The 143678-nt window shown below is 38.4% G+C and overlaps 7 protein-coding genes across 9 annotated transcripts; 5 read left to right on the forward strand and 2 right to left on the reverse strand.

Moving 5' to 3' along the window:
• Positions 1-3372: 3372 nt before the first annotated feature.
• On the reverse strand, positions 3373-13878 carry pigo (phosphatidylinositol glycan anchor biosynthesis, class O). The gene is made up of 11 exons (XM_085463301.1): positions 13651-13878; positions 12904-13382; positions 11452-11595; positions 11116-11239; positions 10752-10911; positions 8883-9065; positions 7140-8736; positions 6838-7041; positions 6219-6400; positions 5940-6010; positions 3373-5537 (listed from the first exon to the last, which is right to left on the reverse strand). The coding sequence occupies exons 2-11, from the start codon at positions 13379-13381 to the stop codon at positions 5408-5410; spliced, it is 3273 nt and encodes a 1090-aa protein (XP_085319427.1). The 5' UTR covers position 13382; positions 13651-13878; the 3' UTR covers positions 3373-5407.
• Positions 13879-14426: 548 nt separating this feature from the next.
• On the reverse strand, positions 14427-22144 carry stoml2 (stomatin (EPB72)-like 2). Of its 2 annotated transcripts, none has more exons than XM_085463308.1 (11): positions 22126-22144; positions 20757-20800; positions 20131-20283; positions 17685-17784; positions 17501-17559; positions 17305-17406; positions 17084-17218; positions 16567-16711; positions 16378-16457; positions 16168-16296; positions 14427-16057 (listed from the first exon to the last, which is right to left on the reverse strand). In XM_085463308.1, exons 2-11 carry the CDS (start codon positions 20796-20798, stop codon positions 15932-15934), a joined length of 1071 nt encoding a protein of 356 aa, XP_085319434.1. In that variant the 5' UTR covers positions 20799-20800; positions 22126-22144; the 3' UTR covers positions 14427-15931. The 2 variants fall into 2 exon arrangements, with proteins under 2 accessions (XP_085319434.1, XP_085319433.1); XM_085463307.1 differs by lacking the exon at positions 22126-22144 and adding an exon at positions 20895-20956.
• On the forward strand, positions 22094-86953 carry LOC146705578 (uncharacterized). The gene is made up of 51 exons (XM_085463302.1): positions 22094-22550; positions 30946-30975; positions 37275-37374; positions 39707-39824; positions 40628-40751; positions 44259-44332; positions 44440-44497; positions 44763-44792; positions 46530-46743; positions 48296-58252; positions 58917-59213; positions 59325-59424; positions 67330-67376; positions 67472-67550; positions 67832-67837; positions 68401-68475; positions 68678-68897; positions 69131-69358; positions 69448-69589; positions 69806-69975; positions 71619-71734; positions 72197-72360; positions 72854-73004; positions 73164-73232; positions 73421-73510; positions 73686-73823; positions 73949-74079; positions 74298-74383; positions 75581-75707; positions 75858-75954; positions 76204-76347; positions 76844-76921; positions 77071-77148; positions 77317-77337; positions 77818-77859; positions 77997-78029; positions 79727-79750; positions 79904-79957; positions 80276-80290; positions 80478-80498; positions 80615-80641; positions 81608-81696; positions 81790-81936; positions 82235-82358; positions 82449-82502; positions 82651-82728; positions 82939-83086; positions 83306-83362; positions 83598-83690; positions 83799-83958; positions 84277-86953. The coding sequence occupies exons 1-51, from the start codon at positions 22529-22531 to the stop codon at positions 84560-84562; spliced, it is 15033 nt and encodes a 5010-aa protein (XP_085319428.1). The 5' UTR covers positions 22094-22528; the 3' UTR covers positions 84563-86953.
• Positions 64063-66530, forward strand: LOC146705579 (uncharacterized). The gene is made up of 2 exons (XM_085463305.1): positions 64063-66307; positions 66499-66530. The coding sequence occupies exons 1-2, from the start codon at positions 64063-64065 to the stop codon at positions 66528-66530; spliced, it is 2277 nt and encodes a 758-aa protein (XP_085319431.1).
• A 1563-nt stretch (positions 86954-88516) lies between the features above and the next one.
• On the forward strand, positions 88517-104760 carry LOC146705580 (phospholipid-transporting ATPase ID-like). Of its 2 annotated transcripts, none has more exons than XM_085463304.1 (28): positions 88517-88963; positions 89670-89754; positions 89982-90040; positions 90439-90552; positions 90929-91027; positions 91145-91206; positions 91317-91389; positions 91487-91557; positions 91643-91725; positions 92481-92639; positions 92806-92894; positions 93045-93238; positions 93350-93558; positions 93659-93702; positions 93782-93947; positions 94146-94334; positions 94452-94567; positions 94677-94841; positions 95680-95791; positions 95879-95984; positions 100228-100378; positions 100641-100824; positions 100948-101171; positions 101367-101450; positions 101570-101815; positions 102693-102831; positions 103117-103247; positions 103388-104760. In XM_085463304.1, exons 2-28 carry the CDS (start codon positions 89700-89702, stop codon positions 103649-103651), a joined length of 3588 nt encoding a protein of 1195 aa, XP_085319430.1. In that variant the 5' UTR covers positions 88517-88963; positions 89670-89699; the 3' UTR covers positions 103652-104760. The 2 variants fall into 2 exon arrangements, with proteins under 2 accessions (XP_085319430.1, XP_085319429.1); XM_085463303.1 differs by having other exon boundaries at positions 88517-88711.
• A 4042-nt stretch (positions 104761-108802) lies between these two features.
• Positions 108803-122702, forward strand: LOC146705581 (phospholipid-transporting ATPase ID-like; the record flags this gene model as incomplete). Its single annotated transcript, XM_085461011.1, has 26 exons — positions 108803-108877; positions 109211-109324; positions 110536-110634; positions 110735-110796; positions 110907-110979; positions 111077-111147; positions 111233-111315; positions 112857-113015; positions 113488-113576; positions 113727-113920; positions 114042-114250; positions 114343-114386; positions 114512-114677; positions 114877-115065; positions 115194-115309; positions 115420-115584; positions 116330-116441; positions 116724-116829; positions 118581-118731; positions 118999-119182; positions 119306-119529; positions 119725-119808; positions 119934-120179; positions 121678-121816; positions 121955-122085; positions 122271-122702. Coding segments are annotated over 26 exons (3534 nt in total), but the record flags the coding sequence as incomplete, so codon positions are not given.
• Positions 122703-126211: 3509 nt separating this feature from the next.
• LOC146705582 (phospholipid-transporting ATPase ID-like) lies at positions 126212-142822 on the forward strand. The gene is made up of 28 exons (XM_085463309.1): positions 126212-126266; positions 128138-128222; positions 128449-128504; positions 128749-128862; positions 129006-129104; positions 129252-129313; positions 129420-129492; positions 129594-129664; positions 129774-129856; positions 131723-131881; positions 132649-132737; positions 132852-133045; positions 133121-133329; positions 133425-133468; positions 133557-133722; positions 134038-134226; positions 134834-134949; positions 135039-135203; positions 135422-135533; positions 135662-135767; positions 136095-136245; positions 137171-137354; positions 137449-137672; positions 138479-138562; positions 139286-139531; positions 139810-139948; positions 140185-140315; positions 140469-142822. The coding sequence occupies exons 2-28, from the start codon at positions 128168-128170 to the stop codon at positions 140724-140726; spliced, it is 3579 nt and encodes a 1192-aa protein (XP_085319435.1). The 5' UTR covers positions 126212-126266; positions 128138-128167; the 3' UTR covers positions 140727-142822.
• The last annotated feature ends 856 nt before the right edge of the window (positions 142823-143678 follow it).

A 143678-nucleotide genomic window follows, 5' to 3' on the forward strand; every position in this document is an offset into this window, starting at 1 on the left:
GTTCTAGCTGTCTATGTGTCAGCGTTAGTTAAATGTTCTTCTGATTCTTCAGAGACTCGAACAGTGCGGCCTGACAGGAGGTGACCAGTGACCTTCCCGTACACACGACGATCCTACTTCACAAGAACAGCCTCTCTAACTTTGGAAGGACATGACAGCCTCTTGCTGTGCTTTGGTTGGATCAGTTTCACAAATGACACATATCACATCATTACTGGGGCGGCTGCGGTTGGGGCGGCAGAGCAGGTCGTCTAGTAATCGGGAAGGTAGGTGGTTTGACCAAAGTATGCTGAACAAGATGCCGAACTCCATTTGCTCCCGATGCTTTCATTGGAGCGTGAAGGTGTGAATGTTTGATAGAGAAAAAAAGTGCTGGTATGATTGTGGGTGTGAATGGGTGAATGTGACTTGTAGCATAAAGCATTTTGAGTGCTCAAGCAAAGTAGAAAATTGCTGTGTGAGAACCAGTCGCTTTACCATCATAGTTTTCAAAAAATAACTGAATCTCCTTTCCTTTTCTGGAAGATGCATGGGCGCTCTTTCCTCTGTTTGAGTTTGTTTTTCTAGTGCTGATGCACATTCACCGTGCTGTCTTTGACTCTGCTAATCTGTCTCTGTTCAGGCGTCCCTTCTCCTTCGTCACGGCATCAATCAAGCAAACAGCAGAGTCCTCAGTTGTGGGTTGTAACTGGTGGTTCACTGACAGTTCAGGAAGCTTATTTCCTCCCAGAGGTGACATACACTGTAATGTTCTCTCCCATCTCCCATTTCCTTCTGTTGATGAGTTTCCATCTAAGCCTGCAGCAGCAGAAACAAAGACAGCTTCACTCCACATATCTTCATCTAAACCTGGGTTACTACGGCTGATGATGCTGAATCCTCAAGTCAAGCATTTAAACCTTAATTTGATAAAAACATCATTCAACACATAAAATCCATGCTCTATAAATATCTTTTTATTTTTTTCACCTGCTAATTTTCTTGGCATTTTTCAAAAGCCAAGTATGTTTCCTCAAAATGTTCCTCTACAGATCTAACAAGTGAACCCTAAGTGGCATAATGGCCATAAATGGTCCTCCATTACATTCAGCAACTTCAGAAACTCTGCACCCTTTTCATCCTCATTAAAGCAGCTTCTGAAAGGGATGATGAATATCATCAAAACAATTTTATGTCTGGTCCCCCGCGGAAAAGATGAAGCCCTTCCTTGTGAACTCAAAGCACAAACATCAGAGGCCAGCTAGAAGATTTTCTTTTCATCCTCATAATGCAACTTGGTCAGACTTTAATATTTGATGCCAACTGAAATGTGACTATTGTTGTCCAAAGAACACATAAAGCAGTAACGATGCTTAGAATAAAAGCTTGGGCTTTTGAGCTTCAACATCTACAGCAGTGCCATGATGGATTTTACAATAAAGTGTTTTTCACGTTGTTTTATGTTTATGACCAGCTATTGATATGTTGTCCATTTTTAGAGGGCGGCTCATTGTTTCTACACAAAATAACAAACAGTAAATCGTGAACAGAGGGCTTATGTTGGACAGTGCATTTTTCAGGCAATCAGTCAGCATCAAAAAAATGATGAGAAAAATGACTCCAAATGTTACACTTCTTCTCATCCTCTTCATCTTGTTGCGGGAAATAAGGCCATATTATTAGCACCACTGTTAACACAGTTTTATGAGTATTTAAACTCACTAATAATTAAATACTCCTGCATTTCCTTGGTAACATGGTACACAGTATTGCAATTCCAAATTTTGCTTTATTTGGCCAAAAGAGGTTGATATTCAGTCTTCTACTCAGAATCCCTATTTGGGGTTTTACTTGCAGATGGCACGCTATTATGTTGGTTGTATTTGTGGCTTGAGCCATCCAGTATCCAGAGTTAAGTCTCAAATTACTTGTCTTAGAATTGGCTGGTTAACGCTACACCAAACCTCCACTCAAGTGGACTCATAGATGAATTACCCTGCTGATGAATTGAATCTATGCAGACAACATGTTACCCTTTACCCTATTTCTGTGGACTACTTGTTTGTTCCTACACAGCATATTTTCCTTCCACCATTCATCCATCGCCTTCTGCTTATCAAGTTAAGGGTTCCTGGAGCATGCTGGAGCCTATTCCAGCTACCATAGGGCCATGAGACAGGGTATTCCCCAGACAAGTCGCCAGCCTCCTCCTTTCAAAGAAAAAAATCAAACTACCACAGAAAACTCCTATTTTCTGTGAGCGCAGCTGTTCTACTTGGCTGTGTTGGAGATAATGGTATTGTTTCTAGTTGGATTTTATCTGCCTTTTCTGTTGAACACATGATGTTATTGACATTTCTAGCTATGTCGTAACTAGCCTATTTGAACTTGTTATTTTCTCAGTAATGGCAGATGTGTTCACCACAAGGAGGGGGTCCAACCCAACACACAGTCAGCACAGCCATTACATTGTGCCCTCACACAAGAAGTATATATATTTGGTGTCATACTTATAAACTCAAATACAACGGTGCCTTCCCATGGGCCATAGTTAATAAATCGTTAGTTCATTGATAATTTGAAAAGTAAATATAACGTTTTTCAGGTGAAGTAAGTGAGCTTTTCATGGCAACATAGCACAAAATAAGAATGATATGTCTTTAGTAGAAAAGCTGTAGATTCACAACAATGACTTGGAAATAATCTTAGAGAGGGGTTTTGATTTTTTTTTTTTTTTTTTTTACTTTGAGAAGGTGCTTTTTAATTAGCTGTACACATAATCTGCTCCTGAGGGTCTTTTTGGTGATAGTAATTCTTTGGTCACTCATGCAGTTCAATTTTAACTGGCTGAATTTCCTTTGAGGTACACTTTGTGTTAAACTGTCTAGTGGAAAACGAATACAAAAGGAAAACCCAATGTTGTGAAACATCATCATGAAATATATATAAACGCACACATTTTCATTGATTTAAGGTTGCACTTAAACATTCGTGTGTGTGTGTGTGTGTGTGTGTGTGTGTGTGTGTGTGTGTGTGTGTGTGTGTATAATTTCATGAAAGAGGATTTAGGAAAAAATGGACAAGGGAGAATTTCAACAAGTCAAGAGTTATGGGCACTAGAATATGCAGAAAGCCCCAGTTAATAATGAATGAAGCACCTTAACTGATGGGCATTGAAATATGGCAGCAACTTTCTCCTCCATCAAGTCCTTGGTTCAATAAACCAGTCATAAAATCCTACTTATATGGACCGCATAAATAGTTTCCAATTCTACTATAAATAATCTCAAAGATGAAACATAGATTAAGCATCACAAATCACAACAGGGAATAAACAGACAAATCTGGATGCTTCTAATAATTTTAAGTTCAAATTATATTCAGACTAAGATGTCAAGTAGAAAAATTTTATTAGAATTTTTACAGAATGTAAAATCATTTTAATTAACCAGTTATTTATATATTAAAGTTTAAAAACAGATACAGATGTGCCCCATCATACAACCAAACCATTACTTGGGCTCATCCCTCCCATACAGCAGCAGCATGAGGGATTCAGTAGTATTGTCATGCAGCTTGACATTCCTTCAATACCATTAGTTGGCTGACTACAGCTGCAGTACAGTAACGGATCCTACACTGGATACTGACTCCGACATGTACAGAAAAAGAAGAGAAAAAACACATTTGTTGTCCCAGGAGGTCTTGGTTTGAATGACATCATACACACAAAAAAAGGCATTGATTAAAGCCAGGCACCTATTTGTGGGTAAAAGTGTGTGAGGTCTAATTAAAAACAACACTGATTTGAGATTAGGAAAAAAAACAAAACAAAAAAAAACCACTTCTAATTATGCATTACAGTAAAGAATCAAAACCTTACAAAAAATAAAGACTTTGACTAATTAAGAACCCAGAACTGTATACAAATTGGCAGTAACCAGAAACACTGGTTAATTCATGGCATTGAATAAAACAATACATACATATAAACATGAGAACAGTTATTTTACATTAGCAACCTGCTGTAATGCACTTAAAGAAAATGAGAGAACCTGCTTCCAGAGTGATCACAAAGTAGCTCCAAACACTGATGGGCAGTTTTGCTTTTGTGGTCTCACTGTATGTGAAAAGCCACGTATTAAAGCCCACAAAGAAAGGAGACAAGCTGAACCGTCACCCACCCATGAATGCAGAAAAAAAGGGAGTAAATTTAAATGTCACTTTACCAAGTAGAAAATTCTTCATTTCACAGGTGTTTTCCCATCATAGTAGACTGTCAATTCAGCTGCTACATTGCATATAAATGTATTGCAGCTGCAATTATTTTTTAAAGGGGGAACAAAAAGAAATGCATATTAAAAGGGCCAGATGTATTGGCCAGGCAATTAGAGTGTGTAAACTCTATGGATATGGTGTTGTTTTTCAAACACTTATGAACCACTTGCAAGACTGATTTCAACTGTTCTTGAAGGTTTTATACGTTAGGAAGGTTTACAAGAAACATTCGAAAACACCTAACAGATGTTATCTCTCTATCCAAATGCAAATTTAAAGGGGCCTCAAAGTTCCGATGCATCCCAAAAGTATATCCCAAAATGTTGATTCTGTTCATCTGGACTTAGCGTCTTCAGTGGGACAAACGTTTTGCCAATCATCCAAGTGACTTCTTTAGTCTCAGCTGACTGTAGGATTTCCTAACCCTAAACAGTACATTTGCACAATGACTGAAACCAGCCCACTGAAAAGGGAAAGACCATCTCTGAATTGAGGAGGAGGCCTAAGGGTACATCTTTCACCATCTTACAATGCTGTGATTGGAGCCATTTCCCAACTCTCTGTGAATGGTACTCAGTGATCAGTGGTTGTTGATCAATGGTCATGACAATTTGCATATTAATGATCAAATAACTAACCTCAGAGTTCATTGTTCATTCGGCGGGCTGGTTTCAATCATTGTGCAAATGTACTGTTTATGAGGTTGGGAAACCTGCAGTCAGCTGACACCGAAAAGGTCACTTGGTTGAGTGATGAAACATTTCTCCCACTAAAAACGCTACACCCAGATGAACAGAATCAACAGGGGGGGTCTCAAAGTCCTTTATCAGTTCTTCATCTCATTCCTGGGGTTGTTCAATCAAACTGCTATATAAAAAGGTCCCAACGCTCCACATTTAGTCAATCTGAGATTCGATATATGAAAGTTCCTCAGGGTCAGTAATGTACAACATAGCCCTCAAGAATCACAGTATGACATGCCACATGACATGTTAGTGGGGTTTCCTTATCACTATTGGCAACATTTTTTCAAAAAAAAAAGAAAAAGAAAAAACAAATCCTGTTTAGTGACCACCATGTCCATTTCCTCTGGGGCACAGTGAGCTGTGGTGGGTGCCGGTAGGCAGCAGCTGCAGCAGCAGTGCCTTCGCTACCTGGACACATCTGGGATGAGTCTTTTAAACCACTGGCCCACAGCCACATCTACTCTCAGCACTAATGTGACCCCAATCAGCAGGAACACGCTGCTCACCAGGAACCCTGAGGCCTCAAACATTAACCTGAAAGAACAAAACAGAAGAGACACAAAGGTTTAAACAAGTCCAAATTAAGCTCCAGCAACTCCTTCGGACATTAAATAGATCATAAGATAAAAAGAACCAAGACTATTACTTTTTTCCCCAAGATCTACCAAGTTTATTTAAATTACCTATATCCTTTTAATATTTTCAAGCCACCAACTTATTATAAAAAAACAAAAAAACAAACAAAAAAACAAACAGGACACCACATTCAAAACCCAGATGTAAATGTGTGGATATCACAGTAGAAAAATGGACCGGCATTCAACACTGTGTGTTCACTGAAAGTTCAGAATCAGCGGTGATCCTGTATCCATATCCTCAAAAAGCCTTTACTGTCAGTGAGTTTGTATGAGCTGGAAAATCCATTCAGGCACTTACTTCGGTGCGAAAACCTTCCACACCATTAGGTGTCTCCTGAGTATAGCAGCTGCACAGACTGAGGCAAAGACCTGTGAAGTGAGCAGACAGACTGAGTGGTGTGATGTGATACTGCTACTCATAAGTGTAACAGAACTAAATAAAAAATAAAATTAAATAAATAAAAAAAAGACAAGAAAGAAATGCAACAGAAATCTGCTACTGAGGAAAGACTTTCCCAGCTCACATATGCCTTAAATGGATGTGAGAAAAAAAATAATTCTAGGTCTGTGGACATACCTGTGCTCCGTGAATAAGGAGGTAGCGTGTTGAGAGTTGCAGAAGAGCAGAGCTGAACAGCTGAGGGTTTTCTCTCAGCCTCATCTCCATCACAGCATCCTCTCCGTCGTCCCCACAGGCTCGTCCTCTGCTCCCACGCACCTCGCAAACCAGGGGCCAGAACAGTAGCAATGGACAACTCACTGAAGACAAAGAGAAATAACAACAACAACAACAAATCATCGTTTCACAAGCTCACAATTCATTTTAAGCACTGAAGAGACGGTTTCAAAGCTGCTTTATTTAACTTAACTGCTTTTTAGAATTTTTTTTATCATTCTCTTGAATCACATAACTTTTAAGTTTTTGTTTATCATTTAAAACTGAAATGTGTAACAAACTACAAATATGACTAAATAAAAAGGACTGAAAGTGTCATACGGGTTCACTGATATTTTATATATTTTCGATTATACTGTTAAGGTTTAAACAGGTAAAATGATGATTCTTTTCCTGCTTTTCACAAATTTATGAAATTAATCCCATTAGTTTTACAGAATAACCTTCTTTGCCTAATGGATGACGACTTCTTTCCTTTTCTTTGAACAATAACATTTTTTTTTGCTTCTCTGGTTCCTACCTGCAAAAAGAATGTGTGAAGCAAAAGTATTAAGGGTAACCAGTGAGGCAGGGAGTATGGTCCCTGTGTGTCCTTCAGGAAATCCCACAAAGGCAGCACCCCACTGGATAGAGGGGAAGGTGGGTAAATGACCTGTAGCGTGGAAGAACTGCGTGGCAGCCAGGGACCAGAGCACTACTGGGGTCCAAGGCACATTAAACCCACCTGAGGGGGGAGAATGAGAAGTCAGTGAGCTGATTAAGACCTGGAACCTGATAGGCTTAAAAATAAATTAATTAAAAGATGCGATGCAAACATCTTACCAGAATACTTTCCATGCAGGCCACTAAGCGTAGTAGACGAGGCGTGAATGTGCAACAGAGCTCCCGTTTCTAGTAGCAGCAGGAGGAAAGACAGAGCCATGCCCTCTGGGTGCAACAGCAGCAGACCAATTCCCAGCAACCCACTAAACAACAGCAAAGGAGCAGAATAGACTGTTCCAAGTCCGTAGGCCTCCACAGCAGGCCTGTTGTCCACTTCGTTGGCCCCGCTCAGGTCGCCATCATCTAGGGAACGACGCATGCGCTGATAGATCTGTGGGATAAGGTGATGCAGCTCAGCTTGGGGGCTGATGCCAATGCTTGCTCGATAACGGGGTGTGGGTAGAGTCAAACTTTTGGCTGAAGCCTGAGTCCTAGTCTTCACAAACACAGTGAGGGGGTCTAGCCAGATCAGGAAAAGCCCCAGTCCCAGCAGACAGAAGGCGACCCTGGGGAGGGCCAGCTGTGCCAAGTGAATCAGCTCAGCCAGATTCCTGAAGCTGTCCTCCGGAGTGGCGCTAACAGCCCAGTGGAGCCCCAGGCACACAGACAGCAGCGGTAGGATCCAGCGAGCTGTAAACACCGTCCCGCCTGACGAGTTCAGATTACCATAGTGGCAGAGAAAGCATCTTAGCAGATATGTCCACAAGCCAAGGGAAATGACAGCGAGGACATAATGGAGGTTCTTCAGCTGGTTGTCCTGCAACCGGGAAAGAGGGGAAAGAAATGAAGACGGCTGGCAGGAGCCCTGCTCTTCCCGACAGCCGTGGAACGAGAGGGAGAGGTAGAGGCTGCCAACAAGTATTCCTAAGCAGGCTAGAAGGGTGCTGCTTTCCTTCCTCACAGCTGATGGAGACAAAGCTGGGGCAGGCAGCAGCCCAGCAGACTTCAACGGGTCATGGCTTGGGGGCAGAAGTAGGCCATCCCAGTTGAGATGGATGGGAATGCATAGGGCCAGGGATAACACCAAAAATGTCACAACCCGTCCTTCTGCAATCACATAGCTGTCTGAGAGCAGAGAGGCACAACGAAGGAGTGGAAACAAGAGAGAGGGGACAAGGAGGTGATGCAGGGTCAGCCAGCTAACACGCTTTGGAGCTTTGGTTCCGTTTTTTGACACTGTAGAGGTGCTCAGTTGGCGTGAACGCCAAAGGAAAAGGAGTTCAGAGCTGAAAGCAGCAGCTGCAAGGCACCACATCACCTCAATGTAGCCCCGTATGAGCAGCTGAGCAGCAGCCACACTAACCCCCACTGTCAGTGACACAACAACTGGGGCCTTCAGTAATGGACCGTTCTCCCTGATCAGGACTAGAGACAGTTCAGACAAGATGAAACACATCAGACAAGCAAATGCCAGGATGGCTAAGCCTGCCGCCATCTTCAGTGGGTTAAATCGGGCCCAGGTGGCTCGGCAGGTGTCTCTGACAGAGGTGAGGTAAGCCTGCAGAGAAGAGGCTAGCTGCGGGGAGGGTGAACGACCCTCTCTAACAGTGCTGAGAAACTCAGAAGACAAGAGGGCAAATTCACTCTTCAGCCGAGAGAGGCTCTCTGGTGGGATGTCTTTGGCCATGCCAGAGTAAGTCTCCAGGAAACGGTTGACCTTCAGAAACAGAGATAAAATTTAACACACAAACTATAAAAACAACAACTCCTGAAAAGGCTCCAGGATATGTGAATATATAAAAACATTTTTCTGTGTACAGATGCTCGAAAAGTGTTCTAGATGGTTCTTTGATGAGCAGATACCTGTTTTGTGTTGATCCACAGTGCCTCCAGCTGGCTGAGACCTCCAACTGCACCTTCTGTCTGCTCGTGTGGTGGAAATAAAGGCAAGAGAACCTGCCCAACATTACTGTATGGAATAGGAACTCCTAGTAGCAGAGCCAGGGTGGGCACCAGGTCAGTCTGTGGCACCACATCTGGTTCATTCTGGGAAATAAACAGGGGGGGGGGGGGGGGATGTGTCACATTACATTATTCTGTGTTCTCATGATCTAAATTGTGCTTTGACCCTTATCTGTGATATTTTGAAGTAAATATTTTTAGCACATAGCAAAATAACTTGTAGCTGTTCCAAGGCTGGGTTGTCAGTTAAACTCAGTGAGTGATATTTTATCTTGTAGCCTTTCTTAATCAGGGTTGTGCTTGATAACAGCAATATTTCCTAGCAGTGGCAAAATGCCTTGGGGGAAGAAAAAAAAAGTGTCTAAGTTCTGCCTTTTTAAAAAAAAAAAAGAAAAAAGAATAGCAGTGTAATTTCTCTCTTGCATCTAATCACTTTCCACGGCACATGATATCCCTCTCCAGTTAGGCTGCAATTATGGAAATCGGTGCTTGAGCTCTCTTTTCTAGTGTGAGATCCACTTTTATCTATGAAAAAAAGGCGGAGACCACCTGCCAGCATCAATTTAATGGATTCTGGGAACTGCACAGCCAAGCGTGAACAGAAATGGGCATGCATCAGTGGTTTAATGCTTTATGTTTTTATTACAGCAGTGATTCTGAGAGATCGACATGTCGCAAATGTGCCTTTGCAGACAGGAGAAAGACAAACACACAAGTAACTGAAAGCAGTTGTGTTAGTTATAGATTTGACTTGACTTTGTTCTTCCTTTTTAACTCATTTGTGGACTGAACTGATGACGTTGGTCTGAAAAGCAACAAGAGTGAAATGTTCTTACCACTAAGCATGTGACTGCCCATTACTGGGATACAATATGATGAGTGTGCTCTCATAACTTCTTGTTCTGTGCTCAACTCTCACTCTGAATTAAACTGACTTTTACAGCAGTTTTCAGCGGCTCTTTTAGATAGTTAAATTACTGATATAAGCACTGGTCACTATAATATGTATATCAGTGGGAATGATCTAGTGCCTCAAGTGGACGCGAGAGAGGAGCAGACGTTGTACAGATCGGTGCAGTGTCCACAGCAATGCAGATGCTGTACCAGTCTGTTGTCATAAACAGGGGGCTGAACCCTGAATTTACTCATGGATCCTACCATCATCTATGGGAACAAGCCCTGGGTAGTGACCACAAAAATTACATCAAGACTATAAGAGGCAGAAATGAGCTTCCTCAAAAGGGTGTCTTGGAGATAAGGTTGAAGACCTCTGTCATTTAGGATGGGCTCAGCATAAAGCTTCTACTCCCTGACACCAGAAGGAGCTAAGTGAGACTGTTCAGGCATCTAACTAGGATGCCTCCTGGTAGCTTCCTTGGTTAGGAACTCCTACTGGGAGGAGACCCCATGGTAGGCCCAGGACACGATGAAGATTGTGCGTGTCTGAGCTGGCTCTGGAACACCTCTGTGTCTCACCAGGAGAGCTAGAGAATGAGGCCTAGTCATCTCTGCTTGGATTGCTGCTCTTGCTACCCAGAAAAGCAGCACAAAATGAATTAATGGATCTTGTATACACTTGGGCCAAAACTGTCATTTAGCAATTTCTTTGTTAACGTACAATAGTGATTTGTTTTGATTAAGACAGTATGTCTTCAGTGTTAATTTCTTATATTTTATACAAAGTCAAGTGATGTAGAATTGGTTGTGTTTTAAATAAGAATTAATCCTACTGTCATGCTGTGGCTGTTTCAAAAGGTGCATTCTACCCACCTGTGATGGGGGTCCATGAAACATGGGAGAAGGACTGTAGAGGAAGATGGCAGCATCAGTCTCTTTCTGACTTTCTCCACCATGATCTCCAGTATCTGTCATTCCGTGATCTCCCATCACCACCAAGAGTGTGTCATTCTGCAGACGATCAATCACAGACCTAGAGGAAAAGCAGAGTTTTCACAGGTCGTGCCAGGTGCTTTCTAATGCTCAACTGCTTGATCTGGGCCAACAATAACAATAATAGCGCTGGTATCATGACATATCTACAGCACTACAAGTGCACTGTGGCAACAGCTGATGATCCAGCTGCATCTGGATAATGGTGTGAAACAAGCATGTAGCAGCTGTACTACAGCCTGACCTGATGACTCCATCCATCTGCGTGAGTTTGTCAGCCATGGCTGGGTGATCCGGGCCAAACCTGTGACCACAGTGATCGACTCCAAGGAAATGAGCGACTAGGACATCCCAGTCATCACCCACCACTATTAAAACCAACAGCAAGAGACAAACGAAAGGAGATGAAACACAAATACATCAACCGCATAAACAAGTTTCCCACCTGTGGGACTAATAAAGATCATCTTAAGTGTTGGTGCAAAATTATTTTGATTTTGCACAGTTTCCTGGCAACAGAGGCTATTTGTTAAATGTACGTTTTAATTGCACAACAAATGCATATTAAATAACTACATACTAGTGTTGTAGAGGTGCTGGAGAATCCCGTTATCCACAGTGTGCAGATCCTTGACATTAAAAGAAGGGAAGGGCAGAGAGCGGTAAAACTTCTTAGGAAAAAGACTCTCCCAAGTGTCGTCACCCATAAACACCACTCGTTTGCCTATTGAGAGACAGAAAGATTTATATGAGCAAAATCAGATGGCACAGTTGGTTTTCTGGTTTTTAAAGTCCTAGATTTGTGGTATTGTCAGGCACAAAAGAGCATGTCTACAAATGAGCAGAGAATCATTGATGCTTATATTATTTTACTTTACCCACAGAAACAAAACCAAACACTATTAGTCTGGACTTCTTTAAGTTACTTGAAGACGTTTCACCTCTCATCAAAAGGACAAAAGGACCTGTCCCTCTGTGGGGGGATACTCCCACTAGGTTTATATCTGGGACTCTCCACCATTTGACCTTAGAACTGAAGAAGCTTCTCGGATGAGAGGTGAAATGTCTTCAAGTAACTTAAAGAAGTCCAGACGCTTTTCTTTGCAAGCTCCTTTGACTACGATGACCTGGATGACTGAGAACCTTCACAGACAAACACTATTAGGGTCAAAATTATTAGCCTCCTGATGCTAATAGTTGATTATTTATCCTTTTTGCCAGATAACAGCCTGTGGTCTTCTGTTGTAGTTTTCAGCAAAGCTCACAAGTCTTCTGAGCAATCCTAACTGATTCTTCTTTGACAAATCTGTCGAGCTCCTCCAGATTTTATGGTCTCCTGGCATTGACCTTGGGCTTCAATACACTCCACAGATTTTTTAATGAGATTCAAGTCAGAGTCTTTGTGCAGGTCAGTGATTTTTTATTTACTTCTTCTAGAGCAGGTTGTTCATCAGGAACAATGCATCTTTTGAGATGCTGTCGTGTTGGAAGACAAAGAGATTACCTAGACCCAGTTTTGCTGGCTTCCTAATTTGGTTGAGTCAGTCATGGGTGTCTTGGCAGTTGTTTTGGGGTCTTTAGACACATCACTCACTAGTTTTTTTCCCCCAGAGTCTTTAAATCATTCACTTCCTACCTCTGCAAGGCTTGTTCTGTAATCTGCGACTCTCTTCACATTTCACTTAAGTTTTTGACACTAAATAGTCTAAACAATTTTTTTGTTGTTTTTGGCACGATGCTTTCTCAAGTGACGGCCCAGTTGTCATATTGTGTGTAATGTAATATTTAACCCTTAGTTTTACCTTGATTTTACAAGCTTTGACCATTACAAAGTTAAAGCCCATCATTGCACAGCAGTGGTTTGTGCTATGGCTCAATTAAGAAGTCTGTTTTCTGGGAGGCTATAGTTTATAAATGCTTTGCTGAAAATCCCTACATCCCATAACGTTGTCCTCATCTGTATGTTTCCCATAAAGCTCTTTACATGAATGTATTATATTTTTATAATTTACAGACACTTGTAATAACTCACCTGCTTGTCCAAACTGGTGAATAAGATTGTCCTCCAAGATGGCACTGGATGCAAAGTTGTTACCTACATCTACAAACGTCGGCAAAGATCCAGTCGTGAACCCCTTGATCCTCTGCATGGTGGTCGTAGGTGGGTCAGCACGAAAGGGGTACAGGCGGCTTTGTAAAGGCCTGGATGACACGGTCTCTTCCAGCACAGGTAACTTATTCTCATAAGGTCGTGGTGCCGTCTTGTCGGGGTCATACCGGGCGAAGTCGATCTTCAGGGCGTCGATAATGAGAAGGACAACCTTGCGGAAGCGCGGCTGAGCTCGACAGAAGTCCACCGGCTCCTCTCCGGGCTCGAGCACGTCTCCGCAGGTGCTGGTTCTGTTAACCTCCAACCTAACCAGCAAAAATCCACCCACGAACAGGTAGATGCCCACGAAGAACACCGCACACATCCAGAGGAGCAGGGACAGCACAGGCAGCCCCTTCATCCTACATGCACAGGTAAGAGCAGGTCAGGTGAAAGACAGGAACATTTGGTTTACATAGAGGTAACAAACACACAAAAATGAGAGGAACAGCTGCCTGTGAGCTACACCTGTTATAGAAGAAAATAATTCCGGTAACGTGTAAGGTGACTGAAATTTTAAGCTCCAACTAAAACCTCTTTTGCAGTTAAGCCGCACAGGTGGCTAACATGAATGACGGTTAAGTTAACGCTGTTAGCAGAAGCTAGCTCGCTTTGCCTTTTGTCACTGACCTTGTGTGGCAGCTAGTTTTCGTCCTCTCCCGGCCGGACGTTGGGGGTGACTGTGTGTATTAACAACACAGGAGCACAGGTGCCTCAGGTAAACAGAGAGCGGAGCAACACGCTCACCTTCATTGGGACTCCGGTACAATGAGATTAGATGACTGGTGGATGATAGGAACCTTAGCGTGGAAAGAGCACGGCGGGCGCTTTTCTGTGTAACACCATGAATACGTTTGCTTTGCCCCGCTCTGTGACTTACAGGACCTCCTATATACGGAACAACGGCTTTAGAGCGTCTCTGAAAATCGCTAAACACGTCAGAAATTCTGCAGAGAAACCACCCTTAAAAGAGAATGGACTAGAAATAAGTTTTGTAAAAGTTATAAAATATCAATAATGGTCTCAAACATTTTAATTTAATGATATTTCATAGCTTTGTCTACTACAATATTGTTTTGTTGTTGCTGCTGGTTGGCTTATTAACGTAAAATCAAATTGGACTTAACTGATGCAATTTAGGGTATCTAGGAGGTACTAAAGGCAATCTCAGCTGTCACTGGGAGAAAAGCAAGTTGCACCCTGGACAGCTACAGTTGCAGAAAGTGAATCCAATGGCCAAGTTTGTTAAGCCTCCGTTGTTTCTAATAGCCACAACCTGTGATTGTAAAAAGACAAACACAGGCTGTGGCTGTGAAAATGGCCTTTAGATCTTGAAACACTGAGTCCATTTAATACATCTTCTAAGGGTTGAGTGGAAAATTAGCCAGGGCAAGCTCAATGGCTACCAACTTTTGATTGACAAATATTTAATCGATGAGCGTGTAGTTTCACATTCAGACCCCTCATTACATCTGGCTTCAAAACACCAAGATGGTAGTGGTGAAAATGACCATCTCAAGAATTCACAAGTTTTCATACTCTACACTCAATTCAGAATCGGCAGTTAACCTAACAGATGTTTTAGGACTGATAGGACGCAAGACAGAACAAGGTACAGGAAAAACATGCACAATCCACATAGGAAGGCCCCAGGTGACAGTCTTTTTTTTTTTTTTTTTTGCTGAGAGCCAAGTGCAAGTCACTGGCCCACAGTTTATGTACACACGTTTATGCCTGTAAGGCAAGGTAGAGGGCTAATAAACCAACTGCGCTTTTCATGTTTGCCTATCTTTTTAGCAGGTAACAAGATAGGCAAACGTATTTATTTTTGCAGACTTTGTTAAATCAGCATGGGTGTGTTTTTATTTTAATAGCCATTTGATAGTTTTCAACATGTTTGTATATTTTGAACATTTTTGTCCAAATATTTCATCTAACCACATCTTTTCAAATCTTCTCAGACTTAACATGCCCGGTTGCCCAGTTCATATTCCATTATTTTGTAGAAAACAGAAATAACAAAAACTTCAAGTCTTTGCAGTGAACCTTGAAATTGAATAAATATATCCGGTAAGACATCAGATATGAATACAAATACTCGGAGGAGAGGAATATTTTGATCATCGATCTGACACGGGACATTACCTAGACTTTGACAAAAAAAATTCTCTCTTAATCATTTCAAAAAGTAGGGTTTTTTTTTCTAAAGGAAATTCTAATGTAACCTTTTCATGGGGATATAGCTTTATTATCGATAGGGTAATGTTTCAAAAAACGTAGTAAACTGTGAAATTAATACACTTTTAGAAACATTGTGAGGAATCCAGCCAGGCATTGCATGCAGCAACTTAAAGTCGGTGGTCCCATCAACACAAAGAGGGAGAATTGTCACCCATTTCTGTAAATAATACCTATGTATATATTTTCACCTGAGCTGGCTTTGATTATTATTAATAATCTCAGAGAACCTGAATATAGCTATTTGGGAAAACATGGAAAATAGGCTGCAAAGTGAGAAAACATGATGGTATAATCTACAAAAACCTCAGGTAGAGAGGTCAAAAGGGCTCAACATATTAAAATATAAAATTGCTCAGGGGAGACTTATTTTTGCATCTGTGTCTGTGCTGACATCCACGTCAGCTGGATAGACTCCGGTATCTGTGTATTTGGCTGGAGGCTGGTGTTACTTTCTCAAACATACACTAATTAAACCACACTCAGTGAAGATTACGACTCCCCATACAAAAGGTGTAACTTTCCCCCAGGCTCCAGGACAAGGCTTCGGAAGAGTTTTAAAGTTGGCAATTTTTCCCTTTTGTCCTGTCATTTTAAGGTCTGTGTGAGAACAAACCGTGGACCTTCAACATAAACTGCTTCTTCTGGTTCTGTGTCATTTATTAGTTTGAGTTCATTCATTAATTCCTTTTTCTTGAGGTGATCCCGATGGGTTCGCAGCCTCTTCACGGTTCTCCTCCAAAACCTCTGGAGTTACCCTCATGCTTGGCTTTGCCAGCGTGCTATAAATAGTCATAGCCTGAGTGGCAAGAAGACAAGATAAGCATCATTAGGGGCATGTAAACTTAATAATTTAGAAGCTGTTAACATATAAATCCAATAGTTGGGACTATTGGATAGCAGACATACCTGTGAAACCATTCCACTAATGTCACCAGTGTTAGAGGGCAGAAGGATGGTGTTTGACTCTTTAGCGAGGTTTGAGAAAGCAGACACATACTGCTCAGCTACACTTAGCGAAGCGGCAGCATTTCCATTCTGAATTTAAGAGGAAAAAAAAGCATTAACCAATGAAAAGCTTTTGTAAGTCAGACTGTGAAAATGGAAAAGAACATTTACCTGCTCTGTCAAAGCATCTGACAACATACGGATGGCCTTGGCTTTGGCCTCAGCTTTGGCTAGAACTGCTTGAGCCTCACCTGGACGGAGCAGAGTAGTAGGTAACAGGGAGCATATTAGCCTCTAAAAGCAAAAAGATGTGAGATAATTTGTGGAAACTGGAGTGATAAACCAACTAAATGCACTTACCAGCCGCTTTATTGATCTGTTCTGCTTTTTCACCCTCCGAGGCTAAGATCTGTGCTTGTTTACGACCCTCAGCGACATTAATGGCTGCTTCTCTTGTCCCCTCAGACTCCAGCACTGTGGCTCTCTTTTTACGCTCAGCTTCCACCTACATGGGGTGAATAAAGTGTCCTGTTCAGTAAATTTAAGTGATTTAGTCTTGTTCCCACAGTTGAAATATCTACTGCTATATGCAAAAAATGTTTCTGACCTTGTCTGAAAAGACCTATAATTTATTTAAGGTACTATGAACTCTAGTTTTTAAGAATCAGTGTAAAACCTCTTAAACTTAACCAAACTTACCAACACAATATAAGAAAATTATTTGACTACAAAAGGTCTCTTTTCTGTTGAAGATTATAAACTGTACTTGAATGATGGCTAAGCTGTACTTTCATGTAATACCCATTTGTACCATAAGATCGTGCAGTGAATTAAAAACTAAAAATTATGCTTTAAAAAGCTCTTTTGTTTCTCTCACCTGCATCTGCATGGACTCTTTGACACGAGGTGGAACGTGTATATCTTTGATTTCGTAACGAAGGCAACGGATTCCCCACTCGTCTGAAGCTTGGTTGATGGAATGGACGATGTTGGAATTCAGAGACTCCCTTTCCTTAAAAACAAATGCAAAGATAAAATACAACTTGTTCCTTCATGAACAGAGAAAAAATATGAGATGAAACAGCAGTTTGTCTTTACTCGGAACACTTTGTCCAATGTGAGTTTGCCCAGTTCTGAACGCATGGTGGTCTGTGCCAGCTGTGTGACAGCATACTCCGGATCCTCAACACCGTAGCTGGCCTGTGAACAAACAAAAGTATAAAGTGAATTTAAAAAAAAAAAAAAAAAAAAAGCAAGAAGATATTTGGATCTGTTCTAATTGTTGCCAGCATACCTTAAAAGGGTCTAGTATCCTTAAGTAAAGCACGCCATCAATCTGCAGTGTTACATTATCTGCAAGTTCAAAGAAAATATAACAATATGGAGAAAACAATCAATTCTGTTTAAAAAAAAAAAAAAAAAAAAAAAGCCTGCTCGTCCTCCTGTGAATAATGAGAAATAAACAATGTCTTACTTACCTAGGGATACTGCAGACTGCTCTGGGACATCAATCACAATTTCTTTGAGACTTTGAACATAGCGAATTCTGTCAAGTATGGGTATGAGGAAGTTCAAACCCTATAGATAGCAAAAGGGAAAATGTTAGGGTGTGCCAGCAGTGAATAATGTTTGGAATTTTAATGACATAGTCCAATAATAAAGCAAAATGAGTTATAGTATTGTTGCTTAAAGGCAAGTTTCTTTAGTAGTCTATCAAAATAAAATACACTAAAATTTCCATGGTATGAATGACATGGTAATATTTGGCCTTTTAATGATTTCTTTGAAGTGGAATGGTTGTACAGCATACATCTTTAATTACTTTAAACAAATGACAATTGGGTGACCAAGTGTGAATTCAAGTTGGATTGCATGTATACATACGGGCTCAAATATAAACATACACTCACTTAATTGTGTTCATAAGTAGTGCTGAAGGTTCTACAATGTGTTTTAACTTGACAAGGCAAAGGCTGCCATCATGACTGACTACAACTGGTAGTTTCCATTTGTCAGCATTAAAATTATCTGTTTGACAGCACTCACTGAAGTGACCAATACTCAGACCAATGTGAAAGTTCAAGGAAATCAGTGAAGATCTAAGGAGAATTGTACATTTACACAAGTTAGAAAGATAACTTGAAGCCATTTCTAAACAGCTGCAGAATCTAAGATCATCAAACAAGTGTACAAAAATACAAGATAGTCAGATGTCTTACAGGGCTCTAGAGACAATGAAAAACACATCAAATCTGGTTATGGAATGGATAAAACACATTGACATTACATTTCTGGAGCAGCTTTTATATACCCCCAATCTTAATCCTATTGAAAATTTATGAATGAAGCACAAAAGCTGAGTCCATGTCAGGAAACCAGCCAGTTTAAATTAACTCTCCCAACACTTCCAAGCAGAGTGGTCAAATATCAGACTCAGTTTTATTGTCATTCAACAATTTGACATGTTATGAATGAAACACAGTTACTTGGGTCTTGGCATTGCATCATGCTGCCAAACAACAAGTGAAACAGTAGGAAGATTAATCAATTACCAAAAAAAAGTAAGAAAATATGCCACAAGTGTGATGATGGCATACGATCAAAATATGATCCAAATTGTCTGGTCAAGGTGCAACTTGATAAGCAAATATCAGTGGGCCTTTGTGTATATTTTCGAGTCTGTATAAACATTTGACCATAAATCCAAACTCATGCACCTAAATCTTGTTTTTTTTTTTTTTACATCATTATGTAACCCAGGGCTCTAGAGTGCAGCCTATTTGGCTAATTTATCAATGGTGCGACTAAAAAAATATATATATATATATATATATATATTAGGATGCATCGGTACGACCAGCTGTTCAAGTATTTAAAAAAAAAAAAAAAAAAAAGTCTTTGTGTGGTCAACAACAGACACACATTAGTCGTGTCCAAATTCATGGGCTGCATCCTCCTGAGGACCGCGAAGGCCGGGTCCTCAGAAGGTCGGGTAGGCCGGAAGTAAACGGCAGATTATGTTTAACAATGGTTTGGAGACTGCATCAAATAATAAATCACATACGATCCACTCCGAGCCATAGCCAACTGAAAGTAAAAGGGGTAAAGTATATACATTTCGAAGACAGTGGCTTGACCAGTTTCTTTGGCTAAGATACAGTAAAGCTGACAACATGATGCACTACATTTACTGTGGTGCAGTGGCGGTTTTTGATACGGGCGACATGGGGCATTGCCCAGAGCGGCATCGTGAGCATCTGCAAAGAAAAGTTGCTTGCAACATTGCCTATGATATTCCCAAAGAAGAAGCTCCGTCCACCAAGTTCAAGTCCAAAATAATTCTTCACAAGAAAAATAGCTTGAACATAAACCCACATACAGTAATGATGTCGCGTGCGCCCAGTTTATAGGTGTCATCCCAGACACACTGGGGGGGAAAAAAAGGCCAAATTACAGGAGCTGGCCATCTGAGGGGGAATGTGACTGCAATGGAGGATAGTCCATAAGATATCAAGCCTTTGAGACACTTTGAGGTCCTTTTCATTTAGAGTTTCTTTTTATTGATTAAATCTTGAGATGTTTTAAGTTTACATTTCAGCTCAGTGAAGCACTTTAAGCACAAGCACTTTTTCAGTAACTTATCTTTCTTACAGAACTGTGCTCCAAATAAATAACTTTGTGTTGACAAGACCTCTGATCACAACTGTATTTGATCTGTATTTGTAATTGTGGTAAGTTGGAAAGCTAGGATATGTAACTGTAATGCAGTTTAGTTCTATGCAATATGATTTGATTTGACCAAAATGAAAATTTATGAAGTTCATGGTCAAACTGGGGATCGAACCCATGTTGTTTGGGGAAGAACACCATCTATTTGTTGTGCTTTTTGTTTTTTGGGGATCTATTAAATGCAACAAAGTTTACCGGCTCCAAGATCCGATGGAAGCGACCCATCCTCTCCACCACCCAAGCCTCCTGCTGGGGCACAAACAGCACCACGGTGTTCATGGGCAGGCTGGACGCCCATCGCTGCTGAACTGGGTTAACGCACAACCTCGGCACGGTCCGCTGGGTCTGCTACAGAGGATTCATTAAAATGTAAACAGGTGGCATTACTGCATGAATTTGAGCCAAGACTCATAAGACTATCTTAGCTTGTAGAGCTTAAGGTTGCTGAATAAACATCAATGTTAATATTCTTGTTTTATGTTTCAATTTTAAGTTTTTGGTTAGACTTATTTGGTCACATTCTACATATTATATATATGAACGAGGTCATTGGTAAATACCCATTTGAGTGTATACAGTATGTGACCATATTAATCGACCATAACAAAGTCTTTCTCTGGCCATACCAGCTAACCAATAGTTCATTTTCATCTAGAAATAATCATTATGTCCGCAGGTGTTCCGCTAAAAATACAGTGCTATCGGGATTATTAAACGCACGGGCTCACGCTGATGAATGACACCTATTTCACCAGCCACAGAAAAGAACCGGTGCACGAGATGTTAAGCCGAAGGAGGCACACAGTGACAGTTTCAGTTACCTGCAAAATGAGGCCGCCGGTCCGACACAGCGTCCGTAACATCGCTGAAAGATTGCAAAAGGACTGTTTAAAATTAGAAGATTAGGTTTGGTAAACTACACTCTGTTGAGACTACACAGTCACGCGAGTGACCCTTACCGATCAGGAAATGAAAGTTACATCAGTGGTGCAACGCTGAAAAACTCCCCCAGCGCGGGAAACAAAAAGTCATACAGTGGTTCCGCTAATAGATACATTAATAATAATACATTTAAAAAGATATAAAAATATAGGACGAAATAAGTGACTTTAATACAAATGTTCACTGTATGACTATTATAGTGCCCTATAACTTTTGTCTTTCACATAAACTAGTATATTCTTTTTGCAGTATGTCTGTAACTATTTCACGTTTTAAAGGTTACTTTTATTGCCACTGTTCTCTTTAAGCACCTTTCATTGTGGAAGACTGATAATCTATTATGAAATATAATATATAAGTCTACTGAATCTTATTAGTTAATAAAAAATATTACTACTGGCAACTAATAGTTGAGTAATATTTCGACTACTACTACTAATTTTTTTGTTTTGTTTTGTTTTTCGTTAATAAATGCACTCGTTCTGGTGTAATGGCTGACACAATTCATAAGGTGGTGCTATTTGTTTCCTTTTTGCTCACTCAACTCAATGTTGTCTTTTGGGGTCATTTGGTGTATGTGATAGCAGTTAAACACACTGTGGGGGCATTCTGTATGAACCTTTTCTTTTTATTTCATTTTTTAAAGTAAATATTTATTTAATTTGGTAAATGGAAATGGAAAATGCTAATGTAAGGATTTATTAAATAGATCAAATAAAACCAAGCTCAAAGTCAATCTAAAATTGTGAATTATCAGTGCTCAGAAAGGATTGTTTTGCTAAAAACAAACACAAAGACTCATGTTATGTGTTTAAAAAAAGACAGAGAAACTCCATAAAAATATAGCAAATTCACCATTGTGGCACAATTTATTTAAAAAAAATATTGTACAGTTTGAAAGCATTGAAATGTAGTTTTACTTAAATTTTGTATTTATGGAAGAACTTGAAATTCATGAGATTCGTTAAAGAATACATTTTTCATATAGCTTATTTTACTGATCCCTACGAAACCTAAAATTTAGAAATCTACAGATATCTCCCCACAGTTTACTTTTTTATGTGTGTGACATGCCCAGAGCAAACACAGCTTAATTACAAAACATTTTTTTGAATATTTAACAAACAAAGAACCAAAAAGCTAGGTCACTTTGAGTACCTTAAATGAATCTTTCTACTAAGAATCGTTTTATATTGTCTATGGTGAAATACAAAGTTCTGGATGTTTACTTGAATCTGTGCGCGTTACCTGTGTCTTCCGCCAACCTGTCCCTCCCGGCGATTGGACAAATGTCTACATAAGGCTCAGCGCTTTGGCATCCTGATTGGTTGCCTCAGATGCCTGTAACAGGTGTCCCGACCCCGCCTCCTCCCCCTTTCCTGTCTCTTTGCTCTCGGTCTATCCTTCAGTCTGGAAACCTGTGATGAGAGTTTTAATAATGGCGTGGCAGCAGAGAGGGGCAGCTGCTCTCTGCCCAGGTCCGGGACCGGAAACCCACCTGTAAACATCAAAGAGGAATTTATCAGCAATTTTTAAAAAAAAAAATCTGTTTAGTGACTGTTATAATGTTACCTCACGGAGTAAATCTCCGCTGAGAGGTCGCTCTGTAAACTGTGTGAAACTACTGGATTGTCGCTGGAAGCGGTCGGTCATGTCGTTACTGTGCGTCAGAGGTAGGAGCTTTTATCTTTATTTGTACTTCATAAGCGATTTTGTCTTTGTTTGTTTGATGAGTTTGCTGAAGTCATAGTGATAATTCCAGTAACAGCTTACAAAACTGGTTTTCTAACAGTAGGCGTTCCTCCTTGGGTAGTATCTGGAAAAAAAGTACCTTTATCCTGACGTGATTTTACGTTTTTAAAAACCAAGACTTTATAATTTTTATCTTTAAAAACTCAACAGAGGTATGTATTTATCATTTATGTTGAAAATAAATCCTTGGGGTCCTCAGTGACAACTGAGGATTTTATAATCGAACTTTTAGTGTCTCGTCTTAATATCATCTCCCAGCATTAGTTTCGTAGGCCTCTACATTGAAAGCCTGATTCAGGGACCAATGCTGGGGGAAAAAGAAACCGTGTTTGCTATCAAGGAATCCGTCTTGTCAGAAGAAGGTTGATAACAAGGTTAGTGTTCATTCCATGTTAGCGTGCCGTCTACCAGAAGACTACAGCGAATCGGCTGGAGTGATGGTGGAGAATCCTGCTTTAGAGGCTTTTACAGCAGAAGAGCACATCATGCAATATCCCATTCAGCAACAAGAAGCCTGACACCCAACTATTTGCTCCACTGCTGCTAAGAGCTCGATTAAAAAAGAAGAAGAAGAAGAAAAAACTACCCCAAACAGAGATAACTGCCCCCCCCCCCCCCCCCTAACTACACAAGCATGCCTATCTGCAATAACACAGCCATCCTCACCAAACTACTTGATTTTTTTTTTCGTCTCCACAAAATTTAGTCTCTCAGAAATTAATCTATATTACTCTATGTTACTCTTACTGACTGCTCATTAGCACAGAATCCTTCATGGGAGAGTTTAAAAGTTTTGGCATCTGCTATAGAAGTAATGGAGCATTAATAATCCCCACTGATAAGAAATTGGAATAAAAGTCTTTTTCTTCTTTGTAATTCAGTCTTTGAACATGTTTTACCTGAAAACAAATAGGCTTTACTATATTGTTTCTCTGAGTGTATATTAGGGCTGGGCCATATCATACCGTTCACGGTAATACCGGTATAATGTCGGGCAACGATAAGAAAATGAAATATCGCGATAGAATATGGGTAAAACACACATGCGCAGTGCCTTTGTTTTCATACGCACATGGCGGAAAAAGCATGGCGGCGACGCAGAATGAGAAGGGCGTTAGTGGATCGTTAAATGAAACTGATGAACCAGAATTTGTTTGTAAAAATGCTGCAACTTCAGTGGTGTGGAACTGGTTTGGCTTTTGTCCGTCAGATACACAACAAAGCACTATTTTTAGTAGAGCATGCTAGCGGCCGTCGTTATTGCCGTGTGGTTTGGAAAATACGGAACACTTAAAATCAATCCTTTGATTTTTCTGAAAATCGACAGTGCCCCTTATAATCCCGTGTGCCTTATGTATGAATTCTGGTTGTGTTTACTGACCTCGAAACAATTTTATGTCGTACACGGCACTTGAAAATCTGTCAAATGTTTTAGTACGACTTTGCTAAGCTACGAACCCGCACCGCTTGATGGATTGTTGGAGCATTACGGCTATCGTAGGCAGGCGCCTCGCGGAGTGATACGTACTGTGCTTCAACATAATATTACCGTATTATGTGTATAACCTCTTTTTAAGTTTTGTGGATATTATACATGGTTATGCTGAGGATATGTTGGCCAATTTCCACTGGAAATGCCTTTTGGTTAAACTGTCAGCAAGGATTTTGCATTTGCACTGTTAAATTTTTATATAACTTTAATGCACATAAAAAACAGCTGCTTGTTTAAGTGAAAATACATTGATTTTTTTTTTTTTTGCACGAATAAAGTTGTGGAGTTGTAAAGTATTTTGTCTAGTGTCAATTATATCGTCAGTTATATCGTTATCACAAATTTTCAAATGTATATCGTGATAAATATTTTTGGTCATATCACCCTGCTCTAGTGTGTATTCCTGATAGTGTACTGATTAGCTTCCAAGTAATGGCAAAAAGCCAATGACTGTGTTTACATTAAAAGGCACATTTTCTTTCTTTTTTTCCATTTAGTCCACAAATTCTTGTTATCTGGAACTTGTGTGCATGAACCTATGCATGCCCAGACACATCTGTGTTACAAGTGTTGGTTATATGTACATCAAATATAAATCTGTTTAAGTACCAATGTACTTTCTGGTAAAAATAAATAAATAAATAAATTGTGAATATAGTTAGACTCAGGAGGTATTGGGACACCTGTGCACCATTCTGAGAAACACAAGGAATGGTTCAAAAAGAAGCATTTGATCTCACTTGCTTGAAAAAGTTAATCTCAGTGCCTCTGCAAAACCTCTGGAAAGACTGTTCTTCTATTGATTAGTGAAATTAAAGCTAGTAGGAGCTGCAGCCAATAGATTACAGGAAAGGTTAGAGGAAGAGGAAGAAGTAGAGTAGATTAGCTTAAAGGGTGCTTGGGCAGAAGCTTTGTGATTAACTAATGTTGTGAGTCATCGTTTGATAGCACAGCTTGACAGTGTTGCCTATTTATTGCTAGTTGAGATGTTTCATCACCATGGCAATGTCTTTATACAATAGATAAGTGGTTGCCCTTACGAGTGAACATGTGGGGGAAACTCTTACTGTGCATCAGGTCAAGGCTGAGTTGACACATGGTTCACGTGGATGACACGATGCTGGAGGACTGGAGGTGCACAGATATTGTGTATGACATTGACATTGCTGATTGATTTAGTTACATGATATTTGTGGTTAATAAGATTTTCTTCGTTTCGAAGGCAGATGAAGAATCTGCAAGAGCTTATGCTTGGCTGTTAAAAGAACGCTTTGTGTGGTGCTCCACTTGAAATGGAAAACATTAATTGAAAAATGAGGACAAAGATGATCATTGAACTGTGGAGTCGCATACTTAAATGTTGACCATTAAAGCAATTACATTTGCAAATTGCAGGTGGGTTACATTATTTTAATGATTTTTGGATTCAGGTCAAGTCAGATTTGCCTGAGGGGCATTCATTATCTGGACAGGAGGTAAAAGCCTCAATGCTTGTATTCTTGGTGTCAACAAGGATTATGAAAATGGTAGAAACCTCCAGAAAGAGGGAGGGATCTCTACTCCAGTCATGTATTAATTAAGTGTATAGAATAGAGCAACATCCTGATTTTCAATTGTGATTAAAAAATTATGCAGAGCAAGAAGCTGTAGCTTGCTCAGACCACCGACACATAGACCTAGAGACTAGTCAGCACCTGACTGGTTCGAGTAGTTGCTGGCAGTCACAGTAAAATTGATTGCCAAATCCCTGTTCATGCAGGCTTAAAGACTGGACAGTAACCAATAGATAAATACTATTCGCTAGTTACAAATGTGTATACAGTTTTTGCTTTGAAGGCAAAATGTCCTGGTTTTTAGTTTGTGTTTGACTCTTTCAAGTTTTACTACAGCTTAACAAGAGTTTGCAGACACGTTTATGTCTTCAGTGCAAACTATGGGCAACCGTGGCAATCTGATGGCAACCAAAGCAGCCAAAAGGAGGCCTCTGGTACAGCATAGTCTTTGTGACCAATTTTGCCAGGAACCTTCAGCCACAGCTTGCAACTGGTTGAGGAATACACATTTTCTGAAAAAGCATACACATTTTTCAAATATGAGCCAAGTCTGCTTGGCTCATATTTGTCTACAGCCGAGTCAGTTGCTGAGGACTTATGCTGAGATAATAATTATATAAAGGATGCAATGGAGAGATAAAAGTGACTGAACTGGAATCTAAGGGGTTGAGTATAGTAACCATCCGAGTAGAGGAATTATGAGAGAAAGACAGAGTGAGAGAGAGAGAGCTTAGAGATTGTGGGAGTAATCCCCTTGCCATCTGTTGCTCTCTCTCCTCTTATTACCAGCTCCAAGTGATCAGATCCAACAGTCGACACAAAGCGGAAGTACGCCACTGCTTTGACTCTGGTGTCATTTCCTGTTCCTACTTTCCTGGTTTGTGCCTGCCTGCATGTCCTGTTATTTGGTACATCAACATTTTCCTCTTTTCCTCACCCCTCTATGGATTGTAGAGCAGTCTGTGTATGTAGCAAGTGAAGTTGACTAAATCCTGCAGTGCTTTAAGAAACAGATTAACTGAACTGAATTTAAATGTCCAACCCCCAATTAAAAAATAGCTAAAAATAATTTCTGAACACTGATATTATTTGCTGTTCATTCGTGTTTATACAGAAGAAATAAAGTATAGATACTGTTTGCAGGGGGTTAAAGTCATTATTTGGCTTATGAACATCATGAGCTGCAACTTCAGAATTAGCACACATTTTTAGAAAATCTCTATCTATGAAGTCGTTTTTTTGTTTTTCTTTTAAATTATCATCTGGATAACACAGATTGCTACAAATCGCTAACAGTATACAGTTTGTTTGGTTTCTCAGAAAGCTGCAGGATTTTGTGATTTTTAGTCACATTATAGATGTTCGGAAAGCAAAATGGTTAAATAAAATTCAGCTATTAAAACTGTGAGCAATACACTAGACACCATCTTATGATGTTATCACACCAGCTGTGAAATCTAACATGTCAGTGGTCATGGACACAAATTGTCATGCTTTTGCAGGTTAAAGTACCTCAAAGGTCTGCTGTTTGAGGAAACATTTTTCATACTATAAGCACATATTATGTCCATTTAAAAGAGGAGGTATCACCATGGCGACCAAGGCAACAAAGCTTTAAAAGAAGTGGCAACCACTGTATCCCAAACCATGATCTTTTTTTTAAACGGTAACCCAGTTTTATGTTCCCTTACTTAAAAAATATGTTCTTTGTAATGTCTAACCCCAACCAAGTCACTGCAAATATCTAAACTTAACCAAGCACTGCGTTTTGTTTTTTTATTAATAACATCATTAAAAGAATACAAATGTTGTGTGACAATCTATGGCTTGTATAAACTGAACACAAATCTCAAGATGATTTGCTCTACCAACAACCTCTGACCTTCAAATGCAGACTCTTATTGTGGTATTGTTTTCATCTCCATGGACAGGAATCACTACATAAGAGATGATTGATGAGAAGTTGTGTTGAGTGACCCAAAATAATGCTGAAAAATTAGTTTTCAGGAACAAAAATAAACATTACAATTTGTGTCCATAAATGTTAATCAATAAAATAGAGAACAACTTAGAGGTGACTATTTCGTGAAGTGTTGTGAAACTGTGTTGCATATGTACCATCTGCAATAGTGCAGCTGGTGTTAGTTTCAATTTATGAGGTAGTGTTTTGTGTCATCATGTCAAATTTGTAAACTGCTGGGGGAAAGCGCTTTACTTTGCTAAAGAGAAATGATACTGGATAGTACTGGGGTGGGGGATCTACTTTTATTGAGACATGCGACTGCATTAATATATTTGAAACAAAGTATGATCACAAGCAAGTAAAATTAACCAAAAAAGAAAAGAAACCAGTAGGTTTTGAAGAACAGTAGATAAAGATCAACTACACCCATCAAATTAAGCATGGACAGAAAACGATAAGGATCAGTTTCCACTGCAATCCCCCTCTCTCTGGTTTAATGACCTCCTGCTCTTTGGTCCACAGTTAAAATTAAGTGATGCAAATGAGAAAAGAAGGCCACAGCCAGCTCATTTGACTTAGTGGAAAAAAGAATCATACTGCTAGCTTCACTGAAGATTTCCACTGTTCCACAATGAGTTATGTAAAAGACAGGAAACACTGGGGGAGGACCAGTGGTCTTTTTTTTTCTTTTTCTTTTTTTTGCTTTCCATTGTTATCCTAGAAGTAAATTCGGTTAACTCTGTGTCTTTGATTTTTAGTCTTTCAGTTTACATTTGTGGCTGCATGTGTTAGGTTTGGTGCATTCCACTTCAACCTGCATTTTTATTCATTCTAATCGTTACTTCACTATTAGTTTTCTAATATGCAAATATTACTTTGCTGTATTTATATGCATATGGTTCTCTGTAATTAAGAGTAATTAAGAATGATCAATTATTAGAAGACCCGAAAACTTTATACTATTGTTTTAATGTGCACAGAAAAAAACAAGGGATGGTACATGAAAATATGAAAGCGTTATTTGTGCCTCCATCATCCCATTCTGGACATCTGGCAGCTCAGCCCTTAGAGGTTTAGTAGGTTATATGCCTGCACACATAACCCTGCCACTGCAATCACAACTAATCCTCTTCAAATCGCTTCACAATCCCATAAACATTATTGTAAAGATGCATTGAGGGGCTAAAGACGGCAGGTCGACTTATGAACCAAAATCGAGCAGCACGTGGTTCTTCACCATAAGTAATGTCTGGAGGTTTTTGGAAATGGCTGCTGTTATCAGACATTTTTGGTTTATTTTGTATCTTAATACCCATCTGCCTGAGTCCCATTTTTCCTTTGTTTTGTTTTTTTTGTTTGTTCACCAGCTGTTAAGATTTGTGATGCAGCTGTCAAGGCTTATGCTTCATGATTATGTAAAAGTTGCAATCCAATAAAAATGTATTTGTCACTGCTAATAAAACAGAGGTGCCAGTCTTTAGTATCCCATTTTTCATTGATTTAACTTTGAAGCGTTCTAACTAAAACGATAAGGTTTTTACAAATATATTTTACTATAACTGAACTGTTATGCATCCGGTTTATCAGTTATGAACTTAGCAAAACTATTAACTATGACACAATAATTTGAATGAAGCTGAAAAATATAAATAGTGTAAAGTTGATTTCTTCACATAGTTCTTCTGTTTTGATCAAACTGCACAAGAGTTCCTAAAACAAGATGATGTGTTTGTAGTCTTCATTTGTTGCACGTTGCACCAACTTATGACTTACTTGCAGTGTTGGGCAAGTTACTTTGAATAAGTGATTAATTATAGTTACTAGTTACTTCTTCAAAAATGTAACTGAGTTACAAGACTCTAAAAGTAATTAATTACTTGAAAAGTAACTATTGCGTTACTTGGCCATTTTTTGCTACTTTTGATTTTACCTCTCCATTTCGCCTTTAAAAACTATTTACTGCCTTGTTTGGCATCATTCTTTTCAGCACAATCTCATGTGTCTGAATTTACAGTTATGTTTTCATTCTGACATATTGTATTAACACAATTGATCTAAAATCAGACAAAAAACATAAAATCCGAGTAGAGAAAAATAAATTTTTTACTGTAACAACCACAAACATGTTTATTGAATCATATTTCATAACTTTAAATGCAAATATAAATTGTCAATTTTAAAATCATATGCACAAGTTTTGCAAACAACAAAGTTATTTGCAGCCATTTACCTTTTTTAAAATAACCATTTCAAACTATTTACATTACAATCAGCTGTTCCGCATTAAAGTAGATGCCACACAAATTATTTGTGCCACTCCCAAAAAATAATTTCTGTCCACTATAAAGGAGAACATCACAGCCTGATACCTGAAACATGCGCATATATTGTTTATCATGACTCTTGTTTTACGCGGCCTATCAACACAATTTAAAAACTGGTATATATCACCTTGTTGCTTTGTCATCTTGAAGTGGTCATGTGATTGGCTTACCACGACTACTTTACTCTTCCTCAGTGAAACAGCAGCACTCATGCGATTGTTTTGCCGCCTAGCTCCAGGTGTTTTGCCAAAAAGTGATCGACTGCCAGAAAGTGATTGCCATCCGCGGGTGCGCGCGCAGCTGCCTCAAGCTGTAGGGCCCAGATCACTTACAGCTACTTCAGTGCAACTGATATAAGATGCGGTAAACCGAAGACAGGTTCAACCGTCTGAATGTTGAAAAATAGTAACGCGACCACGCCGCATTTTCTTGTTAGTAATGGTAACGGCGTTGTAACGATAGGAATAGTAATTAGTTAGATTACTCGTTACTGAAAAAAGTAACGCCGTTACTTGTAGCGTCGTTATTCTGTGTTTGTATTTTAGACTTGTCTTTTAAAAATAATTTTAAAAAACCAAACTCTTTTGATTCAACATTGTATTACCATCATTTGACTTACATTGGAGTAGTATACCGCTTTGCTACAGTACATAATTTACATATTGGAAGTTTTGTGGATGTTAATCAAATGTCAGATGTATTCATTAAAAACAATAAGTTTGAAATAATTTATTTAAATAATTTAAAATTCTATTTACACTGTGCTTTTAAACTGTGTTTTAGGTACATAAACACTGGAAAGGGTTAATTTTAGGTCTTTGGTAGGTGAGACCCCTCAGGGGCCTAAGATTTACCTATGTGTCAGTTTTAGTTACGTATTATAGTACGATGTTTATTCTTAAGCTAGTGCAAATTAAATTTATGTAATTGAGCTAATCTTTGTTTTTGTGTGTGTGTGTCTGTGTGTTTCTGTGCGCTGTGCAGTGAAGAAAGCCAAACTCCAGGGACCACCAGGTAAGAACTTTCTTTATTCACAAACTTTATTCCCATTCTCAGGCCATTTTACCTTACATTTTACTAATGTTCATTGTTCACAGCTGGTGAGAGATTTGTATGCTGTGAAACTTGTGGGATTTTTGATTATGTTTATTGGTGTTTGTTTGTTTGTTTGTTTGTTTGTTTGTTTGTTTGTTTGTTTGTAAAAACAAGAATGTCTGAACTCTCATCCATGTTGAACTGTAAATTAACTCAGTTATCCAGTTACCCAATGAGGATGTCCAGAATTCTACACATTTTGATCAAACCACCACTACTTCTGTGAGGTTGCTTTGTGTAGACTTTGTTAAAAATATGCCATGTGTACTAATTGTCTTATATAGGTTAATCTCTTAAATTCTGGCAAGTCACTACAGGCGCTAGGGTTGATTTTGTGTTACGCAATCCTGGGTCTTTTAGTGTCATGCCATGCAGGTGGACATAGATCAGTGTCCAAATCCCCAGACTCTCCAACTAGGCAAATCCCTCTGGTGTTCAGGCTCTTGTCTACCTTTACGCCCTGTGACATCTCTGGCAAGAGCAGAGAGGAGCACTAATATAAAGTCAACTTAGCTTTGAGTTTGCCATTGATATTTTACTCATTTGATGCCAAAATAACTTCTGTAAAGTTTTTTCTAACCCTTTTTGTAAAATTTCTGATCCCTTACAAAATGTGAATTCAAAAAGAAGTATTTTGTAAATCATTAACGTCCTAAAGTTAATAAAAAATGTAAAAAATTAATGGAGGGGTAGCATAAGAGTGGAAAAGTTGTTAATACTATATACCTGTGATACATCTCACAACTAGTTATGTTCATAAGCAACACATAATGGATGTGAATGGGTATCAGAAAAGCATTTCGAAAAAGGCTAAACCTTTTAGAAACAGAGAAAACTGGAAAAGTGTTCATTATTCTGCACAGGACAATAGTTCGGGGATTTAAGAATGACTCACTGTGACATTAAAATAACTTGGGATTTCATCATCAGTACATAATATCATTGAAAGATTCTAGGAAACAATACAGTATTAGTTTTTGGCTTTGTGTACAAGCCCAAAAATCATTACCGAGTGGCCATAATCTTCTGGTCCTCAGACACTGCTACAATTTATAAAAAGAAGTGATTATCTAGAGGAAGTAACTACATGGACTCGGGACCACTTCAGAAAACTTCTGTCAATTAATGCTATGGTGCATTCACAAATGTAGTTTAAAAACCATCAACAAGGAAGTAAAATATACAAATCAGATCCCAAAACACTCTGTCCCAGTACTGGTTTAAGATCCACTGAAAACTGTCATGTGGGTTGACCAGTCCAAGATTGAAATTCTTCCTTGAAATCTTGGACACTGTGCTTTCCAGGCTATTGATAATGGGGGACATCAGTGCACAGCTGAAAAGCTAGCATTTGCCTTTCAGACAGTGTCTTCACTTTCTAATGCTGTGAGTTCAGTTTTTCTAGCCAGCATCAAGTGACTGAAGTTGATGCTTTTTTAAGTTTTTTGTTGTATTGTCAGTTTTCAAAGGGCTTCGTAGCATTGAAACTTTAAAGGGATTGTAAGACTTTGCTTGGCTGTCTATGACCTCCTCCCTCTTCCGGGTCATACGACATGTGACACCTGTCTCAGAGCAAACATTAGGTGAATTTCACTTTAGCCAGGCATCTCTCTGAAACAAAATGTAAACACTAGTCACTTTTGTTGTTGGTGGGGTTTTTTTAGAGGGCAAGGATGGAAACGAAGGCCTGCGAGAGAGTTCTTAGCTAAGAAACAAAAATAACCAAATAATAAGTTTAGCATTTTCATGTGTTTAAAGATGTCCCTTGTAATGTGTTATGGTGTTAAAGATTTTGTCAAAAAAGTGTATCAAGAGTAGCTTTTAAAAAATGTCATCAAAGTAAAATTTCCAACTAATCTAAATGAGCTGTTTTCCTTACGACTTATGAAGTGATATCAGCTCAATAAACTGATGTGTGAGCTTATGAGTAAAGGTGTTTTAGAAAACAGACTTTGAAAATATACAAATAATGAACTAATGTATTTTATTTTATTTTTTTCAGCAAATTTGGTTAAACATAGCCAATGCTGTTTTGCTGTCCTACTTTTTTGGCACCGTAAAGTGTGGCCATGATCCAATGAGCATGAAATATTTTGATATGCTGCAAATGCAATGGTTTGTGCTTCAAAACTGCATACCATGATGTGTTGAGCTGCAAATTGTAAGATCAGATTTCTGCATTTTTTTTTATGATTATTGCACCATTTTACTTTGCATTTTTGTGTGAATAGCAATAAGGGATAGATTCTGAAAGAACATATTACTTACCAGTTTTCTTACCTCATGATAATTGTACTTGCATAGGGTGACATGTGACTTATTGGAAGAGGCCTCAAAGTTTACATAAGGCTGGCCTGGGATTGATGTTTGTATTGTGTCTACACCACACCTGTGCTTGGATGGCTTTTAGGCCTTATTTTGGCACATATACACAAAGAGTTTTGAGAGAATACTGTAAAACAGAAGGTGACGTTGTTTGAACTAGTTAGCAGTCTATCTGTCTATCCACTGATTTGCAGATAATAGCTGTGTGCTGCTAGATGTGTGCTTGCAGAGTCTCTGGTTGGAATAAAATGGGGAATATATCATTTTAATCACAAGCTTCTCTTTTAACTAAGTAAAAAATAGACTTCCAGGTAATATAATTGCTTGAGAACACTATTTTTGCAAAACTAACTTACACATGAAGATATTCAAGCAATGGTAGGAAAGTCCTCTGATAAATGTATGTTTTGTGTTGCATGCAATATTGATAAGTGGCCTGATGTTGAAATGCCAGTCTTCCAGCTGCCTGCATTTTCCTGACTAATTTATTACTATGAAAACTCATCACTAATCAATAATGAATGAAGACGTTTGACTGAGGGTTTACGGTGATTCTCAGAACATCACATGATCATTCGATTTTTTGCTGCTTAAGAGCACATTGACTGGTGTGCCTTCACTGTTTTAGTGTGTGTGTGTGTGTGTGTGTGTGTGTGTGTGTGTGTGTGTGTGTGTGTGTGTGTGCGCACACATAAGCATGTTTAAATTTGCACCAACATGGTCAACAGATCATGTTTCTTTACATGTAAGCAACAGTTTGGGTTAGGCAACTTGACTCAATCAACACTGCACTTTCTTTCTGCAATGGGCCTACAGAATGCATAATCTTATGCATTAATCTTATTAAAAATTTCATTATTTTACAGTATCTGGAAATTCTCATTAAATGTGCACACTGATGGTTAAAACTGGTGTAAAGATTCTTGAGGCAGACACTGATTTTAAGATTTTAAAATCAGTGATTTTAAGAAGATTTTTAGAATTGGATAAATATAACTGTCTCATAAACACATTGAAAAACAAGCAAACTTGATATGAAACTGTCTTAAGCAGTATATTTGGCTAGTGACTAATGTGTCTTTTCTTTACTGCACTTCCCATGTCTTAATAGCCTGTAAGTATATATAAGACATATATTTGCAATAATTTAAAGATGATTTATCCAACTATTGTGCTGAGATTACTGTAGAGATATCCATAATTTCTTTTTAAATAATTGCATATTGACTGAAATGTTGGTTTTCATTAGATCTTTGTGATCCTCATACTACACAGTAACCATATAAAACATATCTCTCATGTAGGGTAAGGCACTGATGTGCAGGTGGATACCTTGCTTCTGAATACAATAAAGATCTCTAATGGAGTTAGCAAGAAAAAAAAGGGCAAAAAAACACTTTTCAGCATACTGGATTTTGAAATCTGTGTGGAGTTAAATCTATATTTACCAAGTTGCTTGTCATAACAAGTTACAAAGAAAGACACTGTAGACATAAAATGTGACCACTTAGGAAACGTACCTTCGGTTTTATCTTGAGCATTTGTGTTTGCTAAACTCATATAGCAGTTATAGCCCAGTTATTGCCTAGCAGATTTGACCGGTGACAAATAAGTTTCTTTTCTTTATTGCACTTCCCATTACTTACGTACGTACTTATGCTTACATGCACTATCATATATTTGCACTAAGCTAATTATTACATGTGTATGATGTGTTTTATAATAGTGGTATTTTGACTGAAATTTCAGTTTTCATTTAATGTTTGTTGTCCTCAAACTATACAATACAAACATAAGACTAGTCTGTTATATTGGTGAGACATTGCTATGCAGGTGGATACTTTTTTTCCCTCTTTTTTCCCTCCAGTCAGTTATTACTTCTTCCTCCTCAACGGTGTCAGCCGTATCAAGGAAAACGCCTGGTGTAAAGGTCCGGCAACCACTAAGTGGCTCTTATCTAATCCATACATCCTCTTGCCTTATCTCGTCTCTGCTATTCATGGGAGCTGGCCCAAGTGTGGCACAAGGCATGGAATATCTAATTAGGGAAAAGCTTCAGCATCCCCGAGGCAACTTTAATACTGTGTGTGTTCTGTTGCTACTGTTTTCACAGGACACTAATTAGGTCTGTGTCCTGTCAGTCCTGGTTCGCGGTCTCAGTGTCACTTCAGGGATTCTGCGCTTTCAGTGCACTGTTTCAGTGTGCAGTCTTAAGTATCTATTTATGTTCTGTGTCAGTTGTATGAATCCACCTGTGTCAACTGCTGGCAGTCCTATTATGCCAAGGAGTTGATTTTACTTATCTGGCTGCTATGTTAAATGCTAGTGTAGGGTAAATGTTTCAGTTTGTTGCTGGAGGAACCAGGGTAATCTTTGTTTAGTGTGGTCATGTGACTGGTCTATACAGGAACAGCTGATCTCTTGCTTTTGTTTCCCATAGACCAAAGAGGGTGATTTGTGTGTGTTTGTACTGCCTGCTTGCACTGTTGGCTGTCCATATCAGGGAGCCACCATTCAGAAAATCAGAAACTCAGAACCATAAACGTGCTGTCAGTTTATGGAAAACATAGTCATATTAATATAGTTGTATATTTTTTTGCTAAAAACTTCAAGATGATATCCATCCAGCCGTATGTTGTTAAATTTTAATATAATTTTCTGCTTGATAGTCTTGTCATTTTGTTGGCGTGAGCATTTATACCTTGCTACTTGTGCTACTCTAATTGACGTGAGGAAGCATTGTTTATACGAAGGTGTCCTTTTAATATCTTGAATCAGATGATTGTGAGCTATTCCCTGAGTAGTATTCCATGACATATGATAAAGTATATTTTATTTATCAGTCAGAAACAGACATCCTTTTTCCTTTCCCTTTCAGTCCTCCTCCCACTCAGCTTTTGTGTCCATGTGGGGGGATTGAGTTGTAGCGAGGACCACCAGTTGTGCAGGACTGGTAACTACATGAGGAAAAATGAGCACATCAACAGGCACGTGTTGATGCCCCCAACCCCACAGTAGGAAATGAAAAGCTGGTAGTTTTAGCACGGGTTGCCTAATCCCTCATCCATCCACCCTCCCCTTCAGCACTGACCGCTGAAGCATACAGTTGTTGAGAATCGGCTGTCCAGCACTACTGGCGGAAGGAAGTTGACTGAGATAACTGGGTGTGAAAGTTGTATACACGCACACAGACATTTGAGTCAATGTTTCAGTGGTTTTCACAGGCAGTAGACTCCTAGCAGGGCTCAATTTTTGTGTATAGGTCACACAGTCAACAGTTGCGTCAAATGTTAAAAATGCAACTAAACCAACTATATTCTATGTATTGATGATATTAGGGCTGACAGAGACCTTTTCTGTAATAGTAACAGGTCAGTAGTGACTTCAGCTTTATTACATCATGAGCAGGCATGCTTCCTTTACAACGTGTATTTTTTAGAGGACAAGGGTATTTTAAAAAACAGCTGCACTTTATAGTGGACTAGAGACGTACCATGTATTTGTACATCCTGTAGTACTATGTGCTGTGAGGGTTTGGCTCTCATTGGAGATTAACAGGGTTGATTTGGTGGCCTGGCCTGGGTTTGGCTTGATATAGTCGGGGGAGGAGACTTATCTGCTTTTACTCTCACTGATAGTCCTGATGTCTTTTTTTTTCCTCCTACAGAAAACAGAGGTAGACCTGGCATGGTAGTTCAAACATCACCTCTGTTGTTCTATCCAATAGTAGACTGTCCAGAGTCTTACTATGCTATGTGTCTTCATTACTGCTTAATGAATCCCATATATTCCTGTTAACTCATGCGTAACGCTCGCTCTCCTCCATATGCTTTCAATGCATTGCTGCCTCCTCATTATAATTAAATCGTAATCTGCCTTTTCCTCTGTTTCAGATAAGTTCAACACCTATGTGACGCTGAAAGTGCAAAATGTTAAAAGCACAACTATCACTGTGCGTGGGGACCAGCCCTGCTGGGAGCAAGATTTCATGTTGTAAGTCAATCTGAAATACAGAAGCAAATACAGAAACACACCATTTATCATGGGGAACAAAATCAAACATTAATACATAAAAAACCACACACTCTGCAACTCTGTGATAGAAACAACACATCCACAATTTTATCTCTCCAAGCTACTCATCCGAATGCTTAAACGCTACAGTTTTTCATCTACTCCATTCAGTTTAAGACAATATATCGTAAAACAGCTGTTGGTCATTTCCTCCTTATAATTTATTGATTTAATTTCCCCATTTTCTTTTCCCAGTGAAATGTATGTATGGTGACACAAAAGGCAACACTTTGTTGCATGCGCACCATTGTTTGTCTTTTGTGAACTCCCTCTTTTGGGACAGTGTTTGTTTTTCCAGGTCCCCTTCCTCCAACTGTCCATTCATGCTTTGTCACTAGGTGTAATTCCAGGTTATTCATCAGGCTTTCCAGCAAATTCTGAGCACCATCTGTTACAGCGACCCAGCTTAAATTTAAGCAGAAAATGGGAACTTTACAATTTCAAACTTTGTATCTTAGTACCTACCATGCAATTATTTTTTTTTAGGATTTTTATGTTACATTTGAAATATATTGTCTAAAAACATCATCTGAACAAAACAAATGAGTAAGTAGTGGTTGTCTCAGTTTTGGAAATTAATAACTGCAATTGTTTATTCAGTTGCACCTTCTCTTAATTTAACAAGTCATAAATTTTTTTTTACATTTTCTTATGTTTTGTTTTTTGTTTTTGTTTTTTTGGCCTTTTAGCACCTGACTATCAGATTTGTTAAGGTCAGTAACATTACTCCATATAGGCTATGGGCCTGCATGCGCCAAGACAATAGCCCATGAAATATAAAATGACACCATCACTAGTCTAAACTTTGATAAAAGGCAGATTAGATGTGTTTTTGTGTTGTTTATGCCAAATTCTGACCCTGCAGCATTTTTCCAATTTTCCACTGTACAGTTTCGCTGAGTCTGTGCAAATTTGAGCTTCAGTTTCCTGTTATCAGCTGACAAAAGTGGCATCAAAAGTGGTCTTCTACTGCTGTAGGTCATCTGTTCCTAGGTTCAGTGTTTGGCCTTTTTTAACCTTCCCATCAACTCAGCGCAGCCCATTATCCTCTGACCTCCGGCATCAAAAAAGCATTTTCACCAAGAGAACAGCCACTCACTGGATATCTTCTCTTATTTTTTTGGACCATTCTCTGTAAGCTCTAGAGATTGTTATGCAAGAAAATCTCAGTAGATCAGCAGTTTGTGGACAGTAAAAATCACACCACGTTCAGTGTCACTTTTTATAATGCAATATTTATTTGCTTTTAGAACAAAGGGAAACTGTCTTATACAGCACACCACAAACATACAATATATTTGGTTTCCCGAGAACATTACCCCAAACCCTAAGTCCCTTTGTGACTGACTGATTAGAAGTTTACTTTAATGAGCAGTCAAGGAACTGTACCTAATAAGTAGCCGGTGAATGTGTATTCATATAAGGAAAAACAGTCCTGTACGAATTTAAATTGAATTAGGTTGGACTACATGGTTGTAAATCAGTCTACACAAAGTGGTTGGAAAGTGATTTAAAGAAATAAACGATGATGCTTGTATTTGTATTTGAAAATAGATTGCAATTTATCAGCAATTTTGGCTTTACCACTTTATTTTGCATGTTTAAAAAAGACATGGATAATGCAAAACGTTAAAATAAAAGGTGGCACAACTGGAAAGATAATCTAAACAGCAACATGAACAACAATAAATCTCCCGGTTAAAAATAGCCCCAGTTAAATACCTTGCTATATGTATTTATTCTCTTTTTCAATGAGCAAATGATTTAGGAGGCCTTTATCTCTGCACCTGAGCTCTCTGGACCCCACCACCCTCACCCCCACCCTTGCTCTTTTTTTAATTATCTTTTCTCTGAGCTTGTTTTTGTTTGGTCCGTCAGTAGTTGTAAAGTGGCACAGATGAGAATATGCAAATGCCCTTGGTGTGTGGCTGCTTTTAAAATTCATGTGCCATTTTAATACTGTCATCAAGCTGTTTTTGAGCCCTTTGAATAGCATGTTGAATGACAAAACAAGGCTGGAAATGATTATGACAGCTAATACAGGACAAAATGAGGAAGTAGCTTTTGTAGCTAAAGCAATAGTAGCTCCTGATAGCAATCCTTTAGAAATTTCTGGTTTAATTTTTGCTTTTGTTTTTTTCCATTTTAAAAATTTCTTATAACGAAGTTACATTACAACACAGTTATTGTTTCATTCTTTTATTCAGTGACATTTTATCATCATCATCATTTGTTACTTGAATTTGCACAGTGAGATCAACCGGCTGGACCTCGGCCTCATTGTTGAGGTGTGGAACAAAGGTCTCATCTGGGACACCATGGTGGGGACTGCATGGATTCCATTAAAAAGTATCCGACAATCAGAGGAGGTCAGAACTTACACCCACACAAAAGTCAAGTACAAGTGAATTTTAGTCCAAACGTTTGAGGTGGAAAAAAGCCACTTGAAATCCATCCATTAGAAGTAACAAGATACAGCATTTAACTTCATCAATCAATAGATGTTAAATTAGTAAAATTAACAAAAGACAAAACAAAAGTTTGTACCTTTACATAAATATTGCTCAGTCTTTCTGCATTTTTCCCTAGAAAGAGATATGTAAGTAATTCCAGTTGGCACATCAAAGATGTGAAATGATGATCTCATAAAAGGGACGCTTTGAATTTTTAGTCGTACTAAAAATTCAAATGCTACAATAAGTAAATGCAGACACCTGTGTGTTGGCTATATTCTGTTCATAAATACTGGATTCCTAAACCTAAGGTAAAGTAATATAGAAATTTCAAGTATAAAGGCAGTTTCAAATAAAATAAACATTTGAAAATGATGAATATGTTAAATATGTTACACAATGATTACAGTTACAGGATGATTGGAAATCAAAAAGTTAAAAATATATTTTTTTACATACAAAAAAGTAGTTTATACAAAAATGTTTCTTGTTTGACCCACATAATACTAAGAAAATGAACTTTGAATTTTTCACTAGATTGAACATACTTCATTATAAATGCTGCTTGGCTTCACTATTTGAGCTACAAATAGTAAAAACGCAGGCAATAAAACTGCCTTAAATACATATTAAAAGAATGAGTGGCATAGCATAAACTGAAGAATACATGCAAAGGCATTGTCTGTGTAAATAAATGAATGTGTTTAATTTCATTTCAGGAGGGCTCAGGTGAATGGCTTTTCCTGGATGCAGAGGTCCTGATGAAAGCTGATGAGATATATGGCACGAAGAATCCGACGCCTCATCGAGTCCTGTTGGATACTCGTTTCGAACTGCCTTTTGGTGAGATTAAAGCTGAAACCATTTTAGCTGCACAATAGACTTCCAGAGTCTAAGACATACAGTTGTTCAGTTGATTGAACCACACTTGTAAATACCGTTAAAGCTCTTATGTAAGATGTTTTGTAATAGATACATTAGTGATTCTGGTTGCCTTAAGGTGAATCAAACCTTGATCTGGAGAGTTACTCAAAGGTCACAAATGTTTCCTGCTGAAATGTCAGGAACCAAAAAAAAAAGTGTCGAGCCTGGAGCAGTGTGTAACATCATAGCCTGGTATCCACTGGTCTTGTGCAGACATACGGTACCTAGTAGTAATTTCTTTTGAACAGAAAATCTAATGGCTAAACAGTTGAGTCCACAATTGTTGAACGAAGATTCATAATTTTTGCATAGTTTTGCACCACTACAGTGGATTTTAAATCAAATAATCATTGAATTTAAGACTTTCAACATTAACTCAATGATATTTACAAAAAAAAAAAAATGAACTGTTTAGGAATCACATTAATTTTTAAATAAAGTCCCCTATTTTCAGAACAACCTGGTTTACACAAGATAAATATAAGGTCACATCATAACATTCTCCCTTTGTGCGGAGCCAAGCAGGATTTTATGGCTAGAAGCAGTCCAGATATTTGTCTTAGATATTTGCCTGACGGTGTAACATCCCGTATCTGGTGCCTTTGAGAATGAGACGCCTGTGTCTGTCCTGCATAAGCTGAGGTCACTAATTCAACAATAGCAGACCTTCCTTTATTAATTTAGGTTCCGTAAATATAATTTTGTCTTTGCCAGGTTGTCCTGTTGTGGTCAACAGGATTTAGGAACCATTAGAAATATCCAAAAGCATTTCTAACATGAGAAAGAGGAATATATGACTCTGAGTTTGGGTCCATTTGCCACTTAATCAGTGTTTTCTAGAATGATGCATGTCAGAATATGAATACAGATTTCATTAAAGGTGCATTTATTTATTTGGCTACATAGGGGCAGAAAATCTGGTAGAGTGGTAGATCACAGACTGTGTGTAAAAAGATAGACAGCCACTATAATTCCAGCTACTGATTTCTGGACTAGCCAGAGGTTGACAAGAGTGTTAAGTTCTTAGAATCGGTTGATGCTGATAATGTTGGAATTTCCCTTACCTTTATTTGCTCTCAAAGGTACCAACACAACAAGGTCCACATCAGTTTACACACATACTGGATTAAAAATCAGTGGCACCAGGTCTTATGTCTTAAGAAATGTAGAAAATTTGGTTCGAATCACTGTCAGTATGTTTAAAAAACCGATTTCCCGATTCAAATCGATTTTAGTTTGAATAATCTTGCTGTTTTGCTTCCACCACAATAAGATCACACTTCCTGCACAGCTCTTTCTCTCTCTCTCTCTCAGTGTACTTCAAGAACAGTTTCCCATGTCAAATCTGTGTTTTAGATCTCTGCATTATTCGTTTGCTTAGTACGCACCAGTCTACCGTTGTGTTCAGCACTGTCGCCATCACTGCTTTTCTTTTTCTTTTCTTTTTTTCCAAAAATGACCTCTGACAAGAAAGCCTCATTTCTGCTGTTCAATATCAAAGAAATTTAAACCTTTACAAATTATGCCAAATTGCAAAACGCTTAGCTGTGTCTCTAATAAAAACCTTTGTAACTTCGCTCTGCTTCACCTCAGCAGCATCAGGTCATGTTCATATGTTGATTTATGGTTTTCTTCAGTTTTTGATCTACTGTAGAATATTTTTAAGGTGGTTATCTGCTATAAAAAGCCAGGCCAGGAAAATCTCCTTCACGTTTTTCTGCATTTTATCCTCAGTTACTTTGACACAAAGGAATCTCCTGTGATGATTAAACCTCTAATGAAGTCTCACAAGTTTCAGCTTTGTTTTTATACATAGATGTAAATTATGGATATGTACTGATAATTGATCAGAATTATAATACTTCCAATTGTCTGAGTCAAAATCGAATCGAATTGGGACTTTGTGAATCGTAACTTAATCGATTATAAAAATCAAAATCGATACCCCGCCCTAGTCAGTATGTCCAGGGGATATCAGGAAAGAGCTGGAACAGTGAGTGTCTGCAGCCATCTATAAAACATGGTGGAGGATCTGTAATTTTTGAAGCTACATCTCAGGCAGTGATATTGGAGATCTGTTGTAAAGTGATGAAATTTTACATTCAGAAAAGGGTGATCAGATATTGATTCACTGTATAATAACATCTGGAAAGAATCTAATTGGTAGTGGCTTTGTTTTATAGCATTAAAATGATCCCAAACACACTGGCAGGGCAGTTAAAGCATAGCTGGGTAAAAAAAAAAAAAAAAAGAACACTATAGAATGCTAGTCAGGGATCAACATTATTGAAGAGGTATGGGATCAAAGAACTGTCCAAAAAGCTACCATCATCCAAAGAAGAGCTTTAGATGTCCTTCAGGATGTCTGGGGAACAATTCCTGAACGCTACTTAAAGAAAGTACAAGAAAGATTGCCTAAGAAAGTCCAGGCTGTGTAAAAGGATAAAGGTAGTCAAGACAATATTGACTTTTAAGCTCATTACATTTAGAAACTGTTTCTGTCTTGTATACTGTATTTCATTTATGTTTCCACATATTTCAATAAATGGTTGCACCTTTATATAATTTTTCTCAGCAAAATGAGGAAATGAGGTTTGACTCAAGACTACAATACTGTAGATGAAATATGAACTGTAGTTCAGCTTGGTGTTTGCGGTCATCTATAAATAAAGACTAAATATCCTGACATTTGGTGCTTGCTAGGAATCAAAAACAGCTGAATTTACCTGATATTGGCAAGTTTTTCAATATTAAAGTTTGATTCACATTTAAAAGTATTAGTTAATTAGTTATTGTATGGTGAAGTGTCCTTTGTGCTCCCACCACCTTTTTGTACTTGACCACTACACTGTTTTAGTACTACACTGCATGTAATGCTTAAGCCTTGTGATCAAAAGGCGTCAGAGTTGAAGCAGAGTGTCCACTGTGTGGGAGAGAGCCTCTTCCTCTGTATTAAGAGGAGCCCTTTTAAGGTTGCAGGAGCCCATCATGACTCTGCGCTTCCAAAGCCATTCATTAAAGCCGTGGGTTTGTGGTGTCTTTGAAGCCCTAGCCTTTGTGTTGTGTGTGGCCTTTAATGTGCATCTGTCTACAGTGCAGTGCAGATCCCCCTTTCAAGTACGACTAGTCTACCAGACATCATATCAAACAGTAAATGTAGAGTAATTATTTTGTATTTTTCACTTAAAAGTTATCTTTTGATTTTTTGTGTATTTGAAATTTAATGTTGTATTATAATTTTTCAGGAAACCTGTAACTTGCCACACTGTACACTTGACATTTATTTTGTATGTTTCTGCTAACTTACTATTTTCTTCATTTCCAAACAGCTCATAAAAAATTGAACAGACATAAAATGTATTATGACAGCATACTGGGAAATGAAGCTTGAAGTTTATAGTTGCTGCATGCATATTTTTGTACCAGATATCCCGGATGATGAGGCACAGTATTGGACTGGCAAACTGGAGCGCATCAACAGAATGGGAATCCATGATGAGGTAAAATACAGTTTTTACCAGAAAGTTTTAATATAAAATGAAGTTTATTATTCCAGTCAATAAAGAATGCTATTATATGCACATTTTACACTCTCTGTCCTCTCTAGTACTCTCTTCAGGAAGATGTTCAGAGTCACCCATTGCCATTTGCGGCTTCCCAGTGCTGTGAGTACCTGAATGTGTTGTACTTTTAACCTCTAGATGGAGCCAGTTTTCTATCTTTCTGGATCTCAGACTCATTCGTTTTGTTACTTCTATTTTATTCTTTTTCTTTTAAATCTCTTGTGACAATTTATGTGTTTGTTTGCCACTTACGGGGCTCCCTCATTGTCCAATTATTACAACACAGGAGCACTTAAGTCTTCTTTGTTTACACAATCCCCGACTCCTCTGACTTGCCTCTCACTTGTTACATCTGCACTTTTACCAGGCAACTATTTCGGATGGGCTGATTCACTGAGTATGTAACACACTTTGATGAAATTCTCCCCCTTGGCCAATCCTCATTCCCCTTCTGCATGTCATAAAGCCCCATGTGCCCCTTGTAACACGTAAACCATAAGGTTCCCATTCAATTAATTCACATTACTTAATTTTTTTTCTTTCCTCGCTGCATTCATTGATTACCTTTTGACATTTTCTCCCATTGCTGTTTTCTTGTTTTCTACAATATGCCCTGTTCTGATGTTAGAATGTTTTTTTACAACACATATATCATTTATTATTATATTGTGTACATTCCAGAAAAGATCCAGAAAAGTAATCTTCTGATACATAACAAACATTGCTAGAAGTCTGACTAACAATGGAAGCCCCTATTACGTGTTTAATGTAGGGAATTGCAGTTCCTTCACAGAGATGACAGGTGGCAGTCTTTGCTAAATATTTATGAATCACTTCTTATGGCTTTATCACTTGAAACGACAAACCCCAGCCTAGCTATCTCCCTAGCCAATACTTGCCTTATGGTTAGCTTTTAGAAGACGTTGCCTTTGAACTGGTAAGGTCAGTTTCAAGAAGTGGTGTATTTTGGTGCTTTCCTATATGAAGTTATACAAATTATTATGAAGCTGTGTGGGGTGAACACCTACAAACTGTCTTCTTCTCGGTAATTCAACACAAGGTTGCCCCTTTGTAAAATGATTATTTTATGTTTTTGTGTATAAATATAGAGGCTTAACTGGGCTAACAAGAAATAAAGTTCACAATCTTTACTTTTCTTATAGAAAATTATTCTGTAGATGAATCTATGGGATCATACAGCTAGAGAGGTGAAGAACAGCTCTTTGCCTTACATTTAGCACAAGTGCTTGCGTGTACAGCACTTTATTTTCTTAGTGGGGCAACAAACAGTGCAAGCAGTGATGTAATGGTTTGATATATTCATGACTATGAATTTCCCAGGCTACATGTGCACAGGTGGGAGTTTTGTTTAAGTAAAGCCACATGAGGCAAATTGTTTTGTTAGAAACTTTGTCTTGTGTTGCACTGTAACCCTGTTAGTGATGACCAATTATTTTAGTATGTTATAAACAAAAATCAGCATCACAAAAAAAATAATATTTTTGCTATAAGAGCAAGGGGAAGTCCGTATTTACCTGAAAATAATAAGAGCGATCCTGACGAAATCTGTTTTTATCCTGCATGGAAATCTTTTCATTCAGAAGATTCTCTTGCCTTCTTAATTGAGAATGACTGTACCAGAGTGCAGTGCCATTCTGTGGGTCTCTCCACTCTTTTTACTTCGAATAGATCACTTTCAAATAACCCCAGGGTTGTACACAATTAGCTCTTATAATTCTACAAACCTATTGCTAGTCAGTTAGTCAGCTTTATTTTTTATTTTTCTGCTAGGATCCAGGATTACAGAATACTCTCTTCTTTCTTGTTTAGTAAAAGTTGCATCTTATATTTTGTTCTTGAAATACTTACATCAATTGCACAATTTTTTATGACATTTTATGATGTGAAATCTATTAAAACATAATCAGAATAATTCTGTCATATCAGGGCCAGTAACATTTATTAAAATAACCGCACAAAGTTTTCCTGGCTGCAGATTTGTGTAGCTCTGTGTCCATTTGTTGCTTTCCTGTCCTACTCAGGCATCATTATAATGGTTAAGAGTGTGTCTAGAAACTGCCATATTTTGCAATTTGTATGGGGTGTTTAGAGCTTGTCTTTTTACCTGCTGCAGCCTTGGATGACCAGGACAGTGCTGTAGATGACCGGGATAGCGATTACCGCAGTGAGACCAGTAACAGTTTGCCTCCACGTTACCACACAACTGCTCAGCCCAACTCATCTATGCACCAGTACCCGATGGGGCCTCGGCCACAGCATCGCCCGGATGGCTGCACAGACTCTGCCCACAGTTTCGACCTGGACTACAGGGACCCAAGAGGAAGCAGGTAGACCGGGTCGCCCAGGGATACCTTCACTCACTCATGCACTCCTGAACAGACACTCTTTATCCTTACACATACTGGCAGTGTAGCCTGATGGTTCTTGCTTCCGCTGCAGCAGTTAGTTTTGATGGGTTGCTTTATTGTGTACTGCTGTCGTCTAATGCAAAGTAATATAATCACGGCGGTAATGGCTGTATTTGCCTTTTGTTTTTGTTTTTTTTCTCCCTCTCACTTTTTACACAAATAGTGCAAAACTTAAGAAGTGCTTTTCAATAATGTAACTGAAAATGAGTTGTCTATTCATTATGACCTCAAAAATAACCAGAGTTAAATCAACATCAATGAAATTATAAAGGTAAATCATGCAAATGTAATTGGTATCATAATGACATTACTTGTGCCTCCGTTAATTAGGGTTTAAAACCTAGTCAGAAGTGTTTACTTTAGATAAGATTGTTTCACAGAGAATTGGTAATTACCTCTTAATTAATTTTGTCATGAATAGTTTACCTGATCAAAAGCCCATGTTTTTGTCTTCCGTACATCAGGAAGAATATCAGGATTATTTGTTTACTGTTGGCCAAATGGCCAAAATAAAGTGTTTATATGATGATTGTTACTAACATACAAAAATAATATATTCTTTTTTGTTGTTATTATGGTCACTACAACGCCAGTAAAATGCTGTCAGGAAGTATTTGGTCCAGAAAACAAATATTCTTGGTTCATGGACTTTAATCTTGTGTGCTTGCCGTAGCATGCATGCGCACCAGTGAGACTGCTACAAATCTGCCTGTGTTGACTGATAGGGAGTTGATCCGGATAATTCTACATCAGAAAAAAAATGTGATTACAGTCACAGAAAAAAAAAAAAAACCTTCATTGTTCATGTTTCTTTTTGTCTTGAGGGTGTGTTGGGTTGTTTAAAGTTTCTGTTAGTTTGAAATGCTCTGGGTATATCACAAAGAGGAAATCCCTCTTTCACACCTCTGGAGGAAATAGGTCAGTGACAGACACATGCCTTTCAGTTGTAACATAAAAACCTCTACCATGAATGCCATATGGTGGTGATTTTGCGGACATTTCCTGTTAAGACTTTTACAGACAGACTGTGGAAGTGCTGATAAGCGTGTTTGTTGCAGTGGGGATTTACAACAATCTAAATTCAGTGAGGCACGTGCAAACATGGAGATATATGCACACAATCTCACACTTGCAAACAAAGAGTTTTATTACCCCTGTCAAATTTATGAAATGTGTAACATGTTATGTTCTAGTCTTTTGGTATGCCTTCTGGGCAGTTTAGTTAAGATCATCAAAAACTGCAAAAAATGTTTATTAAAGAATGCAATGTTACATATTGCTTACCATATATATTATAGATCAGGTCATCATTACAAAAAGATTTATTTAGATTTGTTTCTGTCATAATTTACTGTGTGGCTTAACTTGCGTTTCTGTTTGCATTTTTTCTTTTTGTATGCCTCTTTTCCATCCCTTTATCCATTCCCACACCCTCATTAAATTAATTTTTTTACATAAAAAAAAAAAAAAGAAGCTCTTTAAACCAGAAAGGAAGAGTCAGAATTATACCTGTAGATTCTGGCATGGGGGTTGAAGATTGGGAAAACAAATACAAGGGGCAAAGCAAGCCACAGCTAAGTGACTTTATAGATGATGAAGACAGCGTTATCTTTCGCATGGGAAGACCCTACTCCGAGCTATCACGTTCACCTATCCATCAGAATACAAAGCATAGTGGTGGTCTGCCTGCCACCTATCCTGAGGGTTATGATACTATTGATCGTCGGCGAAAGAAAAAGATTACAGACCCAGGAGGGTTTCTCAGTCCAGAAGCAGACAAAATGAGAAAAGAGACCTTTCCCGCTGACCTTGCACTCCTCCGTGAGAAAAGAGGGGAGCTTTTCATGCGACAGGTAGCAGAGATGCAGGAAGAGGAGGAGCGTATGACATCAGATCTAAGACCATATCAGAATGGGCTTCTCTACAAAACAAGGATGTGGGCTAAAAATGAGCTGGACAGCACTTTGGAGAATTATGTGGCATACAAAAAAGGGCAAGATGCTAGAAGGAAGGCACAGTTTGATTTTGAAATGGAGAGCCCTCTGCACCACCCTATAGGAGCAGAGGACAGTGTTAATGACATTGCCTTTATGGCTGATGAGTGTCGCTCAGAGAACAAAAGACATTATAAAGATAGGCATTCTTTCTCCTATGAGGACCACATAGAACATTCACAGAGCCTTTGGGAGAAGTATGGGAAACCTAAATCAGGAGGATGGGTTTCAGAGGCAATGCTCTCTCCTGTAGAAGAGCCAAGTGATGAATATGTTGATCCTATGGATGAGCTTCAATGTCTTGTTGAAACAGTGTCTGAATACCTGGCTGAAAAAGAAGAGGAAATTAGCAAATATGGATCCCTGCCTAAATCAAGCAAGTCTAGGCTGTCCTCCTATGGTAGCAATAGAACTGATTCATTTGGGGAGGAGCAAAGTAATTCAAAGGATTTAAGAGAAGAATCCCAATCACATGCTGCTTCTGATCAGGGCATTTCAGGAGTAAAAAATGCCATGAGCTCATTGTTTACTTCTCTCACTGACAAAGTTGGTGGAGGCCCTAAACAGCCTGCCCTATCTCCACAAGTATCATCTGCACAATCCTCACAATCTGGACTAACAAAATTGTTGTCCTTCATTCCTAAGTCAAATAACACAGCTCCCGTAGCTATTGTCTCTCCAGTAGAAAGTTCTCCTGAAAAGTCATTCAATTCTTTGCCTTCTCACCCACCACATGATGCCAAAATACACAGTCATCATCAAGAAACACAAACTCCCAGCAGGTGTCAGACTCAAACAAGTGCAAAAGACCATGTACCCAAGCTTGTAACCAAACCTCAAAGTGCTCCAGAAAACTCAGTCTTGGGTAGATTAAATCCTTTGAAGCTTTTTTCAGCTGATAATGTGAATTTGGCTGAATGCAAACAGGCGTTGGAATCCACATGTTCTCAGAGTCATACACAATTGGAAGAGAGATGGCTTGATAACAGAGGTAGTGAATCAGAAAAATTAAGAAGACTTTCACATGAAAAATATTCAGGACAAAATTATGATAGAAACTTATATGAGACACAAATTCAGTCAATTTTGAATAAAGGGAGTATTCCTGTTCCAGAGCCAGAAAGGTCAACTGGGCCAACACATTCTGTAAACACCAGTTTCTTTAGCCCTTTTAAGAAGTCATTAAGTTCACTGATCACACCTGCTGCCCCTGTTCCCCCCCACGGAGCTCCACCTGTGGCAGTTTATCCAGTGTTTAGAACCACAGAGAGCCCCCAACTAGAGGAACCAGTTGAAGACCCAGCATTGACTAGTAAGCCTAAAGTACCTTTCTCTTCATCTGAAAACGTTTCCACTCAGCCATGTCCCAAAGCAGAAGGTGGTGTGCTTTCTGGTTTTTTAAAGTTTGCATCCAGTGAAGACATCAGTGCCTCCATAAAAACACAGAATCCTCAGCATGATCTGACTTCAACAACTTCGACCACCTTGACCAAGAATCCTCCTGTGCACCAGGAAAATAGTGAGAAAGGGTGGTTTTCCAGCATATTCAACCCTACCCCAGCACCCTCTGGTCTAGACCAGAATGTAATCTGTAATCAGCAACCTCAGAACAGTAAACTGTCATCTGTCTCACAAGCCCAACATACATCAAATCAGAAATCTGGAATGCAGCAGCAGACTGTCAATCAACCAAAACAAGGTGGACTGCTATCTGGAATTCTTACATTTGGCTCTAGTAGTGACTTATCTGGCCATTTATCACAGCATGCTAACAATCAGCCATTCAACAGAAATAATCCCACACAATTTTCCCAACACACGGCCCCAGAACAAACCTCTTCAACTCCACAGATGGGGGGCCTTCTCTCAGGTTTATTGAACATTTCATCTACCAAAAACCTGCAACAAAAGGGACAATCTCGTGATAGTGAAGCACAAAGGAACATTCCCGGCAATTACTTTGGTCAGCAGCAGACTTCACACAGAACTCAGCAAACACACACTGCAGAAAAGGGACTGCTATCTGGCTTGCTCAAATTTGAATCCTCTGAGAATATTTCAAGGAGTCAAACAGTTCACCACCAAAGCAGTCAACAAGGTCCAAGCCAACTGAGTACTCAAGGTCCAAGCCAAGGTCATCCTATTAAAAACATTCCTCAGAATCACCAAGGTGTCCGATACGAGACAAATAAACCAGGATTTGCTCGACAGCAGACTGTTCCACTTCAGCAAGCACCATCCCAACAAGGTGGTTTTCTATCTGGACTTTTCAAATTTGCTTCAGCAGACAACATAAACACACAAAGTCAACCATCAGCTCATCAGCATGGAATGACACTAAGCAAATCCAATAATGAGCCAATAAAGACAACGAATATCCAAGTTTCTAGTCAAGATCAGCCAAAAAATAGCACAACGCAAAAAACAACACATGCAAGTAGTCTGTTTTCTGGACTTTTTAAATCCCCTTCAGAAAACACAGCTCAACAGTTGCAGCCCAAAAACACCTATGAAACACAACAGCAAAACAAAATACCACATAACCAGACTGATCCAACACAGATAGAGACAGCGGGTCAATCGGGAGTGCTCTCAGGGTTTTTAAACAAGTTTACAAAATCAAATGAAAGTATTCACACAACCTGTCAAACATCAACAGAACAACCACCTCAAGAAAGGGCCAATAATTATACAGTTACAATGAAAAGCCCACTGCAAAAACAGCCACACAATAATATGACACAACAACAATCAAAAGAAAAGGCAGAAAAAGAGAAAAGAACAAGTCAGATAAGTGGACAACAGACTACTTCAGCCAAGTTCATAGAGTCTTATTCTGACATATTAACAAATGCTAACGTAAACCTTGGAAGGGATGGTTTACAAAAAGACAATCCAGATTCTCTCAATCCAGGAAAGAGTAGACATGCTTTAATCAGTGCACCTGTGTCAGTCGATACTGAGAGTTTGGATTTGCGTACATCAGCTACTTTTGCAAGATCTCTTCAGAGCTGCACGACATACTCCTCAGTGAGCACTGGTAATTTGCCTCAGTTATATAATTCTGGTTCATTTAGGTCAACTAACCCAATGGCCTATAGTGCAGGAAATATCCATTCCCTTTTACAAAGTCGTGCAACTTCACCAGTCATGACCATGCATCCATATATTGGTGGAAGCTCTCCATCTTTATACAGTGCTACAAGTCAAAACCTTTATCAGTTATCTGCATATGCAGTAAGTCCCTCTTATGATGAAAACCAGTGGATCCGTGAAAGTGCTCTGTGGCAGCAGTTTCAGGATGAGTCACTAGGTTATCATTTCCCAGTAGAGAATCAAGGATATAGGCTGAGTTCTGAAAGTACACCATTACCAGTACCTGAGAATCAGAACACTGTGCAATGGCAAGGTGTTGTTTATCACCAAGAAAAATATAAACCACATCAGTGTGAAGGATATAGAAATGATGATCTATATCCAAAGAGAAAATTATGGAATAGTTATGAAGACTTGGGAAATATAGAACATTTACCCAATGAGGAAGGTGTGTTGAACTTAACTACTAAACAGAGTAATGCCAAGTTTGGGAAATGGCATTCATTTAATGATGGTAGCACTTATAGCTTGAATGGTGTTTCATATCATGAAGGGTATTATGAAGAAACTGCTCCAAGCTTATCTTATTCAGCTAACTGGCAATATGGAATGGATAATCCAGACTCACAGCATGTTCACACCAATGGCATGATCCATCACAGTCAGCTTAATTTGAATAGACCAGTAGATCCTCTAAGTGCAAATATAGACCTCGAAGACTCCCTGTACCTTGAAGACACTGAATGGTATCAACAGTGGCTGGCACTTTTGGAGCAAGGAATGTGGTGGCCAGCAGAAGACGGTGACTGTGGCTACTTTGTTTACACAGATCATGAGTATATTTATGCTTTACTTACAGATGCAGTGGGAGAATATGTGTATGCATGTGCCCCTGAAGGTGAATCTTGGGGAAATGCACAGCAGTTAGAAAGTTTTCCAAGTGCTTGGCTGAAGAATGAGATGGTTTTAGTCTGTGGCTTTAAAATTCCACTTTACAATGAAGATGAGCTTCTTTGGCTTCCAGGTCAAGATCACAGAGATTCTCAACTTCTAAATGCCCCCCTAGATTTGTCTGCTGCCTACAGAAAAGGAAATGAGATTATGAATTTAAATCTTGAACAATTCTCTCAAATGTTTGAGAATTCATTTCTGTCTCAAGGGCAGCCTGGTGTGGATTTCTCATCCTATACATTAAACAAAGTTAAGATGGATCCAAGACAGCCTAGTTATGTATATCAAGATTATTGTAATGACATCATTGACCTTTCATGTCATAATAGAGATCATATTGGCCCATATTGGAATAACCAGGAAGTAAAGACATTTCTTGCTCAAAAAGTTTCGGTCTCCCTGAATTCTACTCCTACAGCAAATTCTAATCAACACTTACTTTACAACTGTTACCAACCTAGCCAACGGCGGCGTTCATCAACTGCTGTTACAATAAAACATGTGGATGATGTATCAGAGGAAGAATGGAGGAAAAGAGTGTCTCCAGGAGAACAGCAACCTAATCGTCAGGTTAAGAAGATTTCTTCCCTAATAACCTCTTTTGTCAGCAAAACATCACAGGTTGAATTGAACAGTTCTAATAAGTCCACATGTGAGCAAGCCACTGACAAACAATCTAAAAGCATCCTTTCATCAGGATTTCAGAGTCTGAAGTCTAAGATAATCAGAGAAGAATCTACTGCCATTGTAACTCAGACAGAAAGCTTTAAACAACAAATTGAAACGCCAGTTACCAAACAGGGTAGAATTTTGCCCACAGTACCAACAGCACCTCAAGTGACTCACCCTGCAACACACTCAACAAATTCGCATGCAACTCAGAAACCTAAACTTTCGCGGCAGACTACCATGGTACAACAAGTGACTCCACCAACAAACCTCAATGTGACAGTGCCTTTAGGATCAAAAGAATATCTTAGTAAACCTGCACCAACTGGACAACCTACATCGGATAAACCGATGGACATACCAGTGGGAAAACCATCTGAACAACCACAGGCAGGGTTGATGAACTTCCTAAAATCTGCAGTAGGAATGGAGGAAACCAAACCAGTTCTCAATAAATTTACTGACACATCTCCAAATCAACAGAGCAAAACTGGCAGCACAAGCTCCTTACCAGGAAGTGCCACTACAAATAAAGAGGCTACAGGAGTTTCAAATCTTTTGGGGTCAATCAGTAATCTGTTTAGCACTGAGCCCTCTCAACCACAAAAACAGCAAATCAAACCTAGTGTTACAGAGGATTCACTAACATCAGCATCTCGATCTAAAGGTATTCAGAGACAGCAAACGTTAGACCAAAGTGGCTCATCTAGGCCCATGCAGAGCCTAATCCCAGATAAAAATATATTGGAAATGTCTACTCAGAGTATCCCTACAGGCTCTGCAGCCAGCCACTCACAATCTGTGCCGCCTGTTGCACAAACAACGCAGGAAACTGAAAGTAAACCATCTGGTGTACTGTTTGGATTTTCAGTTGGAGAAATATTTGGGGGATCAGCAGCATCTAACCAGTCTGGTCCTACTGGTCAACAGGAAGAATCACTTGGTAAAACTATATTTTCAATGTTTACAGGGCCAAATACCCAGCAGACTACAGATAAATCTGGGACATTGTCTCAAACACACCCATCAAGCACACCTTCACAGCCTTCTCAACAGGAAACACTTGGTAAAAGTTTATTATCAAAGTTGTCAGCATCAACTCCTCATGCACCTCCTAACGAAACCAGGCCCAACACTGAGGCGCCACAGGGGGGAACTATCCCTCCAAAGGATCCTCCATCTACAGGGTTCCTTTCAATGTTCGGCAGTCACAGCACCCAACAATCTCAAAATCAAACTGGATCTTTTCTAGGGGGAATTCTTCCTGGATCATCAAGTTCAGCTGAAAGCCCAATGAAGGGGCTGTTGTCAATGTTTAGTGATCCCAACCCGCCACAAACACAGTCATCAACAAGACCATTTCAAGAACGAGTAGTCCAGTCACAAACTCAACAACAAGGGGGACCACAGGCACAATCTAAACCACAAGAACAGCCTCTACCACAAGGACAAACAGCTACCTCTGTTCTTGGGGGTATATTCGGTGGATTGTCTGCCTCTACTGAAAATCCAAGAAAAACATTGTTTTCCGTGTTTAGTGGTCCTAGTTCCCCTCAACCACCAAGAACTGGAGGGGATACAAACATGCCCTACACACCAGGGACTGCAGTCCCAAAAGAACCAACCAAGAGTATGTGTTCTGTTTTTAACGATGTTTTGCCAACACCACAACAGACTCCCAGTTCATCTGCTGCCACCTCTGCCAAAGAGTCCCCAGCTATTCATTCACAACAAAGTTCTTCCCAGATGGCATCTATTTCAAGTGACCATGTCCTCAAAGATGCCCCTTCTAGTGAATTCTCAGGGAACAAATCTGATAGTAACTCCTGTCAAGTGCATGCTGTCCCATCTAGTGATATTACAGTAGTTACCACAAATACTTGTGGTGACTCATTTGAAGCCAGTGATGTTATGTCTAAGCACTCAAATTTAGAATGTGGTGTTGTGCATAAGGAAATGAGCACAGAGAGTGCACCCCAGGATCCTTCTTTTTCTAAAGAACCTTCAGCCTCCGTGATTAGTGGATCAGACCCACATCCTCCATCTTCAACTGGATCTATCTCAGATGAGCCAAGAAAAGGTTTTCTTTCTTTATTTTCTACACCCAGCACTGAGCCAAGTTCTACCAAAACAGATCTGTCAACTACAGGATCTACACCTGGATCATCGGGCCTGAAAGACCAATCAGCCAAGGGGTTATTTTCAGTGTTTGCAAGTTCTGCCCCTCAGCCCTCTTCACAGACTGGAAGTTCTCTGTTAGGGGCAATGTTTGGAGGTTCTTCACCTCAAACACCATCATCTCAAGTAGGAGGATCATTGCTAGGTGGGTTATTTGGAGGGTCTGTACCGCAGACTGCTCCACAAGCTAGTCTCAACAAGACTGGTGGTTCTGTTCCCCAAACTACAGGATCACAGCCAGGGTCATCATTACTTGGAGGCTTATTTGGAGGATCTGCTTCCCAGGCTGCTGGATCCCAGTCTGCTGGGTCTATTTTGGGTGGTATATTCGGTGGTTCAACAGTTTCATCTCTTGTGCAAACTAGTGGGTCCACAAGTGGAAGTTTTGGTGGGGCTGATCAGACTTCCGCAACTCAAAATAAAAACTCTATATTCGGAGGGATTTTGGGCAGTTCACCATCTCCAACAGCTGGTGTACAGACAGGTACATCTCTTCTAGGTAGTATTTTAACTGGCGCTTCTGGTCCAAATGACACAAGTTTGTTTTCAGTGTTTGGAGGATCTACTTCAGATGCAACAACTACTCCAACATCTAATAATGACAAAATATCAACTACCACTCTCAACAGCACTACATCAACTATAACTGATCAACAAAAAGCCATTGACAGTAAAACTGTTTCAACTGGTGGTGATAAAAGTGAAATTAATACTTTGATCAAAAGCAACGATCAAGTGGAAATCCCAAATACACTTGAGAATAAAGTTCAGCCTCTTGCTGCAAGCTTGTCTAAAGGTGAGGATAGTCTCATAGAAGAAGTAAGTTGCCAAGATACTGATAAGCAAACTGCTTTATCTGAAAAAAATCAGTCTAAAGAGTTTGAAATGTGTGCATCAACAGAACAAATTGTAAATTCAGAGATTGCAAGTAGTAGTCAGTTGAGTCAAGATACAAAAACATCTAATGCAGAAGAGGAAATGCAATTCCCTCAGTCTGTAAGTTCTTTGGCCCAAGAACAGCAGAAACCTCCAGTGCCAGACAAGTCAGATACAGTTACTAGCTTCACGTCCACCCTTTTCAAACCAACACCTACTCCCACTGAAGGTCAGCAACAGCAAAAGCCTTTTGGATTGGGAGGAACAGCACCCCAACCTTCCTCCATTCAGACTGGTGCGTCAATACTAGGGGGTATTTTTGGAGGCCCCAGTGCCCAGGCAGCGTCTCCCCAGACAGGTGGATCATTACTTGGAGGCTTATTTAAAGGGTCCGCTCCTCAGTCTGCTACTCAAGCCACTGCCCCCACCACCGGAGGTTCAATATTAGGTGGGATGTTTGGGGGAGGATCCAGCACCAAATCTGCAGTTCCCCAGAGTGGTGGCTCATTACTGGGTGGAATGTTTGGAGCTTCTGGAGTTACACCTCAGGCTGGTGGTTCTTTGTTTGGAGGAATGTTTGGAGGAGCTACTGGTCAGACTGCAGGATCACAAACTGGAGCATCAACTTTACTTGGTGGCATAGGAGGATCTTTGTTTGGGGCTATGGGACAACCACCTAAGCCATCTGAATCTGTGCCAGCTATACCAAAACCAACAGCCAGTGCAATGGGACAACCACCTAAGCCATCTAAATCTGTGCCAGCGGTACCCAAACCAATCACCAGTGCAAATATAATGATGGGCTCAACATTGCAAGATAAAGATCAAGTGAAGCCTGGCAGCTTAATAAATGACAGTGCTGGGGAAACTGAAACAGCTTGTTTAAAAACTTCTACTGTTTCAAGTGCAGCAAAAGACATTTCTGTCATTCATCAGGTAGTTAACAATGAAAAAGAAAAGCCAGAAGGGGAGGGAGAAGTGATACATGAGAAGCCCATGGTTATTAAAGAGGACCCTGAGAGTAAAGAAAGTGACAAGTCAGTCCCACCTGATGTCACAGAGGCAGATGTTAATGTTACTTCACCTCCTAATCAGTTGCCCAACAATGCAGAGCCTTCTCAAGCTAAGTCTTTGTTTGGGTTTATATCAGCACAGAGCAATGCAGTAAAATCTCTTGGATCCCTGATGTCATCAGCACCATCACTTGCTTCATCATTGTCTCAGACAGAAGGAGGTAGTAGCCTAATTTCAGGGCTGAAAAACCTTTCTGGAGGCGTATTTCAAGAGGAAAAACCTAATACTGAAAAACAAGAGCCATCCACCATTTCATTACTGGGGGAAAATGCAGGTTTTCCTCAGCAGACACAGCCATCCAAATCACAAGCTGTCCCAGTTATAACTTCTCAACTCCAAACTAACAACAGTTCAGCAAGCAATGAGACTGTACAAAAGGTCGAAACAACTGAAGCCGAAAAAACTGTACCGGTAGGTTCCACAGATGATATAGCAACTCCCCAGATTTGCATCTCCACTCCTGATGTAGATCCTTCAGCATCCCTGACCCCAAAAGAGGAGGAAAGGCTTGTAGAAATTCACCCCTCTGCAGGTCCTAACTCTGGAGTGCAGCTGGACAACCAGTCCAATCTTCTGTTGAATACAAAAAGGCTAGTAAAAGTACAATAAATGGCATCCTCCCTCCCTGCCCCCATTTGTGAAGTGGGAATTTTGGGAAAAAAAAGTTTTTCCTATTCAGTTTTGCAGTCAATTTTCACTAATTTAGTTATTTTGTGTCTTTGTCTGTGTTGTTCAGTGTGGCCTTTTTGTGTTTAGTATCTGCTGTATCATTTGTCATTTTAAATCCGAATTCCACAACAATGTTGTATTGAGTTTTAACTTTCTGGCTGAATCTACATTGTACTCAAACATTCTTATTACTATATCATTATATTGTTATTATTGTTATACCGTTCTCTCTCTCTCTCTCTCTCTCTCTCTCTCTCTCTCTCTCTCTCTCTCTCTCTCTCTCTCCATATACACATATATGTGTGTATGTGTTTCAGCAATTGAGTAAAGCATCTTGAGCCAACTGTTGTTGTGAATTGGGCTATATACATTTTATGAATTAAGTTGTTTGCAACATTGTCATGGAATTCTGCTTTAATTTATACACTTTTATTTATTAAATATTTTTTTACGTGTACATCTAGTAATCATCATATTTTACGAATCCATTCAGTCTTTTGTAGTGCAAACTTAAAACTATAAAATATTCAGAAATGATATTTCACCATTCTGAATGTTTTTCTCACTCCTTTCTCACCATTGTAGTCCAGTGGAAAGTAGTCGCTTTGGGTCATCAGGAAATCTTAGCCAGACCAGCTCCCAGCTTAGTGAGACTGGCCACGAGAGCACTGGAGGGTCAGAACTGGAGGAGTCCTTCCACTCCTATCATAGTACTGGTTTTCACCCTTCTACCAATGGGCAGCTACGCACAAATGGCACAAATCTCTCCATCAATGGACACTCTGTGGTCAGTGAGCGGGAGATGGATAGGCTGTCCCCTGACAAAAGACAGGACATAAAAAGTGATACTACAGCAGAGACAGGATCCCCCAAACTCCACAGGTACATTTTTGCTTGTAATTCAAATGTGTTTGATATAATGAAAATGCCTGAGAACTGAGAGATTTCCTCTTTCTCTTCTTTTCATCTAATGCTTCAATCCATGTAACCTAGACCTAGTTTCCATGATGATGATGGACCACCATTACCCTTTTCCCAATCCAGACTTCATTGGATGAAGGCCATCACTAAAGTCAGAGTTCAACTGCGGGAGGTATGCAGTATTTTAACTTCAGTTCCTCCAACAATGTTCAATCTGTTATTAACCCTTAATTCCAACTTTCTTCTTTTCCCAGTCCTTGTACACACAATATTTGCAAGCACGTTCATACATACAATCCTTTGAAACTGGTTGAGTTTAGTCTCTCTGAATGTTCATGCAGATGCACTAAAATGTACTAGAATGATATTACTTCTAGTGAATTGGTGTCCTAATTGCAGGCACACGACTAACAATGTGCTCCTCTGTTAAAACTACCCAGCAAAAGTTTTTATGATCCTCTAATTTTTAAGTAGTCTTCATTTTGTAACTTATATGAGATATCTTTGTCTCCTCTCCATCTTATTAAGTCTTAAATGTGGAATTTACTCTCTTCATGTGGTACTCATAATAAGAAATATAGTGTTGATTTTAGGCAGATTACTCACTGCATGAAAAATCTATATTGCATTAGTAGATGTTTTGCTCACAAAAGTCCTTACTATGTTCTTCTTCCAAGGATATCTGCTATGTTTGACAAATTCAGGGATAAAATCTGAAAATCTCCTGAAAGCGATAACTCAAGAAGGACGTCACCAAAGATTTTCAAATAATTACCAAGTTGCAGCCACTAAAAATCTTTGAACTCAGTGACCTTGAAATCAAGGTCAAGTTCAGATGTCAACTTTTTTGAAAATCAACTAAAATCTTACATTTTTACATCTGTTAGAAGGCTGTGGTGTAGCGGTGGCTACCAGTATTTCTTTTTATGTTGTGTTTCTTTTATGTTTTTTATGTTTGTTTCTTTTACTAAACGGTTGTTGTGTATTTTATCAGAATGTGCGAAAACAGAATATATGCAGTGACACATATCTCCATATACTGTATAGCTTGTAATCAGTATCTTTAGCCCAGTGTTTGTGTTTGTTTGTTTGTTTGTTTGTTTTTTACAAATCAAATGACCTTTGTTAAAAAGGCAATTGTGGCATTATGGAATCAACTGTAATGTGACCAAATATAGGTGCAATCTGCATTACCATTTCTGGAGAATTTTAAGTTTAGATGTTAAATTTAATAATTTAAGACCAGTCAGAAAGACTGGACTTTACTGTGTTCATAATGACAATATTGGGATTTGTTAGTCATAACTATAGTTCATCCTCCCTGACTAAAGCTTTAATAGCATGGCAATGAAGGAGCAGGGCATATAGCCCTTGCATGCCTTCATTATAATGATGACTTCCATGAAGTGGTTGAGATGAACATGAACTATAAATGAGTGATTGAAGACATGAGTATAAATCAAGGGTGAAAGCTGTCTAAGTGCTAATCATTAAATGATGCAAGGAAATACTTATCACACAAGGCTGCTGGTAAAGATTATAATTAATTAGAATTGGAAAGTTTTCGCGTGGTGTCACAGTGACTAGCATAATGAAAATGCTAGATTTGATACCCTAAAACATACGTGCTTGTTTATTTTCAAAGAAAGGTTTGGAATGAGATTGTAGTAATTTAATCAAACTTGACGACAGCAAGGAATCATGGGAGGCAAATCCATAACCCATACTTGATGAGAATATGCTTTAAAGTTTATACATATTATCCTTCGACTCCACAAATTCTCATTTAGTCACTCAGGGATAGTAGTATTGCCAATGTGTTTAGCTTGAATGTTTTTGAAGTTTTAAAAACAATACATTTTGACCAATGACTCTTTACAGTGACTGTGATCAGCTAAAAGCTGGTAGTCTTACACCCTCAGATTAGGTTTGCACTGGAATACACTCCCAGAGAACAGTGAGAGAGAGAGAGAGAGAGAGAGAGAGAGAGAGCTAGTGCAGTGAAAGCATGCAAGAGGGTGGGAGGGATAGCTACTTAACAGAGGGTGAACTGCTGTGTGATCATCTACTTGTGCTGTGCTGGCTATTTCGGTTGTAGAAATCAGGAACTCAGCACTTGTATATTTTTTTTAACTTGAAGGAAGATTTGCTGGTTTGATTGACACTGAACAATGTTCACCAGTACACCTGGGTAAATATTTTTATAAAATACAGGGAATTGCTATTACGAGCTGCTGAGCAACCCTCCATGTGGAATTAATCAATTTTATAAGATGGTATCTACAGGTTGTTCATTCTTTCTGATAAGGTAAGGATTACATTTTATTTAGTATATTTATGTTAAATATATATTTAACATATACTTTGATTAAAAATATAGATTGTACAAGTTACTGTATGGAAGATGTAGTATTGTAGTGCATAGATACGCAACCATGTTTAGCCAATTAAATGTCAAGAAGGCATCTCTTCTTTCAGTATTCTAAAATCTCACTCATTGATGAGAAGCCAGCTAAAAAAGTCAAAAGCAAGATGCCTTTTTTACTTATTCTTTTTCTTTCTATTTAATGAAAGCTGTGGATTATTTAATAAGGAAAGGGGGGAAAAAGGGAGACCGCTGAAGATTGACTCACTTGGAATATGGCCCGAACCCCTACCTGCCCCTCAGTTATTATGATCAATCAGTCAATCAATCAATTAATTAGTTACACATTGATGCGACTTTGTTTGTTTACACATATTCATCAAGTATGTCTAAAACTAGCATTAGTTGGTATGTTTGTAAATTAAATATGGCTATTAATAATTATTTTATGGAATAAAATAATATTTATAACTGTAATTTTATTGTGAAGCACATCGCTGCCTGTAAATGTAGGATAGGGGGATTCCATTCAGCTGATAAGATCATCAGCTTATTTTCATTCTCAGATTGGTGACTGAAACAGTCAGTTTTGATTGGCTGATTATACATTTCTACCCACTAAACGCTTATCAGGGTAATACACACCTTCTGTGCTAAAGTGCTTATTGGAGACCTCAAGTGCAGGGGTGTGTTAATGTATTTAGCAATTATATTATGCACTCCCTGGATTAGTTTACTTAATAGAATTGGACATTTGCTTTCCTAAAACTTTGCCATGGTATAGTTATGTTATAAAGCAAATTGACTACAAAGGTATTGTAAAATACAGAGAAAGTCCCCAGAAATAAGCTTACTTTAGTCTGAGGCCATCTTAAATGAAAATATTGCAACTCTATAAAATGTTTAATTTTCTTGTAATTTATATTTTAGAAGCTAAGGCCTCCTATGTTTTTTTTTTTTTTTTAACCAGATATTTAGTCACAGAGATGGAAGAGATAAGTGTGAATTTTATTACTATTTTATTACTATTTTTAAATATAATATAATTATATTAAAAATATTAATAATATTTTTTTAAAGTAGCATTTACAAATCTCAAAAGAATTATATAGTGCACTATTTGTAGAGCTAAGAAATCCTGCCGTGTCCAATTAAAACTCCTTAATTTGAGTTACAAGCAGTATTAAAGCAGGGATGATGAACAGAACTTGACCTTGAAACTACTGCAACATCTTCTACATTTTTGAGAATTTGGTAATTGTCTCAGTGAAGAAGACAAAATCACAGAGCTATGGTAAATGCCCTCTGTGAATGAAATAATGCCAGAACCAGATTTATGTTACAGTTGGGGTATTCAGTTGTCATTCCAGTGTGTACCAATGGATCAGAGCTATTAAGCCATGCAGCTGGTAAGGGTGTGTAAGAATGGCATGGCCTCAGAGGAGAGAATTGACCTGTCATCTAATTACTGTGCTGTCTTTCCAAAGCATCCTAATTACAGAGATCTAAGCAGCTGCATGGCGTTCATTCTGGAAGTTGACACTCTGACTGACTCTCAGTTAAAACAATGTCTATCCAGCATTTGTATTGTGGAGAGTAGTGTAGTCTCTCATAGAGGTATTCCATGTGTGCTCAAATGCATTCAGCCATCCCATATGGAAAAGATATATATAAATCTTATAAAGTTTGTATCTGTCTTGCGTGAAACTTGTATGAAAAGCATACAAGAGTGAAAACACATATAAGATCCCTTGAAAAATTATATAAATGAAAACTTGTATGTTTTGGATACTTACTAAAACAGTATATGAAAGTATTGAGAAAGTGGTCACTTTCATAAGTAAATCATATAAGTTTTTACTATTTCTTTTCCATATGGGATGTCTTTAATCCAGAAGGCAAATGAACTTTCTGCCCAGTGTTTAAGATATTGTGCATAGTCAGCATTAGAACTCCACTGTGGTCTGAGCTAGTGGTCATAAAACAGTAAAGTTTTATGTGTCTGTGTTTTTCACTTGATGGGTTTAATAAAAATGGGAAAGATAAATTACTTTCTCATTAAGGGAATTATAAAAAAAGAGTTTACATTTAAAATCACTACTTTTAAAATGCATACATTTGCATACTTTATCATTACCTTTCCTGTACTAGTTTTATTTATGTACCTGTGTTTTAGGTAATTGCTGGTAGTAGGGCAAGTTGACAGTTCCAAAGTTCATGTGGTGGTTTTATCATATTTAGCTGCCATCTGATAACAGAGAGCTGGTAGGCATAATAATCACATGGTTTTTTAAAGCTTTTTCAACAAAATAACTTACTTGCAGATACTTACTCATATGCAGGTTAAGATGCTGGCTTATACTTGACCCATCTTAAGGAGGAGTCACAGAGGCAGTGATATCTCCATGTGTAGGAACAGTTGATCACAAGTGCCAATTCTCAGGGATGTTTCCCAGAGGACACGTCAGTGGAGAGGATGAACCCAATGAACTGGAGCCAGTTCCACTCTCACCCAAGAAGAGTGAGCTGCAGAAGAAAAAAACACAGCTCCCCAATGTAGGGCAAAGTCTCTGTAAAAAACTACAGAAGTGTCTACAGGCACCAGAAGATAATTCATTTCATGACCAGATATCAGTCAGCAAAACAATAACCAAAGCTAACCCCACCATATCTGAGAAAGACAGAAATTCTGATTGCCAAGATGGCAGTGAAGTTGTGGAGGCTTCTATCCCCAAGATTCTTGAAAGAATCACAAATGAGGAATGGAGGCAGAAGATGGAGGATGAGGAAGCAGACCATAGTAACGTAGTGGAGCATATCCTGAAGGAGCTGAAAGGAATCAATAAGATCCAAGAGGAAATTTCTGACCTGAGGCAGTATCTAACGTCTGTGCGAGGCTCAGTGGATGAAGTATCTTGTTGTGTCGATGCAGTGCTCAGTGAAATAGGTGAGCTATATTCCGGGGCTTCAGCTGTAACGCATCCTAGCCCTGTTTCTCAAACACGTCACACCAGGCATGGAAGTCTGGATAGGCAGAATGCAATCTCTTCTCCTCACACAGGTGATCCCAATCCTTTGCTGGACTGCAATGATTATGGAAGAGATTCAGGATATGTATCATCACATAGATCCCCCAAACAATGGCATGATCAAGCCACTTGCAGAACAGTCCATCAAAAAGATCAAGAGTACCTGGAGCAGAGTTCAGACATGCGCTTGTCTGATGTCTGTTACCTGGAGCTTCACTGTGACCAAAACTACCAAAGTACTAGCTCATTGTCATCATGTCAGAGCTCCAATTGTCCAGAGGCAGCCTTTCTTCCTGGTGACACGGAGTATAGCAGATGGCCAACTGCTGATATTCAGCACAGTATTAGTAGAGAAGGTGGTTGGAGTGAGGAGGATGTTTCCTCTTGTGCAAACAGTGGAGAAGAGCTTGAGAGCTTTCTAGGAGTTTGGAACAGACGTGCAAGAGAGGACACACAAAGCAGCACACCAGGTCATTCTTCTCACAACAGTTCAGAGCACCTTTCATTGTTGTTTGGAACCCATTATAATTCACCTTCAAGTTCTTCCAGTCAGGTGGACTGGAGGCCTCTGAGACAGGAAGCTGAGGGAGAAAACTTGGAGTGCGACTGTGCTGCAAACTGTCCATTTTCACGTAGTTCTGGATACCACACCACAGATGCCTGTGCGAATGAACTTGAGAGTGGGCCCTCTTGGAGCTTGAGCTGTTCCACTGTGTTGTTGACAGACTGTGATGATGGTTATTTAGAGCCACATTCACCATGTGATTATTGCCCGTCATCTGGGGACACTCTCGATCTCGGTTCTGCTGAGAGTTTGGACAGAGAGTGGACAGATCACAGCATTTCCAGGGAGGATGTAGGAGAAACATTGTCACCAGAGTCACCTGAAATAGATCCTGAAAGCACACCCAGGACTGCTGACGTAGGTTTTGATGCAACAAGTTTTAGCAAGGCTGTACTCACGGTCAGGTCAGCTTTAAAAGGGGCTTTCAAAAAGTTGGAAGGTTTGAATACCGAAGATGAAAAAGATGATAGTGGTACAGAGCCACCGCCATCCTTGGGTAAACAAATTTCTGAACCTGAGGATGAGCATATCACTGTAGATTATACAGAGGGAGAGATTAGCCTTACAGAGAATTATCCTCACTTTGCCACCTCAAAGGAGGACAGTGATCCTTCAGTCTACATGGATTGTCTTGAGATGCACGAGAATCTATCATGCTCCCTTCAAGCATCTCCACATAAAGCAAGCCCCTCTCCTGGAACTCCAACAGAATATCACTCTGTAGAGATTTCACAAGGAAAAGGAGACTATTCAACAGATGAAGAACTGTCCAAGTTTGATATAACGCCTGACCACCAGTATGCAACAAGGCAGGATGAAAGTCCACTGGGTCCAGTTCGTAACCAAGATGAGGTGCGCTTAAGTCCCATAAGGGAAAACCATGTTCTTCATGAAGAAAATCAAGAAAGGCTGACTGATGAAAAGCAAGGCAGGCTAACTGATGCCAGTCACAGAGCACGTATAGAGAATTTCCAACGTATTCTAAGAGAAAAGAGGCAAACTCGTCATAGACTGTCCAAATCTGCACAGGGATCCCATGGTTCTCAAGGCTCCCAAGGGTCCCAAGGATCTCAGTCTCAAGACGAGTTTGTATCAGGTATTTTATTTATTCATTTATTTTTTGCATATATACCACTTGCAAGCCTGGTAATAACAGCAAAAATCAAATCTTTATTTTTGTAGTGAACTAAATGCATTTCCTTTAGTTACAAAATTGTTTGACTTTGCTCATGTACAGCTACTCAGCTTGATTTATAATGCTACTTGTATTTTGTTTTGTTTTTGCAGACTGTTGGAGAGAAGATAATCAGGTTACTTGAAATATATTAGCTCCATGTTCAAGCTACATTATTTTGTTTTTGTTCGGTTTGTTTATTTATTAATTTGTGTGCATCCCCCCCACACAGTACTGTTCTTACTTTTCTTATCAACATAAATACTTGTTGTTTCCAAAGCATAATGCTCTAAATACACATTATATATGGTATTGACTGCATAGATGTGTAATTTTTAGTCTGAACGTATTATTGACATTCTAGATGAGACATTTGCCTGATAACTTTAGTTAATCTGTTACAGAATAATTTACCAGGAGCTTGCTGTAACTTTACAATGTTTGTGGTGTTATTTCTTGTGTCATGTTCTGTTTTCGCCTTCATAATATTTTCAAACACTATCAAAATCTATTAGAAAGAACCCCAGAGGAAACTCCACTGTCAACTAAATAAATGAAAAAGGAAAAAGTTATACTTGTAGGAAGAAATAAAAAAAGACCTTCTATGCATGTTTAATCACCCAGACAAAAATTTTGTGGTCGTGCTTTTGTCCTATTTGGAAATAAAATGTATTCTTTAGTTTTGCATCTACATACTGTGATCGTGGTCCACACTTTAATTTCACTTAACCTAATTAAAGAGTTCAGCAGCATTCATTTTAGTCCCATCTTTTAATAATTTTTTTTTTTTATTGTTTGTTTGTTTTTTAATTTGCATGTTCTGTGACATCAGAGAGGTCAAACTCAACCAAGCCTGGTTCCACAAACACCACTCCTCTCATAACATAGTTCTTTATGTCTTTGTAAGCCACTAGCCTAAATTCTCACATTTAAAATACTTACAGGTCAGAGATGTTGAACCCAGTACTCGACAGGCATGGGTCAAAACAGGGTAAGTTATACATAGTGTTGTATTGGTGAAGTTTGGTTAGATTAAATAAATTTGTATTTTAAACCTAAATAAAAACTGTTTTGCTTGTTCCGTAGTGGAGGCTCTGGTCTGTATGGAATTGACAGTATGCCGGACCTACGTAAAAAGAAGCCTATCCCATTGGTCAGCGATGTGGTCAGTACTCACCTATTGTTTATTTTCCTATAAATACACCGTATTTTGTATCTCATTCAGTTTGTTTTGTTCTTTACTGTGAGTGTTTCTGTAAATGAGACCAGTACAACAATAGTTTTTGTTTGTTTGTTAGTTTTTCTTTTACACTGAATTTGGGATGGAGTTGTTTCAAAGAATGGAGACAAATATGAAATCAGCCTGCTAATGTCTCTCTCCCTCCTCTCTTAAACCCAAAATTATTCCCCACAACTCTCTTGAATGCATTCACTCTCCTTGGTCAGGCTATGGTAAGTTATAGAACCTAGTTGACACTCCCTTTTCTACTGAAGTACAAAATAAACTAGGACAGTTAACAGTAGTCACCAGGCATAGTATGTTGATCTCTGCCATACTTCCTGTTTATTACAATTGAAGACATTTGCATGTGTCCTTTTGGTCCTGGGTTACTTTTCTTTCTATTCAACATTCCCATCAAAATACATTGCCAACAGGTCATTCCCTCACCTTTTGGTTAACGTTGTTTTTCTTCTTTTTGATCAAATTGACTGGATAGAATAAACTACTAACAAAGGCCTGTCTATGTTTTATAATGTTGACTTTGGGCTAACTTGCTTGGTACTAATAATACTCACATGGGTTCTCACCATATGGTAAGTGTTCATCAAGTTCATAGAATAAAGATAATAACAATTCTATTAACCACCTTTATAACTAACCCCTCAAACCTTTTAACTATATTGACTTTTATTGTTGCAGAACTGTTTTTCAGTGTGCTTGGTTGTGGGTTGTTTTGACTTTGTACACAAACTTTGCTGATTTTTTTTTTCTTTGTATTTGTCATGTTGTTCAGTCCCTTGTCCAAGCCAGGAAGGCAGGAATCGCATCTGCAATGGCTGCTCGATCATCAATTAAGGATGAGGAGCTGGTGAGTATGCGGGGGAAAAAAAACTTCTGCTTTGCATCTTGGAGATTGTCGGTTTCAAAAACTTCCCAGTGACACAGTTTTCATGGTTGTGACTCCATCGGCCTTTCAGCATAAGCACGTCCTTATAACTGATAAGGGGGTTTTTTTTGTTTTTGTTTCCCTGGATTAGGACTTTTAAAAATAGATCTTCTTCCTTCTGTAGAAAAATCATGTCTACAAGAAGACCCTGCAGGCTCTTATCTACCCCATATCTTGCACCACACCACATAACTTCGAGGTGTGGACAGCGACTACACCTACATACTGCTATGAGTGTGAGGGGCTCCTGTGGGGAATCGCACGGCAAGGCATGCGTTGTTCTGAGTGTGGTGTCAAGTGCCATGAAAAGTGCCAAGAATTACTGAATGCTGACTGTCTGCAGCGTGAGTACTAAGGAAATGTTTCACAGAAGTTTCCATCAGGGATCTGAAACTACATTTTTACGTTATCGGGAAGCTGTTTCATTACAATTTTGTCTCAAATGTTTAAGAATATTTTCCCCACATTAAAAATCATTTTTATTTAACTTGTAACCACTGAAGTGGCATATGTATATTTTTTAGTTTCAAGCCTTTTCGGTCTGTTTTTTCTTTTTTTTTTTTTAATAAATATTTAGGTGCGGCAGAGAAGAGCTCTAAGCATGGAGCTGAAGACCGCACTCAAAATATCATCATGGCCATGAAGGACAGGATGAAGATCAGGGAAAGGAACAAACCAGAAATCTTTGAGCTGATCAGGGAAGTGTTTGTCATCAGCAAAGCCATCCATGCACAGCAGATGAAAACCATCAAACAAAGCGTATTGGATGGGACGTCAAAGTGGTCAGCCAAGATCACAATCACAGGTATTTTGCCATCACAGCTCAACGACAACTTTGGAGCTATGTTACATGTGCTCTCTGTAATTTTTTATTGTTTCTTATGTCTTGGTTAGTTGTTTGTGCACAAGGACTTCAGGCAAAAGACAAGACAGGATCCAGTGATCCGTATGTCACTGTTCAGGTGGGCAAGACCAAGAAGAGAACAAAGACCATCTATGGAAACCTCAATCCAGTCTGGGAGGAAAAGTTCCATTTGTGAGTCGTTTCTTGGTTATGAAATCAAAAAGGGGGGGGGGGGTGTTGTGTTTGTTTTTTGTTTTTTTTTGTTCCTTGAGTGCTTGTTATCAGTAGTGCTATAAGTGCTCACCTTAATTACTCCCTTGTAGTATCTATCATCTTGTAACTTAATATTATTCAGTTTATGTTTCTTTTTTGCTCCTTTTTTTGTTTTGTTTTGTTTTGTTTTGTTAGTGAGTGCCACAATTCCTCAGACCGAATCAAAGTGCGAGTGTGGGATGAAGATGATGACATCAAGTCCAGAGTGAAGCAGCGTCTGAAGAGGGAATCTGACGATTTCCTGGGACAGAGCATCATTGAAGTCCGAACGCTGAGCGGAGAAATGGATGTCTGGTATAACCTGGGTCAGTTGGCTTTCTTGTCTTTTTTTAATAGACATCATGAAGAAAACTGTATAGCATATGCGGAGGGGAGGCAGCGTCACAGAACGCACAGTGTAAGTGGTCATAATGGGTCCTCGACAGCGCAATCTGAGAGGTAGTGTGAATATGACTTTCAAGTAAAGCTCAGCTAAATTTATTTATGTATTTATCTTTTTTGTTAAATGCATCAATACCTACTAAAACTCCCAATATCTACTCCCAATCTTTTGGTCACACCTTGTATCATGTTACCATGCCTGTTTATAACCTGGATCTCATCTGCTTGTTACATCAATTTCACATCTGTATGTTTTTGTTTGGCGCTAAAAGCCTTGCTTTCAGCAAGTCCAGTCTGTTGTTTGTACCTCATTAGTCACATCTCCTTTCCCTGCAGCAAACATATTTATACCCAGGCATGTTGCTTCCCTAAGGCCTGTGTTGGTCTGCATGAAAATACTAGCTTATTTGATTACATTTTAAATGAGTTTCTCCCTGCTAGCAAGAAGTTGTGATAATTTTAAGGAAAAAGTTTCACGATAATCCCCCAATTCTATCCCTAGGGTGTGCAGGCAGTTTCATTAGGATGATGCCTGAACAAAATAATTAACAAGTATACAGGATCTGATTTCTCAGGCCTGTGTGCTAGTCTACATGAGCACTAGTTGTGCAGCATGAATATATGTAGCTTGAATACCTCTCAGGATAAAATCTAATCCCAGTCTTGTGGGCAAACAAATGTTGTCTTTAGAATAATATTTCTGAATTACTGTCTCTGCGTCTTCGTATCTCTTCATATGTTGTATGTAAGGGTGAGGTGTTCACTTTTCTTAAGCACATTTTTTTGTTCATACTTGATTAAAGTGCTAAAATTGACCTGACAGCAGCAGTAATAAATCTTCAAGTGCAACAGCTTGTCACTGAATATGAATGTGCCCATAAATCTACCGTTGTTGTTGTTTTGTGTGGGGTTTTTTTGTTTGTTTTTTTAAGCTAGGAAATTTGACTTGCTTGGTTTAATATCTCCCTGAAAACTGTATGATCAAATATTTATTTTGATAGGTTTTATTATGAATTGGATTTGAATGCTTAATTAATGATTAATGATGTAATATACCTAGTTCATGAGAGAAAGGGGGGAAAAAACAAAACATTTTCACTATCTCTTTCTCCCTCCCTCTCTGACTCTCTTCCTTTCACCTCCTGATATGTGATTATCAAGTAGCAGCACTCCAGTCGGAAATCGACCACTCTAGCGACATGTACAAATTACCCCAAATGATTTGCCTGTCAGGGCAAATAGCAGGGGTGAGCCGCCAAGAACTCCACCTCCAGAAACACTCTAGCTCAAATGTCTTCTGTTATCAGGCACAGACTCATGCAGCCCATTGCCTTTGTTACACTCACTATCAGCTGGAGGACTTCTATTATCATCGCTGACTCTGGACGACCATCAAACTGTAGAAACAGAAGCCCTTACAATAGAATTGCCAAGCTAATAGTCTGTGATTAGGGTTGTGTTAACAGACCTAGTTTAGAGTGCCTTTGGTGTCACAGATTTGGACTCAAGTTATGAATCAAGACATTCCCGATGTGCATCTGATTGACTGTTTTGTACTTAAATACAGAGAAGAGGACAGACAAATCAGCTGTGTCTGGTGCCATTCGCCTCCAAATCAACGTGGAGATCAAAGGAGAGGAGAAAGTGGCTCCATATCACGTGCAGTACACTTGTTTGCATGAGGTATATGATTCACAGAATCACGATTAATTACCTAGACACGCTGGATATTCAGCAACTTCTCCACACAAAGGGTTTGCATAAGTGGTTGCAACCACTATTGTAGCTGTTTCAATGTGTTGCACAGATTGACTGCAGACGTGATAGATTTGGACAGGATTAAAGGCACAGTGATATTTCCATAATCCAACCTCTTCCCTGAAAAAAACAAATCAAATTTTGAATCAGGGCTAAAGGACCTGTGCTTATGAAACTGAAAATCCTATAATCTGTCAAACCAAAGCTTTTCAAGTCTGTATTCTACACACATCCAGTAAAAATAATATTAAGCGTAAATTGCAACAATCTCATCATATTTGTTTCAGTAAAAAGCCACCATAACTTTACCATCACTTCTCACGCTTTAGTGTTAGCTCTGAAGTTCATGTGAATTAGATCAAGTCTGTCCATTTCTTCCCATTACAGAACTTGTTCCATCATTCAACTGATGTACTTGGTCAAGGTGTGGTAAAAATTCCAGAGGCTCGTGGAGACGATTCTTGGAAAGTCTACTTTGATGATGTGGGACAGGAAGTAGTGGATGAGTTTGCCATGCGCTATGGGATTGAGTCCATCTACCAGGCCATGACGTGAGTCTAAAAACACAGTGAATTGGACTGTCTTCTTACCTGTCAATATGTGTTACCTCTTTATTCCCCATGTTCCTTTCCCTGTCTTTTGAGGTCATATCAATAAACCTCTTGGTGCCATTGTCATTCTCTGGCCTTCAGATGAGGTACAGTCAATTATAAACAGGGTGAGGATGGATGTGTCTCACTGCAGTGTCATCATCCATACAGATGACTATTAGCTAGGTCAATCATTCGCAGAAAAATGCTTCAGTGGGCTATTATTCAGTCTAAATGTGTCAGGTAGGTGATGGGCAGATAGCACGACAATTCCTAATAGAAATTGTCACGTGAAAACAAGAGCCTGTAGTACATGCAGACTGTCCAAATAAAGGTATTTGAACTGGATGCTGACATTATTGCAACAAAGTGTAAGCAGGTACACATTGTTGAAGAAGTCTTAAGGCCTCCCACCCAAGTACTTACCAAGCTTTGCATTTGCTACTCTATGCAGGCACTTTGCCTGTCTGTCTTCTAAGTACATGTGTCCTGGAGTCCCTGCAGTGATGAGCACCCTGCTGGCCAATATCAATGCCTTCTACGCCCACACAACAGCCTCCACCAATGTTTCTGCCTCCGACCGCTTTGCTGCTTCTAATTTTGGGGTTTGTACTACTGACACACACACAGACACAGTAAAGTACTTTGTTTTGTTTTATTTTGTTTTCTCTTCCTTTCTTCGCTATTGCATTTTATGCACAAATAGATTGCCAAACTTCTTTCTAATATAGGAACATGTTTTTTCCCCTTTTCTTCCCATACAGAAAGAACGCTTTGTCAAGCTCTTAGACCAGCTGCACAACTCCTTACGCATTGACCTTTCTAGTTATAGGGTGAGATTCTTGTATCACTACTAGTGTCTTGTTTTCTAAATGTACATGTCTAATATTTTTGTGCCAGTAAAAAACAAAAAAAAGAATTTTTTTCATCATCTGATCAATGAATATTTTTTGTGCAAATTGTGCCAACAGTCTTTGAAAAGTGTGAAAACTTGTAAACTAAACGTGTTTTTCTTCTTTAGAATCACTTCCCTGCCAGCAGCAAGGATCGCCTGCAAGATCTGAAATCCACTGTTGACCTTCTAACCAGCATTACCTTTTTCAGGATGAAGGTAGGTAACATTGCATATTCTTTATCTGTAGTTCAGCTTTGTAGTATCTTCTTATCAGTTTGTTGACTTGAATGTTTTTTCCCTTGAAGTTGTTGCCAGATATTGACAAGTTGATAAAATATCCCTTGTTTGCAGTCATCTACTGACTCTGTAGCTATCTTCATCTTCTTTCCAGGTCCAGGAGTTACAGTCTCCGCCCAGAGCCAGTCAAGTTGTGAGGGATTGTGTCAAAGCTTGCCTCAACTCTACATACGACTACATTTTCAATAACTGCCACGAGCTGTACAGCAGACAATACCAGCCTGTGGACACGGTGAGTCACACAGCTGCAGGATACAATGTGCAGCTATCAGACTCTGTAGCAGCAGGCCGGTGAATAAATGTTTCAATAAAGGGGCGACTATAATGTTAACTGTTTTCCTTTTGGTTTTTATTCAGAACAAGGAGGAGCTTCCTCTGGAGGAGCAGGGTCCAAGCATTAAGAATCTGGACTTCTGGCCCAAACTCATCATGCTCATTGTTTCCATCATTGAAGAAGACAGAAACTCCTACACACCTGTACTGAACCAGTGAGTCATGCAACTCTACTCCTAAAATATTCAAGCCGCTTGAATACATCAAAATCAGGTCTCCTTATTTTTAGGTTTTACTTCAACTGCAGTAGTTCAACAAAATGTTTTTCTTGATTCTTTTTCCAGAGATCTAGGACATTTTTATGGATGCTTGCATTAATTAAACTCAGGAATCCACTAGGTTTCACCTTGTCACATCTTCCCATCTGTCTCAGGTTCCCTCAAGAACTTAATGTAGGAAAGGTGTCAGCAGAGGTCATGTGGACATTGTTTGCACAGGACATGAAGTATGCTATGGAAGGTAGGTCTTGGTATTCTGGACTCTTTATAAGATTACTCTGCTGGGTTAGACTGTGGAGGTGCACTGTAGTTTGTCTGCTAGAAGTAAAGGAAAAAGCTGGAGAGTCAGGGTGTGATAACAAGCATATGAGAAAAGAAGCTCTGGGAACCTAAAATGACCAGAAGGGGAGAGGAAATACTGGGGTAGCAATGACACAATGGAACAGAAGAAGTTGGAGAGAATATAATAAATGTGCTAGGATTGAAAGCTGCTTATGTGTCCCTGGAGCCTCTCTGCACTTTTTCTCTATTATACTGTACTCCACAGCGCTATTGGTGTTCAGAGACACCCGGTTTTTATTCTAGCCCTTGTCCTCAAAATGAATCCCCTACAGAGACTAGTGTGAAATATCTGTTTCACAAAATGCATCAAAACACACAAGTGGCGCCTTCTTTATTTTCAATCTGAATAAACATGAAAAGTTCATAGATGGAGAGTTTGCTACAGAGACGAAACACTGAGTGCTTACGATTCAAAGCTCTAGCTGTTATTTTTAAGCATGTCAATAAAAAAGAACCTGCATCTGCTCATTTTAAGGCTAATCAATATTTTGTAAACATTTTAAAGTTCTCACAGTCTTTGATTGTATTACTACCTTATATCTGTGTAGCTGCAGTTCAAGCAGGCCACGCCATTGCTTGATATTAATACATCTCATCTCAGAAAAAACATTCAAAGCGAATAAAGCAAAGACTTTTAGAATTTAGTCACACCACATTCTACAGTGAGCAAATACATAAAATGGGATTAGTGTGTGTGTTCTTTCGTCTTTGTTGAGCATTAGGCCGTCAGAGAACATGTTTCCCAAAGAAAGCTTTTGGATTAGTCCGATTTTTTTTTTCCTTTAATAAGAGGATACTGTAGAATTATTTTACAAGTTCATTCAGAATTTAAGTGAAGAACAACGACATACACTAGAATTTAGAAACGATTTCATGTTAAGGTGGGGTTTTTTGGGGGGGGGGGGGGGGGGGCGGGGGTTGTATGCATTGGGGTTCTTTGAGGTTTTGTTACAATACTCAGATGTCCATATGCACCATATGATTGCTTCACCTTACCTTTTGGCTGTCTTATATTAGCTTTTACTAAAATGGGGACGTTGACTTTAATCTTCACATCCCTAAGTTCATATGGCTCCTTATGTTTTTAAACCGGCAGAGCATGAGAAGCACAGGCTGTGTAAGAGCACAGACTACATGAACCTGCACTTCAAGGTCAAGTGGCTCTACAATGAATATGTCAAGGAGCTGCCAGTGTTTAAGGGTGTTGTACCAGACTACCCATCGTAAGTGCATTTGACCTTTTCAGTGACAGGCACAAGAAAAGGCAAATGTTATTGCCTTTTTTGACTTTGATAATCCATCTAAACAAAGATAAAAGGAACTGTGTTAAAAAAAAACAAACATATTTGCTAATCTTTATTTCTCACTTTTAGATGGTTTGTGCAGTTTGTGCTACAGTGGTTGGACGAAAATGAGGAAGTATCTATGGAATTTATGAATGGAGCTCTGGAAAGAGACAAAAAAGATGGAGTAAGAAAACTAGAACTTACCCTTTGATATGATATCTCTACGATACCTTTGAGGTTCTAATTTAAAATAGTGCTGAACTGAAAAAAGTTATCTTTGTGTTTACAGATACAGCCATGCTATCAGCATGGGGACATTAAAAAGCTGCTTTAAAATCTTGTTGATGTTCTTTAACATTCTGCTTGTAGATGTTGTTTTATCTACTATATGAGTGTTGATAAGAAGTAAGTGTCATTTGTGCACTCATCTCAGTTCCAGCAGACATCTGAGCATGCTCTGTTCTCCTGCTCTGTGGTGGACATCTTCACCCAGCTCAACCAGAGCTTTGAGATTATCAAGAAATTGGAATGTCCTGATCCTAGGGTCATGGCTCAGTATAGTCGCCGCTTTTCCAAGGTAATGTACTCCACCCGATGATGACATTTAAAGTCAAACTAGCTTGATCGAGCTGCATGAAATATGGTGTGCATTTGTGTTTAACAATTCTAGAATTAATAAAGATTTGCTTTAAACTTCCAATGTTTCTGAAAAATGACCACGAAATATGAGGGAAAAAACTATTAAACCACTATAGCAATGTCTTGTGGGACATTTTGACTTTTTGCAAAAGAGAATTTTTATATTGCTGGATTAAAAAGAATTGTTGAACTAGGCATAACAGTTCCCCCCTGTGGAAAAGTCTGCTGAGAAAAATGTCCTACTTTAGAATTTGTTTGTCTCCTTGCTACAGAATACATTAAAGCACATTTTGGAATATTTATGTTGATTAGCGAAACCCCCGAAGTACAATATTATCCCCCTTTGAAGAGATAAGAGAGAAATTTGATTTTAAATAGCTTTTTTTTTTTCGTAAATGCCGTTTAAATGCCTTTATTTCTACCTGTCTTTACAGACAATTGCCAAAGTTCTTCTGCAGTACAGTGCCATGCTGACCAAGAATTTTCCATCTTATATTGACAAAGAGAAGATTGTAAGTTTTTTTTTTTTCCTGCCAAATTCTGCCATGTTTTTTTCAGCCAATTCTTCCAGTTGTGCTGAAAAAACATTTATTACATTGGACATGATACATAAAAAAAGATCACAAAATCACTCTTAACGTCTCTCTCTGTCTTCTTGTAGCCCTGTGTATTAATGAATAATGTTCAGCAGTTAAGAATCCAGCTGGAAAAGATGTTTGAGTCAATGGGTGCCAAACAGGTGAGTCTAAATATGATGGATATGAAGACATGATGCATGATGGTATCCGGTTTTGTTAATAAATTGGTAGCGTCACTCGTGTAGAAAAAAAGAAAAACATCAGTCATTCATGAAATTACATTTTAAATTTGCTGTACAACAGTTGCATTTGTGTCTTTCATGTGTCAGATTGCAATACAAGAAGCATTGGTGCGTACAGTAGTGGTAGTTTAGCTAATTTAAAGTAAATGGCAAATGTTAATGGATTAAGATGTGTTAAGATGTGACATAGTAGCATTTGCTTACGCTTTGAATATTATCTTATATTCAGATCTGTATGCTTAATGCCTGATGTGAAGCTGTCAGTGAAAGTGTAGCCCTAGATCAGTGGTTACAGTGGTTAGCCCTATGCTTCTTAATAGACAGAGTATTGAAGCAGAGACTTAATTTAGTCATGTCCTCCATATCAATATTGTAGCTAGAGCATTGAAAATCAATAGCTTTTCTCCTAGCTGTTACCTCCCCACTGCCTTCATTCCCTACAACATTTCTGCATGCAGTATCATAGCTATATGGAACCCTTTTTAAATTTTTTTTATTTAACTTATACTGTTGGAGTGATCGTAGGATGATAGCTGTGGGATGCTGTAGCCTATATTTCAACCAAATGTTTTCACTTTACAATTGAAGCAAAATGAAATCATAGAAGAGGAGGAGGAAGAAGAAGAAGAGGTACGGTTCCAATATAGTCTGGTCAGGGTGGATATTTATCCATATAAATGTACATCTTTCTAATATAATTAAATCATTTTCATGGTGTGCTGTGGAGCACCGTATTGATTATTTCCTTTATGCTGTGGCTTGAGTAGCAGGTTGCAATTGAGGATGAAGCAAAGGCTCCGGTGGGTATTGTGGATTGCAGCAGTTAGACTTTAACTAATCAATAATTAAATTTATTGTAATATATCATAGTTCAGTCTTGTTAGCCTGTAGTTTACATTGTGCAATATTTACTTTAAACCAGTAGTGTCATAATCTTATGTAGTCCACAACCTTCCTTTATCATGCAGAGTAGCTGAAGTACCCTCTCAAAGCTCTTGTGTGTCACAGTGAATGTTGATTTAGCTTCCTTAGCTTGTAGATCGGTTGCAATTTTGGGGGTGATTCCTTTTTTTAATATAAGTGTAACCTGCTGATTCCATTTGTTTTTTCTAAGAACTATCACTGAGCATATACAAACAGAAACATCTTCTCTTTGTTATAAAATCTTTTTAAAATATAAGAAGATGTTAAACGTTGTAAAAAAAAAAAAAGATACAAATAACAACGTTCTAGTTACTTTTAGCCTTTGTTAGCTTCTTTGAAGTAAGTCTATTCAGCTTGGTTAAGGTCATTTGAGTGTGTTATTGTGTTTGCTTTTACAAACGTTTTAATTGTGGTCTCCTTCCAAGCTGCTTTGGTGAACTTTGCGTCTAATGACGTGTTAGCCTGTAGCTGTTAATGTGTGCACATCTACTTGCCTGCGCGTGTTGCGCATATATTACAGTTCTTGACCTTCATTGGTGCGTTTGTTTTTGTAGTTTGATTGTCGTGTTTATTTTTAGGGTGATTCCTCAACATAATCATAGATGAAAGGCATTAACTGAAACATAGTGAATGCTCTGTGTGTGCGGGTGTCTCAGACTGGCACTTCCATTAATTACATCACTGAATATTGAGTAAAAGGAAAATAATTTGCATAATATTATTACAAAATCTTATTCCTTGACTGTGATGGGTCACTGACGGATTTGCTATATTTGTTATATTGATATATATATACATGTGTATATATGGTATATTTCTGCTCACATTCTGCAACTTCTGTCAGTGCTGTGCTACTGGAAACAGAATTTTCCAGAGGAACCTACCCAAGGGATAAATACAGTTTCATCTAATCCAATCTATCTAATCTAATCATATTTACCACCACCTTTTTATCACCTACTTTAACCCATGTGGTAGTAATAATAGGCAGGTAACCTGTATTGTGAATTATTATGATTATTTACAATATTGACTAGAAATAACAGGTACTTGTATTTTGCTTCATGTCTCTTAATGCAATTACATAAATAATATGTGATATTTTACTGTAAAACCAATATAATAGTGATAACAAATTAACAGTTAATTAAAAAAATATTAATTTAGCATAAATATTTCATTTAGCAATACCTTATCGACAACAAATTACCACAAATTCAATAGAAAGAAAGCCACAATGGATAGCTACTGAGCTTAACTGTCTGATAAACTAAATGCAGCAAAATGTGGTGTTGCTACTGCCCCATTTACTTAAATTAACACAAAGTTGGTATCAAAATAAAGACATTTCTTTTGCGGACTAGGAAACTTTAACTAGGAAAGTCTTAATATGAATATTTTTTAGCTTATTTTACCCATTACTCTCTTGCTAGTTGGCTAATAAAGCACTCACTCTTTTTTACAGTCCAGTTCAGCTCTTCATTCATTGAAGTGAACTTCTGTAATTATGGAAAATCTATTTCTTTGCACAGAGTAAAGTCAAAGTCATGTCTTTTGTTTTCTCTTTTTCTAGCTCAACTCTACATTAGAATGGGAGGCAAGTCCAATGTATATGTATACATGTTTACATGCCTGCATATACTCACTTGGAAGAAAAGTCTTTTTTTCTTTTTTCTTTTTTTAATATGGTGTGGCGGGTAATGATGAGCCTTACATATTTTGTGTGTTGTCTTTTAACCACCACTCATAGTTTGAGGAGAGTGAGGAAGAGGAAGAGGAAATAAGGGAGAAAATAGAGGCTGAGGTTTGTTGCAGTCCAGAATAGTTTTAACTTCATTCACTTTCAAGTCATTCTTGTGCTCCTATTCCCCCATTGTACTGTGCCTACTCCCAGCAACGGCAGTCATAATCAGTCCTACTGCAACAACAGTTCCTTGTGTTGATCATAGTGGAGTTGATTGAGTTTGTGTCATCAGTTGGGGTGGGAATCTTCCAGTGGCATTTTCCCTGGTTCTCTGCAAACCTGCTCTTATTCCCTGTTAAAGCATTTCGGAGTCTTCTGCTATTGCTTTCCTTTAATTCTTGTTTTTTCTTTGCAATTTCCCCTTTTTTAATGCAATAGTCTGACATGGAGAAGGTGGGTATCAATATCACACGCTTTTTCACTTTGAAAAACTTTCAGTATTTATAGTTGAATTTAAATTTTTATACATATTATTTGCCTGGTTGAAAAAGGGGGGGGGGAAAAAAAGTTTTTTGACCATTTTTTTTAAACTTTTGTTTATCTCTAATAAAAAACAAACAAACATTCCCATCACACAAAGATGGATGCACCAGTAGAAAAGGTAGGCAATCCTTTTTTCCACAACACCTTGTGGAATCAACCTCTTGTAGTTTCCCAGGTATTATAAATTATTCCGTTATTAACCGTGGTTATCTTCACCTTTCTGTGCCAATGTAGACTGAAAATGCATTTGAAGACAAAAAGGTGAGTGTAGGTACACAGACACATCCATTGTGAATATTTCCATACACGCCAAAAGCTGGAAAAAAAAATGCAGCATATGCAGCATCAATTCATTCCTAGCGCCTTTCCTTCCCTGCAGCCTCTCATCACGGTGCTTAGCACAACCCTCTGTTTATTCTCACTAATGGTGCTACCTAACCCTGACAAGCCATGAATCAAAAGGCCATTGAATCATTGACTTAATGAGCCACACCATGGCTTCATCCATATGGCTTAGCTCCCCTCCAGGCAGTGCTAATTTAGATGATGCCTCAGTTATACCTGAGTCAGATATACTTGAGTTACAGTAATTCAAGAATTTTTTCCCTACTTTTTCCCTTCAGCCTGTCCTTGTAAGTCTTATTGCTTGCAATACATCTACTACATTTTTTTTTTTTTTTTTTTTGGGGGGGGTGTAAATGTTCCACCTCTGGAAAGTTGAAGACTGCTGTGAAAAAAGTGTGATTGCTCTGATGTATGCGTGTGTAATTTCTTTTTCAAGGGTGTCTGATATTGAAATTACTGTGCTGCAGGAGGATGGAATACAGACATTTTACAACTTGAAAAAAGCTGCATAACACCCACAAGCTATTCAGGTTTCCATGAAAATCTTAAAATCGTGCTGCCATTCACTGCTTCTTGGCTTTTACTGTGAAGTGCAGCTTTTAGAGGTTCAAAGGTAATTTGTGCTATTTTGGCCCAAAGTTGCAAATGTCAGATTGAAACTCTTATATGAACTGCTGGTTGATGGTTCCAGGAATTCCATTCACTGGAAAACCTGGCACCTCCATTCTACATTCAGTTGAATATGCTTGATTTTCAAAGTTTCAAAAACTTTTTTCTGCCAAAATATTTCAGAGCTCTTCTTATACCATATGCGCAACACAAAAGCCTCAGTCAAAATGATTCATTATCCCTCCTGGGCATGATGTCTTTGCTTGTCTTTAGATGGACACAGAGGCTTGTGACTTGCTGAATGACCTGCAGGTGAGGCTGAACAATGTGCTGGATGATCTAAGTAGAACCTTTGGGAACAGGTATGTACATTGTACTGGTGTGTATACAACTGTGAAAGCTAACACACATTTGTGCTGATTGATAATGTATTTATTTATTTATTTTAATTCCAGTTTCCAGACTCGCATCAGCGAGTGTATGCGACAAATGGCATCTTTGCTGTACCAGATCAAAGGACCAGTCAATGCCAACAACAAAAACCAGGTGGAGGCTGACTCTGACAACATGCTACGGCCACTCATGGACTTCCTGGATGGAAAGTGAGTAGTTGTTTTAGCCAAACTACGGTGTTTTCTGTTTATTCATTGAATTGTCCTGTAGTCTAATTTTTTTTTTTTTTTGCTGAGATAATTTGGTGATTAATTAATTTGGTAAAATGTTTTTTCAGAGCAAAAAAGACGTTTTTGCAACTGCAAAACTGTTAATTGTGCATTTTTGCTAAAAGACATATTTTTTTCCATTCATGAATGACTTCTCAGTATTGTTTATATGTTTAAAAGGAATAATACAAGCACTTGTGAGAGTATGTTTACAACGTCTATGTGTGTGTTCTTGCAGACTGACACTGTTTGCTACTGTGTGTGAGAAGACTGTATTGAAGCGTGTGCTCAAGGAGCTATGGAGGATTGTAATGACCAGCCTGGAGAAGACTATTGTCCTGCCACAGGGCAATGATACCTTTGTGAGTCAGCATTGACTTTGCCTATTTCTAATATTACAAAATTATTAACTTTTTTCATACATAAAATTTTTTTTAAAAATTATATTCCAGGGAGCACAGATTCTCTCAGCTGCAAAAGAACTGGGTCAGCTCTCCAAACTCAAGGTATCATATTGCCTCCACATATCTGAACAATAAGTGTCCTCAAATGGGCTTCGGTGTTACCCTAATTTAAAGAAGTGTCCACAAAATGTGCTTACTAAGAGTGTAAGTATTTTTATTTCACCTTTTTGCTCACCATTTGGCTGTGTAGGATCACATGGCAGGGGAGGCTAAAAGCCTGTCCCCCAGGCAGTGTGCTGTCATGGATGTGGCGCTGGACACAATTAAGGTCAGTTTGTACTCTGGGTTTTGGTTTCATTAGGATGCTGTCTCAGATTAGCTTCATCTGCTATTTATATCTGCTATTTATTCATTAATTCATTACTAAACTTTTTATTTTGCTGTAAAAGATGTCAGAATATTATGAAACAAAATATTGGATGCTTGCAGCTGTGCATCTAAATATTTATGACCTAACTCACCCTGTGTCTCTTTGCAGCAATATTTCCATGCAGGAGGGAATGGGCTGAAGAAGGCCTTCCTAGAGAAGAGTCCTGAGCTGTCCTCACTCCGCCACGCTCTGTCCCTCTATACTCAGACAACAGACACACTCATCAAGACGTTTGTGACCACACAACAAGCACAAGGTAACTGATAAAAGTATCTAATAGTAAAAAGGTACAGAAGGAAAGCCTTACCAAAGATAAACCAGCAGAGGGTGCTATGTGCTCATGATTAGAAAGGTCCTTTCACCAATTGCTCCATTTTCTTTTTCTTTTCTTTTTTTTTTATGTGTTGTTGATGCTGGAACTTGTTGATGTATCATTGCTGTCTTCTCTTTATCTCCTGTGCTGCCTCTGTGCCAGTGCACAATGGAAAGGGTATTAGGTTAACTCCCAATGAAAAAATACAACCCAGCAGGGGTAGGTTTCATTGAAATCAACTGCCAACCTCCCTTTCTTCCCCACACAGTCTCCTTTTGCACAATTTGGTTTTGTCATTCTGTTGGTAGGTCATTCCTTACCCATCCTCTGCATCTGCATTTCCCTTCCATCCTGACCCTGCGTTATTACTTGGTTTTCTTTTCTTTTCTGTATTTTGCCTACACGTGGTCACATGTAAACTTACTTAACGTGTGTGTGTTTTCATGAAAATTAGGATCAGGTGTGGACAAACCAATTGGAGAGGTGTGTATCCACATTGAGCTTTATACTCATCCAAAGAGTGGAGAGAGGAAAGTTACTGTTAAAGGTCAGTCTGAGTTGTTTTTTTTTTAAAGTGATGTAAAAAATGTGGCATTTTAAGCAACATTTGCTCTTCAGCTGACAACATTATCATGTTGCGCATTTATTACTACAGTTGTGGGGGCCAGTGACTTAAAATGGCAGACGTCTGGCATGTTCAGACCCTTTGTGGAGATCACCATGATCGGTCCTCACCTCAGTGACAAGAAACGGAAGTTCCAGACCAAGTCCAAGAACAACAGCTGGTCTCCCAAGTTCAATGAAACCTTCCATTTGTAAGTCCATTTGGGTTTTTTTTCCTCCAGATTTTGCAGTTTATGAAAAAATAAGCAAAACAGAAAAACTTGGAAAGACTAATTTTGGCTGCAGCTCATATGTAATTCAAATCTATATGTAAAATGTATATGTCCATTCGGGGATTTGCACAACAATATTTTGATTGATTTCCACTAGAAAAGTAAATATAAAATCATGTCAGTGGGTCATTGATGTTGAGACACTACCTGAAAGTCTTTTGCAGCTTTAAGCTGACAGATACACCATTAAGCTGTTGGAGAACTCAAAGCACGTAACGCTCTGTTCTCTCTTCACAGTGTTCTGGGTAACCAAGATGGCTTTGAGTGCTATGAGTTGCAAGCATGCGTCAAAGATTACTGTTTTGGTCGTGCCGACCGGGTGGTGGGTTTGGTCGTGCTGCAATTAAGAGACATCATGGAGAAAGGCAACTGCGCCTGCTGGTGCCCCCTTGGACAGCGTATATACATGGACGACACAGGCCTCACTGCCTTGCGAATCCTGTCTCAAAGGTCCAATGATGATGTGGCCAAGGAATTTGTGAGGTTGAAGTCAGAAACTCGATCAGCAGAGGAGGGCAGATGAGGATATCCGGAGAACAAGACGGAAAACAAAAGGATGGAAAATCCTCTCCGAGTTTTATTGTAGATGAACATGTGGACTCTTTCTTGGACCTGTGATGTGTCTTAGCTGCTGTTGACTGTTTGGTAGTGGGTTGCCATTTCTCTTACATCACTGCTATGTTCTCACCTTGGTTTTTTTTTTTTGTTTGTTTGTTTGTTTGTTTTTTGACCAACAGTCACTTTGCAGTGTTCCTCAAACATCCATATTATTTGCTTTTCAGCAAACAGCCACATAAATGCTGGCTCACTCAAGCTTCACACTCAACAGCTGTTTCACAGGTTAGTGACCACTTACTCAGCTATTTAACCTTATTTGTAGCTCCTTTGTCATCAGCCGGAGCGGCACGGTGAGCATGTCATAGCCTCAAGGGAACAGATGATGCCAGGTCCTGTTGAAGGGCCAAACAAATCTCTGCACTTCCCTGGTGCAGAGATTGTGCAATAACCCCACCTCACCCCAAACTGTGGCCAAGTGTTTTATGCCTTACACTCTGCAAACTGTGAATGTGTGAAGTAGGCTTTTAAAAACCATATTCTCTATCTCCTTGGGTGATGGTTTGGGTAAATGTGAAAATACTATGTTTTATCTTATAAAGGAGTGTTTTGTTTGATGAATGAACGAGCACTAGCTAGGACACAATCCTGGTCAAGTACTGACATACTTTGTGAAATGAAGGTACTTAAAGTAACAAACCTTAATTTTGCTAATTTCACAGATCAATTTGAAGGATTAATTGGTTTAATGTGTGCCTTGCCATGTGAAGTTTCCAGCCCTATTTCCCTGGGAAAAGGAATAGCTAGATATAAAACCTGAGGGAATAAAAATCAGTAACAATAAGGTTTAACTAAAATCCTCATGAAAATTCACTGTGGAAGTTTAACAAGAGTGCTATTTGAGCCATCTTTATTTAGCTCATGTAGCCTAGTATAACCATGATGGTGTAACCATTTTATTTATTTATTTTATACGTATTTATTTTTGTGTTTCAAAACTTGTGATGGAATTATTGTTTACCACCAAAAATGGACGTATTTACCACGACAGTGTCAAAGGATTTGCACAGTGGTTGGTCTAAGCTGCTGATGTAGCCTAAATTGGGCCTGAATTGCAGCTTCATAACAAGTTGAAATACACACCCTCAAACTAAAAGTGACAAGCAAGTGCTTGTCATGCAATTAATAACCAAGGTAACCATGTGTGTCCTTGATTTAAGAGATAATTGTCTTGTTGAATTATTCATTTAGAAATAGTAGATGTTGAACTTTCTTCCAAAAACTAAAATCTGCATATCTGGACAAATATTTAAAGTTTACATATATAATTCTGTCCTGTTTTCTTCTACTCTTTGGAGTGGCCTTACTTTGATGAAAAGATAATAAATAAAGAAAAGTAATCTTTTTTTGCTTTGTTTTGTTTTCTTTTTTTAATTGCTTTTTTTTTAAAGCCCTTGTATTTCCTTTGGCTTACAGCAATGATGACTAGCTACTTCTTTGCCCATAAAAATGTTCATTGTCCAGTTTTCCAAGTGATTTTCCATATCATTTTATTGGGTATATTTATCTGGGTTAGGTTTTCTTTTTAATGTGTTATAGTTAGTGTTACTTTATTCTTTCTGATGTTATAAAAGCTTTCCTTGGTCCTCCTTATTAGTTTACGATGGGTTTTTTTTTTTCAGTTGTGTGGACTGAAGTGATGTGCGTCAGTGTTGTGATGTAATGGAAAATGTGAATGTTAGACTTAATGAAAAATGATTATTGCTCTATTATAAAACCCTCAGTGCGTGCACATTGTGAAACTGGTCACAACCACAACTCAATGCTCCTCTTTGTTACAGTGTATTAACCCCTGTGAATAATTAACGTTATTGGTTTAAGAGGGTCAATGTTTCACAGCCATTCTCTAAGCTACATGTTCCTTGTGCCAAGTTGCTACTGTTTATTTTTGATCACTTTTTTTGTGTTTTCAAAATTTTTAAACCCCTATGCTATCACTAAATCACTGCTGTAGTTATCAAGTACAGTATGTAAAACACTGTACTTCATTATTTGTGTAATCTTTGTCATTATTGTAAACTGTTGTTGCCATCTAAACATTCCAAATAATGAATTTTGTATAAAATATTTAACAAGTATTTATAAATCTTCTTGCCTGCTCTTTCTCCCACTACAATATGATAGCTTTTTCATTTCACCCAGTGGGTTATAAGAATGCAAATTCTTTATTTTCATTACCACAAACACAGTTGCATTCACTTTTATTGTTTGACGATAGGATTGCAAGATATAAATAAATAAAGATGATGCCCAGATGATTGTTTAAATCATCTGGGCGCACTGGCCCTTTTTCTTGAACTGATGCTGAACTCAGAGAAATAACACCCATCTCTTAATATAGTTTTGGCTTTGGGTTGTACAGCTGTGGTCGGTGGTTTTCGTGCACTCATCATGGGCATGAATGTCATAGTAATTTGGTGCTTTTAATGATTGATTTCCATGGTAGATTGTGCAGCATGCCTTATCTGATAGCCCTTTGTTGGTGTTGCTCCTGCATCATCATTATCATCATCATCATCATCATCATCACCACAAAGTCCAGCCTGTTTACCTATTGACTCATTATTGGTCATATTCAACTACAAACGATAGTTTCACTTTGCTAGCATAAAAAGGATTTGTTCGGCATTGCTCAGTGGATTGATTGGAACTCAGAATGACAACTGTAGATTTACAAGTTGGCAAGGTCTTTCTAAAGAAATGCAGAATGCAAGATTATCACTTCAAACATTTGTAAATACAGGTTATTCAAATGTGTCACCACCAAAGGTTTCTTTCAGAAGACAGCGTGACAAACTTGGACACAATTGGGTGTTCCAACAGGACGATGATCCCAAACACACATTAACATTTAATGTTTAACTAAGTTTAATGGCATTATGTTTCTGGACTAGTCTTCCCAAAACTCCAACCTTATTCCTGGTGAGAATGACTACAAGTCAGGTCCATGCCAGGAAGCCAACCAATTTTGACAAGAGTGCTCAAAAATTCACCCAGAATTTTCTCAGAAGCTTGTTGTTACCAAAAACATCTAGTCAAGATACAAGTTCATAAGGGATACTTACCCAGGGATTATCAGGGGTGTATGTATATACTTGAGCCTTTATGTATACTTTGGCCCTGTGTGGATTAGAGAAAACCCTAAGTAAAACTCAACTCATGCACCCAATTCTTCTTTTTTAAGTTAATAAAGATCTATATTGTACATTCATTCCACCCTGGGGGAAGAAATCTAAGAAATCATTACAAGTATGTGTTATCACAAAAAACTGTATTAAAAATGTCTTATCACAAACATGCCACAGAAATGTAACATTTTGTTAACATCCATGTGCATTTGTAAAGATTCACTTCTGGCAGCGTGTTTTGACCATTTAGAAACCTAATACGCTTGCATGTCCTCTCATATCAAATGTGCTTTCATTCATCCAGTTTGTTGTTACCAATCAGAGAGCATGCACACACACAACCACACTAAGTAAGAGGGTCATGTTGAGGTCCCCTGGATCTACATATCAGGCATGAAGTCAACCTATTTCAAGCTGTAATAACCACTTGGTAGTAAGTAGTTAAATACATAATTATATTTAATTTATATTAAAAGCAGCCTACTAGGGTTTTCTTATGGTCACAAAGAGGTAAAATTAACTGAATTTAAGAAGCTAAAACTGAACAACTGTTCAGTCTGAACAGTGTGCAGCCACTGCAGGTTGTGTTACATACATGATTATGATAACATTCCCTCTGATTAGCTGAAGCACTTCACCTTTGCTGTTGTTTTACTGCCTTTTCTGTCCTGCACCTACTCAAAATCCAAGTCCAAAGATCACTGTGCTGTTTACACAAGCTCTGAGCTGTTAGGTGCAGGGGATCCCTGGTCTTCCTGTATGAACCTGAAACTTCTGGTGTAGGTGCGACTACAATGCTTCACCTGTTGTTCCTGTTCTCTTTTATCCTGGTGGAGGCCTCAGTTGAACTTCCTTTCTCTGTTTGGGACTAAACTGACACTTGGCTTTCCAGGCAATAGACAAAGGCCGGGATTTGCTTTATCAAAGACGTAAGTAAAAGGAGGGTTAAAATCTTTATCTTTTTCACTGTCTTCTTTATTCAAACACATTTATCTGTGTGCGAGGAGGACCCAGGGGACAAGAGAAGTTATATTGTTGTTTCAGGTATGTGACTAAGTTTCATTTGTTTTCAAACTCAGAAAATTATGATGCTATGATTTTTTTTTTTTTTTTTTGTCAGGAACCATCTCAGAATCTGAACCCTTTAAACCTGACATCATTCAGACTGATCTAATATTTTTGTGAGTGCAAGAAGAAGGATCAGTTGAAACATGCCAACGAATGAGTTGTTGCTTCCGCAGATTTTGTTTTTCCTTCTTAAGAAATTAGGTATCAATTGAAAAGTTAGGTAGTTAATTACTTTTTGTGCTGTTATGCATTTCATTGTCAACATTTTGTATTCTTTATGTCCCACTGATAAACATTTTTCCAGTAAAATTCTATAAAATTACAACACCTGCATATTATTATTGGTAGATTACTGGGCAAGTCAAATGGTCAAGGGTACATCTTTATCTTAATCTGTGTAGTAAGGGATTATTGCACCTTATGTTTAACTACAGTACCAAGAGTTTAAAAGGCCTCTGTATCTTTACAGCTTTGGAGCAAAGATAAATTGTGGGGAGGGGTGGAAATCTTGTCAAGTATGTGAATGTTATATGTCTGCCTATAGCTGGAGAGATATTTTTGGCTTTGTGAAAGCTCAGGATTATTATTTTTGGGATGTTTTGTCTTTCCCTCATCGCCATTTTAAAAGGTGTGCTGTACATATTAAATAGTTCCACCTTTTCTCTATTAATTTTTAAACATTAGATCGCAGTTCTAAACAAACATGACCTTCCAGGAATTAACTGGTTCCCTCTCGCTTTTGCCTCACCTTTTGATATAGAAACCCATTTGGTTTGAAATGACTCACTAATTAGAACTGAAAAGTGGACTTTTTTCCAGGTTATAAAACATGGAGAACCTGAGTTAAAGATGGGAACTGTGCTGTCATACTTTGGACAGTTGTGCGGACATAGAAATAAGGAAGGTGAGATTAGATGCACGTAAACTTTGCTCTACTTTACTGCATTGTTCAGTTACTTTATGGCTGTCACAGTTTTAGTTTTATTTATTTTTGTGACATGCAGTGCACATTTCAGCTTTCAGCTCTGAAATGTTTGCAAAACTTAAATTTGAGTTTGTCTTTCCTCAGTACTGCTGTAACATACAGTAGCATAAACTCTCTCCTGCTCTGACTGCTTTACTCTCTCACAGAGAAGGAGAGATGCTTGCGGGCTAATGACAGCACTTTCAACCTATCTTTCCGCTATGCTGTAAGTATATAGACAAATGTTATCATGCCTATTCAGCAGATGACAAGAGAAGCTTTGGACACACCCTCAGCTCAATGCTTTGCTTGTTTGGATTTGATTACTCAACAACAACAAATGTCAAGTGTCACAAAGACAACTCTTTGCATTTACCACTCAATGAACATAAAGTTGTGTATATTTGCATGTTATGACTGAGATACAAAGCATCAGTTGTACATAAATTGTAGCTAAATAATAAAAAGTTTTGTTGAATAAATCTGAGTTGTAGGCAATTATTAGTGAAATCCTAGAAATCTTAGGATTTTTACTGTACCTTGTTGCTGTGTTACATGACTGATGTCAGTTGTTAAACTGACATCAGTCATGTAACTTTCCTCTGTCGATTTCTTTAACTTCAGAACAATGCCATCAAGACCTCCAAATACAACATCTTCACCTTCCTGCCACTTAATCTTTTTGAGCAGTTCAGGAGGCTCGCTAATGCCTACTTCCTCTTCCTGCTCATCCTTCAGGTAGACATGTTGTCAGAATGAATTGCATGCTTAAAAATAGTTATTTTATGCTGCAGATAGTTATGTGAATGCAAACACTAGCTTATAAAACAATCAGAGTTCAAACTCCACATTGAACACCATCTTTTTAAAATGTAATTTGATTTTAAAATTAGAAATGACACATATTTTCCTTCTTTATCAAATTATTTTTTTCAACACATTATTTAATGTAAACCATACACTGAAATGAGCTTTAAGGCTTTCAGTTTTCAGATTCTTAAAAGCTCAATTATCAATGTATTAAAACAGCATATGTAACTGTATGTGTGTGTGTGTGTGTGTGTGTGTGTGTGTGTGTGTGTGTGTGTGTGTGTGTGTGTGTGTGTGTTGACAGTTGATTCCACAAATCTCCTCTCTGCCATGGTTCACCACAGCTGTCCCTTTGATATTGGTGCTGTCTATAACAGGAGTCAAAGATGCCAGTGACGATATAGTACGTTGAAATTGTTATTAGCAATAGAGAGATCCTGCTCATTATGAAAACCAAAAATAAGGAACTAATATCAGATTTGGAAGCAAACAGTATCTTTTTCTTGTGTCAACTGAGCAGAACAGACACAAATGTGACGGACAAGTCAATAACCGGAAGGTGGACGTCCTCATGGATGGCCAGTAAGTCTTTGGAAACCCAAATGAAAAAGAAAAGAATACCTTTTGTATGAAGAATTATGCTGTTTTGGATTCATTTCTGTGTTGTATGCCTTTGTTCCCTTCCCTGACAGACTCAAAAATGAAAAATGGATGAATGTTCAGGTCGGGAACATAGTCAAACTGGAGAATAATGAGTTCATCACAGTAAGTTTGGGGAGGCTATAGTAAAGATTTGAAGCAAGTGAAAGAAATTCATTTCAAAAGTAAGTTCCAAACTAAACTCAGTGCTTTTATTTCTTAGGCAGACCTTCTGTTGCTGTCTAGCAGTGAGCCCCTTAATTTAGTTTATGTGGAAACAGCTGAACTAGATGGGTAAGTGTGCTGTACTGTGGTGTTTGTATGCTAGGTTGACAACTAATGTCTAACACTGTCTTGGATTTTCCTTGGTCTCCCCCAGAGAAACCAATCTGAAGGTGAAACAGGCTCTGACTGTAACTGGAGAGCTGGGAGACAACATTGAGGCACTCGCTGTCTTTAATGGTGAGAATCTCAATGAAACAACACACAGTCTGATTTTCAAAAGTGAAACCTGGTTCTGTCATTGGGAAATGTCAGAGGGGAGAAAAACAAACAGAGTGTTTAAGCTTCTACTGAGTGATTACATTTTCTCACATCTGTGTAGGTTTTCAGTCATCCAGGTCATGGTAGTCTAAGAATCTTGGAAAGAAAGCGACTGGGCTTCTTTACGTTTCTTGAAACTTAAGACGTCCAGTCGCTTTCTTTCCATGCATATCCTCATGTATTGCTTTTCTCTACCAATGTAAAAAGCAGATCCTGGGTTTTATTTATTTGTTGTTTGTTTGTTGCTTACCTGAATAGATCTGTTTACATACACTAGCCACTTCATTAGGTACACCTGCACACCTGCTAATTAATCTAATCAGCAAATCATTTTAACATGTGGACAGGGTTAAAATGATCTGCAGAAGTTCAAACTGGCTATCAAATTAGGTAGAATGTAGATTAAAGGGACTTTGAACGTCACATGGTTGCTGGCGCCAGATGAGTCTGAGTATTTCAGAAACTGATGACCTGCTGGGATTAACCCACATCTGTAAGGTTTCCAGAGAATGGTCCACAAAAGAGAAGACATCCAGTGAGCAGCCGTTCTCTAGGTGAAAATCCCTTGTTGATACCAGAGGTCGGAGGAGACTACACAGACTGCTTCGAGCTGTCCTCTAACTATCCTGTGAACTGTTTAGAATTATTTGCTGACACTGATTTCTGTTTCTCAGGTGAAGTGCGATGTGAACCTCCCAATAACCGTCTAGACAAGTTCAAAGGGACTCTGACTTTGAACGGAGAAAGATATGCCTTGAACAACGACAAAGTGCTGCTCAGAGGCTGTACTCTCAGGAACACTGAGTGGTGCTTCGGTCTGGTCATCTTTGGAGGTACACTGTGCACTGCAACTGTGTACAACTTGAGTGATTCTTTTTGGTCTAGTTTCTATTGTTTTCTCTAATAATAATGTTTGAAGTTGTACATAAGAGACTAGAGCAGGAAGGAGATGCAGCGAAGGTGTGCAGAAGAAAATCTGACACTAATAATCCTTTCCAGGTCCTGACACTAAACTGATGCAGAACAGCGGGAAGTCAATATTCAAACGGACAAGCATTGATCACCTGATGAATATTCTGGTGTTATGTGTGAGTTTACACAAGCACAAATACAAAGAAAGTCACACAAAGTCTCAGCTTATAGATATAGAACTTAAAGACAGTGATTTGTTTTTCACCTGAGTGACAAGAGTAATATTGTTTGAATAATCAAGAAGTCTGATGTTTTTATTCCATCAGATCTTTGGTTTCCTGGCATCTATGTGCTCCATTTTGACCATTGGCAATGCAATCTGGGAAACAAATGAGGGCTCTGTGTTCACTATGTTTCTTCCTCGTGAACCGGGCATTGATGCTCCTCTCTCATCATTCCTCATCTTCTGGTCTTATGTCATTGTCCTTAACACAGTGGTACCAATTTCACTCTACGTCAGGTAAGTAAAAATGATTAAACCAAAAAACAACCAAAGTTGGTTTGAACACTTGAGACTTGTGCTAATATGTATCACATTTTGAAATTTTACCAATTTGTGCTACATTGTTAGCGTGGAGTTCATTCGTCTGGGAAACAGCTTCTTAATAGACTGGGACAGGAAGATGTACTATCCTAAGAATGATACTCCAGCTCAGGCAAGAACCACCACACTCAATGAGGAGCTAGGCCAGATTAAATACATCTTCAGTGACAAGACTGGCACTCTGACACAGAACATCATGACTTTCAACAAGTGCTCCATTAATGGAAAAGCTTACGGTGAGCAGCTTTGCTTGTGTAAAAAGTTGTCACAGAGGCAAATGGAAACATGAACATTGTTTAAATGATTCATTTTACAGTATATTTATCTTATATTCAGGAGACCTCTATGACTTCTCTGGAGAAAGAGTGGAAATTACAGAGGTGAGAGGAAAATGCATGATTGTGTAGCTTATTTAAAGAAAGTATTGATCCAACTTTGTTGTTTTGGCTTTTCTTGCAGAGGACAGAGAGAGTGGACTTCTCCTGGAACAATCTGGCTGATCCAAAGTTCAGCTTTCATGACCACAGACTGGTGGAGATGGTGAGAAGTGGAAACCCTGAGACTCAGGAGTTCTTCCGCTTGTTATCCCTGTGTCACACTGTTATGCCTGAGGAAAAGAAAGAGGGTGAGGGGTCCCCTAAAAGACATCTTCATTTCATTTACATTTCAGGAGAATTTCGAAATATTCTTGGAGTCTATCTAAAAACTCCAAATTCAGTGCAATAAAAGACATACAGGTACATGGAAATGTGCTCCACCATGCAAATGTTCAAATTTTACCCTTATATGCCAATTAAATTGTCATCTCTGTTTTACCTGGTAGGAGAGCTCAATTATCAGGCTCAGTCACCTGATGAAGGCGCTCTGGTGACTGCTGCAAGAAACTTTGGATTTGTGTTCCGATCACGCACACCAGAAACCATCACAGTAGTAGAGATGGGCAAACAAGTCATCTATGAACTTCTGGCCATTCTGGACTTCAGTAATGTGAGGAAGAGGATGTCAGTGATAGGTGAGATAAGGTGTCAACCATACTTATTTTGGCCATACTTCGTATATTCAGAAGATAGACAATTTCTTTTTCTGCATGCATTACGTCAAACTTTCTAACTTTCCCTGTCACTTCCAGTGCGCAGCCCAGAGGGGAAGCTGACTCTATACTGCAAAGGTGCAGACACCATGATCTTTGAAAGACTGCACCCCTCCTGTAACAAACTGATGGAAGTAACCACTAACCACCTCAATGTGAGTGATCCAAAGCATATAAAAGTAGCTTGAAGCTAAAATCAATGAAATTTTAATATAATTAATGTAATTTAACATTCGACTTCTTTCGATTATCAAACAAAAACAGGAGTATGCAGGTGATGGCCTCCGTACACTTGCTCTGGCATATAAGGACTTAGACAAGACCTACATGATAGATTGGAAACATCGCCAACATGAGGCCAGTGTTGCCATGGAGGGACGTGAAGAAAAACTTGATGAACTTTATGAAGAGATAGAGAAAGATATGATGGTTAGTACATGTGCTGAAAACTTTGTCACATCGCTAGATCATCTGACAGACCAATTTGCTGCTTGATGACCTACTGATAGTTTTCCAGAAATTATACGTACCAGGGATGTCAAGTTAATTTTACATCGGGGGGAAATATAGCCCAATTTCATCTTAAATGGGCTGGACCAGTCAAACTCTGCTTGTCTCCAGTCAATGTTAATAAGTTTAACTATACATTTTACCTTGAGATATCTTACAATAAAAAAAGAAGTTCAATTTCAACACCTCAGATTTTCTTACATGATTGTGGCGGGGTGTGGTTTGCGATACTGCTGCAGGGACGATTGACCCACCTGCGTGGCATCTGCAATCACGCCTAGCCGGCTTAAAAGTTAGGAGTTCTGGTAAATGCTGTTGTTTTTGTGGTAATGTTGAGCTGGCAGCAGGAGAGCTGCAGCTCAGTGTGTGTTTGCACAGCAACCGTGTGAGTGTTAATAAAGTATGCTGAAGATCATGTTCATGCCATCGGGTCTGCCATGGTCATTTACAATGATAAGAAATGCTTCTGTAGTAAATGAAAGAAATCTATCAGCATAAATCTTTGAGCTTAAATTGTAAGACGTGAATGTGTAAAGGTACAGAAGAATTCTGGTGGTTTGTTTTCCCAGAATGTCCTCCAGAATGCCATCCTTTTCATCCTTTTTCCAAAGTTGTTTCCAGATTAAAGTATTTGCCAGGTTGATCCTGGCACCTGGGTTCGTTTGACACCCCAGCTTTAGATTGTGCACTAATGTTACAGCGAAACCAGCATAATTTGTCATAAATGTATAAATCACAACTACATCTGTGGCTTTAGCTGTTGGGAGCGACAGCTGTGGAGGACAAGTTGCAAGATGGTGTACCACAGACCATTGAGCAACTGGCTAAAGCTGACATCAAAATCTGGGTGTTAACTGGAGATAAGCAAGGTCAGTGTCACTTTATGTTTCTTCTTATTTAAGCTTTTTTTGTAGATTTAAGATTTATTGATTGAAAATTATTTTACTGTTCAACAGAGACAGCAGAGAACATTGGCTATTCCTGTAACATACTAAGAGGGGAGATGAAGGATGTCTTTGTTGTCTCAGCCAACACTGCTGAAGGAGTCAAAGAGGAGCTACAGTGAGTCGGTTAGAAACAGATAAGGATCAACTGTCAATCAGAGGCTTTTTCATCATACAATTAATGATGCAATTTGTCAGTTTATGAATTTCAGTAAACTTAAATTAACTAGAACAGCACGAACAGGAACTCAACCATTTGAGGCTTGATTCATTAAGTTACTTTTCCTACAGCTGTAAGATAAATTTGTAGCTGTTGTTTTACAATATTTGTTTGTACAGTTTTCTCAGACAGGCATGAACATTTTCACACTTCTCTCTTGTTTCAAGTTCAAACCTTCATAGAAAAATAAGTCCATTATAATAGAATGAAACCGGTGCAAAACGTTTCGTCGACATTGTTGTGTTTGTCGGGGAGAAAATGTACAAACAAACACTACAAATTTGACAAGCTGAACGCATTCTTTACTGTACAGGAGGCACGAGATTGATTGACAGTGGTCTACAGCCAATCAGGATGCACAACACAACGTGCTGTTTAAAGAAACAAACAAACAAAAAAAAAAACAAAAAAAAAACCACCATGCAAAATTGCACAAAAAAAATCTGCGAAACAGTGAGGCCACGAAAAGTGAACCGCGTTATAGCGAGGGACCACTGTATATCAGAATTTGCTGCTTTACTTAGGGGCAGATCTAGAGAAATTTTCTTAGGGTGGCATGAGGGTGGAAAAGAAATCAAATAGGGTGGCAAAATCAAAGTCTTTTTTTTTCTCCACACACATATGCAGGTGGTTACACATGGTTAAAATGATTTAAATGCAGTAAGTATACATGTTTTTCATATAAATATAGTCTATAACTTAATTAGTGTCTGTATCCCACATAATTAAACACTTTAGTTACATAAAACATGTGAGTTTTGATTCTATGTACTGTATAGCCTGTATAATAAATAAATATGTAGCCCAATAAGTATAAAATCCAGAAATCTACACAACATGGGGCGGTTCATTTATAAACACAAGTCTAACTTAAGTTTCACACTGTTTTTTGTTAGAAAACAATCACATTGTTACAGCTTAAATTACACCAAATGTCAGAAATCTGCGCTGTCATAAACAAAAATTTAAACCTAATTTTCCATGATTTGTTGGATTAACACACTGAGGTCTGAAATACAACCGGTCATTTTTGAGTCCTTTTGAGTTTACATTTGTATTTCACCCTCAAATTGTTTCATTTTATTTTTTCCCCTTGCCTTGTTTGGTATCAGTCTTTTCAGCTCAACTGAGTTTAGTTGTTTTTTCACTGACGTACTGCATTAGTATTACTGATCTGAAATCACAAAAAGAACTTAAAATCCTAGTGTGGCGGATCACCAGGTGGCTCCACTCACACCCAAGTTGAAGGGAAGTGCTGGGGTGGAGATTTTGGCGCTTACTGTATGTGAAGTTCTGAGAGTCAGTTAATAAAGTTGGAGTGAGACACTGAGACCTCTCCTGTCGTTATTACATACCTCCACACTAGTAGTATTTTTTTACTGTAAAAAAAACACAGATATGTTGAGCAAATTTTTATAACTTGAAATGCAAATATAAATTGTACATTTTATAAACATATACAACTATTTACCTAATAATGCAGCCAATACACCTGCCTTTTTTTTTTCATTTTGTACAACCATTTAAAAATATTACTAAAACTAAAATGAGAGAACAATCAGGTGTCGCAAATTATGTGTGTCAGTAAAAAAAATGTTTTTCCACCAGAAGACAGAGGAAAACAGCACAGGGATAAACCTGCAGGCCTGACAACAGGAGGTGTATCACTCCGCTGGTTTCTACTTAGTGACAGTGTTTACAATGCAATATGCCTTTGTGACATTCATTAGTGCCCTCACTGGCACACAAAACAAAACAACAACTACACAACAGAACAACTACACAAGACAACACAACACACTAACTCTACACTCCACACTAAACGTCACAAATCTCCCACATCTAAACTCTCTCTCTCGCACACACTCGCTCGCTCTGTCTCGCTGCCATTACCGTCACTTCCAAAACTTTTTCCTCTCCCTAAACAACCAAAACCCACCTGTTGACTTTTTTTAAAATTGGTCGACATGGTACATTTTTCCACCGACACGAAAGAGGTGGCTTTTTTTTTCTTTCTTTACTGTTTTTGCGCTGTCCTTAGAAAACACTTTAACAAAAACCACATACACATAGAAAAAAACGTGGCTTATATATATTATCATAACTCTGGATTTACTGGGCTGTAATTAAACTTTAAAAACTTTCAATATGGGCTGAAATAGAGACTCAGCGTGGCTGCAGCTTGTTGCTGTGTCTGTTTAAATCAGTCATGTGATTTGGAGGTGCAGCGTGTCCGTGGACCACAGAGGGTTAATAACACTCACCATCATTCCATTTCCAGAGTGTAACATCCAACCACCTGTGTGAAATCTGAAATTCCCATGGTGTTGTTGAAAATAGTGATGCACGAATCATGAACGAATCGTTCAATACTCGAGAATCACTTCACTGACTCATGAATCATGATTCACATGCCCAACTGACTCACTGACTCATCCCTGTTGCTGTTAGCAAACTAATTTCATTAGTAGAAATATATCTAGCTTATAATTAAAATTGTGGAAAAAAACACAACATCCAGTATCTTAACAAAAATATTTCTGCTCTGAACTGGGTAGCATCGCTCTGCTAACATGCTAACAGCACATTTGAGCTACTCACCCCCTCCTTTACTGTGTGAATCTTAGCGTAAGCGAATCACTCAGCACTCACTAACCCTACGGTGGCCCCTAGAGACAAAGCACGTACAAACTCCAAAACACTTGCAAACTCCAAAGCACATGCAAACTCCAAAACACATGCAAATTCCAAAACACTTGCAAACTAAAAAACACATGCAAACTCCAAAACACGTACAAACTCCAAAACACGTACAAAATCCAAAACACTTGCAAACTAAAAAACACATGCAAACTCCAAAACACGTACAAACTCCAAAACACTTGCAAACTCCAAAACACTTGCAAACTAAAAAACACATGCAAACTCCAAAACACGTACAAACTCCAAAACACTTGCAAAATCCAAAACACTTGCAAACTAAAAAACACGTACAAACTCCAAAACACTTGCAAACTCCAAAACACTTGCAAACTCCAAAACACAACGGAAGTGCTCCAGGACGCTAGGGGCAGTGTTGAGCTCGATTTGCAAAATAAACGGCAAGTTTGTCTGTAAATTCGATTCAGTAAAAAGAATAAATTTTACCATCACTAGTTCAAAATGTGCTCTGGCACAATCGCAAGCATCGCTTGCTAAATCAAGAAAAAAGCCGGTCCTGCTATGGGCTGAACCATTTGTTAATGGTGGAGGGGGGTAACACTATGCAATATATTCAGTTTTAGCATTTATATTCACCGTTGACTGTAACTACGCTCAAAATGTTAATGCTATCTTATTTTAATAAACAACACTGTCATATGCAAAACTGGGGTGGCACTTGGGGTGGCAAGGGATAATTTCATGCTACCCCTCTGTAAATTCTGTATAACTCATCACAACCATTAAAACCAAAGCTCGACATCCATGCCTTACATGGTTGTGGTTACTAGGTTGGGATTGAACATTCCTACCATCATCTATGTTCCTCCACGGTGGGTAGTAATGTGAAAAATTAAGATTGTGGTTACAAGGAATGGGAATAAGCTACTTCTGAAGGGTGTATGGGTTCAGACTTCTTGTTAGGATGCTGTGGGGGAGATTCAGAACAGCTGGCTTGGCAATACCTCCTTGTGCACTTACAAGAGGTAGAAGATGTGGCCATTGTAAGGGAGGTTTTGACATGTCTACTTAGACTACTGTCGCTGATAAGTGCCAAAATGGATGAGTGGTTTGATTGATGACTGAATACAAGTACAGTCAAACCAAAGTCATCCTCAGCGTTGTGCATGTTTGATTGAATTAAAAATAAAATAATAATTGTATAAATGGAAACACAATGTGTGCAAATACAGTCCGTCTCAAAAGGTTGGTTTAGATATTTTTGACACTCTTTTTAATGGAGAAGAGAGGCCACTAAAGGCAAAATGTGTCTAAAATCGGCAATTAAGAGGATAGGAAATATTTTTTAAAATTAAACACTGTTAGCCTGTTAATCTTTAGGCTCATCTTATATCTTCATTGTTGTCTATAAGAAAAATATAGTTAACAAATGAATTGTGAACTTTTTATGAGGTCATGTTTTCTGTCCTCATGTTTTCAGGAATGCACGACGAAAAATGTGTCCTGAAGCAGCAGAGGAGCCATCTGTGTTTAAATCTCGAGTAGGCCTGTTTTGGCTTAAAAAGACAGAGACTATGCAGGATGAGAAGGTGGATGGAGATTATGGACTAATTATAAATGGGCACAGTCTGGTAAGATTTTTTTTTCTTTTCTTTTTAGCAATATTACTATTGTCAGCAAATGCTGAAAATCCCCTGCTAGTTGACCTGTAGAGGTCACACTGTGTGATCAGAAAATACATATTGGTTTTTTTTTTTTAAAGTCCGATTCTCTTATGTTTCTTAAACTTAGAGATGAATGTAGAAATGAATGGAATTCTCTTGAGGTTTTAAGGTTGCACTACAGAATCTTGACAGATGACCTAACTCCATCAATTCTTTCCTTCATCATCAGGCTTTTGCACTGGAGAAGAACTTGAGGTTGGAGCTGCTGAGGACAGCATGCATGTGTCAGACAGTGATTTGCTGCAGGGTCACTCCTTTGCAGAAGGCCCAAGTGGTTCAGCTGGTCAAGAAATACAAGCAGGCTGTCACTCTTGCTATTGGGGATGGAGCCAATGATGTCAGCATGATAAAGGGTAACCTGTGAAGTCACCAATATACAGAGCTGTATTTTCATTACAACTATCCAGCTGGGAAATATGTAGCTGATATTGTGTATTTTATTGTGTATTTTATTTGCTTCCTTTTCTGCCTGCCAGTTGCTCATATTGGTGTAGGTATCAGTGGGCAGGAAGGCATGCAGGCAGTGCTGTCCAGCGACTATTCCTTTGCCCAGTTCCGTTACCTTCAGCGCCTCCTGCTGGTGCATGGCCGCTGGTCCTACATCCGCATGTGCAAGTTCCTTGGATATTTCTTTTACAAGAACTTCACTTTTACGCTTGTCCAATTCTGGTACGCCTTCTTTTGTGGTTTTTCTGCACAGGTGAGATATATGTATTGTAACTATACTATAATGTAATTTAAGTAGCTTTTGTAATGGGACATAAAGTGTTTATCAATCTCAATGAGAGAAATGCAAAAAAGTTTCAAATGATGCAGGACAAATGAAACAAATAACTTGATTCACATTCACCTTTTCTTTATGTTGTACTTAAATGTTCATTGTGGTTGTTCACAGACTGTTTATGAGGACTGGTTCATCACCTTCTACAATATGGTTTACACAGCTCTTCCAGTCCTTGGCATGTGTCTGTTTGACCAGGTATGTAGATTACAATTAACTATCAGTTTTTGGTTGACTTACATAAACCAGATCTCATACTCAGGTCTCTGTGTCCACTGAGCTTTCTCATCTCTTTCACTAAAACTTGTTTTGTGCAGGATGTAAATGACCGTTGGAGTTTATACCATCCTCAGCTCTACGCTCCAGGCCAGAAGAACCAATACTTCAATAAGAAAGCTTTTGTGAGCTGTGTAATGCACAGCTGCTACAGTTCCTTAATCCTCTTTTTTATTCCATGGGCTTCCATGCATGACACAGTCAGAGATGATGGAAAAGAGATTGCTGACTATCAGTCTTTTGCTTTATTGGCACAGACTTGTCTGCTCATTGTGGTGTACACACAGGTGAGAAACACAGGTCTCGTTACCAGAGGCATGCTTGGAAATGACATATTTATTGTGAAAACATAGAGAATCACAAAACTTTGCCACATTATTTGTCCTCCAGTTTTTTTTCAGTGAACTGCACTGCTTTGAGAAAAAATTGCATTTAACGGTTTTATTTATGCATTTCTATACCATAAATCCATGTGCACTCATTAGATACTTTATTAGGTGCACGCGGTTATTATCACTTTGGGCCTTTTTTGCCTGCAGAACTGCTCATTTTCATTATGGCAAATTTTCAAAAAAAGCCTGAAGTATTGATACAAATGTTGATTCTGACCCTACCATCTAAATGTTACTGAGATTTATGATACCAGGCAATGCTTTTGTTCTTCTGTATGCCATGGTTGCCATGTTGCTTTCCTATCATCTTGAAGCATTTTGTCAATTCTCCTCTGGCATCAACAATCTTTGCCCAGAGAACTGCTGCTCACTGGATGGTTTCTCTTATAGAACTATTCCTTGTAAACCCTAGAGATAATTGTGTGGGAAAATGCCAGTAGATCAGCAATTTCTGAAATACCCAATCTAGCACGCAAAACCACACCACATTCAAAGTAACTTAATTAGCTTTTTTACCTCCCTGATGCTTAGTCTAAACTCCAGCAGGTAGTATTGACCACGTGTACATGTTCAAAAGCATTGAGTTCCTGCCATTTGATTGGCTGGTTAATAAACAGTTGAACCGAGGGTACCTAACAAAGAGGCTACTTAGTCTACAGACTAATCTGCTGTAACAGAAACATTTCCATTCTATGTCAGTCTCTAAATTTGAGTTTATGTAAAGAAATAAGTACACAGGACATTAATAATGATAAAAGTAAATACTTTTCAGCTGTGTCTTGACACCTATTACTGGACAGCAGTGAACCATTTTTTTGTGTGGGGAAGCATGGTGGCCTACTTTTCCATCACATTAACCATGTGCAGCAATGGCATGTTTTATATGTTCACGTCTTCTTTCCCCTTCATTGGTAAGTACATTTACTATATTTAGTATGTTTGCCACTTTAATGTTAATTTAATGAAGTTATCAAGTTTTTTTCTATTCTAAAATATTGGTACTTTAAAGGAGACATGAGTACATTAAAACAGGGTTATGCGAACTAGCATTTAGACAAAAAAGGTTAGATTTGTGCTGGCTGTATCCTGGGATTGTGTATTTAAATTTCATCATCCATTTTTGCAGTTTGTGAAGTTACTTTCTTATATACTGTAATACTGTAACATTATGTGATTCTGACATTATTGGATTTCAGGCACAACAAGAAACTCTCTGAACCAGCCTAATGTGTGGCTCACCATATTCCTGACATTCGTTCTCTGTATCCTGCCTGTTGTTGCTTTCCGCTTCATATTTATACAGCTTCGTCCTACCATTAATGATAAGGTAAAAAAAACACTTGGGGCAGCATGTAAAAGCATCTTGTCTTCTATTAACCCTTTTGTCTTGTACACCAGAAAGTAGCGTATCCATAGTGAAAAGTCTACATTTAAAAAAAATTAAAATCCCTTGTTTCTTTTTTCTAGGTGAGGTATAAGATGCGTACAGAGGAGTTGCCTGTACCGGCACCTCGTCGCTTACGGAGAAGGCGTAGTACTCGGTCAGGTTACGCCTTCTCTCACTCCCAGGGCTACGGTGATCTAGTAACATCTAGAAAATTCCTGATGAAACGCTCCACCAAGAGAGCTCCTCTGTTCACCCAGACAGACTCTTCCATATTTCAAAATCAGCCACAGCACTACCGCACTATTGCTGAGGAAGCTGAGGAGTCACAGGGTCACGGTCCCTAAAACCGAAGCAGACAGGGACTGAAACACAGACAGTATTTTATTTTCCTAACACTGGAGTCAACCTGGCACTGAAGAAAAGATGGTGTCTTATAATGTGTGAATGTTGATATCTCTGTGAAAATGTTGTTTGCCTCAGAATGGTTGTTTTTATTTTTGTACTTATTAAGTACAATTTTCATATTGTGCAACTTGAATTATTACTGGCCAGTTTCTAAAGCACACTTGAAGATTTTGCAAAGATGTTCTACCCTGGTTTTAGTTAATTTCATTACAAATACAATTGGCTTGTGGATTAGGATAAAAAAAGGTAGATGTAGTTTGTTTTGTTTAGTTTTTTCTTAGTTTTGAAATAGGTTTTCAAACTAGATAGCTGAGAAATTACAAATATAGGAAGTTTTATTGATTTTTAATACAAAGTATATACTAAAAAGGTGTGTGTAGGCAGTGATCTTGAATACTGTACTATACATTATATATAGTTTAGTATAGTTTATACACTGTAGTTATTTACATGAGGATTATTATTATACTGTGTTAATAATTTAACATTCAGTCCTTCATGAATGTATAACTTAACCTGGCACCACTACAGTCACATTGTTCACAGCGGACAGCCAGTTATTAGTCTTATCTCTGTAACTGTTTTTTTTTTTTTTGCCTTTTCATAACCTTATTTTTAAAAGAGAAAACCAGAATAAAATGTGTTTAAATATTTAGCAAGGAACTGAATTCTGGAAGAGGGGATTGGTATAAAAAGCAGATATCTAATTTTCTAATCCAGGCTTCAAGCAGATGTGGATTATAGTCAATAACAGTTGTTAAATCATTGGACCATGGTTCAGGATGGCTGTATTAATTTTCTTCATCATGTTAAGACTTTGCTCAGACTCTCTGAGTAATAAATTGCTTTTTCTAGTTCCAGCTGATCATCAGCAGTCAGTTGAGCTGTAATTTATTTGTTTATGGAAAAACACAGTAGTGTATGTGTGAGCTTCCTCTTTGTTGACACTCTACACAGTAAAAGCAGTTAATGACACACAAGGATTGTGAACTCTGAACTCATACACTGTTTTCACACTGTGTTGATTAATAAAGCCCTTCAAAATTGACTCTTTCACTTTGCTGTCTTTTATTGACTTAATCAATCGAGACCAAAACATTTCCGCAGCTGGAGATGTTGAAAATGTTGTTATAGTTCCTGACTGTATCCCTCAACAGGCCAAGGTTTCCTTTCATCGGTTACATGAATTTGACAACAGCTTTATTTCACTAGTTTCTCGACTTTTTGTTGAGCTTATTTATTTACTTCTATCTGTCCCATCCTGCTGAATTTACTTATGTGTACTTCAGTCACACACTATGCAATGAATAATTAATTCTGTTTCAAAGACAACATGAACCAAGACAGAAATTCTTTGAAATAAATGTGTGGTTTTATCAACTTATCAGGAAGTGTTGAATCACAAAGCTCAGACTTGTGGATCAATCTGTTTTCATTGTTGCATTGTATCTACACATTTAGACCAGATTAGAACAGTTGATGCCCTCAGTAAAAGAACTGGTCCCTCAGTTTTATTCTCATTACTGCTCACTGTGGATAATGCCTCAGCAGTTCCTCGACTTCTAATGGGACACAGACCAGATGCCTTCTTTGTTAAGGATCAGCAAGCTCCAAGTTGGTGGCAATTAAAAGTATGCTTATCAAAACTGAAGCTCTGTCAAATGATAAAGAAGTTTAAAAAGAGGTGTAAGGATGTGGTCTTTATATGTATAAATTAGAGGAAAATGTTTGAATTTAGTTGTTATCTCATATTTTTCCAGATTTTGCCACAAACATTCAAAAAATGGACTTGTTGCTGATGTGTGGATGTAAAGTTATATAGTATGAAAAGTATGTATGATAATAGGTTAGTTTGTTCATAGCACTAGGTGTTTATATCCCTTTGTTGCATGTGAGAAATCTGCAGCTTAAACTCTATGGAGCAGTCCGCTTGTGACACTTTTCTGGGTTGTCGAGTGGGTGCAAGGGAATCCCTTCTTCAAGATTTCACTGATAGGCACACAGTATCTCCAGAACGTTCCAGACATCCGGCAAATGTTATGCTCTTTTCACAGTTGAGGCCCAATTAGAGTTCTTTTTTTTTTTTTGAGTCAGAGCCACTGACTAACATTCCCACTCCCAGAAAAGCTCTGATGACATGTGTACAAATCCTCTGCAGCTTATTTTGACTGTATAGTTGGATCTTCAATTTCCAGGTGCACTGTTGTACATCGGCTGTGAATTCTGCATCCTCACCTGTGACTGTAAGGTCGATAATGTAAACAAGCTGGAATGATGCCGACCATAGCACAATAGTTCTCAGTTTACTAGTCATATCCGCTTTGAGAGAGGCTGGTCTGGGAATCCACCAAAATGTGTGGGTAGACACTGGACATTGGGCAGGGCAAGCATGTGGGATCTTCTCCACACCACTGGCAACATTTTTTGGAAGACAACAAGACTTCCAACATATATATATATATATATATATATATATATATATATATATATATATATATATGTACCTATGTACCGTATAGATTTTATATACCTTCATGTGATAAGATTCCCTCTGATTGGCTGGAGCACTTCGGCTTTACTATTGTTTTAGTGCCTTTCCCGTCCTGCACCTGCTCAAGTCCAACGAACACTGAACGGTTTACATAACCTCTTAGCAGTTAGTTTCATGTGCCCAAAACTTCTACTGTAGGTGCAACTACAACATCTCACCTGTTGTTCCTGTTGACTTTTATCCTGCTAGAAGACTCAGTTGATCCTCCTTTCTCTTTTTAGGATTAAACTGGCCTTCCATGCACTGAAGAGACAAAAACCTGGATTTATTTTTTCAAAGACGGAAGTAAAAGGAGGGTTGAAATCTTAAAATTCAAGCACCTGTGTCTGCTTGCAAGCAGGACCCAGAAGACAAAAGAAATCATATTTTTGTTTGAGGTATGTGGTTGATTTTCATTCGCTTTCAGACTTTAAAAAACTATTAGAAAATGCTGCATTTTATTAGTTCTTATCAAGAACCATTTAAATCACTTTAGGTTTACAGTAATTCAGACCTATTTAATATTTTTGCAAGTGGAAGAAGAAGGATCAAATGAAACCTGCCAAAAGAGGGCTTCTTGATTTTTTCATGGCTCATGGATAAATTTGTTTTTTCTTCTTAACAAATTAGGTAGCACAATTAGGTATTGCCCTGTGATCAATTCATATTTTTTATGTCTCACTGAAAAACATTTATCCACAACAATTCCTGAAAAATACAATACCTGCATATTATTATGGGCTGATTACTGAACAAGTCAAATGGTCAAGGATGAATCTTTATCTCTATCTGTGTAGTTAGGGATTGTTACCTCTTAAATTTATCTATAGTACAAAGAGTTGAAAGGGAGTTGCACTATATCTTTATAGCTTTGGAGAACTGATAAAATGGGGAGGAGTGGAAATTTTGACAAGTATGGTGTTACGGCCCTAGCTGGGCCTCCTGATACTGCCCTTGTGTGGGCGCGGTGTTTTTCTCCACCTCCTCCTCTTTTGCTCCACCCCCCGTCTCTCTCTTGCTCTTCTCTCTCCCCAGGACACAGCTGCTGCTCATTGGACTCATTTACCACCTGGGCCCAGTCAGCAATCACCTCTCGGAGGTCATATAAGCTGGGGATGAGCTGTGAACAGGGTGGGGTGTTCTCTGGTGTCTCGGCGTTGTGTGTGTGTGTGTGTGTGTGTGTGTGTGTGTGTGTGTGTGTGTGTGTGTGTGTGTGTGTGTGTGTGTGTGTGTGTGTGTGTGTGTGTGTGTGTGTGTGTGTGTGTGTGTGTGTGTGTGTGTGTGTGTGTGATTAGCCTGCTCAAAGTGTGGAGTTGTGGAAACAGCATAGCTGCTTTGCGTGAGTAGTGTGGGCTTGTGAGCCTTGGCAGCAGCAAAGCCAGCTGCTGTTAGTGACAGGGTGAGCTTGTGGGCCCCTGGAAGTACCTCCTCGTGGTGTGGAGTTTTTGTTTGGTTATTGTGTTCTTTGTTGTTGCAACCCTTTTTCTCTTTTTCCAAGTGTTATTGGTAAAACGGCGTTGCCGGCTCTTTATGTTAAGATGATCTATAATAAAGACTATTTTATTTACTGAAAACACTGGTCTGTTTTCCTTTCATTCTGTTCTGGACTCATTTGTTACTGGTCCCCTCACTCACATGCCTAGACCCTTTCGGGGGGAACGTAACATATGGCTATCTATCTATAGATTGATGGAGAGATATTTTGAGTGTTGTGAAACCTCAGATTTATTATTTTTGGGATGTTTTGCATCTGTCTTTCCCTCATATCCAATTTACGAGGTGTGCTGTACATCTTAAACAGCTCCACCTTTTCACTATTAATCCTTAAATATTATAGCAACTGGTTCCCTCTCGCTTTTGCCACAGTTTCCCCTTTTGGTTTTTATATCCATTGGGTGACCGTGGTTCAGGGGCTTGGGAAGCTCATCTTGTAACCGGAAGGTTGCCGGTTCGATCCCCAGCTCTGTCTGTCTTGGTTGTTGTGTCCTTGGCAAGACACTTCACCTCCTGGTGATGGCCAGAGGGGCCAATGGCGTGATATGGCAGCCTTGCTTCTGTGAGTTTGCCCCAGGGCAGCTGTGGCTACAACTGTGGTTTGCCTCCAACAGTGAGAGTGAGTGAATAGTGGAAATATAAAGTGCTTTGAGGGTCTCGAAAAGCGCTATATAAATGCACTCTATTATTATATCGACATATAATACCAATAAAGAAATGACTCACTAATTAGGACTGAAATGTGTGTTTTTCCAGGTTATAAAACATGGAGAACCTGAGTTAAAGATGGGAACTGTGCTGTCATACTTTTGCCATTTGTGTGGACACGGAAATAAGGAAGGTGAGATTAGATGCACGTAAACTTTGCTCTAGTTTACTGCATTGTTCAGTTACTGTATGGCTGTCTCAGTTTTAGTTTTATTTATTTATTTTTGTGGCAAGCAGTGAACATTTCAAAATGCTGCTGGACTAACAGCTCTGAAATGTTTCCATAAATTTAATTTGAGTTTCTTTCCTCAGTACTGCTGTAACATACAGTAGCATAAACTCTCTCCTGCTCTGACTGCTTTACTCTCTCACAGAGAAGGAGAGATGCTTGCGGGCTAATGACAGCACTTTCAACCTATCTTTCCGCTATGCTGTAAGTATATAGACAAATGTTATCATGCCTATTCAGCAGATGACAAGAGAAGCTTTGGACACACCCTCAGCTCAATGCTTTGCTTGTTTGGATTTGATTACTCTGTCACAATGAAAGTCAAGTGTCACAAAGACCATTTTTGAGTAAATAGGAAATTTTAGGAAATTAATAGTGCAATCCTAGAAATCTTAAGATTTTTTGTTAGTATGTCTGCCAAATATAAATTAAACATTAAAAAACTTTATTACAAACATTTAAATATTAAATCACAGTGATTTTTGTTAAACTGACATCAGTCATGTAACTTTCCTCTGTCGATTTCTTTAACTTCAGAACAATGCCATCAAGACCTCCAAATACAACATCTTCACCTTCCTGCCACTTAATCTTTTTGAGCAGTTCAAGAGGCTCGCTAATGCCTACTTCCTCTTCCTGGTCATCCTTCAGGTAGACATGTTGCCATTCTTGTCAGAATAATTGCATGCTTAAAAATAGTTATTTTATGCTGCAGATAGTTATGTCAATGCAAAAACCGCATTCAGAGTTCATTCTCTATATTCAACCATACCTTTTTCAAACTTCATTTGACTTAAAATGTGAAAGGACTTGCACTTTCTTTTGCTTTTTTATAAATCGATTTTTTTAAAATGCTTTTTCCAAATGTTATTAAGCGTGAACATACATGACATACATAAATAAAATGAAGCAACTGTTAAGTTTTTCACTTTTAAGAATCTTAAAAGATATTATCTATGCTGTTCACCCTCTGTATGGACACCGCGACAGCTGGTCTGCAATCACCACATCCATGGAGCCTACTGTATGCAGATGATGTATGTCTATCAGAAACAAAAAACTGCCTAGCCCTGCAAACCTGAACACAAGCATGGAAAGATTGGCTCTCTGAAAACGGCATGTGCCTGAACATCAAGAAGACTGAGTACCTTGAACGCGGCCCCCAGACCAACAGTACCATCACTATCAACGGCGAGCTGCTGACTAAAGTTGCCCAATTCAAGTACCTTGGGTCCCTTGTCACCTCGGACTGCGAAACTCTACCAGACGCCAGACTCTGTGTCAACACAGCGTGGATAAAGTGGTGCCAGGTCAGATAAGTCTTGTGCAACAAGAGAATGCCAATCTATCTTAAGGCGAAAGTTTATAAGTCGATCGTGCGCCCAGTGGCACTCTATGGGTCAGAGTGCTGGCCAGCTACGACCAAGCACAAACAAGCCCTTCACACCATGGAGATGAAGATGCTGACATGGCCTCTGGGTCTCACACGACTAGACCGAGCGAGGAACAAAGACGTTAGGAAATGATGGGGAGTGACACCGATCACAGACAAGATGCGAGAGGCGAGGCTCCGATGGTACAGCCATGTTGCCCGTAGCGATAAGAACTCCATCGCAAAGACAGCCCAGCAATTAGGCCACGAAGAAGACCAAAAAAACGCTGGATGGACCGAATCAAAGACAATATGAAGGCTGCGAATGTTACACCAAAAGATGCCCTGGATAGGAAGAAGTGGAGGAAAGCATGAAAAACAGCAGACCCTGCATCGGGGGATATGAACTGCTAGGCAGAAGAAGAAGAAAAGATATTATCTATGCACTGAAAGAGTGTGTTAATCTTTGTGTGTGTGTGTGTGTTGACAGTTGATCCCACAAATCTCCTCTCTCTCATGGATTACTACAGGTTTCGCCTTAATAGTAGTGCTTTCTATAACAGCAGTCAAAGATGCCATTGATGACATAGTAAGTTGAAATCGGTAATAACAAAAGAGAAAACCAAAAATAAGAAACTAATATCAGATTTGGAAGCAAACAGTATCTTTTTCTTGTGTCAACTGAGCAGAACAGACACAAATGTGACGGACAAGTCAATAACCGGAAGGTGGACGTCCTCATGGATGGCCAGTAAGTCTTTGGAAACCCAAATGAAAAAGAAAAGAATACCTTTTGTATGAAGAATTATGCTGTTTTGGATTCATTTCTGTGTTGTATGCCTTTGTTCCCTTCCCTGACAGACTCAAAAATGAAAAATGGATGAATGTTCAGGTCGGGAACATAGTCAAACTGGAGAATAATGAGTTTGTCACAGTAAGTTTGGGGAGGCTATAGTAAAGATTTGAAGCAAGTGAAAGAAATTCATTTCAAAAGTAAGTTCCAAACTAAACTCAGTGCTTTTATTTCTTAGGCAGACCTTCTGTTGCTGTCTAGCAGTGAGCCCCTTAATTTAGTTTATGTGGAAACAGCTGAACTAGATGGGTAAGTGTGCTGTACTGTGTTGTTTGTATGCTAGGTTGACAACTAATGTCTGACATTGTCTTGGATTTTCCTTGGTCTCCCCCAGAGAAACCAATCTGAAGGTGAAACAGGCTCTGACTGTAACTGGAGAGCTGGGAGACAACATTGAGGCACTCGCTGCCTTTAATGGTGAGAATCTCAATGAAACAACACACAGTCTGATTTTCAAAAGTGAAACCTGGTTCTGTCATTGGGAAATGTCAGAGGGGACCAAAACTAACAAAGATTTTTTTTAGGTTGATAGGCCTTGGCTGAGTTAAGAATTAATGCAAGTACCAAAATAAATAATGAATAAATGCATAAATGCAAAAAAATAATTCTGGATACACTGATAGACAGAAATCCATATTCTATGTTTCTCACAGCCGTTGATGAAATTAAGTTTTTGAGATTGTCAACAAATGTAAAATCAGAAATCTTTGGATTGTAATGATATCGATATGATAGTGGTTAAAGGAGTAATTGAGGCTATTATAAAACCGTTTACATACATCTGTAATTTATCATTTCAAACTGGTCAATTTCCAGACAGAATGAAAATAGCAAAAGTTATACCTCTATACAAATCTGGAAACAAACACCATTTCACAAACTACAGGCCTGTCTCTTTACTACCTCAATTCTCATTCTTGAAAAACTGTTTAACAACCGACTGGGAAAATGTATAGATAAACATAAACGATTCACTGAGAGTCAGTACGGATTCAGATCAAGCAGATCAACATCATTGGCATTATTAGATTCAATAGAATACATCACAAATTCCATAGACAAAAAGCCATATGTGGCTGGGTTATTCATAGACTTGACAAAGGCATTTGACACAATAGATGATGATATATTAATAAGAAAACTGGAACGTTATTGTGTCTGAGGGGTAGTTTTAGATTGGGTCCGGAGTTATTTAGGTGACAGGAAGCAGTTTGTGAAATTAAATGGTGGTTGCTCCTTATGTATGGACATTGCTTGTGGTGTACCCCAAGGGTCAGTTTTGGGTCCAAAATTCTTCAACTTGTACATTAACGACATCTGTAAAGTGTCCAAAGTATTAAAAATGGTTCTCTTTGCTGATGATACAAACATTTTTTGCTCTGGTGATGATCTAACAATCAATCAATCAATCAATAGAGCAGTATTTCACCTTTGAACTGTTTAAGTTTGTACTGAGTGATTGTATTTCCTCATGCACGACTTTTTCTACTAATGTAACAATGGGATCTTGGGTTTTATTTAATTGTTTATTTGTTTGCTTTGTTAGGTCCATCTGTTCACCTGCTAATTAATACAGACATCTAACCAGTCAATCAGATGACAGCAATCCACTTCATTTTGGCATGTGGACATTATTAAAGTGACCTGTTTGAATTCAAACTGAGTATAAAATGTGCCAGAAAGTTGATTTAAAGAATTTGGAATGTTCCATTGTTGTTGGCGCCAGATTGGCTAGTCTGAGTATTTCAGAAAATGATGACCTGCTGGGATTAACCCACATCTGTAAGGTTTACAGAGAATGGTCAACAGAAGATATCCAGTGAGCAGCCGTTCTGTAGGCGAAAATCCCTTGTTGATACCAGAGGTCGGAGGAGACTACACAGACTGCTTCGAGCTGTCCTCTAACTATCCTGTGAACTGTTTAGAATTATTTGCTGACACTGATTTCTGTTTCTCAGGTGAAGTGCGATGTGAACCTCCCAATAACCGTCTAGACAAGTTCAAAGGGACTCTGACTTTGAACGGAGAAAGATATGCCTTGGACAACGACAAAGTGCTGCTCAGAGGCTGTACTCTCAGGAACACTGAGTGGTGCTTCGGTCTGGTCATCTTTGGAGGTACTCTGTGCACTGCAACTGTGTACAATTTGCAGTTTGAGTGATGTTTTTTTGGTCTAGCCTTTATTGTTTACTCTGATACTGATGTATGAAGTTGTACATAAGAGACTAGAGCAGGAAGGGGATGTGGTTACATCTGCAAAGGTATACAGAAGATAATCTGCCACAGATTCTAGAGTGTGAAGTTCTTAAAACAACAATATCACAGTAATGACATATTTGTGGTGTTTCATTTAGGCCATTCTCCTTCTAAGGCTAACCAGTCTGGAAACATACTGAAAACTGTATCTGCATCACTGTCAGTGTCTCAACATCACATTGAATCTGTGTACAACTTGAGTGATTTTTTTTGGTCTAGTTTTTATTGTTTACTCTGATAATAATGTTTGAAGTTGTACATAAGAGACTAGAGCAGGAAGGAGATGCAGCGAAGGTGTGCAGAAGAAAATCTGACACTAATAATCCTTTCCAGGTCCTGACACTAAACTGATGCAGAACAGCGGGAAGTCAATATTCAAACGGACAAGCATTGATCACCTGACGAATATCCTGGTGTTATGTGTGAGTTTACACAAGCACAAATACAAAGAAAGTCACACAAAGTCTCAGCTTATAGATATAGAACTTAAAGACAGTGATTTGTTTTTCACCTGAGTGACAAGAGTAATATTGTTTGAATAATCAAGAAGTCTGATGTTTTCATTCCATCAGATCTTTGGTTTCCTGGCATCTATGTGCTCCATTTTGACCATTGGCAATGCAATCTGGGAAACAAATGAGGGCTCTGTGTTCACTATGTTTCTTCCTCGTGAACCGGGCATTGATGCTCCTCTCTCATCATTCCTCATCTTCTGGTCTTATGTCATTGTCCTTAACACAGTGATACCCAGTTCACTTTATGTCAGGTAAGTTTCAGCACAGAAAAATGATTAAACCAAAAAACAACCAAAGTTGGTTTGAACACTTGAGACTTGTGCTAATATGTATCACATTTTGAAATTTTACCAATTTGTGCTACATTGTTAGCGTGGAGTTCATTCGTCTGGGAAACAGCTTCTTCATAGACTGGGACAGGAAGATGTACTATCCTAAGAATGATACTCCAGCTCAGGCAAGAACCACCACACTCAGTGAGGAGCTAGGCCAGATTAAATACATCTTCAGTGACAAGACTGGCACTCTGACACAGAACATCATGACTTTCAACAAGTGCTCCATTAATGGAAAAGCTTACGGTGAGCAGCTTTGCTTGTGTAAAAATTAGTGAGGCAAATGGAAACACATTGGGTGAACAACTGATTTTACAGTACATTTATCATATATTCAGGGGACCTCTATGATTTCTCTGGACAAAGAGTGGAAATTACAGAGGTGAGAGGAAAATACATCCATTGCATTGTTTGTGAACTTTGTTTAAATTACAGAGGTGAGAGGAAAATGCATGATTATTTAAAGAAAGTATTGATCCAACTTTGTTGTTTTGGCTTTTCTTGCAGAGGACAGAGAGAGTGGACTTCTCCTGGAACAATCTGGCTGATCCAAAGTTCAGCTTTCATGACCACAGTCTGGTGGAGATGGTGAGAAGTGGAAACCCTGAGACTCAGGAGTTCTTCCGCTTGTTATCCCTGTGTCACACTGTTATGCCTGAGGAAAAGAAAGAGGGTGAGGGGTCCCCTAAAAGACATCTTCATTTCATTTACATTTCAGGAGAATTTCGAAATATTCTTGGAGTCTATCTAAAAACTCCAAATTCAGTGCAATAAAAGACATACAGGTACATGGAAATGTGCTCCACCATGCAAATGTTCAAATTTTTACCCTTATATGCCAATTAAATTGTCATCTCTGTTTTACCTGGTAGGAGAGCTCAATTATCAGGCTCAGTCACCTGATGAAGGCGCTCTGGTGACTGCTGCAAGAAACTTTGGATTTGTGTTCCTATCACGCACACCAGAAACCATCACAGTAGTAGAGATGGGCAAACAAGTCATCTATGAACTTCTGGCCATTCTGGACTTTAATAATATGAGGAAGAGAATGTCAGTGATAGGTGAGAGGAAGTAGTGATAGGTTTTTTTGTGTCGTTATCTTCAGTGACCACACTTCATATATTCAGAATACATTTCTCATTTCTGCATGCATTACGTCAAACTTTCTAACTTTCCCTGTCACTTCCAGTGCGCAGCCCAGAGGGGAAGCTGACTCTATACTGCAAAGGTGCAGACACCATGATCTTTGAAAGACTGCACCCCTCCTGTAACAAACTGATGGAAGTAACCACTAACCACCTCAATGTGAGTGATCCAAAGCATATAAAAGTAGCTTGAAGCTAAAGTCAATGAAATTTTAATATAATTAATGTAATTTAACATTTGACTTCTTTCAATTATCAAAACAAAAACAGGAGTATGCAGGTGATGGCCTCCGTACACTTGCTCTGGCCTACAAAGACTTAAATGAGGACTACATGATAGATTGGAAACAGCGCCACCATGAGGCCAGTGTTGCCATGGAGGGACGTGAAGAAAAACTTGATGAACTTTATGAAGAGATAGAGAAAGATATGATGGTTAGTACATGTGCTGAAAACTTTGTCAATACGAATTTGCTGCTTGATTATCTATTGGTAGTTATACTTTATACCGGGGATATGAAACTCATTTTACATTACGGCCCACAATATAGCCTAATTTCATGTGAAATTCAGATTGTCCTCTGTCAGTGTTTTACTACACATTTAATCCCTGAGATATCTTCCAATAAGAAAACGAAGTGCAATTTCAACAGTGCGTCTCAGATTTTCTAATATGATGAGAAATGCTTCTGTATTAAATGAAAGAATTTATCAGCATGACTCTTTGGGCTTAAATTGTAAGAAGTAAATATGTAAAGTTACAGAAAAGTTCATTAACCAGACTGTCCTGTAATTATAAAATAGAAAGGTTTTGTTAATTCAGAGGAATTGTTCTAACATTTAATTGTTTACCTATTAATTAATTTACTTGGTGTAGTATGCATATGGCCATGGGGGAGGTCTTTATCAGTAGGAAAAGCTGCAAAAACCTATGAAAATACAAGTGAAAGTCCAAAATTAATTCCATTCTTTACATTTTCCAAAGCTGTCCAGCAGGTCAGGTTAGAGTCTATGCCAGGCCAGTTCTGGCACCCAGGCCTTTATATTTGACACCCCTGGTTTATATTGTACACTAATGTTACAGTGAAACCAGCATAATTTGTGATAAAGGTATAGGATGGCTTCATTGCTTTGCTTTATTTAACATCAGTTTAAATCATAGCTGCATGTGTGGCTTTAGCTGTTGGGAGCGACAGCTGTAGAGGACAAGTTGCAAGACGGTGTGCCAGAGACCATTGAGCAACTGGCTAAAGCGGACATCAAAATATGGGTGTTAACTGGAGATAAGCAAGGTCGGTGGAACTTTTTCTTTTTAAACTATACATTTCAAAGTGGATAAAGACTGCATTATGATGTATAATACATTCTTATGTTCCTGCTCTCATTAATCTACACACAATCTCAGAGCATCAACAGTTTTGGTTGATGGGTTTCCATGGTTTCAAGTCATAGATCTAATATACATATCGACAAATGCTCTGAGAGTCGTTCCAGCTTTGGTTTGCTGCAAGATTGACTTTAAAGATTTCTAGCACCTAGGTGATTGAGAATTATTCTTTTTTTTTCTTCAACAGAGACAGCAGAGAACATTGGCTATTCCTGTAACATGCTAAGAGAGGAGATGAAGGACGTCTTTGTTGTCTCAGCCAACACTGCTGAAGGTGTCAAAGAGGAGCTACAGTGAGTCAGTTAAAACCAGATGATGATTGTATTCTGCCAATCGGAAGCTGTTTCAGCGTATGAATCAGTGAGATAATTTGTCACTATGAACTTCAATAAACATATAAGACAAATTAACAACTGTTGCTGCCAGATTTCATAACTTGCTATCTCAAGCTAATTCTACCACAACTGAATGAAAAACCTACTGTAAATGAAAAACTAATATTAAACTAGCCAGTTTATCATAGCCATAAGCTAATTCTATCACAAGAAAAAAATCTATAAAAATCATTAATCTGACATTTTAATGTTCCCAAGCATTTGTATGATTAATTGTAACCTGTAACCTCACAAGCTAATGTCTTCCTAAGTGGTATTTGACTACCGCTGTATTAGCCGGACATGTCATTTTTTACGCATTACCTTAGAGATAGCATGAGGAGGGATAGAGAGTGGAGCCACTTCTCAGTCGCATCAAAACAAGCCAGTTGACCTGATTCAGACATCTTAGGATGTCTAAATCTAGCATGCCTTGGAGCAGATGCAGAACATGTTGGAAAACTAACTTATCTCAGTTGGCAGAGGAATGCCTCAGTGTCCCCTTTATTAGCCAGCAGTGTTGGTCAAGTTACTTCAAAAAGGTAATCAGTAACTAATTACTGATTACTTCCCCAAAAAAGTAATCCTGTTACTTTACTGATTACTTATTTTCAAAAGTAATTAATTACTTAGTTACTTTTTAACAACACGATTTACAACCTGAATAGGTGATAAAGCGATAGATCTTTCAGCCCAATTCTACTTTTTCTACATAATCCATCATACAAAATGTAATCAAATGTAAAAGTCCCCTTTTAAAACTTGTTTTATTAGTTTTAACCTTTTAACTTTATGCATCAAGCAAAAATTTAATTATATGCAACATTCTCTGACTGGAAGAAATTAGTTTAACATTTAAACCTATTTTCTGAACATTCCAGCACATAAAATAAAATAGTTTTTGTGTTTACACTCAGTCTTTCAAATAGATGCAAGTAAAACACAGCAAAAAATAAATAACATCAAAGACTCAGCGGTCCTTTTGCTTTATTTTCACCTGTAAAGCAGGAGCAGGGTAGACGGAGGTTTACCCTGGTGCAGGTGTGCCGCAGTGGTCAGTTGAAGAATCCGCGAGTTTCTCTGTGAGTTTCCCATTACGTCGTAGCGCACTCGGTGCTTGCTTGGAAGTTTAGGGGTTTTTCTTTGCTGTAAAAAGAAGTTTTCTTCCCACGCACAACGGACACTAATGTTTTTGTCACTTTTTATGGAATCAAACTCAAAGTAAGGTCAGTACTTCCACGCTTTAAACGCTGCACGCTCATACTCTCTCCCGCACTCGATATATTATCCATTGTTGATCTGCACACAGCTGTTGTCACGAACGTCGCACTCGCTTACGTCACTCTCATGAGACATTCTCGCAAAAAAAATCACGGTTTTAGTAACGCAGTAACGCAGCGTTCCTATGGGAAAGTAACTGTAATCTAATTACCGTTTTTGCAATAGTAATCCCTTACTTTACTCGTTACAAGTAACGCGTTACTGCCCATCTCTGTTGGCGACGGAGGTCTTGTCCACTTAGACTGTGGCAGAAAATTAATGGTGGATGGATTATTAACATACAGTCAAGCCACAGCCATGTTCACCAGTGTAGATACTTGAATAGAGGAAAAAAAACCCAAAATAATAACAAATAACAAATCAGGTCATGTTCTCTGTCATATTTTCAGGAATGCACGAAGAAAAATGTGTCCTGAAGCAGCAGAGGAGCCAACTGTGATTAAATCTCGAGAAGGCCTGTTTTGGCTTAAAAAGACAGAGACTGTGCAGGATGAGAAGGTGGATGGAGATTATGGACTAATAATAAATGGGCACAGTCTGGTAAGAAGGCTTGTTTTCAGCAACCACTGAAAAACCTCTGCAAGTTGACCTGTTTAGTTTAGTTTATTTTGTTTATGTAGCTTCAACAGTAGAGGTCACACTGTGTGATCAGAAAGTACATATTGTTTTTTTAAAGTCTGATTCTCTTATATTTTTTAAACTTAGAGATGAATGTAGAAATGAATGGAATTCTCTTGAGGTTTTAAGGTTGCACTACAGAATCTTGACAGATGACCTAACTCCATCAATTCTTTCCTTCATCATCAGGCTTTTGCACTGGAGAAGAACTTGAGGTTGGAGCTGCTGAGGACAGCATGCATGTGTCAGACAGTGATTTGCTGCAGGGTCACTCCTTTGCAGAAGGCCCAAGTGGTTCAGCTGGTCAAGAAATACAAGCAGGCTGTCACTCTTGCTATTGGGGATGGAGCCAATGATGTCAGCATGATAAAGGGTAACCTGTGAAGTCACCAATATACAGAGCTGTATTTTCATTACAACTATCCAGCTGGGAAATATGTAGCTGATATTGTGTATTTTATTGTGTATTTTATTTGCTTCCTTTTCTGCCTGCCAGTTGCTCATATTGGTGTAGGTATCAGTGGGCAGGAAGGCATGCAGGCAGTGCTGTCCAGCGACTATTCCTTTGCCCAGTTCCGTTACCTTCAGCGCCTCCTGCTGGTGCATGGCCGCTGGTCCTACATCCGCATGTGCAAGTTCCTTGGATATTTCTTTTACAAGAACTTCACTTTTACGCTTGTCCAATTCTGGTACGCCTTCTTTTGTGGTTTTTCTGCACAGGTGAGATATATGTATTGTAACTATACTATAATGTAATTTAAGTAGCTTTTGTAATGGGACATAAAGTGTTTATCAATCTCAATGAGAGAAATGCAAAAAAGTTTCAAATGATGCAGGACAAATGAAACAAATAACTTGATTCACATTCACCTTTTCTTTATGTTGTACTTAAATGTTCATTGTGGTTGTTCACAGACTGTTTATGAGGACTGGTTCATCACCTTCTACAATATGGTTTACACAGCTCTTCCAGTCCTTGGCATGTGTCTGTTTGACCAGGTATGTAGATTACAATTAACTATCAGTTTTTGGTTGACTTACATAAACCAGATTATCGTCTCATAGTCAGGTCTCTGTGTCCACTGAGCTTTCTCATCTCTTTCACTAAAACTTGTTTTGTGCAGGATGTAAATGACCGTTGGAGTTTATACCATCCTCAGCTCTACGCTCCAGGCCAGAAGAACCAATACTTCAATAAGAAAGCTTTTGTGAGCTATCTGATTCATGGCTGCTATTGCTCCTTAATCATCTTCTTTATCCCATGGGCTTCCATGAATGATGCAGTCAGAAATGATGGAAAAGACATTGTGAGCCATCCATCTTTTGCTTTCCTGCTACAGACCTGTCTGCTTATTGTGGTGTACACACAGGTGAGAACATTTCATTTCATTTATTTATTTATTTCACACTTGGTCAACATTTTCCACAGTTAGTTCTTTCAAACAAACCAACTACACTTTCTGTCAGTAAAGCACTGCAACCACGTGTGAAAAGGAGCAGGCAGAAGAATTTATTCTTATTAAACCCTGCCCCCTATCTACAGTCCAACTTATATTGCAAGTGGTCACCAAAAGTCAAGGAACAAACTAACATTAACACTTATTTCCAGTCCTAACTCAAACCAAACAACAATTTAAAATCAGAATATACCACTCCACATAGTAACAAGGAGAAAAGATAAGTAAATAAAATAAATGAAACAAAAAATAATGGATCCTTATTCAATTAACTCCAATTTCATTCACATTCTTCATATTGAGTTATTGTTTTAGACATGTAGCACTTTTTAAAACAATGTAAATTTATACAACTCTTTAAATTTTAATGAAGAGACTTTCACAGTTGTATACCCCTAACCGTTGGACTCATTAATCTTTGTGTTGTCCTAGCTAGCCGATGCTTAAAATAAAATTTCCTTCTGCTGTCTTCTCCCCCCGAACACGTTAAAAATACTCTTTGTAACTTAGAAGGCAAAATATTACTTTTAGCCTTAAACATATTTAATAGTGTCCGTAGTTTCACTAAATCTCCTAATTTTAATAATTTTGACTTTATAAATAATGTATTTGTATGTTCTCTATATTTAACGTTATGAATCATCCGTATCACTTTCTTCTGTAATAAGTTTATAGGTTTTATAGTATTCTCATATGTATTCCCCCAAACTTCGACACAGTAACTAAAAAACAACTATGGAAAAAACAATGAGAAATATAAAATGCGCATTGTTTTGTGGTCTAATGTCCAGCAAAATCGCTGGACATGGTCGTAGGCAAGAAGTGAAGCAGCACATGGCGGGGAGAAGTGAGTGGGAGAGCAGACACAATTTTGGACCGGAGGTTTTCGGGAAGCTTTTATTTTGGTATTTCCGTTGATCCGTACAATAAATTTGCATGGTAGCCTAAATATTTAGTTTTCTGTAACATTTAGATTTAACATTTAACATTCAGATTTAAATATAATATTTAGATTTAACATTTAGATTTAACATTTAACATTTAGATTTAAATATAATATTTAGATTTAATATTTAACATTTACATTTAATATTTAACATTTGATGAAAAGTTACAAATATTTTACTAAATGTTGTAAAAAATTACTCGAAAAAACATGTTTTTGTAAGGTTTTGAGCTAAATGTGGAAAAATGTTGCCGTTAATTTCAGCATGTTTCACTTTACAAACGGCGCCCCATACTTATGCAGTATATTAGTCTGTTGTAACAGATAGACTTCCATTCCATCTCAGCCAGTCATTTTAATTGTGCACCAGGACACTAACAATAAATTAGTAATAGTACAGTACTACTACAGTAGTAGTAGTAGTAGTAGTAATAATAATAATAACAATAATCTTCCACTTTTCAGCTGTCTCTTGACACCTATTACTGGACAGCAGTGAACCATTCTTTTGTGTGGTTAAGCACGATAGGCTACTTTGCCATCTCAGTCACCATGTACAGCAATGGCATGTTTTATGTCTTCCCGTCTTCTTTCCCCTTATTTGGTAAGTACATTTACTGCATTTAGTATAGAGGCCACTTTAATGTTAACTTTTTGAAGTTTTTTTCTATTCTAAAATTTTGGTACTTTAAAGAAGACCTGAGTATGTGACTCATGTGATTGTGTCCTTTTTGGATTTTAGGCGCAGCAAGAAACACTTTGAACCAGCCTAATGTGTGGCTCACCATATTCCTGACGTTCCTCCTCTGTATCCTGCCTGTTGTAGCTTTCCGCTTCATTTTTATACAGCTTTGTCCTACCATTAATGACAAGGTAAAAAAAGAAAAGAAAAAACTAAACTGAACACATAAAGCATCTAAGACTTTCTTGTCTTCTATGCACCTTGTGCACTATAAAGTAGCATGTAATTTAACTGAGTTTGAATCAATGTATCCATAGTAAAAAAAAAGTTTGCATAAAAAAACCAAACAAAACAAGCCCATATTTCTTTTTTCTAGGTGAGGTATAAGATGCGTACAGAGGAGTTGACTGCACCTGCACCTCGTCGTCTACTGAGAAGGCGTAGTACTCGATCAGGCTACGCCTTCTCTCACTCCCAGGGCTACGGTGATCTGGTAACATCTAGAAAATTCCTGATAAAACGCCCCCTAAAGATGACAGCTCTGTTCACCCAGACAGACTCTTCCATATTTCAAAATCAGCCACAGCACTACCGCACTATTGCTGAGGAGCCACAGAGTCCTTAGCCTGGTACACAGTACACAGATACTGAAAGACGACATAACTTCATAATTTTCGAGCCAACCTGACACTGAAGACAAACAAAACAGGGTAAATTTAAAATATATGGTGGTTTCCAGAGTCAGCATAAAAACTAATGGTGTCTTACAATGTGTGAATAAGTTTTTATATAAAATGCTGAGTCGTTATAAAAAATAAAAAAATTTAAAAAAAACCCTAAAATTTAAACAGGTTTAACCACGTAAGCCCCACGCCCCCGGTACCGGGGCAAAAAAGAGATCACGTTTAATCGGTTATAACACGGGGTGAGAAATATAAGTCCAGATATGTGTGGACAATCAGACCAAAATTCACTGAATGAGCCGCAAAAGAAGACCACAAAAACACATAGCGGCGAAAATGCACTAAGACACAGATTGGCTTACCATCCCGATTTCCTCCATTATTTTCGCTGGTAGCCGGTAGCCACGTGATTATCAGAAGTTACCACACCTACCTAGCCGCATCAGAGCCATTTTCCGTCAACAACCGCCATTTTAGACCCACCTATAGACACGTGACTGGACAGACACCACATGCAGCAAATTTGGGCCCACGTGGGTTTTGGCATTGTAACGTCTGATTGGTTGAAGTCACGTGAATGTGGCATCGTTACTTTGATTCTATTGGCTAAAACGATTAAAAAGAGGTGTCAATCATGCAAATTGACCAAAAGAAACCAAAGTTACAGCCCCTTGGAGTTTAAAGGGCCAGAGACCAATTAAATGCTTCATGCGCACCGCAGAAAAGGGCCATTACCATGTAAATGTGTGGTTAATTCTTCAAAAATATATTTAAAAGAAAGCATTTTTAGGCCTGTTAATAAAATTTATTAATTTCTGCTCTTTAATACCTAAAAAATTCAACTGGTACGGTGTCCAATTGTGTGCCAAAATTGGACATTTTTGTACAACATCTGGATATTCATGTATTGACAGGGCTGTAATTTTTCACTGTTTCACTTTAGAAACATAAGTCTTTGCACAGGTGATCTGAGGCATATTTTTAAAAGGGTTATATCCTAAAAATTAAAATTAAAAATTAGGCGAGGATAAAATATACTTACTTTTTCTGTGTTCCAGTCTCAGTAACCTTGACGCAGTAATATCTGCTTCAATATTTACACCTCTGATGAAATCTCACAAGTGTTAGCTTTATTTTGATACCAAGATTGTAAGGACAGAGTTTGTAATTGCAGAGAAATAATCAATTAAATTTGGGCATTACATTTTCGAGCAGGAAGCTCAGAAACCCCCTTGGGGCTTAAGAGGTAAAAAAAAAAAAAAAAAAAATTATAGTATCCTGCTCTATGCATCAAAGTGCCCCTTGTTGATAGTGTGTGTGTATGGTGAGTGGCTGATCACCTTAGACAACATGGCTTCATACAGTAGTGTAACAATCATTCTGAGAAAAACATACAAAAACGTATACAAAACACACAACTGCAATGAGTTTGTGTGCTGCACACACATTTCTTTTTTCTTTTTTTTTTTTTACTTTTTCTTTTGTACTTTTTCCAATTTTATAGTACATGCAAACAAAAACACGAAAAAACCCACACAAAAGAAACAAACCAAAAAAATAAAAAATAAAGAACACCCAATCTGTGGAAGAGGGGAAAAGGGAAAAAACAACAACAAAAAAAAACAACAACAACGAGGAGAGGTCCCTGCTCTATGGGGCTGAGTGAGTCTTTTAAGCTATCCATTTTGTCCACTGTTTTCGGTGTTTGTCAGATTTCAGTCTCAAAGTGTAGGTCATTTTCTCCATTATATATATGTCCTCGATTACATCAGTCCATTCTTCCAATTTTAAAGGGTCACTTTTCAGCTAGTTTTTTGTTATTACCTTTTTGCTTGACAACAACACAATTTTAAACAAGTAATGGTCCTCCTTTCTTACATTTTCCCATATTCCAAAATACATTACTCGTGCCTCACACAGCACAGCACACACATTTCGTTTGCCTTTATTGGTTGCTTTATGTCCTATATGGTGAACTGTAAAGAGCAAAAATGAGAAACTTTGGATTTTGCTTCCAGTTGAAAATCTGTTTTTCCCTTCCCCCCTTCATTTTAACATGTATAGTTGACACACTGTGGTTATTTGCATGAGGATTTTGTGCGTGTGTGTGTGTGCTGTTATTCTTTGTTAATAATAACATTCAGTCCTTCATGAATGTGTGACTTAACCTGATACTACAACATTCACAGTGTTCACAGTGTACAGCCAGTCATTGGTCTTATCTCTGTAACTGTTTTTTTTTTACCTTTTCATAACCCCATCTTTAAAAACAGGAACTAAAGGTGTAAAGAAACACTTCCAAAACAACAAGTCAGTTGTGTATTTTGTCAGTTACAAATCTGGAAAATGTGTCTAAAAAAGGATATATCCATCATTTCGATTAGGCCTATAGTCATTTACAGCTGTTAATCCATTGGCCCATGCGTCAGGATGGCTTTACCCATTTTCTTCATCAAGTTAAGACTTTGCTCATACTCTGAGTGACAAGTTGCACTTTTTAGTTCCAGTTGATCATCATTAGTCACCTGAGCTGCAATACATTTGTTTATGAAAAACAGAAGCATTGGTGGGGCTGCGATAGTGTATGTGTGAGCTTCCTCTTTGCTGAAACAGTTTGCCAGTAGAGCCCTTCAAAATTTACTTTCTCACCTGGGTGATTTTTTACTGCCTTTATCAATCAAGACCAAAGCATTTTATTTGCTGAAAATGTTCAAGAGGTTGTTACAGTTCCTGACTGTATCTTCAGTGGCTTCAAACAGGACAGAACATTTACCTGTTGTGAATCATCCCTCTGCTCCTGGGGTTTCCAATAAATCAGCTCTACCACCATCTGTCTCACGTGTGGTTTCATCCTCTTTTTTGGGAAGTGTTAGATTATAAAGCTCAGCCTTCTTTCTGATACTTCACATTCTGGTGTTGTAGATCAACACAGTTTGCTTTATGCACTGTATTCACAAGTTTAGACCACATTGGACCAGCTAATGGCCTCTATCAATAAACTGGCCCTTCAGTTTTACTGTCATTACTGCTAATTCTGTATTGTGCTCCAACAGTTACTAAATTCTAATGGGACACAGAGCAGATTGTATCTTTCCTCACAGACTTCCTTTTAATCTTGACAAATAAAATAACTTATCTATGATATGCCTTTCCATTATTTTGAGATCAGACCGGTAAATGTCAGCAAGCTCCATATTTGGTGACAATCAGTATAACGATACATGATTTTTTCATGCTTATGAATGAGTCAAAACGTGACCTGAATTTAATTCAACTGCTCAATTTGAGCATGCGCATCTGGCACGGGGTGTGTTACATGACCGCCCAGGTCGCAACCATAATGCTACCTCTGATTGGCTGAATTTCTTCCCAGTTATTGCTGTTTTACTGCACCTACATCCTACACTGAGTCGCCATCGAGGTCCAAAGATCACTGCACTGTTCAAACAAGCTCTGAGTTGCTAGGTGGAGGGGTATCCCAGCCCAGTTCTTCCTGGATGAACCTGAAATCTCTACTGTAGGCACCTCTCCCACCACTGGGTACCTGGATTGGTACCTAGCGTGGGTTAACTTTGTCAAAGGCGGAAATAAAAGGAAACTTTAAAATCTTAAAAACCTCTTTTTTTCCCCAGCCTGTGCTTGTGTGTGAGCAGGACTTTGAGGACAGAGGAAATCATAATTTTGTTAAGGTATGTGGCTGATTTTCACTTCAGACCGTGGAAGTGTGTTTGATATCCTGAATGTCATTAATAATAATCACAAACAAGCTCACAATTTGAACCCTTGAAGTCTGACCTAGATTTCCGGCCAGGTCAGATTCACAATAGTTTGGACCGATTTAATATTATTGTGAGTGAAGAAATATTAAATGAAACTTAACACAGTTTGTTGGCTTCTTTTTATGCTTGAAGATTCCATAAATGTATTAGGTAGCATTAGAGGTTAGTGTCTAACCTCTGACTCACTTCATTACTGTTAAATTGCTATTGATTTCACTGTCAACATTTCCTATTCTCACTTTTTCTATTCAGAACTTTACTTTGCAAAAAGAAAACATGATGAAAAATACAAACAGTACTTGTATGTTATAATGAACACTTAAGGGTGATGAACAAACCTGGTTGACTGGCACAAACGGTTAAAACAGGAGTGGTTTTATGTCTTTATAGCTTAGTAACACAAAGTCTGGAGAGTGGGTGTACAGTGCAGTGAAATGTATTTGCCTCCTTCTTAATTTTTTTTTTGCACATTTGTCACAGAATAATTTTTTTATGTTAGACTAGGATAACTGAGAATGCAAATGGAGTTTTTAAATGATGATTTTATTTATTAAGGTAAGCTAGCCTATGTTGCAAAAGTAATTGCCCCCTAATCATAACACCAGGTTGTGCCACCCTTGTCAGCAAGAACTGCAATCAAGTATTTGTAATATCTGAGAATGAGTCTTTCACGTGGCTGGGGAGGAATTTTGGCTCACTCTTCTTTACAGAATTGTTTTAATTCATACATATTGGAGGGTTTTTGAGCATTTTGAGTGTGCTTGAACTTCATGGCACAAACTTATGGCTATATTCTCCCTCATTAACATTTTTTTCTAGTAGAATGCAGAACTAATACTTCCATCTGTTACAGCAAGTTGTCCAGGTTCAACAGCCTAGATAACAGCAAAAGCAGCCACAGACCATCATGCTACCACCACAGCAATATGTGACTGTTGGCGTGATGTTCTTTTTATGAAATGCTTTGTTAGTTTTACGCCAGATGTAACAGGATATATTTTTCAAGTAAGTCCACTAAATGTTTTCCCAAAAGTCTTGAAGATTGTCAAGATGTTTTTGGCAGGTTTGGGACAAGTCTTTGTGTTGTTTTTGGTCGGCAATGTTTTTAACCTTGGAGCTCTACCATAGACGCCATTTTTGTCCAGTCTCTTGTTGTTGAATCATGAACATTGACCTTAACTGAAGCAGGTCAGGCCTGCAGTTCTTAAATGTATTTTTCTGGATTTGTCTGTGGCTTCATGCAATCTCTAAGGAATTTTGCTAGGATGCCCACTTCTGGGAAGGGTCATCATTTTAAAAATTGCATTTTGTATTTACTCTGTCTAATTTTCAAATCTTTTTACCCTATATCTATATAGTTCTATTTAGTAGTAATAAATAAAGTATAGATAGATAGATATAGTATGTAGATGATAGTAGTTGTTTACTACCATCATCAGCACTGTTTTGGTGAAAGAATAGTGTCTGTCATCAGTCAGTGGCTACTCAATATATCAACAAAAGAAAAAAAGAAAAATAAGGAATTGAACATATTGCATGTAAAACTTTAAGCTTTTATTAAGCTGTCAGAGCTTTTAAGGTTGGTTTTCTTTCATTTTTTTTTTTTTACAGTGAATCACAATTCTACTTAAACATGGCCTTCCATATATTAACTGATTCCCTCTTGCTTTTGCAAGTTTCTCCTTTCACTTGCTTTTTCGATATATGTAAGCCACAAAGGAACAACTGTTTGCCTAGCTACATAGGTCACTGTCATAAAAACACATGCATGCTTTCCCTAGGTTGTAAAACATGGAAATACTGAGATAAAGATGGGATCTGTAGTGTCACGCTTTAACCGGGTACGTGGAAAAGGGAAAAGCGAAGGTAAGCTCTGATGCATGCAGAATTTCTGCTATGCGCTGAATAACTGTTATGTTTATCAGGGTTTTCTTGTTTGAAAATATTCCTGGACTACTGGGTTTTGAAACTTTTGTAAATTTAAGTTTTAAGTATGAATTGGAGTAAACATTTTTTTCAGAGTAGACTTTTTTTTTCTTAGCGCTCCTTTAACTTATTGTAAACTCTCGCCCTCCATATTTTATTTTCACAGAGGAGAGACGTTTAAGAGCTAATGACAGATCTTTCAATTTATCTCATGGCTATGCTGTAAGTATAAAAACAAATCTTATTATGAATATTCATTAAATACCATGGATATAAGAGACTGTTTGAAAGTCGTACTGAGATCGAAAGCACAGATTGCTACTTCACTGCAACATTTACAGACATACTTAAATGCTGTCAATCACAAATGTATCTTTGAGGGGTTTTTTGGTTTTTTTTGGGTTATTTTGTTTTGAAAATTACATACATCTCAGAGACTGATATCTGGAAATTTCCTCTACTTTAGAACAATGCCATCAGGACCTCCAAATACAGCATCTTCACCTTCCTGCCGCTTAATTTATTTGAGCAGTTCAGAAGACTTGCTAATGCCTACTTCCTCTTCCTTCTTATCCTTCAGGTATCTCTACAGAACCATCTCTGCTTATTGTGCAAACATTATAAAATGTCCATAAGTAATGCAATTTAAGTTTATTTAGCTTGCAGATGATCAAGCTAAATGATCATTGTACTAAAATAGTGTATGTGTGTGTGTGCCCACAGTTAATCCCACAAATCTCCTCTTTGTCGTGGTTCACCACAGCCGTCCCTTTGGTTTTTGTGCTGTCAATATCGGCAGTCAAGGATGCCAATGATGACATAGTAAGCAGAAATTATAAAAATTGGAAACAGAATTGAAATTGTATTTAACTAAAAAAGAATCTCACTCAATATTAGGGAAAAGAAAAAATAAGGAACTAAAATCTGATTTGTAAGCAAACAATGTTTTCTCTTGTATCAACTGAGCAGAACAGACACAAATGTGACAGACAAGTGAATAACCGAAAGGTGGACGTCCTCATGGATGGCCAGTAAGTCTTTGGAAACCCAAATGAAAAAAAGAACAACTTTTGTGTGAAGAATTATGCAGTGTTTGGATTCATTTCTGTTTTATGTCTTTGTTCCTTTTCCCAACAGACTAAAAAATGAAAAATGGATGAATGTTCAGGTTGGGGACATAGTCAAACTGGAGAATAATGAGTTTGTCACAGTAAGTTTTGGGAGGCTATAGCAAAGATTTGAAGAAAGTGAAAGCAATTAAATTCAAAAGCTTCAATCTACTGGACCGTACTTATTGCTTTCATTTCTTAGGCAGACCTTCTGTTGCTGTCTAGCAGTGAGCCCCTTAATTTAGTTTATGTGGAAACAGCTGAATTAGATGGGTGAGTGTGGAGTACTGTGCAAAAACCTGTGTATGTTAGCATAATGGCTAATTTCTAACAATGCCTTACATTTCCCTTACCTTTTTCATGTCCTCTTGGTCTCCCCCAGAGAAACCAATCTGAAGGTGAAACAGGCTCTGACTGCAACCGGAGAGTTGGAAGACAACATTGAGGCATTGGCTGCCTTTAATGGTGAGAAGATACAGAAACAGAAACAACAGAAAAAATACTCTTGAATGAAATTTTTACAGTACATTCCTGTAAATAATGTTTTTGAGGCTATGTCTATAAAATCCCAATTTCAAAAAAGTGATGACACTGTGCAAAAATATACAATGATATGCATTATCACGATGCAACAAAATTCTTCTGCCCTCAGCTGAATGTCTCTATCCAACTTATGCAGAAAGCTAAACATTAAATGGCTTCAGTGAACACTTAGGAGACTGTGTCACATTCTTCAGGGCTTTACTGATTTGCGCCATTTGTAAATTCTTTCATTCTTTTGTAAAACTGTAATAACAGAAATAGAGTGCGGTGTATTTAGTCTCCATACAAATACACAAATGGTACATTCAACATTGTTGTCGTGAGTAAACAGCCACTACACAATCTCAACATCAACAATACACTGGCATCACATGTCTAGAAATACAGCTAACACCATACGCTGGTATGTTTCATGCTAACAGGCTAAACAAAGCACCAACAGCTAGCTTACACTAGTAATGTAACAAACTTTTTAAACACAAAAGAAAGTCATCCCTTCACTGAACAAGGTACTAATAAGTGAGATCAATCAATCAAATTCACCACACTTACCCATTATGCCTTGTCAAGAGTAATAGATGCAGGAATTGTCAGAGACACAGAGAAATGGACCTTCCACTAGATAGCAGGCTTTGCCATGAGAAGATCAGGAAAAAAACACATTTACTGACACGTAGATGCAATTACTTACAGAACAATGACTATGATTTGTCATATAACAAACTTATAACACACCTCAGAAATACCCACGAGACAGAATAAAAACAGATCAAATTTTTAAATTGAGACTTTTTACAATTTCATGAATATTTACTAATATTAGTAGCACTGCATTAAAATCAGGCATGGTTCTGTCAATGAAATTACTGCACAAGCTCAGGAACATTTTCAGAAATTGCTTTTTCTGTGGCCAAATTCAAATGAATTTTCAAGTTATGTTTGAAAAATAAAGCCCCATCTTCTGTATTAAAGAGGAGAGTGCTTGTTCAGCAGCAAATACAATTACTGCATACTGTATCAAGTCGGATAGAGGTACATTAGTGAATGGGAAATTGGCAGCTGCACATCAGGAAAGGCACCACTGAGGATAAAAGGTATAACCAGGTTTTAAAACAACATCCCATCCAGATTGTGTCTTTTTCAAATGATATGCTTTGCATATTTTAGCAGGATGCTAAACCTCATACTGCATGGCTTCAAAGTGGAATAGTTTGAGTGTAGTTTATCTTGCTTACCAGCTCACCTTTTTTTAAATAAATGCTGACTTCTCTACTCTCCTTATTCATTCTTTTATTTCTTTCTTGATACTCTAAATATACTTTTATGAGGAAAGCTATCACTCACAATGTCCTTTAACAGTAACCTACTGTACATAGACTAATAATTACCTGTGCTGTAAAGAAGAAGGGGTGGATCTTTTTGACCAGGCAAATGAATTACAACAGAAATAAAAGGAAGAAATTCAAACTAAAGCAGACATTTTATTCCAGGCTTGCAAGGGCCTTTCCAACCATTGGTGCCCTAGCTAGTATGTCACACTTTTTCCTGCCCTATGAGGCCCATGCAAGTTGCTCCCATCACATTCAAAATGACCCAAAAATTATGTTAGAGAACTTAAAAGATTGACACATTGAATTTGAATTGTATTCTGTGAATGTATTTATTTTGAGTATTTTTTTAATTTCTGCAAACAGCTAGACTTAAGGACGTGGAGCTATATGTGAGCTTATTCCCTTGAAACCTGGGAACTTTAATCCAAAATCTGTTGCTGACACCTCTGTTTCTCAGGTGAAGTGCGATGTGAACCTCCCAACAACCGTCTGGATAAGTTCAAAGGGACCCTGACAATGAACGATGACATCTATGCTTTGGACAATGACAAAATGCTGCTCAGAGGCTGCACTCTCAGGAACACTGAGTGGTGCTTCGGTTTGGTAATTTTTGGAGGTATGCTAGCTCGCTAGTAGTACTGCAGTTGTGTACAGTTTGCAATGGACAAGATTCTTTTTGGATTTAACCTTTATGATTTACTCTGATAATAATGTAAATACACACAGTAAAGTAGAGGATGGATGGGCCTCTTGAGTAAAGTGTGCGAGGGCATCCAAAGGGTGCATGTGTTACACATTAGACTTGTTAAAGTGTCCAGCTTTTGAAAGTGAAATAGCCTAACTATTTATATTCACCTGCATTGTAAAACCAGTTGTAGTGGACCTATATAAAATGCTATTTTCTGTTGTTGTTGTTTTTAGCACAATTTATTAGCTAAATTAGGAATTTAATTTGGAAAGAATTTAACCTCTGAATCTTCCTTCTAACCAATCAGACTATAGAAGAATTATCTTTAATGTGTCGCACTAACTGCCATCTCAGTTACTGTTTTGTCCAGAAATAATTTGTGAGTACATCTATCAATTGGCACATCTCTTTTTGAGGTACAGGTTATTACGGGACTCACAAAAAGTCTTTCTGAGAATCAGCTTCAACCAAATTCACACATTTGTTAGAGGTTTCACAGTTTCTATTATAGAGGTGAGGGTCTCTTCCTTGTACTAAAGTCTACTACAGTGTGTTGTGTAAAAGCAAAAAAATCCCTGTATTTCTTTTACTACTTTCTCCTACTACTAAACAGTCTGTAAAACTTCTAAAAACTGTAACTGTCACACCAGTATTGTCACCAGTGTGTCTCAACATGACAACATGAACCTCTACAGGTCCTGACACTAAGCTGATGCAGAACAGCGGAAAGTCAGTATTCAAACGGACCAGCATTGATCACCTGATGAATATCCTTGTATTGTGTGTGAGTTTATAGACACGTACCTTTAACTGTTTTAAAGATGACTCATAATATATATTACGTTCATAAAAACATTAATTACTCACATGCAGATTTGTGATCTCTTTACTCTATCAGATCTTCGGTTTCCTGGGATTTATGTGTGCCATTATGGCCATTTTAAATGCATTCTGGGAAGCAAGCGAGGGCTCTTTGTTCACTGTGTTTCTTCCTCGCGAAGCGGGCATTGATGCTCATCTCTCATCATTCCTCACCTTCTGGTCTTATGTCATCATTCTTAACACAGTGGTACCAATTTCTCTCTACGTCAGGTAAGTTTCAGCACAGAAAACCTTGACAATTGTTTCATGTTTTGACCAACTGACCAATTTTTGCTACAATATTAGCATGGAAGTCATTCGTCTGGGAAACAGCTTCTTCATAAACTGGGACAGGAAGATGTACTATCCTAAGAATGATACTCCAGCTCAGGCAAGAACCACCACACTCAGTGAGGAGCTAGGCCAGATTAAATACATCTTCAGTGACAAGACTGGCACTCTGACACAGAACATCATGACTTTCAACAAGTGCTCCATTAATGGAAAAGCTTACGGTGAGCAGCTTTGCTTGTGTAAAAATTAGTGAGGCAAACGGAAACAAGCATTGGTTGAAAAAGTGATTTTTAAGGTATATTTATCTTCTATTAAGGGGACCTCTATGATTTCTCTGGACAAAGAGTGGAAATTACAGAGGTGAGAGGAAAACAGATGATTACTCTGTTTTTGAACTTTGTTTAAAGAAAGTATTGATCCAACTTTGTTGTTTTGGCTTTTCTTGCAGAGGACAGAGAGAGTGGACTTCTCCTGGAACAATCTGGCTGATCCAAAGTTCAGCTTTCATGACCACAGTCTGGTGGAGATGGTGAGAAGTGGAAACCCTGAGACTCAGGAGTTCTTCCGCTTGTTATCCCTGTGTCACACTGTCATGCCTGAGGAAAAGAAAGAGGGTGAGGGGTCCCCTAAAAGACATCTTTTATTTAATAAAACTCTTTAAAAGCCGTTGATAGCAGAACTGCTTTGCAGCAAATGTCCTGATAATTGAATGTTTTTTTTAATAGAACCTAGTCTTAAATAATACAGAGTGACTGTTTTTCTTTTTTTTTTAATTGCCACTATCACTATTTAAGGACAATTTCTCCATTATATGTGTAGGGCATATAAAAAAAAAAAAAAAAAACCCAACAAATTGACTTTTATAGTCCTCAAATGCACAATTTTCACATTTTCACTTACCACTATCGTTTATAATGTTTATGTTGTAGGAGAGCTCAATTATCAGGCTCAGTCACCTGATGAAGGCGCTCTGGTGACTGCTGCAAGAAACTTTGGATTTGTGTTCCGATCACGCACACCAGAAACCATCACAGTAGTAGAGATGGGCAAACAAGTCATCTACGAACTTCTGGCTGTTCTGGACTTCAATAATGTGAGGAAGAGGATGTCAGTGATAGGTGAGATAAAGGGGCAGCAAGATGTTTAATTTCTAAAGTTTCTTTTTATCACAGAGAAGATATTTATTAATTTTCTTTAATATTTTATTAATTTTCCGATTAACCTCCTAGGACCTGCCGTCCACATATGTGGACATCACATTTTGGGTTACTTAAACCAAAATACTCAATTCTGCTCTACAAGGGCCTGATATCCACTTACGAGGACATTATACTGCTACTATATAAGCGCTATATAAATCCAATCCATTATTATTATTATTACTGTTCCATCGAAATTTTAAATGAATATCCTCATATGTGGCTCTCATTTTTCTTAGAAACTAAAATTAGGTAAAAAAAAAAAAATCTGCTAATTCGTTGTTTTTACATTTATCAGGCCCCAATCAGCCCAAATATCAAAGAGAAATTAAAAATGCATGCCGTGGAAGAGTCCGGGTCTTAGGAGGTTAAAGATCTATTTACATAATATTATAATTAAAAATATAATTTAAAAATATTGTCTCTCCATTCAACTTTTTATTTTATAACCTAGGACCAGCTGCTCAGTACCTACCTGTGATACATTTCTGAATAACATAATTGTAACTTTCCGTGTCATTTACAGTGCGTGGCCCAGAGGGGAAGTTGACTCTATACTGCAAAGGTGCAGACACCATCATCTTGGAAAGATTAGACCCCTCCTGTAACAAACTGATGAAGCTGACCACAAATCACCTCAATGTGAGCGATCCAAAACTTATACCAGCAGCTTGAAGCTAAAGTCAGAAGTATTTTTTTTTTAATTAATTTCATTTATCAAACAAAAATAGGAGTATGCAGGTGATGGCCTCCGTACACTGGCTTTGGCCTACAAGGATTTAGATGAGAGCTACATGAAAGATTGGACACAGCGCCACCATGAGGCCAGCATCGCCATGGAGGAACGTGAAGAAAAACTTGATGAACTTTATGAAGAGATAGAGAAAGATATGATGGTTAGTCCAAAAACCTTTGCCATGTTGCTAGATAGACCGACCACAGTTTGCTGGTTGATTGCCTGTGAGTACTTTGGCAGAAATGATACTTGATTTTCCACTAGAGTTACAGTTAAATGTGCATCTTTAACTATCATTTGCAACAAAAGCAAAGGATGGCTTCATTGCTTTACTTTCTGCAGCATCAGTTTAAATGATAACTACATTTGTGGCTTTAGTTGTTGGGAGCGACAGCTGTGGAGGACAAGTTGCAAGACGGTGTGCCACAGACCATTGAGCAACTGGCTAAAGCTGACATCAAAATCTGGGTGTTAACTGGAGATAAGCAAGGTCAGTGTCAACATACTGTGTAATCTATTTAAACCACTCATTTCAAAATGGATAAATAATACTGCCATATGATATACAGTTAGAAACATGTATTACACCAAAGTGACTGAGATTTTTTTTTGAAACAGAGACAGCAGAGAACATTGGCTATTCCTGTAACATGCTAAGAGAGGAGATGAAGGATGTCTTCTTTGTTTCAGCAAACACTGCTGAAGGAGTCAAAGAGGAGCTACTGTGAGTCTATTAGAAATTTAAACATACTTAAAATAACTAAGAAAGTTATGACCATTATTTAATTATGAACAAACTGACACATATTTTAAGCTTTTTGTTACCGTGCTTTCAAATAAACAGCCCATAAAATAATAGAAACTGTCATCTTATTTTTTAACTAACTATCATAAGCTAATTCTAACATAAAAAAAATAAGTTACATAAAAATCTGACTTAGGATAAAAATAATAGTAATGAAGAAAAAGAAGAAGATGGGTTAAGAGTTGTAAGACTTTAAGGTTTTTTAAAATATATTTAAAATAGTTTATTCTGTCCAAATATTTTCAGGAATGCTCGAAGGAAAATGTGTCCAGAAGCAGCAGAGGAGCCATCTGTGACTACATCCCGCGGAGGCCTGTTTTGGGTTGAGAAAATGGAGACTGTGCAGGATGAGAAGGTGGATGGAGAATATGGCCTAATTATAAATGGGCACAGTTTGGTAAGAAGCTGCTGAAGCCACAAGAATTGTTTCTTGTGTTGTTCCTTCTCACTTGTGCTTCCATGTATTAATCACCCAATGTTATGTTTTAAATAGATTTTATATGTGTATAGAAGGTGCTTAACTTGAGGTATGACTTATTCTGGTTGTGATATAAGCTGCCACCTGTCTGCACATGGACCGCTCAAGTATGTGATTCTGTTGAGAAATTGCTCTCCATGCCTGGATGAGTGCAGCCTGCAGCTGAGCAGCGATCATCGGTTGTGGCTGCCTCTGATAAACACATCCAATAGCATGTTAGAGGCAAGTTTAATAGGAGACATATCAGGACAAAATGCTGGCCAAAAAATTGTCTGGTTATGCTCCTGATCCTGAACAGGTTGTGATACACTGGCTGAGTTGTGGCGGGGGTAGTCCTGTAAAGTCAGCCACAAACAGGATGCTGCTGCTAGAATGACACAAGCTCAGAATTACTTCATCCTGGTACTTCTACTTGGTACTTCAGCTTGCCAGTAGTATAACCTTAGTCAGATTTAGCCAGTCGCAGCACGACAAACGTGTTACATTCACTGTTTTGTGTGTGTGTGTGCTCTGAGACCAGTAGTTTAAGAATGCAGTAAACTGCACCAATTCTGAAGTGTGCAAGTAATTAAAACGAGTCATCCAGATCTGAAACCTACCTACTCACAGAATTTTTTTTAAGTGATTAAAATGAGAAATTTCCAGAATGTTAATTTAAATGTAACTGGCATTAAACATATACACTTTGGAATTTAATATTTTTATACTACAATGATTATTCAAATTTACCTGCCTTAAGAGACTTTCTTTTTGGTGTCCATTTTGAGGTGATAAGGTTGTGCCAGGGAGGCTTGGCAGATGACCTCATTGCACTACTGTAATCCCTTCTTCTCTTCATCATCAGGCTTTTGCACTGGAGAAGAACTTGAGGTTGGAGCTGCTGAGGACAGCATGCATGTGTCAGACAGTGATTTGCTGCAGGGTCACTCCTTTGCAAAAGGCCCAAGTGGTTCAGCTGGTCAAGAAATACAAGCAGGCTGTCACTCTTGCTATTGGGGATGGAGCCAATGATGTCAGCATGATAAAGGGTAACTGTATTTTTGCTACAACTAACCAGCTGGGAAATATGTAGCTACTGTTATTGATCCTGGCCGTTTTATTTCTTCCTTTTCTGTGTGTCAGCTGCTCATATTGGTGTAGGTATCAGTGGACAGGAAGGCATGCAGGCAGTGCTGTCCAGCGACTTTTCCTTTGCACAGTTCCGTTACCTTCAGCGCCTCCTGCTGGTGCATGGTCGCTGGTCCTACATCCGCATGTGCAAGTTCCTTGGATATTTCTTTTACAAGAACTTCACTTTTACCCTTATGCATTTCTGGTACGCCTTCTTTTGTGGTTTCTCAGCACAGGTGAGACATATGCATTGTAAATGTATAGTGAAATGTAAATGTTTATATGCAGTTTGAGAAAACAGAAGGAAATATAGTAAGGAAGAAAAATGAGCAAAATAACAAAAAGGCCAGACAGCCAGACTGCAGAAAAACATGGATATACCGGTCAGTTGCTGATTGGCTGCTGAAGCCCTGTTTTGGACAGGTTAGAGTGCTCAGTTATCGGTTTATGCTAGCATCTTGTTTAGCAAGCTGCATTCATGGACTGTATAGCTGCATTGCACAGACACAGCAAATCATTTATCCGACTATAATTTAAATGGGTGATTATTATCACAACTCAGGCTATCCTGAATGGTTGCCATGAAGGAGGATGCAGGCTGTAAACACCATGCTGTAATGCATTTTAATAAGGTACACTATGGGAATTTACTTTTTTGACCCAGCTTCAAGGATCTACAGTTTTTGGCCCTTTGTTGCATTGGCTTTCTTTTCAGCCTTAGAAGTTTTCCATTTGCATATAATATAAACTTACCCAAAACAACACAAAAACAAAGAAATAGAGAGAATTTTAAATAAATAAACGTAGAGCTGAAACTAAACTTTTCACAAGCAAAAAGCAAAACTCTGTAGTCAGTCATGGTGTGTTAATTATTTATCTAAACACTGTTGTAGTTTTTGTGCTGGGAGATCTTTTTTTAATGATTTATCTCTATCTCAGACTGAAAACCAGTTCCTCACCAACAATTCCAGGACAAATGTATATAAGTAAATTCATATAATTTCTTTAATGCTACATTCATGCATATTCTGGTTATCTACAGACTGTGTATGACGAGTGGTTCATCACTTTCTACAACACAATTTACACAGCTCTTCCTGTCCTTGGCTTGAGCCTCTTTGAACAGGTATGTGTAGCCAGCATAGACTGGTAAGTCTAAATATCCCACCTTAAATTTCTTTCACATACAAGGACGAGGGGAGCAAGTGAATCAGCGCTCAGGGCCCAGAGACTAAGCAGGTCCTAAATACACCATTTATTCATAAATATACACTATTTCAAAAAAATTATTCAACATTTCTCACACACTGAGGTGCACCTCTGCCCTGCTGTCGATTACACACGTCGCCTCCCAATATCGTTCTTCTTGCTGTTGGGACTGGGTCGCTGTGTTACGCTGGCTGGTCCGTCGCTAATGTCCCGTCGCACCCCACGATCAGGCAGGCGCTGGCTTGCATGTGTTTCTTCCTTCCTCCTCTCTGAGCTCACCCTCTCCTCTAACAAGTTTGTTTGGTGGCTAATATCCCGCCTCAGGGCACGCCCACACTTCAACAAGTGCCTACTATTGTCCGCCTAGTCCACACTGGATTAAAAGGATATCGTGCAACAACACTAAAACATGCAATATAAATATCAGAATAAAACCATTCAAATAAACTCAGTACTCTATGCACCAATACACACTATGATCAAAACAACATAAACCATTAAACAAACACAAATTTCCACTGTGTGACATATGCAGCAGAAAATTATTCACAATGTTTAGTTTTTTTTTTTTAATGTCATATCCCAGTGCCTGCATAAACCAGGCTTTCTCATCTCTTCCTTTAAACCCTGTTTTCTGCAGGATGTAAATGATCGCTGGAGTTTACAGCACCCTCAGCTCTACACTCCAGGCCAGAAGAACCAATACTTCAATAAGAAAGCTTTTGTGAGGTGTGTGATGCACAGCTGCTACAGTTCCTTGATCCTCTTCTTTATTCCCTGGGCTTCCATGCATGACACAGTCAGAGATGACGGAAAAGACATTGCCGACTATCAGTCGTTTGCTTTACTGGCACAGACCTGCCTGCTTATAGTGGCGTTTGCACAGGTAAGAAATACAACTCTTGTTGTCAGAAGCATTATAGCACGCTTGGCAATGACATATTAGCCTTGGAATAAAAGAAAATGACAGCGACGTCGCAACACTGTTCGTCCTCTGTTTCTGTAATATTTTGCACTACAAATCAGTGAACAGCTTTTTAGATGTGTAAACATATATTTGTGGGATTGCCTTTTTAATTTATATATGTATGTATCCCATACCACAGTATAAAATTATACTCATCTCAGTCACTGAACACATTTAAAAACAATCATTTTTTTCAGCTGTTTCTTGACACCTATTACTGGACAGCAATAAACCAATTATTTGTGTGGGCAAGTATTGCGGTCTACTTTGCCATCACTTTCACCATGTACAGCAGCGGCATGTTTTTGATCTTCACGTCTGCTTTCCCCTTCACTGGTAAGTAGATCTGCCATGGAGGCTGCTTGCTGTGGTCCACTTGATTTTTGAGAAATTAAACCATATCAAGTTATTTGGCTGATTGATACAGTGTAAATAGGTCAGCGTTTCCACGTATTCCATTTTTTTGTGGATTTAGTGTTTATCGCTTACATATGCACATTATAATGCTGTAACTTACAACAATTCTTTTACTTTGTTTTTAATTGCTGGTCCAATATTTGTTTGGATTCCAGGCACAGCAAGAAACTCTTTGAACCAGCCTAACGTATGGCTCACCATATTCCTGAGTTCGCTCCTCTGTGTCCTGCCTGTGGTAGCATTTCGTTTCATTCTCATACAGCTTCGTCCTACCATCAATGACGAGGTGAGAAAAATGTTAGATAGACATTAAAGCCATCTTGTCTTTTAGGCATCTTATGTGTAGGAGTTGGTGGACCGTAAATAACGATGTGAACTGATGTAATGTTGTGCAAAAAACTAAATAAATATTAAAGTCATCTAACTTGTTTCTTTCTAGGTGAGAGCTAAGGCGCGAAAAGAGGCATTGCCAGCACCTGCTCCTCGTCGCACACTGAAAAAGCGCATCACCAGGCGGTCAGGCTATGCTTTCTCACACTCTCAGGGCTACGGTGCTCTGGTAATGTCTCAAAAATTCCTGCTGAAAGGACACATGAGAAGACTAGCTCTGTTTGACCACAGAGATTCTCCCATGGTTCAAAATCAGCCACAGCACTATCGCACTATTACTGAGGAGTCAGAGTCACAGAGCCCATAGCCTGGAAGTTTGCAGGGACTGAAGCACTTCATATATATATATATATCATAATTCTGAAGCTGAATCAACAGTCATGAGAGGATACACAGGGTAAATTCTGCTTTCCAGGTCAAACTTTTACACTTAAAACCGAGTCAGTATAAAAAAATCATGGTGTTTTACAGTACTGTGCAAAAATCTTGCATCAATCCTCAAAATGGGAACTAGGTGTGTTGTGGCCATTTTTGTTGAATGTTTATAAAATGCAATTTGTATTCATTTTTGTTTTTTCTTTAAAGGTGTAAGAATATTCTGACCTGGTTTTGTTATGTAAATTTGTAATTAATTTTATTGGAGAAGCTTTTTGAAAGTGATTGGTTTATTAGCTTATGGACCCTCCCATTAATCAAGAGATTAAGAGCACCCTGGATGGGTGTGGTAAAGAGGTTTTTCGTTTTTTGTTTGCCAAATGTCAGATGGGAAGACGGGAGGGTTAGAAAATGATTTTTTGACCACTTTTGAAGTTGTTAAAGCAAATTAAGTTAACTTTCGTTTAATTTTAAGTTTTAAGAAGTTATTTGGCTGATTTTTGTTTATAATTTTCCACGAAATAAACGGCATATGATTTTTAAGCAATGGAGTCAGAAGTGCGTTCTAAAACAAACCTCCCGTTGCCACCCACGGCCTTTTCTTGGACTTTTTTGGTGTTTGGAACGTAAAAGGCCGCGACAAGGTGCAACAGTTTTTTTTTAAACTTAAACACAAATACATGGAAATACACTCTATACAGCAAAGGGTTTGTACACTTCTAACAAGCTTGAAAGTCAATATCTGTATGACCACCTTTATTCTTCAGCATTGCCTTAGCTCTCTTAACCAAGCCTTCTTGTAGTTAAGTCATCTTCAGGAATAGTTCTCCAATCTGGACATTCAAAGCTCTTCTTCTCCATCAAGATGATCTCACACTGTCTAGGTCTGTGCTCCAATCTATGATTGGTTTTGTTGTTGTTTTTGATACTCTGACAGTGTGTTTCACATCATTTTCATACTGGAAATGGTGGCTCAAAATGTGACGGTACTTTTCTATGTTCATAATTACATAAATTGTCAAAGGTTCCCACTGGCACTGGTTAAAATCTATCCTCAAACCATCACAGAGCATCTACTGTGTTTTACAGATGGCTGTAGACCTCTTTACTGATTCCACTGTGCATATTGATGACATTTAGTGATACTGATACTGATTTCATTTGGATTCATTAATCCATAAAACCTGTTGTCACTTACTAAATTGAGTAGTTTGGCATAGATTAGCCTTTTCCCACCTGTTTTCCTTTCTTAACAAAGGCTGCTTGAGAGCCAATCTTACACTGAGATCATTTCTGATTAACCTTTAGTGAACAGTGGATGGATCACCTGAAGAGCCTGAGGTCAGGTCTTTGGTGGGTTTTCTCCCTTATTTCTTAAGTTCAGGATTTTCAGGTACTGTTCATGTGTCGTAGATAGTTGGTTGACCTGTCACTTCTTTAGTCCACCATTTGTCCAGGTTCATTCAGTTAGGTTTATTTTTTTAAAAAAATCATTGGTCAGTGTTAACTGGCAAACAAAATGAACAAAAATATTTGTCTGAAAATTGTCAGGCACAAGGACAGGACTGAATGGGTGAAAAAGCAAAGAAAAACTTTGAAAGAGCATCAGAAAGCCTGGGGAATTATTGCTCAAAACATTTCAAATTTATTTTTAAAAAAATTAAGAATCATATGGTATGATTGATTTAAAGGTCTTAATTGAGCCAATGTTGGTTTGGTAAAAAGGCTTTGTTTGATCTGTTAAAAATATGTTAATGTTAACCTGAAATTAGTTAAAAGAGACAGAAAAATGTGACATTCTTCTTGGTTTCTGTCCTACGTTGTTTTCTTTTTGTTTATTTTAAAATGTTGAACTTGCCACCAGCTGAACTGAAACAACTGGATTATTATACTAATCTTTACTGCATGTTTTTTCTCAGGTGAAATGTCACATGTTAATCTGAACAATTATCAATTGGTGATTTAATTTGAATTGAAGTCTATTATACTGTTTTCTTTTTAGTTATAATAAATTTTTACATAAAGATATTTGAACATTGTTTTATTGTTCTTTTCCTTATTATCTATTTGTTCATTTAACATTTGGTTCTTGATTGTTTAGGCACTAGCTTAAGCTCAGCATCTTCCAATTACAGCCAGGGGTCAGTGTCGTCTCTGTAACTGTGTGTTCACATTTTCACAACATTCGAAATAGAGCCTGCAAAGGCTGAAGTGTCATACTGGGGAAAGATCAGGGGTCACCAGGCAACACATTTGAATTATAAAATCGACAAATTTTGTTGCCTGTGACTGAATTTCTCTCTTCAATAAAAGAGTTTTTGTGACATGGGAGGAAAGATGGGAAGAAGCAAAAATACACACTCGTGCAGTTTTGTCTGTCAGAATGAAGTGACACCTTAAAGGCTGTTTAAATATACAAGTACTGTAGATTTATTGAAACATGCATGCAATAAAACTATATACACAGTTATTGTATCAGAGAACAGAATTGTCAGGATTTGCAAGAGGCCCAAAAATGTGCCAATTTAAAAAACAAATTCATAACCTGACCTTGTTTACGAAGCACAGATTCACACAGATTCTTTTGCAATATGTGTGCAGCTGTGTGTATTGTCCCTGTTACGACCCGGCTCAAAAGCCGCAACATAAAAAAAGGAGATGAATAACAGAGTGTGGGTGAGAAGAGGTTTCATCCTAAAATGGAAAACCAGGTTGGCTAAAATGGCTGGTGCCACCAAGGCAAAGACTAGTGCACTGCCGGAAAGCTTGCCTCAGGTATGCTTTTATCCACACCTGACTAGGTGTGGCCAATTAGCACCGGCTGAAAACACTGAGACGATTAAAAGCTGCAGAGGGACGTAACACCTCCTCCCTTAAAAGGGTT

The sequence above is a fragment of the Copadichromis virginalis genome, linkage group LG7 (assembly GCF_057382275.1).
Source record: "Copadichromis virginalis isolate Kocher_CV1m ecotype Utaka linkage group LG7, C_Virginalis_male_GT1.1, whole genome shotgun sequence".
NCBI classification, from domain to species: Eukaryota; Metazoa; Chordata; class Actinopteri; order Cichliformes; family Cichlidae; genus Copadichromis; species Copadichromis virginalis.

What these genes read in the sequence shown, in the direction of transcription:
- pigo (XM_085463301.1), bottom strand. Translation starts at nt 13,381, where the DNA reads ATGAAGGGGCTGCCTGTGCTGTCCCTGCTCCTCTGGATGTGTGCGGTG. An exon ending in TTCACACATTCTTTTTGCAG is followed by an intron (nt 6,401 to 6,837) that starts GTAGGAACCAGA and finishes CTTTGTCTTCAG; the next exon opens with TGAGTTGTCCATTGCTACTG. An exon ending in TGGAAGGTTTTCGCACCGAA is followed by an intron (nt 5,538 to 5,939) that starts GTAAGTGCCTGA and finishes TTGTTCTTTCAG; the next exon opens with GTTAATGTTTGAGGCCTCAG.
- stoml2 (XM_085463308.1), bottom strand. Translation starts at nt 20,798, where the DNA reads ATGTTACGGACGCTGTGTCGGACCGGCGGCCTCATTTTGCAG. An exon ending in AAGAGTCCATGCAGATGCAG is followed by an intron (nt 16,712 to 17,083) that starts GTGAGAGAAACA and finishes CACCCCATGTAG; the next exon opens with GTGGAAGCTGAGCGTAAAAA. An exon ending in CAGATGCTTTGACAGAGCAG is followed by an intron (nt 16,297 to 16,377) that starts GTAAATGTTCTT and finishes TCTTAAATTCAG; the next exon opens with AATGGAAATGCTGCCGCTTC.
- LOC146705578 (XM_085463302.1), top strand. Translation starts at nt 22,529, where the DNA reads ATGTCGTTACTGTGCGTCAGAG. An exon ending in ATAGTCGCCGCTTTTCCAAG is followed by an intron (nt 76,348 to 76,843) that starts GTAATGTACTCC and finishes CTGTCTTTACAG; the next exon opens with ACAATTGCCAAAGTTCTTCT. An exon ending in AAAAATACAACCCAGCAGGG is followed by an intron (nt 83,363 to 83,597) that starts GTAGGTTTCATT and finishes CATGAAAATTAG; the next exon opens with GATCAGGTGTGGACAAACCA.
- LOC146705579 (XM_085463305.1), top strand. Translation starts at nt 64,063, where the DNA reads ATGTTTCCCAGAGGACACGTCAGTGGAGAGGATGAACCCAATGAACTG. An exon ending in TCAAGACGAGTTTGTATCAG is followed by an intron (nt 66,308 to 66,498) that starts GTATTTTATTTA and finishes TTGTTTTTGCAG; the next exon opens with ACTGTTGGAGAGAAGATAAT.
- LOC146705580 (XM_085463304.1), top strand. Translation starts at nt 89,700, where the DNA reads ATGGGAACTGTGCTGTCATACTTTGGACAGTTGTGCGGACATAGAAAT. An exon ending in CGGACATAGAAATAAGGAAG is followed by an intron (nt 89,755 to 89,981) that starts GTGAGATTAGAT and finishes ACTCTCTCACAG; the next exon opens with AGAAGGAGAGATGCTTGCGG. An exon ending in CATTAATGGAAAAGCTTACG is followed by an intron (nt 93,559 to 93,658) that starts GTGAGCAGCTTT and finishes TCTTATATTCAG; the next exon opens with GAGACCTCTATGACTTCTCT.
- LOC146705582 (XM_085463309.1), top strand. Translation starts at nt 128,168, where the DNA reads ATGGGATCTGTAGTGTCACGCTTTAACCGGGTACGTGGAAAAGGGAAA. An exon ending in GAAACAGCTGAATTAGATGG is followed by an intron (nt 129,665 to 129,773) that starts GTGAGTGTGGAG and finishes GGTCTCCCCCAG; the next exon opens with AGAAACCAATCTGAAGGTGA. An exon ending in GGAGTCAAAGAGGAGCTACT is followed by an intron (nt 135,768 to 136,094) that starts GTGAGTCTATTA and finishes AAATATTTTCAG; the next exon opens with GAATGCTCGAAGGAAAATGT.